Source organism: Macaca nemestrina, chromosome 1 (genome assembly GCF_043159975.1).
Source record: "Macaca nemestrina isolate mMacNem1 chromosome 1, mMacNem.hap1, whole genome shotgun sequence".
NCBI classification, from domain to species: domain Eukaryota; kingdom Metazoa; phylum Chordata; class Mammalia; order Primates; family Cercopithecidae; genus Macaca; species Macaca nemestrina.
In genome coordinates this window covers 101614684-101757704 of record NC_092125.1, presented here as the reverse complement: position 1 = coordinate 101757704, position 143021 = coordinate 101614684, and the positions used below count along the sequence as shown (strand labels likewise).

Here is a 143021-nt window from a genome sequence, read left to right as displayed (position 1 = left end):
TCCTACAGGCTTTCCAGGAGCTCCTGCCACCTCCATAGGACATGCAGGGAGGTCTTCGGTGCTTCTGTTTGTGATCAAAGCCAAAGGGCACCATGCCCACTGCCTCAGACCTCCCCCAGCTCTCTGACCTAGGCTGGAAAGGTCTGGTTTGGCACTCTGTGGGGACTTCACCCCTTGGGAATCAACCGTCTTTTCTCTTTTGTAATCCACTTTCTTCTCAAACTAAAGGTAGTTCTCTGTACCTGCTGCCTTTTATTTTATTTTATTTTTCCTCCAGGAGCCTATCATATTAGCCACCTGCCTACAGGAGAGAGTGAAAGGGATTGGACTTAGGAGGGAGAGATGGATGGTATGTGAAAGTAAGAGAGAGAGATAGTAAAGGAAATCCCGGGCCGGGTTGTGGCTCACGCCTGTAACCCCAGCACTTTGGGAGGCCGAGGTGGGCAATCTTTTGAGCTCAAGAGTTGAAGACCAGCCTGACCAACACGGTGAAACCCCATCTCTACTAAAATTACAAAAAATAGCCAGGTGTGGTGGTGTGCACCTGTACTCCCAGCTACTGAGGAGGCTGAGGTTGGTGAATCGCTTGAACCCGGAAGCAGAAGTTGCAGTGAGCCGAGATCGTGCCACTGCACTCCAGCCTGGGCGACAGAGGGAGGCTCTGTCTCAAAAAATAAATAAAATAAAATAAAATAGAAAATCTTTCCCTGGCAGTCAGGGCAGCTGGTGCCTCCCGCCAGCAGATGGCAGCACCACACCACAGAACCACAGAACCACAAAACCTGAGGCGCACTGAGCGGAGAGAAGGGGAGAAGCAACCCAAAGTGTAGGATGTTTGGAGTGGGAGCGCAGAGCTGAGGCAGAAGCTGTAACAGGAACCCACAGCAGGAGAGCTAGCATGGAGACTGCGAGACGCAGGGTCTAGACTCCAAGTTCCATCCTGGGATGGAGTCTGCAGGATCTGGTCCATCCATGCTAGCATCCAGTCTTCATTTCAAATCCTGCCACCTGTTATTTGGATGACTTTGGACAAGCCATTTCTCTGCTGTGAGCCTTAATTTTCTCACCTGCAAAAGGAAGCTGTCTCATCAGCTTGGGCTGCAGTAACAGAACGCCATAGGCCAGGTGGCTTAAACAACAGAAACTTATTTCCTTATAGTTCTGAAGGCTGGAAGTCCAAGATTAGGGTACTAGCATGTTAGTTTCTGGTTCCTCTCTTCCTGGGTTGCAGGCAGCTGCCTTCCTGCTATGTCGTCACATGGCCTTTCCTTTGTATGCATGAAAAGCAAAAGAAGGAGTGTGTGCATGTGTGTGTGTATGTGTGAGACAGAGAGAGAGAGAGAGAGAGAGAGAGAGAGAGAGATCTGATGTCTATTCTCTTCTTATAAGGACACCAGTCCTGTAAGGATTAAGGCTCTACCCCTATGAGCTGGGTTCACCTTAATTACCTTTTAAAGGCTGTGTCTCCAAATAGTCACACCGGGGGCTAGGGCTTCAACATATGGATTCAGGGAGGACACAATTCAGTCAGTAAGAGAAGCTCACAAGAATACCTACTTGACATGGTTGTTATGGGAGCACATAAAAACATGCGAATATGGTAACAAACCATATGGCTCTGACCACTCTAGACAGTGATTAGAAACCTGTTCAAAATTCCCTAAGACCCAGGGAAGAACAGAGCACTGTGCTTAGGAACGACCTTGCTTCTATCTTTTCTCATCTCCCAACTCATCTCAGGCAAGCCCAGGCTTTCCCTTCCTGGAACACAAGTTCCTCAATATCCTATGCTTCTTCTTGACCGTTATAGCAAAACTGCTTGAGACTAGACTTTATGAAGGATTTTCTGGGGGGCAAGACAGTAAATTATCTCCCGTGTCTTCCCATTGGAGACCTAAAAACTCCAGTGGGAAAAGGAAGCCATCTTACTAAATCTTTCTACCATCTGGGCAACAATTGGTGTTGATACAAAGGTAGAAGACCTTATTTAACTGGCCTCAACGTTAAGAAGTCAAGCTAATCTTCTTAAACTAGAGGTCTGGGAAACACATTTGGAATCTGTGGGGTCTTCCTGAAAGGCTATGGGCAAGACAGGTGTGACTTGGGGGTGGATCTTCAATAAGAGGGTGAGGCTTGGTGCTTGCACCTGGATTTCCTTACCCCTTCAACTTGACTCCTCTCTGGTGAACAGGCCCAAATGCACTCCTCCTCCATCCCAACATAAGTGCCTCTCTCCATTTATGGTATCAGTTAGAATCTCGAAGAACCTTAGAGATGTGACCACCTGCTTCCACTGTCTTTGGGTCCTGGGGAACATGTGGGACAGAGAAGAGAGGCCGTGGTGGGATGCTGAGGAAGTCAGCCTGACAACCATCTTCATTAGCATCTTCATATTATCATCATCATCAACAATAGCCCATGTTCATTTAACTCACTGTGGGACAGGCTCTGGGCTGGCTTTCATGGGACCATGCTCATTGGGATCTGAGTCCTGGTGCTAAAGGAACACCTGGTCTAGCCAGGGGAGCTGGCTAATCAATGGCATGTGTAATGTGCTTCATGTGTGCATGGCACTTTGCAAGTTTTCAAGAACTTCATGGAGGTGGTGAACGTAGCTGAAGTAGTGTAAGAAGGCTTCATGCAGGAGATGGGCTTTGAGCTGAAAGCTGAATGTTAAGTAGCAGTTAGACAATAAGAAGAGAAGGGCAGGCAGGCAGGAGGAATGCCATGAGCAAATGCTTGGAGAAGGGGGAGGTATGCTAGATCTCAGCCCGCGTGGCTGCTGCTGAGATAAGTAATAGTGATAAGACTGGAAAGGAATGGGGACAGTTCTTGGAGGATCTTGAATGTCAGGCTGGGGCATTCAGATTTCCCCATTAGGCCCTTGAGAGCTAGTGAAACTGGAGTCTGTCCTCACTCTGCCTGGAGCTAAGACCTAGCATTTTCAGACCATTCTCTTAATACCTATTTCCTCCCCTCACTGTCTCCCTAAAGGTTAGACTGGGGACTAAAATCCTCCTGTGCTGTAATATCAAGCTGACTTAGAGCAAACAGCCCTTCTACTGGGGCCTGCATCCAGAGGCCTCCACCTCCCCCTCCCCTCCCCGGCCTTCACATTCCAATTCCCCAGCTGCGAACTCATGTGAGATCATAAGTCACAGTACCATAAACCACTCCAGAGTGTGTAATAAGTGAATTATTTACCAATGACCCTGGCTAAATGTTCACAGGGATAAATGATTAAGCCACAGATCTGTCAAAAAGTTCCCATAAATAAGTAATTCTGTGCCGCCTTAATGGGCTTTGTAAATTACTCATTCATGCCACTGCTGGATCACTCTCTGGGGTAAATTCCTCACACCTGCTGATTTACTGCTGAGGTCTGCACAGGGTGAAACAAATTCTGCTAGCCAGCTGGGCAGACACCCTGGGTGCCAACCCACCTGGCTGAGTCCCCAGGCATGAGGATACTGGAAACAACAAGTCTCCTGTGTCATCTGACAAAAATGTGGGGTCCGAGGTGGGCTGACCTTCTGGGCCACTTGGAGTTTATCCTGCAGGGCAACACTGCAGTGCCAGAATCCTTCTCCTACAGGAATCTATTCAGTGAGCATGTACTTAGCATGCCCTATGTCCTAGGCTCTGTGTTAGATGCTTAGACCCCAAAGACACAGAAGTGTGCCCCATTGGGCTTGGTCACATGAATGAAAGAAGACTGGATATGCAAAGTAACTGATGCCATAGTAGAATGCTACTTGAGGCCACTGGGGGGAATATCTAGGACAGGTGGAGAAACTGAGGAGATGGCAAAGTATGGGGTTTGAGTTTCACTTTGTGCTAGAAAAGCCTCACTCCAATTCAATCAAAATGGGCTGAGCCCTGTTGCTCTGATAGTGAACAGTCCTAGAACTTCAGTGGCTTACAACCACAAAGGTTTATTTCTCACTATGCAATCTTGAGGGTCAGTTGAGGGCTCTGTTCAACCCCATCGTCCTCCTCCCCCTAGGACCCGGGGTGACAGCACAACATCACCTAGGTTATTGCCAGTCACTGTGACCAAGGCAAAAGAGAACATGGCAGAGCATAACTTGCTTCCTAAAACTTCTGGCCAGCAGTGACACTTCCACTCACATTTTATTGGCCAAAGTCCCATAGTCATGCTTTAATTCAACTGAGACAGAAAATTCTAACCTGCGAAAGAGAGGGGAAAAAAGGATTTGTGAACAATCCTAATGACTACCCCACATGCAAATTCTGGTCCTGTGAATCTAGGAACTGCTGTGGACTGAATGCATGCATTCCCCAATGTAATGGTATTTAGAGGTGGGGCCTTTGGGAGATGATTAGGTCATAAGGGTGCACCCCTCACAAATGGGATTAGTGCCCTAAAATACACAAAAGAGATGATCTATCTCTCTCTCTCCACCATGTGAGGACACAGCAAGAGGTCCAGCAAGAAGCTCAGAACCCATCTGCTGAAGCACAGAAGAGGGGCTCAGGACCCCATCTGCTGAAGCTCAGAAGAGTGGCTCAGGACCCATCTGCAGGAGCTCAGAAGAGGGACTCAGGACCCCATGTGCTGAAGCTCAGAAGAGGGGCTCGGGACCCCATATGCTGAAGCTCAGAAGAGGGGCTCAGGACCCCCATCTGCTGAAGCTCAGAAAAGCGGCTCAGAACCCCATCCGCTAGCACCCTAATTTTGGACTTTCAGTCTTCAGAACTGTGAGAGATACATTTCTGTTTTATAAGCCACCCTGTCTATGGTATTTGTCATAGCAACCCAATCTAACCAAGACTCTAGTGTACATCTGTGGGTAGGTTCCTAAACTTATCTTTTGTTTTCTTCAGCTATGGAATGGGGTAAGAATAACAAGAACAACCTCTGAGAGGATTAAATGTGATAATCTGTGTAATGCACTGAGCACCATGTCTGGCACATAGTAAGTGCTCAGTCACTCTGTTAGCCTTTGTTATTACCATTATTATTATCATTAGGTGTGACAGCAGCAGTGGTATCTTGCAGAAGTGGACCTCTGAAGTTGAATATTGAAGAGCAGGTCACACACACAAACACATATGCACACTCACCTTTACTGGTTAACCTGGTCTGAGGTAACAACATCCTCTCCAATATCCTTTTTCCATCACCACCACCAATATCTTTAGTCAGAAGCAGGTGGCAGTGATGGGCATTGCAGTAGGCCTGAGCTGCCACCGTCTTCTCTCTTGTCTACACACATGGAGCGTTTGCGTCGCTCAGGTCACTCACCCACCCCAGGCCTCAGTTACTTCACTACAAAAACAGAACAATAATACTATTTAATGCCCCAAGAGCTGGGCCAGAGAATCCTTCAACTTCCCCTTCCGTGCCAACGCCTTTGATTCTTTTCTCCAACTGTCATCACCCCCACGCCTTGCAGCCTTCCTGGACCATATCCCTGAACTGGTCCTACATGACTCATGGCCTGGGTTCCAGGTGGCCCGGAAAGAAGGGGAGGAGCTTCAGATGTGGCCTGGGTTTCCTCTGCCTTCCCAGAGGCCAAAGAGACATCTGTTCCTGTGGCTGTCACGTCAGCACAAAATGTGTGCCAAGGGAACAGCAGGAAGAAGAGTGTGTAAATCGGCTGCTTTTCTGTGTGTGTTTCAAACGCCTTGTAGAGGCACAGAGCCATTGTTGAGAGGAGATCCCTGAACTGTTGTTGACCACTGAGGAGCCCACTGTCCTTCATCAGCTTGCACAGGGGACTGTGAGACTTAATAAGCTGATTGTCATTCAGATTATCAAGGGTACAATTCTGGGCCCACGGGTCACAGCTCTGCCCGCTCTGCCTGAGCAAGCCTGAAGAGGCTGGGAAGTTTTATGTTCCACTCTGGAAAAGAAGACATGATTTCCCATCTTTCATAATCAAACCAACTCACACTTATTCACAGCTTGGCAGGCTTTCAGCACTGCGTGAGCATCAGTCAACTCCTCATTCGATTCATTCCCCGGCAAGCCTCTGCCGTGAGCAAGAGGCAGGTCCTAAGACATGTTTACTGTGCAGTCTGTGCCTTCTAGAAAGGTACAGACTATTAGGGGAGATGAGACAGAGGTGTTGCAAAATGATTGTGTAAAACAACAGGTGTTGAATGTGGTGAGGGTCAGTTGAAAAACAATAGCTCTCTGATGACAATCAGCAGACAAAGAAAAGACTTGTTACATCAGAAGCTTTCCTTACCCACTTTCCAGCCTGGTGGATGTGGTCTTAGCCTTGGATCTGGCAGATGCTTTAGAAAGAGATCAGGGTTCTGACCACTGAGTCAGGGTGAACTGGACAGCTATGGAGGTGAGAAGAGTGAAGCAGGAGAGAGTAAGGATGATACTTACCATGAAGGTCTGTGAGCCAGTTCAACTGTTTCTAGCACATTTATAGAAGCAAGGAGAGCTGGCCTGGTGGGACAGAGCGTAAAGATGGGGAAACTGTGAGACTTTTTGCTCTTCTCTTGTAAGACTTTTGATATTAAAATCAAAACAAATATTCGTTGCAAACCTATTTATATGTGTCATGCACTGGGTTAGGGCCGTTCATTCTGTTGTATAACTTACTCCTCACCACAGCCCTTTGAATATGTTTTACAATTCCTACTTCCCAGATTATTAAATTGAGGCTCAAAGAAGGAAATGATTCATACACTGGTAAGTGTTGAGCCAGAATATACAGCCAGGTCTTCTAAAGCCTGCCTCCAAATTTCCTCCCCATGACCATCCTCCACTAGGTGGCCATAGTGAGCCACTTGAAATACCAAATCCCATTATATTGTTCCTTAGCCTACAATCCTGCAGTGGCTCCCAGTATCCCCAGGACAAAGTCAAAACCCTGGGTATGGCATACAAGACCTTCTACGCTCAGCTAATTATATTTTCAATCTCATATTCCATCTAATCCCTGCCTCATCATCTGCACCCAATGATAAGAAATGCTATCATTTCTTGAGCATCTACAATGTGCCAGACACTGTCCCAAGCACTTCACATGAATTGATTTGTTTCTTCTCATGACAACCCTATGAGGCAGACACTGTGATATTCCCCACTTTATGATTGAGGAAACTGATTCACATAGTGGTTTAGTAATGTGATCAAAATCACATATCTTGCAGAGAGTCTGGGAGTCACACCCAGGCAGTTCAGTTCTAGAAGAGAAATGCTGCTCTCTTTGTGATTTCCACACACAACAAGCTGTTTCAGGCTTCCAGGATTTGATTTATATTCTCCCTTCTACCTGAAATGCCATTCCCGTCTTTCTTCCCCTGGATAAAAATCACTTATCTTTCAAGACTTGGTTTAGTACTTATCTTTTCAAAGTATTTGCGTTAGTCCACTTCACATGGCTATAAAGGAATACCTGAGGCTGGGTAATATATAAAGAAAAGAGGTATATTTGGACTCATGGTTCTGCAGGTTGTATAAGAAACATGGTACTGGTAACTGCTCCTGGTAAGACCCCAGGAACCTTCCAATCATGGTGGAAAGCAAAGGGAAGTCAGTATATCACATGGCAAGAGAAGGAGCAAGAGAGAGAGAGGGGATAGGGTGCCAGGCTCTTTTAAACAACCAGGTCTCATGTGAACTCATAGAATGAGAACTCACTCATTGCCACAAGGACAGTATCATGCCATTTATGAAGGATCTGCCTTCATGACTGAAACACCTCCCACCAGGCCCACCTTCAACATTATAGGTCACATTTCACCATGAGATTTGGAGGGGACAAAACATCCAAATCATATCTTTTGGACCCTGGCTCCCCAAATTTCATGGTATTCTCACATTGCAAAATACAATCATCTTTTCCCAATAGTCCCCAAAAGTCTTAGCTCATTCCAGCACCCACTCAATCAAAAGTCCAAAGTCTCATCTGAGACTCAAGGCAGGTTCCTTCTACTTATGAGTCTGTAAAATCAAAAACAAGCTATTTACTTCCAAGATACAATGGTGATACCAGTATTGGGTAAACATTCCACTCTGAAAGGGAGATACCAGCCAAAAGAAAGGGACAACAGGCACCACAGGAGTCTGAAACCCATCAGGGCAATCCTTACCTCTTAAAGCTCCAAAACAATCTTTGACTCCATGTCCTGCATCCTGTGCACATTGATGCAAGAAGTGGGCTCTCAAGGCCTTGGACACTGTGGTTTTGCAGAGTGCAGGCCCTGTGGCTGCTCTCACAGGTTGGAGTTAAGTGTCTGTGGCTTTTTCAGATTCAGGGTGCATGCTGCCACTGGCTCTCCCATTCATGGGTCTGGAGGACAGTGGCCTCCTTCCCACAGCTCCACTAGGCAGTGCCCTAATGCGAACTCTGTGTCAGGGCTCCAATCCCACATTTCCCCTTGGCACTGCCCTAGTAAAGTCTCTCTGTGGGGGTTCTGTCCCTGCAACAGGCTTCTGTCTGGGCACACAAGCTTTCTAATACATCCTCTGGAATCTAGGCGGGAGCTGCCAAGACTTCTTCATTCTTGCACTTTGCATGCCTGCAGGCTTAACCCCATGGGGAAGCTACCAGGTCTTATAGTGGCATTCTCCAAAGCGGCAGCCTGAGCTGCATCTTGGCCCCTTTGAGCCAAGACTGGAGTTTGAGTGACCAGGATGTGGGGACAGTATGCTGAGGCTACAGAGAGCAGCAGGGTCCTGGGCCTGGTGCCCAAAACCATTCTTTCCTCCTAGGCCACTGGGCCTGTGATAGGAGGGGCTGCCTTAAAGATTTCAGAAATGCCTCTGAGGCCTTTTTCCCATTGTCTTGGATATTAGCGCTTGATTCCCTTTTAGTCATGCTAATCCCTCTAGCAAGTGGTTGCTCCACAGCCAGCTTATCTTCCTCTTCTGGAAATGCTCTTTCCTTCTCTACCATCCAACCAGGTTGTAAATTTTCAGAAGTTTTATGCTCTGCATCCCTTTTAATTATAACTTCCAATTTTAAGTCATTATTTTGTTCTCACATCTGATAATAGGCTGTTAGAAGTAGCCATGTGCATTTTGAATGCTTTGCTGCTTAGAAATTCTGCCAGATACCCTAGGTCGTCACTCTTAAGTTCAACCTTCCCCAGCTCCTAGGCCCAGACACAATGCAGCCAAGTTCTTTAAGGCATAACAATGGTGACCTTTGCTCTAATTCTCAATAAATTCCTTATCCCTATGAGACCTCATCAGCCTGGCCTTCACTTTCCATATTTCTATCAGCATTTTGGTCAAAACCACTTAACAAATCTCTAAGATGTTCCAAATTCCCTCTCATCTTCTTGTCTTCTTCTGAGCCCTCCAAACTCTTCCAACCTCTGCCTGTTATCCAGTTCCAAAACTGCTTCCACATTTTCAAGTATCTTTATAGCAATGCCCTACTTTTTGGTACCAATTTTTTTGTTAGTCCATTTTGCATTGCTATAAAGAAATACCTGAGGCTGGGTAATTCATAAAGAAAAGAGGTATCTTTTGGCTCACAGTTCTGTGGGCTGTACAAGAAGCATGGTGGCAGCATCTGCTTCTGGTAAGGCCTCAAGAGTCTTCCAATCATGGTGGAAGGCAAAGTGGAAGCCAGTGTATCACATGGCAAGAAAGGGAGCAATATAGAAGGGAGGAGGTGCTGGGTTCTTTGAAACAACCAGATGTCATGTAAACTAATAGAAGGAGAACTCACTCATTACTGCAAGGACAGCACCAAGTCATTCATGAGGGATCCACTCCCAAGATTCAAACACCTCCCACTAGGCCCACCTCCAACATTTCTTTTTTTTTTTTTTTTTTGAGACAGAGTCTTGCTCTGTCACTCAAGCTGGAGTGCAGTGGCACGATCTTGGCTCACTGCAACCTCCGCCTCTTGGGTTCAAGCAATTCTCCTCCCTCAGTCTCCTGAGTAGTTGGGGCTACAGGCATGTGCCATCATGCCAGGCTAATTTTTTTGTATTTTTAGTAGAGATGGGATTTCACCATGTTGCCTAGGATGGTCTCGATCTCTCGACATTGTGATCTGCCTGCCTCAGCCTCCGAAAGTGCTGGGGTTACAGGTATGAGCCACCACACCTGGCCTCCAACATTTCAACATAAGATTCGGATGGAGCAAAACATCCAAATTAGCCTAGAGTTTAAATTCTCTCTGGGGTGCACTGATACAGACCCCTGTAAACAGCTCTATGCCATCTCTTCTGCCTGTGTGTCTGTCTCCCGCTAGACTTATGGCAACTTGAGAACAGACTATACCATATTCATCCTTGTTTCTCCAATCTTAAAGAAAAAATCTTGGCCCCACTTCCCTCTATAGTTGCCACCCTTTTATTTCCTTCTTTATACAGCATAATGTCTCACACCATTGTCCATACTCATTGTTTCTCATGTCTTTCCTCACATTCTTTTTCGAACCCACTTCAGGCAGGCCTTAACCCCCACTACCCCACCAGGAAGGTTGCAGTCTTTGATACAGCTGACCACTCTTTTCTCATTGAAATTCTTTCTCCCCTTGGTTTCCAGGACACCACCCTCCCCTGAGTTTGTCTCCACTCTCCTTCAATGTCTCCTTTGCTGGTTCCTTTTTTTCTCCCTGACCTCCAAAGATTGGAGCGCCCCCAATTTCAATCCCCAGACCTCTTCTCTTTTCTTATCCACACTCACTCACATTTTAGGTGATCTAATTCAGTCTCATGGCTTTAAATACCATCTATATGCTAATGACTCCCAAGTCTGCTCAGAATATTCTTTCCTGAATTCTATATTCTGTTATCCAACTATATAGTAACTTTCTCCACTTGGGTGTCTAAGAGATACCTCAAACTGAATATGTCAAAAAACAAGTTAGTGTTCTTTCCTCATGCCCCCTACCTGCTCCTACTGCTTTCTTTTCTGTCACAACAGATGGCACTGCCTTCATCCTTCCAGTTGTGCAGGCTGAGATTGCAGGCATCATCCTCGACTTTGCTCTTCTCATACCTCACGTCTAATCATCAATAAATCATGTCCATACTGTCTTCAAGAGAAATCCAGACCCCCGCTCTCATCTTAACTCAAGCCACTCTTCACGGATGGTTGAGTAGTCCCCCCCATGGCTCTCTGCCTTTGCCCCTTTCCCTTTGCCCTCTATCCTTGACATGGCAGCCAAAGTGTTTCTGTTAAAGCATAAGTCAGGCCATATTGCAATCATCCCTCTGCTCAAACCTTCCATTGGTAGCACATCTTATTGGTATTAAAAGCCCAGAGTCGGCCAGGAGCAGTGGCTCACTCCTATAATCCCAGCACTTTGGGAGGCCAAGTCAGGTGGATGACCTGAGGTCAGGAGTTAAAGACCAGCCTGGCCAACATGGTGAAACCCCATTTCTACTAAAAATACAAAAATTAGCCAGGCGTGGTAACACGTGCCTGTAAACCCAGCTATTCAGGAGGTTGAGGCATGAGAATTGCTTGAACCCAGGAGGTGGAGGTTGCAGTAAGCAGAGATGGTACCACTGCACTCCAGCCCTGGCAACAGAGCAAGACTTTGTCTAAAAAAAATAGAAAAGCCCAGATCTCTACAGTGACCTCTACAGCTGCTAATTGCCGTTCTAACCACTGCCTTTCTGATCATTTACTATTCTCATCCTCTGGGCTTGAGTTACACCTCCACGTCTTTGCTGTTACTCAAACACATTAAATGTGCTCCTACCTCACAGCCTTCACATTTGCTGAGGCCTCTCTAGAATACTTTCTCCAGATTTCTGGATTCTAACTCCCTCACCTCCTTTAAGTTGTTATTAAATGTCACCTTTTCAGTAAGTCTTTTCCTGGTAAACGCTTCCCACCTCCCAATATGTTATTTCCCCACTTTCTTCTTAGGCCCCTTAGTACTTATCATTACCTAACAGAATATGCATTTTACTTATTTATAATATTAACTGTTTATTTCCCCTTCATAAAGGCAGAGATTTGGGGGATTCTACTTTTATCACTGCTGTTTCTTCTGTGCCTAGTACAACACTTAGCATGTAGTAGGCACTCAATAAATATTGGTGAATGAATGAATGAATGAATGAGTCTTTGTGGTTTTAGCGCCTACATCCTTTGTAAACATTTGTTGAACTGAGCAAGTTCTCCAAAGTCCACCACAGAGTGGTGTTTCTTTATTGGCAGCAAGCACTGCAAATTTTCCAACATCAGACGCTACTCCATTCACATGTAAATACAGAAACATAGCCCCTAGCCAGAGAGAAATTACTTCTGTGTTCTCTCTTATACGTTGATTGCCTAGGCCTCTGTCCCATCCATCAGAGAGAACAGACAGTTGACTAGAATGCGGTTCACTTACAAACAGAAGAAATGACTCAAAAACCAGCTACTTGATGAGCAAAGTTCTGGAAAATGCTCTGTTCAGAAGGAGAGAGGCAGTTTCTTGCTCACCTGGGAGGAAATTTCTGGTTTATTGTGTTTCTCTCCAAAGTTATGGCTTTCCAATCCTGCCAGAAGCCACCAAGGGAGCACTGCCTTTCAGAGTAGGGCTTCCAATTCTGAAAAATTAATTTTAAATAGAGACACATTACACCTCCCCACAGAACACTTAGCAAGAAAGTGCTACTTAGACTGGGCTTGGCTGCCAAGTCTGCTCAGGCTGGGGTACTGATGGTGGGTGGCTCTTTGTCCCCCTAGCCTATCCCCATAGGCCCAGCCCTGGCCTGTCTCCCAGCTCCTCCTCCCTTCCTGAATCTATACCCACAGTTCTGCCTTCTCTTTTGCTCCTCATCAGTGATTTAAATTCCATGAATATTTATTAAATGTCTGCTTTTTTGCCTTGCACTGTGCTAGGTACAGGGAAAGGGTACGAAGACAGAATGAATGTTTCATCATTCCAATCATTAGCACTGAAAAAGATACATTTTAGAGGCTGGGCATGGTGGTCATGCCTGTAATCCCAGCACATTGGGAGGCCGAGGCAGGAGGGTCACTTAAGGTCAGGAGTTTGAGACCAGCCTAGCCAAGAGAGTGAAACTCCATCTCTACTAAAAATACAAAAATTAGCCAGGTGTGATAGTGCCCACCTGTAGTCCCAGCTACTTGGGAGGTTGAGACAGGAGAACCTGGGCGGTGGAGGTTGCAGTGAGCTCAGATCGCACCACTACTTCCCCTTTCTCCCTACGTAATGAGTTCTACACCACCAGGCTACTTATTGCCTACCTCCCCTCTCCCCGTTGCCGTATTCCAGCTTCCATGTCTTTCTTTCTGCCCAGATTTTTGACCTACAAAACTGTGAGCAAGTAAATGTATATTGTTTTAAGCTGCTATATTTGTGACATGTTGTTACACAGCAGTGATAACTAATACAAACAGGAAAAGAAATTGGCCTTTAAGGTTTACTTCTAATCTTAGCCCTTTAACTCAGCGATATGACCAGTCCCAGAGGTCTTGAACCAGTAAAGCAGTATCCAAGAAATATGCCTGGTCTGAGTTTCTGTGGGATCTTTTTCATACAGAAGACTCCTCAGAGCAGAGCAGCCATATCTTTCCCATTAATTTGAAACACTCAGTGCCAGAGACCACATCTCCTGTACTTTGGGATCCTTTCTGCTGTCCCTTCTGCCTTCCCTCCAAGCCCTGATATTTCCCAGGTGTTAGGAAACCTTGGTGGATTAAAGTTTTCAAGATACTCCTCTTAAGAGGACAGGCATAGGAAACAACCCAAGTCTACAGGGGATTGGTTAAAGAAATCATTTTATACCCACATAATGAAATACTATGCACTTGTTACAGAAAAAAGTGAAGCCATCTCTATAGAAATGGGGAAACCTCCTGGATATATGGTTAAGTGAAAAATGCAAAGGGTAAATCAGTGAATACTACCATTTGTATAAGAAAGGAGGAATATACACATATGCATTTGCGTGGGCTTCTGTCTGCATAAAGAAACACTGGGAAGACACAGCAGAAGCTAATTAAACCTACTCCCTATAAGGGATGGGGTTGAGGAAGAAACAGGGTAGGTGGAAGTGGTGAGAAGAAAATTCCTCCATGTATTCAGTTTTGTGTCATTTTTTGGAAACTTTGAACTAGTCAAAATATATGATTTAAAGGCACTGAAACATTGGGGGCAGGAGGCGGATGGGAAGAGATTTCTAAAGGACCAAAGACACTGAAGAGCTATGATTCTACAATAGGCAACCCCCAAATCACAGAGTAAGAAACCAGAGGCCAGCTTTGCTATGGGAGCAGGAGGTTGGTAACCCTGTATGCTAGGTTATATTTACCAGCTTACATGGGCCTGTGTGGCCAGGTAGTTCTGAGGTGGCCTGAATATGGAGGGAAAAGTGGGAAAGGTGTTAGGGTGTGTTGGTGCATGTCACAGCATCCAGTCTAAGGTGATCCTGTGACCTGTAGGATTTGGTGGCAGACTGTCTAGACATATAAGGTGTTATGGGCTGAATTGGGTCTCCCAGAATTCATGTGTTGAAGTCCTAACCCCAGTATCTCAGAATTGACAATATTTGGGGTTAGGGTCTTTAAGTTAAAATGAGGTCATTAAAGCGGGTCCTAATCTAACCGATGTTCTTATAAGAAGAGGAAATTAGGACACAGGTATGCATACAGGGAAGACCATGTGAGGACACAGAGAGAAGAGGCCGCCTATAAGCCAAGGAGGCCTCAGAAGGAACTAGCCTTGCGAACACCTTGACCTGGAACTAACTTCTAGCCTCCAGAGCTAGGGGAAAAATCAACTATTTGTTTGTCTGTTTTTGTTTTTTTGAGACAGAGTCTCGCTCTGCCACCCAGGCTGGTGTTCAATGACATGATAGCTCACTGCAACCTCCACCTCCCGGGTTCAAGTGATTATCCTGCCTCAGCCTCCCAAGTAGCAGGGATTACAGGTGCCCGACACCACACCCAGCTAACTTTTTTGTATTTTTAGTAGAGACGGGGTTTCACCATGTTGGCCAGGCTGGTCTCGAACTCCTGACCTCACGTGATCCACCTACCTCGGCCTCCCAAAGTGCTGGGATTACAGGCACGAGCCACGGTGCCTAGTCACTATTGTTGTTTAAGCTACCCAGTCTGTGCTACTTTGTTATGGTAGCCCTAGAAAATTAGTATAATACAAAAGGGAACTGGAAGGCAGTGGAAACTGCTCTGCTAGGAAAGGGGTGAGCTTGGAGGACAGAGGTGGGTGGTATTGGGATGGCACTGGGGAAGCACAGCTCAGGGGATCCTGTGACAAAATGAAAAGGGTGGGAGCTTTGAAAAGAGGAGCTAGGGGTCGGGCGCAGTGCCTCACGCCTGTAATCCCAGCACTTTGGAAGGCCAAGGCAGCCGGATCACTAGGTCAAGAGATCGAGACCATCCTGGCCAACATAATCAACCCCGTCTCTACTTAAAAAAAATACAAAAATTAGCTGGGCGTGGTGGCGTGCCCCTGTAGTCCCAGCTACTCGGGAAGCTGAGGCTGAAGAATCGCTTGAACCTGGGAAGCGGAGGTTGCAGTGAGCCAAGATCGCGCCTCTGCACTCCAGCTTGGCGACAGAGCTAGACTTAGTCCCCCCCCCCCAAAAAAAAAGAGCTAGGAACTTTGTGTATGATTGGGGGGGAGGGTTGCAGAAGACAAAAAGTCTCATTTCTCTCTCTTAAAATCTCATGTTCCCCTGGGCCAGCCCATTTTCCCCAGGGCCACACTCTCAATGTGCCTCTGTTCTGTTCAGGGAGCAGAAGGTTTGGCTCCAAGGAGGATATAGAACTGCCCCCGGCCCTCCCCGCCATCTGACGACCCATTGTGTCCACAGAGCTGGGTGGAGTGATTCCGAGGGGAAAAATTCCCTCTTGCTCCGGAAAGTCCACTGGCTCCCCGGGCTCCTCGGTGCTAACTGGGGGCAGGGGGTGGGCGGATCTGAGGCTGGGGAGGGGCTGCAGTCTGGGGGCTGCGGGCCAGGGATTTGCGGCTGCCTCAGCCGGCGGCGCCTCCTGCCCTGCTTTTGCCACCGGCGCCTCGTCCCTCGCCCCTCGCCCCTCGACCCCGCGGCAGCTGGGCCCGGGCCCTCCGCTTCCCTCAGCCCTTTGTGGCTCTAGTTTATTTTCCAGTTAATGAAATGGGGGGAGGCTGAGTCCCTGCCGCTGCCCCTGGAGACGCCGGAGTTCTGAAGGCATCTCCTCCGCGAGACTCCAGCCTGCGTCCCCTGTCCCCTTGCCCCGCCCCAGGCCGCCATTGGGTCACACCTGCCGAGCATCCCCTCCACAAAGGGCCTCAGTCCGCCGGCAGGCAGCGGCTGCGATGGGGCCTGGGCCGAGGTCGGTGTTTGCTGGTGTGGGAGGGAAAGCCCTGCGACCTGGAGGTCTAACGCTGCCATTTGCCTGTTGTGCATCGCCCAGCAAGTCACTCAACCCTTTCTGAGACTTTGCTGCACCCTGTGTAAGACATGTCGTAGTAAGTGGGACATTGCTCTTCCCTCTGGAGTCAGGGAAGGTGAGGGAGACAGAAAGAGGAAACAAGCTTTGCAGTCTCCCAGCTGAATAACGGTGGGCAGGTTACCTAACATTTCTGGGACTTCAGTTCCTTCACCTGTGAAATGGAGACAACATAGTCGTAGAAGAGTAAATGAGATAACTCATGTAAAGCCCTGGGACAGTGCTGATGCATAGCAAACTGTTAGGAAAGGTGCTGCCATTGTTGTTGTTGTTGTTATTGTTATTATTATTCAACACTACCGTAATAAAATACCAGTGCTGGCCGGGGGTGGTGGCTCACGCCTGTAATTCCAGCACTTTAGCAAGCCTAGGCGGGCAGATAACGAGGTCAGGAGATGGACACCATCCGGGCTAACACGATGAAACCCCGTCTCTACTAAAAATAGAAAAAATTAGCCGGGCATACTGGCGGGCTCCTGTAATCCCAGCTACTCGGGAGACTGAGGCAGGAGAATCGCTTGGACCTGGGAGGCAAAGGTTGCAGTGAGCGGAGATCGCACTCCAGCCTGGGCGACAGAGTGAGACTCCGTCTCAAAAAACAAAAAAACAAACAAACAAAAAAAATTGCTGTAGACAGAGGTGAATCCAATTTTATGGGTCCTGAAGCTCACATTGGTTGGAGGCAGGGTCTCCCACAAAGGAAAAAAAGATAAAAGTATAAATGCAAAATTAGACACATACTTGAAAATTTATTTTTAAAATGAGAAGATGAATCATAACAAATTGCAAATTAAAGAGTTGGCAAATCAAAAATCATTTAAAATCCAGAAAAAATAACATAGTAATTTATATTAATTAACTGCCTAGCACATTCATATAGCATTTTTTAACTTTTTCTGGCAGCATGCTCTTTGATTGATTCTTTATAATGATGTTGTCAGTTTTTTATAGAGAGCAGAAAGATAATTCAGTTTTCTTCTGGCATGGTTGATGAAAAAAATTTTTTATTACTATTGATAGTATTTAAAAATATGTTTCAACTTTAACATTTCGTGAGGCCAGGCGCCGTGGCTCGCACCTGTAATCCCAGCACTTTGGGAGGCCGAGGCAGGCAGATCATGAAGTCAGGAGTTCAAGTCCAGCCTGGCCATCATGGTGAAATCCCGTCTCTACTAAAAATACAAAAAATTATCCAGGCTTGGTGGCACACACCTGTAATCCCAGCTACTCGAGAGGCTTAGGCAGGAGAATCACTTGAACCCAGGAAGCAGAGGGTGCCATGAGCTAAGATCACTCCACTGCACTCCAGCCTGGGTGGCAGAGCAAGACTCTGTTTAGAGAAAAATAAATAAATAAATAAATAAATAAATAAATAAATAAATAAATCTGCTCTTGGTAATACCATATATAGTTTTAGGATAGGCCAGGAATGGTGGTTCACACCTATGATCCCAGAATTTTGGGAGGCTGAGGCAGGAGGATCACTTGAGCCCAGGAGTTTAAAGCTGCAGTGAACTGTGGTTGTGGCGCTGCACTCTATCCTGGATAGACTCCAGAGCAAGACTCTGTTTCTATTAAGAAAAAAAGAAATTGGGATTGTCAGATTTGAAAAAGAAAGCTATGCAAATTTTTTTCATAATAGAGCTGTAAGATTTCAGCACAGTTCAGGCTTTCTTATGTAGTAACTAATCTTAAATACTTGTTATAAAGGATAATAGCCAGTTTGTCCTAGATGCAGTGGTCTATTATGAACTTTATGAACTTTATTTTTATCAAATCACCAAGAAATTTAGAACTTTTTGCAATGTATTCCTATGAATTACTCTTCCTCATTAATTGAATTATTAAATAATCCAAGATCTTATTAGAAATCTGTCTTTTCCTCTTACTGCAGTATCTCTTTGAGGATAATCTGAGTTTTATGTTACAATTCACTTCTTAATGTCAGAATAATTTCTATCTAACAATTTCATATAAAAATCAATGGGAAACACTTTTGTATGGTATGTTTATAATTGTATATCCCACCTTGTTAAACATATTCCTGACAGGGAAAACTTCCATTTTGATAAAGCACCAGTGAGAACTCAATCCACTGTTTGCAATGTTACATGTTTCGTGATCAGGAGAATTTTCCACGGACTGGCTTCTGGCTCCATATAGTTCAAATACTACTTCCAGGTTCAGGCATTAGAGGACATGTTCTTGCCACCATGACCCTCAGGTTCTGAATCTATATGTCATGATGATACCTGAATCTGTCAGCTCAATGGCTGTAGGAATATTCCTAGAAGCCAATCCTATACCAGAAGTTAGCAACAGCTAGACATGCCGGTGATCGTGGACCACATCACATACCCCTTTAAACAAACTGAAATGTAGGTTCTAAATTTCTTGGTGGTTTGATAAAAATAATGTTCATAAACTTCATGATAGACTGCTACCTCTAGGACAAACTGGCTATTATCCTTTATAACAAGTATTTAAGATTAGTTACTACATAAGAAAGCCTGAACTGTCCTGAAATCTTACAGCTCTATTATGAAAAATATTTGCATAGCTTTCTTTTGTAGGCTGGGTGAAGTGGCTCAAGCCAGCATTTTGGGAGGCCGAGATGGGTGGATCACTTGAGGTCAGGAGTTCAAGACCAGCCTGGCCAACATGGTGAAACCCCATCTCTAGTAAAAATACAAAAAGTAGCCAGGCATGGTGGCACATGCCTGTAATCCTAGCTACTTGGAGAATTGCTTGGAGAATCCCAGCTACAGAAGAATTGCTTGAATCCGGGAGGCGAAGGTTGCGGTGAGCCAAGATCGCGCCATTGCACTCCAGCCTGGGCAAGAAGAGCAAAACTCTGTCTCAAGAAAAAAAAAAAGAAAGAAAAAGAAAAAGAAAAACTTCAATGTATTTTCAACTCAATTTCCACTTAGGCAGACCCCCAAAACACCCATGGCTCCTTTACCACCTAATTTGAGGGGAGGTGGGGCAGAGAGAAAATTATAATGGAAAGAGACATCAGACTTAATGAATTGTAGTTACGATATCTTACGCTTGCATATTCTATGCAGAACCACATGAACATACCGACAGGGCGCCTCCCAGGGCCTTAGGAGGGCCCTAGACAAGTGAGCTTCATTACTTTTACGATAAGTCTGCCTCCAGCTGTAGACTCCATAATTTCAGGGGCTGGAGAAGGTCTCTCTAGTATCCCTCCAAAATGCCTCCTTATCAAGTATAAGGGGGTCTATAATTACACTGTCAGGAATGTATTCCCTTGGTTACAGCATCGTGCCAATGCTAGCTCTCTTGTAAAATATGCTTTGGTAGGGGTATGAGAGGAGGCAGGATATGGAGTCCCTTATATTTTAGTATGAATGCATTCACCAGGGGAAGTTTAGAACTGTAGGAGAATTCTCATGGTTGAAGAATAAAGTATCAAGAAAGAGAGACAAAGGCAAACGTTCTTCGCTTCACATTTTGTGTGTAAAGTGGATGCGCTGTGTTCTACAGCCAAATTTGGGATGACAAGTGGCCTATGTGAGGAGACAGAGTGAAAGAGAACCCCCTCTAGCATGCAGCATTATTTTTAGTCACTTTTCAATTATGAGCAATAATAGAAAATAATTATTAATAGTATTAATAGCAATTTCTCAACAAAATCACTTTGCTTGGTAAGTATTTTGGATTTTATTGAGTGCTTTAAGCCACGTGTTGGCGGTGACTTAGTTCAAGCTGAATTGGAGAGACGTAATTTTTCTAACTTCCTTTGACTTGCTTCCCCCGCTGCCCTCTGTCCCCACTGCCCAACCTCAGCTTGTTAAGAGATCCTGACTCAGGGACCAGCCTAGCTGAACTCTCCCTACACCTACCCCATCCACCTTGGGAGATTTCCAGGCCACACTCTCCATGAGCTGAGCACTTGGTGATGTGTTTGTGAGAAGGAGACTCTCAGTCCACCTTGCTTCTCTCTCCATTTAGACTCTAAACAGAGGTAGTGGTAAAATCACCTGAGAAAATCCAGGAGCAGAGGAGTGGAGACTGAAGAGGAGAGCCCACGTTGTGAGGAGCGAGCGGCTGGCAGGTGAGTGTTTATCTCTCTCTGAGCTGACTCTGAGCTTTCTTTTCCCCATGTAAATGAAGCAAGGGAGGAGAAGGCCCCCAGATTATAGACAGGGCCCGGGCTGCCTTTTTCATAGCAGCCATTCTCTGAAAAGCTTCTTCAAAAACTCCACTTTGATAACCCCAGTGCCTGAGCAAGTCACATTGGAACTCTCTGTGAAGAGGCAGGCTCTCAGCCGGCTGTGTGCAGTGTCTTTGAGAAGAGAATACAAACCCTGGGATATTGGATAGAAATTAGGCTGTCGAACACACAGCCCAAGGTCTCCAGGAATAGAAGAAACATGGTGGAGTTTGACAAACTGGGTGAGCATCCTGTGGTCACATTCGCATACTGTGTGCCTTTGGGCAAGCTGCTTAGCCTCTCTCTGCCGCAATTCCCCTATATGGAAGTGGGAATGATAATTCCTATCTCGTCATTATGAAGATTGAAAATAGTGCCCATAGCGTGTTCAGCATAGTGCCAGACATGCTGGAGATGCTCAAGGAGGACTGGGTTGGCAGGAGGGACAGATATTTGGTTGAAAAAATGTGCCCTGAGCTTCCTCCACATGAGAGGTACTGAGCAAACCCTCAGGGAGGAACTAAGATGTGTGGGGGAAGGTTTTCAAAGTTTGAGGAGGAAACAAGCTATGTAAATACATGACTATAATAGTGAACAGGTGGCCTCCAGGAGTGGAGAGTCAGCGGCTTTGGAAAGAGAGAGCTAAAAGGCATGTCCTCATATCAGACAGCTCGGGGAAAATGTTGTGTCTGGGTTGGGCCTTGAAGGAGGAGTTTTGACCGGAGATTATGGTAGAAAAATACATCATGTAAAGGGGAAAGCATGAGCAAAGAAGTAAGGGGCTAAAAACCTGAAGACTTTAGAGAAGAACTAATAGGTTGGAGATTAGGATCCCTGTGACACACGTGAAGAAAACTGGAAGGTAACAAAGCTGTCCATGAAGCTAGAAGGTAAGTTAAGGCCAGAGGGTTTGCGTGCCTTGAATGTGCAGCTTAAATGTTCAGAATTCTCCAAAAAGCAAAGAGCCATTGCACGTTGTTGAGTACATATTTTGGAGAGACGGCTCCACTTTTCAGAGTAGCCAAGTACCCCCAGAGCAAGTGCTTGGCCCAGCCATCCTGTTTCATCAGAAGAACAAGGAATGTGGCCACCACTGAACAGGGAAATGAGGGAGGGCAGGCAGGCAGGCAGGGAGAAGTACTAGTGAGTTACACCGTTATAAATACACTTTAGGGCCGTGTGACTTGGCCATAAATCGCCGCACTGTGCTCAGGTGATGTCACCCGACGCTCGGCTGTATTTATAGCTTTGTTCACTGTTCCCTGGGATTTTTTCTTGGCACATTCGAGGTAATAAGTGTCTCCCCCACACATACTCATCCTGAACAACAGAAGATAAACTTTTATGCCACTTCTGTTTGTCTTCTCCCAGCTCCTTGGAAGGATGATTTCCTGGACTTATCAAGTGCCTGCTTAGTTGAGAATATTCTCCTGCAGTTCAATTGCTAGCCCCCAGGCTTTGTACTCTGAAATGGAGCTCAGCCTCCTCTCTACTCCAGGAAATCCTTTGTGGAACTCAGAATCAGAAATATCTCCCTTTTTGCCAGGCACTCTGGTAACAACTGTGAACAACAACAGTACAGGCTCTACCTGCACAGGGCTTATGATCTAGCATGGGAAACAGACACTGAATACTTAGTTAGAAGGGAGATGAATGTTACTAGTGGAAATAGAAGGTTATTGAAGGCAATAACAAGGTGATCTAGCTGTCTGGAGGAATTAGAGAGGCTTCCATGGAGAAGTGGCATTTAGTGTGAGGTCTCAGGGATGAGTAGCACTTAGCTTAGGGGGCGAGGTTGGGGTAGAGCCCTGGGAGGAAAAGAACATTGCAGGCAAGGGAACCCCATGTGCCAAGACCCCAAACAATGAGAGAAATATGGCCAGTCCCTAAAACTTAGTGAAGCCTGGTGGAGTTGGAGTATAAAGGATAAGAAGGGGAGTGGAGAGCAGTGGGGTTGGGAGGGAAGGCAAACGTACTCCAGGCAGGCTCTAGGAACCAACGGGAAGTTGCTGTATCTGATCCTAAGGGCAATGAGAGCCCCGGTGAGTTTTAAAGAGTGGAGTCATGTGGTCAAATTTGAGCTTGAGAAAAATTATTAGGCTTGGGCTCATGCAGAAAGGCCTTGCTGGTGTTGAGGCAAGAGATAATACACATGGAGCAGGGTGGTGGCAATGAAGATGGAAGCAAATAGGCCACTACCTGGGAAAGCCAATCCACAGGATTTGGACACTGTTTGAATGTGAATGGGGATGAAGAGAGTATGTACTCGCAGATGTCTGGTCTGAACAATAGAATGGAGGTTGGTGTCATTCTCGAAAGAGGACTGCTGAAGGAGTGGCCAGGGTTTGTTGTTGTTCTGTTTTGTTTTTTACTTGGGGGACAACATTTTCCTCTGAATTAGCTTTCCTCTGGATCTATTCCCAAATCCTAGACTAGGGCTTTGCATGAGGAAGACCTATGGATGTGGGAAGCATTGAGGCTCACGGCTAAGGGCTAGTAGAAAAGGGGAAAGTGCCAATACCTGGAAGAGAGGACTTGGTACCAGGTCCTGTTTGCTGGCTGTGTCTTGGAGGCTGGAATAGAAGCACTGGAGAGATATTAAACCAACATTCTCCATCTGTCCATTTAGGAAATGCCATCTGAGCCAGCAGCCAGACCCTGCCTGGCAGGTAGCATGAGGCCTGTTCCCTGGCACAGAAGCCGGAAAGCCAGTGGAAGGAGAGAGGAGTTCCACCGTCCTGGAGCTTGGCTGTCACAGGTAGGAAGGCACCAAGTCAGGTGAAAGGAGTAGGAGTCAGAAAATTGCTCCCCAACTCTGGACCTGGGGAAGAATCTTGGCTCTGGTTCCTTGAGAGGAAATGAGCCGAAAGTTTCCAGAAGTAATTCTCAAACACAGAGAATTTGCAGAATGCCCTATGGGCCCTGATGGAACCCACTAAAAAGCATCCCCAGGGAATATCTCGTAACTCAATATTAGAGACAAATAATATTACAGTACCATGGGGGCATCAGAGTTAGCAGGAAACTGAGCCCAGAGAGGGGAGCCATCTAATCTAAAGCCACACTCAGACTCTGACTAAAGATCCTGAATCTCCATTTCTAGGAAACTTTTCTTGATGCCTGCAAGCTGAGTTGAGTGACTCCTGTTTTGCACTAAAAAACACAGGCATTTTTCTATTTGCACTTCCCAACTCTGTTGTAATTATCTGTCTGTCTTTCCCACTAGAGGACGAGGTTTTGGACAACAAGGGGGTGTGCTTCATTCTTCTTTATATCCCAAGTGCTTCTCCCAGTGCCTGGCATAGAGTGAGCTTTTAATACATGTTTGTGGGATGAATAGATGAATGAATGGGTGAATGGACTAATTACTTAATTAATCTCAACCAAAACCCTTAGCAAACCTCTACCAGGGGGTTATACGGGTTGGAGTGACATTGTTAAGAGTTGTGCTTTAAGTTAACGGGCTCTCTTATAGTTAGGGTTAAGTAAGCTTAGCCCTTATATTTCCACTCATATGAACCTTATTTAATTTCACTCTTCAACTGCTATGATGTTCAGTGTCCTTAATAGAACTTCAGGCCATAATCCTAGCTGCAAACTCAATCTCATTTCTAGCTTGGATGAAAACATAAAACATAACCCTCTAAACCAGTTCTGATACTAAATGGATCCAATGAGTGGGTGGTTTTAGGTCTTCAAGGAAGCACTGAGGAATGTTAAAGGCCAAGAAACTCTGGGCTTGGGGACAGAATCCAAGAAAACTAAAACCGAGAGCCAAAGGAAGATGAGAGACTTCTCCCTTTTCCTCAGTGTCCCTTGCTTCCTGCTCACTCGATTCTCTGCTTTCCAGACTCTTACAGAAGACTAGAGTCACATAATGGTCAGAGCCATTTAGGTATCAGGAGTGTCTTTGCTAAAAAAAGGCATTTGAAATGAGACTGGGGTACAGGGGTGGGAAAGATGGAGTTAGTGAGAAACATAGGTGAATCCTAACCTGAGTGGCCTGGGTTCTAGTCCCAGGTCTACTGTGCCTTCCCTTGCGACCTTTGACAGACCATTTTGCCACCTCTAAGGGGAATGGACTTCATGCTGTCTCCAGTTGTGCAGCTTCCCATCTGAGTTATTAATTCATTATTACTGTCTCCATTTTTTCCAAAAAGTCTATTTCCCACTGCCCTTCCCCCCCCCCACATACCCACTCCCCATCTCAAGGCCTCTGCCTGAGTTGCTGAACGCTAACACTCTTCTCCTTTTTTCTGAACAGGTCTCCTCAACCAGGCTACTCATTGGAAGCAGGGATCTTCCAATCCCCGTGATTCAGGCAATGAGATATTCATTAAACCTAATAAGAGATAACTGGTTCATTTAGTACAAATTGCCCTCCCCCCAACACTTCCCCTGCCATACTGGAGCTGGCATATGAAGCAATGGAAAGGGAAGGGCTGAAAATGGGTGGTGTGGAATGGATCCCAGTCATTCGCAGGCAATGCTGGCACACGGTATATATATACACTGGGAGCCTGTCTTTGCCAAGGTCATTCTTTCTAAGTCCCTGCCTCTGAGCATCTTCAACCCATCCAAAACATTTCTCCCTAAATATTTTGGATACTTCTCAGTAGACAGTCCTTTATGGTGGCTAGCGTCTAGTCTTTCTTGTTCAATAGCAGCACTGCTTCTTAAGTGTCCTCTGACACCCATGCCCCATCCATGCAGCCTGACCTCCTTCGTCTACCACCTTCCCCTTCTATAGGAGGCCTAAGATGGCCACTTAACCTCACTGCTGTCCCCGGTGCCTAGTCTCTGTTGCGCGTCTTACTGGCATCCTCATATCTTAATGTATCAGGGATCTGGGCCTCCTTGGAATATCTTCTTTGCTCTGCACAGATGTCAGAGAGGGTGAACAACTATCATTTCAACCACTGAGATCCCTGTTCCTTGGCAAGATACCAAGCATAGGTGGCAAAACTGAGATGAGGAAACGCCAGTCCCCAGGCCCAGAATTCTTCTTCACTTTTTTTACAGGACCAGATACTCTTTACAGAGAGGCCAGCCTAGCTGGACTCAGGCTCAGGGCCCCCTGGCCACTAAGGAGAGGTCTGGGGCACTTTGACTGATGCTGTCTTTCCTCTTGCCCCACTCTCCCCTCACAGTGCAGATTGGAGACTTTTTTCACTGCCATATGGCAGTCCCTTACCCCTGCCCTTTTTCTTGTACGTCTCAAAAGCTGGGCATCTTAAGGAGAAGGAGCACAAGAGAAATAAACTGGTATAGCAGCAGGAAATCTCAAGGCTGAATATCTGGAAGGACTTACGCAGTTACCTGGGCTGGGAGATACAAAAGTGGAGAAGGGATGAAGAGCCCCCTTTGCTGGGAGGACTTCTGAAAAAGGGGTACATCTCTCACTGTCACTTCTCTGGGCTATAGTCTGCAGCAGGGAAGAGACAAGGTGACCTCTGGTGATCCCTTACCCTTGGGACTTGAGGTTTCCTTTAGGGTCAGGATTATTTTCCAAGCTGAGAATAAGGATCTCACCCTTTCTCTCCTCTGTCTCTGGTAAGCAGCAGGGACACAATACTCCACCTCTCTAGGGGGAAAAAGGACAATCTATAGAATTGTTCTGCTGTTCTTAGCCCTCGTTGAGACAAAGAATACATTTCTGTCTCTCAAGGTGGCTTCTCCTGCTGATGGTCATAAATTGCCTTCCTGCTCACTCCCTGACCTCTTGATCTTTGTGCTTTTGTGCTCAAAAATTATTAATATTTCTCTTAACTCCATATATAACCTTTGGCTGTTTCTCTCCTTTTTTCCAGGTGAAGTAGCATCCTTAGGGATTACTTCCTCCGCCTCCGCGCCTGCCTGCTTCTGTTGGGGGCAGGGCTCTGTGCATGAGGATGAAGACAAATCCACAGGAGGAAGATTCAAAAGATCTCTGTTTGGGAAAGCTCCAAAACTGAAAAATAATCACAGCTAGCATTTACTGAGCATATGCTGTATGCCTAGTATTGTTCTAAGGGCTGTATGGATATGAACTCAATCCTCACAACTACTCCATAACGTAAGTACTATTATTATCCCTGTTTTCATATCAAAGAAACAAGAGCTAGAGAGGTTAGCCACACAAAATGTCTAAGGTCACACAGAAAGGAAGGGGAAGAACCTAGATTTGAATCCCTGTCTGGTTTCAGGGCCCATGTGCTTTGCTGTCAACTACTCTGCCAGGTACCTCTCTGATAGGGAAAGGCTTACCCAGATTTTGCTCTGCCCTCAGGGAGTTCCAGAATGGTGTGACATGCATGTGTCTTGCCCCACAAGAATCCCCAAGTTTGATAGGAGAGGCAGATATCCTGTCCTAGGAAGATATGTCCAGTCTGATGGAAAAGACACAAGCTTTATCTTTAGATCATCTGACTGATACTAGGGACTCAGTCCCAGGATGTCTAATCTAATGTTATTAGATTCTAAGAGACTCAGTTAATTTGACTAGACCAAATTGTGAGCATTAGTGTTAAAGAGATGAGGATGGAGCAAAGTTGGGGCAGCTTAATTGGGGTTGCCCCAGGACGGGAGGGTGATACAAGATTGGCAATAAGCAGAAGAAATGCTAGTGGAGATAAGAGGGCAGGACACTTGTGTGGTGTGCAGGCTTGCTGAAGACAATGTCTGGAAAGCAGGCGTTTGCTTCGTTTAGCAGCTCTCTACTTTGGCTGTCTACTAGAATCACCTGGGGCTATGTCTAAAAATACTGATGCTTGAACTTCACCCCAGAACGATTAATCTTTAGGGATGAGGGAATGGCACTGGTGTTTTAAAAAAAAAGCCCTCAGGGCAGGGCATGGTGGCTCATGCCTGTAACCCCAGCACTTTGGGAGGCCGAGGCGGGTGGATCACCTGAGGTCAGGAGTTCGAGACCAGCCTGGCCAAGATGGCAAAACGCTGTCTCTACTAAAAATGCAAAAACTAGCCAGGCATGGTGACACACACCTGTAATCTCAGCTACTTGGGAGGCTGAGGCAGGAGAATCTCTTGAACCCGGGAGGTGGAGGTTACAGTGAGCTGAGATCATGCCATGGCACTCCAGCCCAGGTGACAGATCTAAACACCAACTCAAAAAGTTAAAGAATACTAATAATAAAATTAAAGGCCCTCAGGAGATGCTGTGCACAACTGGTGTTGAGGACCACTAGCTGCGGATGAGGTCTATGGGGTCTTAAGCTCTGAGATCTGGGATGCTGGATGACTTATGTGGAAGAGATTCTAGAGACGTGAGTTTGCTATGGACTGAGCTGGTGAGGATTTGGAATTAAAGGAAAGGGGGAGAGAAAAGGGAAGCTAAAGGACCAGAGGAGACAGGCCAGATTGTTGTTTTGGCTCTTAGTGAGCTAGAGAAACTTGGCTCCTCTGTTTCTAGGAACCCTCAGTTCCTTCAGGTCTGTGCCCAAATGTGGCTTTAGCAGAACAGCTTTCTTTGACTACCTGTAAGAACAGTCATTCCTCCTTCTCTCCCTCTCCCTAATCTTTTATCCTGCTTTATTTGTCTCCCATAGCATTTACCATAACCTAGTGTATTTAATATTTTTTCTACTGCCTCTCACTTTCCTCCAGAATGGAACATTAATGAAGGACTTTGTCCTTTTTTTTTTTCATTATTGTCTCCCCAAAGCCTAGAATGGTGACTGGAAAATATCAGTCTGGAACTGAAGAAATATCTGTGGAATGTATGATTAATGAATGAACAAATGAAAAGCCCTATGTGTCTGTGTGTTGGTGTCTATCTGTGTACGTTCGGGATTGCAGTCCTATTTCTCTGGTCAAGGTATGGCTCTATTCTTTTTTTTTTTTTTTTTTTTTTTTGAGACGGAGTCTTGCTCTGTCGCCCAGGCTGGAGTGCAGTGGCGCGATCTCGGCTCACTGCAAGCTCCGCCTCCCGGGTTCCCGCCATTCTCCTGCCTCAGCCTCCCGAGTAGCTGGGACTACAGGCGCCCACAACCGCGCCCGGCTAATTTTTTGTATTTTTAGTAGAGACGGGGTTTCACCGTGGTCTCGATCTCCTGACCTTGTGATCCGCCCGCCTCGGCCTCCCAAAGTGCTGGGATTACAGGCGTGAGCCACCGCGCCCGGCTGTATGGCTCTATTCTTAAACTGTGTTTGCCTGTGTTTTGGAACATATGAAGAATTCTCTGGGTCTGTGCATATGGGGCTTCCGCATATGAACTCGGGTGTTTTCCTGCCTTTCTCTGTCCTATAGTTGTGTGTGGATGTGTCTGGACCACAGACTGATGTTAGGATCTGCGGAGGAAAGAGGAGCTGTGGCTGCTACACATCAACAGAGGGCACCAGAGAGCCACGCACCTACTTTCAGGGTCAGAAATTAAGAAATCTTGGCGGGGAGTGTTAGATACCCAGGAGATCTGGGATCTGAGAGGAAAGAAGTGGAGACCTCTTTGGACCAACACATTATCGTAAAATTGTGCAATTCCTGCAACTCCTCTGTTCATCCCCCAGGGTCTAGACCTCTAGGCGCCCCCAGCCACCCTGTGAGCAGAAGTATCTGGTCACAGATAGGAGGAACTGGTTGCCAAACTGGGCCCTTAAGAAAGCGGAGATCCCTCCTGAATGCTCTCACGATTCTCAGGAATTCCCTCCCTTCCTAGTTCCTCCATGTCCCTACCCTAAAAGATCTCAAACTCCAGAGTGCTTAGAGATCCTCTGGTGGCTGTCTTCTCCTCTGGCTTGCATTCAGGGAGGTGAGGCCAAGCCTTGGCCCTTCAAAGCCATCCAGTTGGCTACCTTCTCCTTCGGGGTGGGTGGGAGGCTAAGATGAACAAAGAAAGGAGTCAACGGTGCCTCTTCCAGGCCGTTAAGTCCTCCAACGCCTAGCCGTGCTAGACCTTGACTGGGTGAAGCCAAGGCAGGTCAAAGAGACAGCTCCCATTCACCAGCTCGGGCTTTTGTAGGTGGGGAGAGGCATTCATTAGTCAATTGAGAATTCTTAATTTGGGGAATCTAGGGGTTAGGCTTTGGGTGTGGAATTTAAAAAGAAAGGTCTTTATGTTTATTTAACTCCCTGCCCCCCACCCCACTCCTAGACACACACACGGAAACACACACACACACACACACACACACACTCTCTCTCTCTCTCTCTCTCCCCCCGCCCCCATCACATCCTCTGAGCTAGAGGCTGATGTCCCTCAGCCCATGTTCCTCCTTCACTGCTTAGTTCCATAGCCTGCGACCAAGATTGCGTCTATAAATGGGAAGGGGTGGGGTGGCCAGGGGTCCTGTTGTGCCTGCCCCAGAACCCACGACGGTCACGTTTTTCACCCCCTTTTGCCTTTGCCCTCAATTCCTTTCTCTCTTTGCTCTCCTTCCATCTCAGTTCCAGCGAGGGGTGTGCATGTGTGCCTGCGCATTGGGGGAGGCGGGGGCAGGGGGAGGGCTCGTGGAGGGAGGTGCCGTCGGAGGGAGAGTAGACGTCAGGCGGAGGGAGGGAGGGAGAGAGGCAGGCAGGGAAGCAGGGAGGGAGAGAGGGAAGGAAGAGAAGGGGAGAGAATGGGGGAGCAAAGACCGAAAGAGACCCAGAGAGATAAAGCTTGAGAGGAGAAATAATTAAACGGGGAGGGCGACCAGAACGAGAAAAAGGACGGGGGGGAAAGAGAGATAAAGAGAATCGGAGGGCAGGGAAGTGAGTTTGTGCGCGTGAGTGTGTGCGCGCGCGCGTGTGTGTGCAGGGGCGGGCGCGGGCGGGCGGGGGGCGGGCTCCAGGGCTCCCCTCCTCCCCAGCCCGCTCCTCTGGCTCGCTCGCCAACTCCGGGCCCCAGCCGCGGGCGGGCGCACGGCGGGCGGACAGCATGCTGAGCCTCCTCGTCTGGATCCTCACTCTCTCCGATACTTTCTCCCAAGGTAAGGGCCCCCAGCCCGCCCCCGGACGCTCGGCTTCCCCCCGGGGCCAGGGCACTGCTCCCCGCTAGGGGAGTGCTGGGGTGCCCGGCGGCCCGTGGCCAGTCCCTGGGTCCGGACGCCACGAGGCGGGGGCTCGGTCCGGGCTCAGAGCCCTGGGGGAGGGGGCGCTGAGTAACGGGGTCTGGGGAGAATGAGTTTGCCGTTGATTTGCCCAACTTGTTTCCTCTGGCTGCGCGGGAGAACCAAGCATTGGGGCCGCGAGGGCTGGAGGTCCGAGTGAAACCGGGAACCGAACGCTTTCTCTCGCAGCCCTACAGTCCCTCGTCCTCTGAGGCCGGGGTTCCGGACGCTTGAGTCCAGGCTAAGGGGAAGGCTGGAATTTCGAATTTCGGGCTAGGGGGTGAGCGAAAAGCTGAGTCCCACCTCCCGAAGATGTTGCTAAGGGGATTCCCCCTACTCCAGCCCAGCCCCTCGGGGGTCTGAGTCTGAACCACGACTCCAGACTGCCTGGGGCTGCCCCCTCTAGAGGAAGGGAGGGGTGTCTCGGCGCCTCTAGTGGGGATTTGGAACCCCTGCCCGCGGAGGCTCTGGGTGGACAGTGGAGTTCCAAATACAGCTTCAGGCCCGCTTGATACAGTGGGGGGAACTCACGGGGGCGGGGGCGGAGGCGGTGGGGGGAGGGGGCTGACACTCTACTTGGGCTCAGGAAAGTGTTGCTGTCTGGGGCTTATTTGGAACTGGCAGGGGAGAGGCTGGGAGATGAGGGAGGTGGTTGAGAGAGATGAGGATGTCAGTGTATCCTGGGCAGGGCTGGGGTTGGGGGAGGGAAGAGGGCTGAGGGAACCAAGGGTCCAGACTGCAGCAGGGACTGGGGTCTGTGGGAGTTGGTTCTTGCCTGCCAGGTCTGACTCTAAGGAAGACTGAATCCTGCTGAACTCCCTCCCTCCCCAAAAATGGAGCTGACACACAGAAATTGACACACAAACACGGTAAAACATTCACAGACACTGAGACAGACTACTCACCTACTGAGACGGAGACATCCCCACAAACATCCTCCACACTGAGACAGACACATATACACAAAGACACTGAGACATCTGAGGAAGACAGATTCCTCCCCCAGATCGGCACACACTCACGCATTCATCCACCCGAACATTACAAGTATACACAGTACATGTATGCAGGCGTTTACAAGGACAGGACACACGCTCGCACGGAAACCAACCCTCTAGCAAACAAAGAAACTTGAACAGACATTCATATGGGCAGACACCTATGGAGATGTACAGACTGCAGATGGAGGAGGTGGTCTCTTTTAGGGGGTGTCTGGGAATGGATCTGGGTAGAACAGCCTCAGGCATGATTGCCCTGCTCTGTGTTCCCTTCCTGCATTTGTAGGTGGGGTGTTATGCTGGACCTTTCCTCTCCTTGCCAGGTCTCTTCCCAGCTCCGAAGGCAAAGCCTGGCTGAGTTGGTGGGGCCAGTCTGGATTCATCTCTCCGCACAGGGCACCCATGCCCGCCCCCCAGCACACACTATGATATAGGAAGGGCACACATCTGTGGTGTGAGCCAAGAGTGGGAGGTGGTGCTAAGGGAAAGGAGGAGGCCTGGCCCTGGGGTTGGCAGGCCAGGCCAGCCACTTGGCAGAAAGTTGGGAAGATGACTTAAGTTGACTGTTCAGCCAGGCTGTTGGCGTCGGGGAGGAAGGGGGTAGGCCATGGTGGTGGTGGAGGGGGGTCATGGTGGTGGTGGAGGGGGCCCCTGGGTCAGTATTGGTCTATGTTGGGGGCAAGCTTATGTCTGCCCCTTTCTTACAGCCTTACGTGTCAGCAACGTGGATACAAATGAGTGTTAAGGAACAAAAGCAGCAGTTAGCAAACAGGAGAGACATGTGGATTGAATTGGAGACAGAAAGAAGTGTGTGCTGTGTGCCTTTCTCTCTTTGGAAAGGAGTGAGTGGCTAGGGAATGCTGAGCTCCCACTTCTCAGCTCCAACAGGGGTGAAAGCAGGACCTGGTGAAAGTATCTGGGGTGGGGGAGAGGATACCAGAGAAAAGAAAGGGAGAGACGAGACAGGAGGGGAGGGGAAATCACTAGTGAGTGTTGGGGGAAGCTTGGCAAGGGACTGGGGAGGAGGCAGAGAGGGAAGGAGAAGGGGTCTGGGGAGACTGGGACACACGTGGAGGTGGAGTGCTTGGCAGGACCCCCTTTCCTTAGCCTCCATCCTCAGAAAGGAGTTCTAGGTCAGGGACTGGGGCACGGAGAGAAGAAACGGAGGGGGGCGCTACAAGAGGGAGGAGGGATGATGGTGGGGAAATGGGGGTGGGGGAGTTGGTGTCAGCAGGAAGCCATAGAATTGAGGGGAGCAGAGAGGAGAGGGGAAGGGGAGATACAGCCTAGGCTGAGAAATAAAAATCGCATTTTAAAGAATTTCAATGGGCTTCATCAATTTTCATTTTTCACTAAATAATTTTCTGTATCTTATCTAAATGAAAACCATTATCCTTCCCCCCATTTCCATCATGCGCCGGCTCCACAGACTGATTGCGCCGAAAATTGAAATATTTATTCATTTTCTGGGAGATTTTCTCGCTCCCTAGTCTCGGGGAGGAGAAATTGAAAAAGAAAGATTATAGCTAATCAGAGCAATGTGGGATGACAGGCCGGCTCCGGGCGGGAGCTGCCTCCAGAGGGGGGATGGATGTGGGGGCAGGAGAAAAATAAGCCCATCCAGCCCCCAGAGCTCCCCCTGGAATTCCTGCCACAGCTTTTGAGGGGAGTAAAGGGTAAAGGGAAGAGGCCCGAGGGCCTCCTAAATTCCCAGGATTCAACTCCCTGAGTACAGCTGAATCCTGACAGAGAACAGCAGGTCTGGAGAGTAGCTGGACTCTCCCCTCCCAGTGCTACATACACATAGACACATATACACACTTCAGATATTCCATTTCTGCCCAGAGCAGGGCACTGAGGTTGGGGAAGAGTCAGGGGAGACATGGCAGAAACCAGGACACTGGGTTCCTCTCCTTGACCTTGACTGGACTCCACTTTCTGCCATCTACTCACTTACACCCAAAGGGAGGGTGTGAACCAAGTACTCAGTGCCTCAGCCCTGGGCCCCAGAGCACCCACTCAGGAGGAGGAGGAGGCGGCAGCACCCAGGCCTTCTCGCCTCCGCTCCTTCCCACAGGTGAGTGGTTGGTTGTTCTGGCTCTGCCTTTGGTGCTCCAGTGAGATGGGAGGAGGAAGCCCCACCTCTGCCCCCCTTACTCCTCTAGGACCTCTTTACATCCTTGCAGGGACTAAGTCTTAATTTCTTTTATTCTATAGTTTCTAGCACAGTGCTAAGCATGTGGTAAGTGCCCCTTAAATATTTGATCAATTGATTGATTTGATGAGCGTGCTACAGTGCTGGAAAGAGGCAGCATTCAATGGCGATTAAATCACAGACTCGCATCCAGCTCCCACCTCCACCATTTGGTAGTCGTAAGCTTGAACAAGTCATGTACCTTCTCTGTGCCTCAGCATGCTCTTCCAGAAGTGAGGATAGAAGTAATACCTCATAGGGTTGTGGTGGCACTTGAATATGTTAATCCACGTAAAGTACATGGAACTGTGTCTGGCACAGTGAGAAGTGCTCAGTAAATGCTTGCTATCTTGACTTTGAGGTGAGACATAGATAGATAGGCAACCGAGTTGTCTGCGCTTCCTTTTCTTCTCCTTATGATTCTTTGTGGTGTGTGTGTGTGTATGTGTGTGTGTGTGTGTGTGTGTGTTTTCTAGCCCCAGCTGCCCAGATTCTTGGTCCTGGGCTTAAGTAAGCGCCATCTTTGTATCTCTCATGGAAAGAACTGTGTTGTGGCAGACCCAGAAGGGGAAACTGACCCCCTCCTTGGAGACCTCAGAAAAGATCTGGGGAAGGGATTTGAGGGGAAGGGATTCGAGGAGAGAGAGCAAAAGTGGAGGAGGATGGCATTTGAATGAGAAGGAACCAGAACTCTTGTGTGAAATGAGGAGGGACACTAGCCCCGAGGTGGCAGCATTTCAGAGTCTGGAAACAATATGGATCATTTATTGAACCCTGTGTTAACTACTTCATATGCATTATCTAATTTAATCTATTCTATGGCCCACTGAGATTGGCTTTGTGAATTGTCCCCATTTCACGCATGAGAAACTGAGATTTATTTATTTATTTTTAGATAGGGTCTTGCTCTGCTGCCCAGGCTAGGGTGCAGTGGTGTGATTATGGCTCACTGCAACCTCTTCCTAGGCTCAAGCTATCCTCCTACCTCAGCCTCCTAAGTAGCTAGGACCACACACACCTAGCTAATTTTTTTTTTCTTTTGGAGAGATGGGTCTTGCTAGGTTGCACAAGCTAGTCTCAAACTCCAGGGCTCAAGCGCTCCTTCCACCTCGACCTCTCAAAGTGCTGGGATTATAGGTGTGAGCCACTGTACCTGGCCAAGAAACTGAGGTTTAGATACATTAAGTATATTATTGGTAGTTGTAGGAACCAGCTGATGCCACAGCCTGCACCCTTCTCCTTTGCCAGATCCTATATGCCAGCAGAGACTGATGCTGGGCTGGGACAGGGATTTTCCTGGTCCATAGCAGAATGAGAACTAGGAAGAAAAGGGAGTGAGTTTTTCATAAAGGTAAACTCATTCGAATTTGAAAAAACAATCCTTTATTCTGAGATTCTGCCCTACATTTTTTGGTGTTAAATTGTTTTTCTTTGATGATATGATAAATCTAGTAAATGACTAGATTTTTTCAAGGGCTTGGCAAATAAAAAGGTTTGTTTCTAATATTAAACACAGCCTTACAGGTCCATGAACTACAAATTTGGAAATTACTCTTGTTCCATGCAAGGCTGACTACTGGAGAGGCCCAGAGCCATACAGAGGCAAGAGAAGCACTGAGAAGGGGTCTAGGGGATAATCCTGAGACCAAGATCTCCCCTAGTGTCAGCTTTCAAATTTGGTCCCTGGTAGGCTGCTAGGATTGGAGGCTAGGGTCTTAGATGGCTTGTTCTAACCTCCCTGGGGAGGTTGTCAACCCTCCTTCTTAGCCTGTGCCCTGGGGAACTGCCTGGCCTAGGGTGGTGAAAAGCAATTGTAGGAGGTCAACTCCATACCAAAGCATCAAAATTACCTTTTATTGAATTCCTACAGTGTGCTTTTCAGGTTAATGTTATTCCCATTTTACAGTTAAAGAAACCACAGTTGAGAGTTTAAGTAACTTGCTTAAGGGCATACCCGAGGTGTTAGATCCCAGATTCAACCCCTCTTTTGTCTCCCTACTAAGGGCCATGGGTGCCTTCAACCTGCCCAGAAGAGCCACACCCTGCCTCTCTTAGAGTTAAGGCAGCTGTGGAAGGATAGGAGGGAAGCCTAGGCCTTTTTTCCTCTCCTGGTGCCTCACTCAGCTCAGCCCCCTTCCCTAGTTTTCAGCCCAGAAATTCCAAGGCCACATCTATCTCCCTGCCTTGCTTTGATGATCATTTGTGAAGCAAAACTTAGATGTCGGGATACATGTTTTAATCAGTGGGGCTGGGACCGGTAAATAATGCCCCTTGTCAGAAGGAGGTTTGGAAAGCCTCAATCCTTTTCCTCCTGCCTTTAGAGTCTTTTATCTTTGTACCTGTGTATGGTGCTTGTCAATTTTAGCAACTTTTTACATGTACTATTTGATAGATACAATCATCCTATGATGTAGGCAGGGTAGTTGTTTCTCCATTTAATAGATGAGAAGCAGAGACCTAGAGAAGTTAAAGAAATTGCAAAGGGGTGGCGGTTGGTATGGAGGGAAGAGATGGGGACAAATTCCTTAATCTCCCCAATTTCTGGGAGATGTTTCCATCTGAGGCTAGAGACATTTCTCTTCATATGTCCAGAGATGAGAAAGCTGTGCCCCTTCCCAACCTACCAGTTCCTGTCTGGTTTCTTCCCAGGGCCTCTGGATCAGTTTACTTGGCAATCTCCTGGAGCGTGCTTTGACCTGGAAAAGGATGGGGGTGTGGGGGTGGGTTGTCAGCAGTAGAGGAGAAAGAGGCTGTCATGTCCTTGATCCTCAAATGTGAAACCAGGGAGCAGGAAGAGGCAATTTCAGAAATCAGGAAAAATACTGGGCTCTGTCAGAGTGGGGGAGAAAGCTGTTCACTTTTGTGAAGGGCAGTTTTGTATTTTGCATATATTAGTAACTAATTTAATACTGACAATAATTGTTGAAGTTAGGTGTTATCCCCGTTTTACAGATGAACAAACAGGGATCCAAAGAAGTTAAGCAGATTGTCCAAGATGATCCAGCTAGTAAGTAACACAGCCAGAACTAGAACCCAAGCAGGGAAGTTGGGGTGGGGGCTGAGGATAACTCCTAGAAGGAAGACTGCACGTCTGCCTATTCTGCATTACTGCTGCATGCAAGGTGTGGATGCAGTCTCACTGCATGCGTACGCATATATATTTACACATGTCTTCATAGTGCAGCTATATATGCAACCACTTCTTATCCCCATCCCCGTACACATCTGGACAGTTATCTCTCATCTGTACCCCAGCCCTTTCAGTCACCAGGGCACTAGTGTGCAACAGTAGTACATTTTTGTGAGTCATCTTTCTTCTAACCATAGCAGCCCTCCTGTGTCTTTAAAGGCATTACTTTTTGCCTTGCCTTGCATGCTCTGCATCCTCTCTGATAGATGCACAAACTGTGAGATTATGAAAGTTGAGAAAGAAGCTTGGGGTTCCTCATTCTGTAACACTGGTGCCTCTCCATTCTGTAGCTCCAGCTCTTAGATATCTTCCCACATCTGACTGTCAGACAATGCGAACCTGATTAAGTTCTTGGAGCATCCAGGATAAAAGCTGCTCTAGCTCCCAGACACCACTGAAGATGACACTTTTCTTTCTTCTTTCTCTCCCACTTACTCTCCCTCTATCAGCTGACTCCATGCTCCCAGCTTGTCCTTCCCTCCATGTTTAATTTATTCAGCCACTTTTATTAACCTCTGTTGTCTCCAGGGATTGCAGTCCTCATCCCTCTCTGCCCTCCTTGAGCCCATTTAACAAAATAGGGATCGTATTGAAATAAATGAGCCTTGCAGCCAGCCAACCTTCTCATGATTAAGGGTCTTAAATCCAGGGGTAGAAATCTCCAGAACTCTCTAGCAAATTCCATTAGTTTCCCAGGACAGAGTGCTGCCGCTTTATTCCTTTTGTGGTCTGGCTCTGGAAGGTGATGAGAGACTCACCCAGAATGCTGCGGGTCTTGGGTTTTGAGGCAGGGAAGGGATAACAGGAACCCGAGTGTCTGGAGGTATACACTGTGCCCAACAGGTTTATCCCAGGAGGCTGTCCTCTCCTAGGCCCACTTCGGAATTGACTAGGCCGTTGGATGCCTTTTATCTCTGCCCCTTCTTTCCTTCTGAGGCAGTCTGAGGAATATATCCTAACTGAAAGATGTGTGGAAAGAGGAAGGACTTTTGTTCCTTCATTCAGCGGAAGAGAATTGTGTGCTTACTGTGTGCCGGGCTCCAGTGTTGCAAAGTGAATAATGTACTAGATCTCTGCCCTTGAAGGTCTCATTTTGTGATTTCAGTGCAAATTACCTAATCTCAGAAGGCCTCAGTTTTCTCTTTCTCCAAGTGGGGAGAATTATTATTTTTTTAATCATAAACTGTACATTATTATATGCAAAACATACTGGTAGGCATTATGTGGACCAAAAAATATGACAGCAGGTGGTCCTTCCCTTTTAAGAAACTAAGATATACATACATGAAGACTGCTGGTGGTGCAAGGTGTGGAGTCATTGGTGCCATGATAGCAGTGTGCAGGTCAGAGCTGGAGAGTCCAGAGAAGGGAGTTTGCTGTGGACTGAAGTGAGCAGGAAGGGCTCCATGGAGGAAGTGGGGCCCAAGGATGGACAGGACACGCATGTGGCAGGAAGAGAGAGAGCCTTACCAGACAGGCCAGATTTCCTGAACCAAGATATTGTTGCTGGGATGTGTGGGGGACACTGAGGCCGTTTGGACTGAGGATTTGGGTTGGTTTGGGAGAAGTAGATGAGATGATCCAGAACGGTAGAATGGGGACAGACTGGAGGAGGCCTGGAAAAGCCAGGCTAAAGGCTTCTTACAAAGAATCCCCTGTAAGAACTAGAGAGCCATGGATTTCTGTTTTTTAAGCAGACAAAGCGTGTGTTAAAAACAGGTATAATCCCCATCTCATTTCTCACCAAAGTCTCCCCTCCTCTTAAACACTTCCTCTACTGGAGATGCTATAGAAATTTGTAACCCCTCCAATTAAAAACATGAAAAAACAGATAACCAAGGTTTGGCCAGGCAGAAGTGAGCAGAAAACCTTAGAGAAACACCAGTTCTGCCTTGGGAAGTCTCAGATCTGTGACTTGAGCTAGAGAGACTTTGGAAGGATGAGGAAATCTTTTTCTCTGAGAATCCTTCGGTATAAGATAAAGATGCCTGGAGGCAGAGTTCAATGGCAATAACTGCGAGGAAACCTCTGAAGTCTGACTCTGAGGCCAGGCTCTTTGTTACCTGTCCCCGCCAAGCTTGGGCCATGTCTACACTGCCCAGAGTCAAGGGGAGCCATCTGGTTCCATGAGAGGGCCCATCCTGGTTTAGTCCCTTCAGGGTCAATTCTGGGCCATTTCCACTGGTCTGTGGCCTTAGATACATGTGCATTTAGGAGCTGAGCCTAAAGATTCTTAAAACCTCTGCTAGGAAGTGAGCTCTGGTTTTTCAAATGGAGTCCTTTGAAGAGGGTCCCACCAGGGGGGTGAGCGCATGTGTTCAACTTACAAGCATTGTTTTGTTAAATGGCTGTGCTGGGCCTAGGCCTGGGAATGAAAAGGTAGGTAAGATTTAGTCCCTGTTCTTGAGGCCCTCTCAGTATGGTGTGGGAGATGGATGTATAAACACATATTGACAATTTTATAAGATAAAGGTTGTGAGAGAGGTATGTGAAAAATGCTGAAGCCTAACTGTCCAGTGAGGGGGAGCGGAGTAGGGAGGGAGCAGGGGCGGGGAGGGGCCACAGATGTGAGGCTCAGGGGCTGCGGGGCCTCTGGAATGCGGTGCCACGAGATATCCAGGCTCTGGACAATCCTCGATTGTACCCCCTGCTCCTTGTACCCCCTGCTCCGGATGGAAGGGGCCGAGGAATCCGAAGGAGTGAACCCTGGTCCCTCCCAAGGATTATGATTTCCAGGAACAAAGGCAGTTTATATAAAGCACACTTCCCCCAAATCGAATCTCCCAACCTCTTGTGTCCAGTTCCGTACTCTCCACCCCCCACTCCCACCCAATAGAGCTGATTTCTAAATTAACTTTGTCCTTGTAATCAGCGTAGCTGAGTTTTTTTATTATTACTATTTTTCCTCCTCCTTCCTGAATTCTCCCAGGAGCAGCCCGGGGCCCTGCTCGCTCCATTACCCAGCATTGTCAAGCCATGAGGTGCTTTTAACTGCTTCTTCCCATTCGATTCGCTTAACTGGGAGGTTATTAAAAGGAAAGGAGCAGAGATGGGCAGGCAGGGCAGAGGAAGAGAGAACACAGTAGAGAGAGAAGGCTTTTCAAAGGAGCAGAAACCCAAGGCTAGGCAGGCTGGCAGAATGAAGCCTCTGAGAGAAGCTCAAGTTTTCATCTTGACTCCCGAGTCATCCAGAAGGACATTTCATCCAGACATTGGGACTCCTGGGTTTTAATCCAAAACCTTGAGGAACTGACTTGCTCCTCTTTGTCTCAGTCCTCCCCACTACTCCCCACTCTCCCTGGAAATCTACCAACTTGACACTGTGGGATGGGACAGGGGACTTCCAGAGGTCCCACACTCCCCTTGATGCCCGACCCTCCCACACACACACTCGTGGCTGGCTGTGCTGCCAGCGCCAGAACCCTCCAGCACTCACCCCCAGGGCAGCTACTTTGTGGTTGATGTTGGATCCCAGACTGACATGCCTATCACACAGCACACATCTGGGAAGTCTCCCTTCACCAGGCAGTGGGCGAAGTGAGAATGCAAGCTCATTTTAATGTCAGTTTGAGCCAAATATAATTAGAAAGGAAAATCTCTGACTTTGCAAAAAAAAAAAAACAAAAACAAAAACAAAAAAAAATCGAATGCATTTCAAAGCCAAGTTGAAATGACTTCTGGATTATCTGCACCGCTGCCGCTCTCCATTTATGCAGAAAATCGAGAGGGGAGCCTGTAAAACCTGTGCCTAAGGGATTTAGTTTGTGCACATTGCCTTCGGTTTCATGCCAGGGTCATGTTTTAAGACTGGCCTCTTTCAACACAACCCGGTTCCTGGAATTGGGAAGCACCTAGAGTGACCTCCTCACCAGGGGGCCTGTGGCAGAGTCAACCTCTTTCCCAGAGGGGCTGCTCCTGTGTAATCATGACCAAGTCACTTACTTGGAGCCTCAGTTTTCTCATCTATAAAATGCAAATGATTACGTTTATCTTCGAGGGTTGTTGTGACGATTGAATGAGAGAATCTATATGAAGGAACAGTACCTGGAATACAGTAGGTACTCAATAAATTATAGTTGTTATTAATATTGTACAGTCCTTGCTTTTTACAGTTCAGTCCAAGGCAGATCTTGAGAAAACAGACAATAGAAATGAGAGATGAACAAAGAATAGGCCAAATACAGATCAGACTGTTAACTGGGCCAAGGAGGGTGACCAGTGATGTAGGTAATTCCTGAGCTCTGTTCTCTAGGGTTCAGGGCAGTGGGAACTTTGGGAGGCAGCACAGCGTAATGGAAAGCACTCTGGTTTAGAATTAGGTCTGTGTCTTAGATCTGGAAACTGAATGCCCTTTTGCCCTTTGCGAGTCTCAGTTTCCTTAACTGTAAAACAGAGTGATAGCACCCACTTTCCTCTTTTGTAAGTCCTGGAAAAGCACCCTCAGGACAGTGTACAGTAAGCTTAACCATCATTTTAAACCCTGTCTTTCAGCCAGGCACGGAGGCTCACACGTGTAATCCCAGCACTTTCGGAGGTCGAGACAGGTGGATCACTTTACATCAGGTGTTTGAGACCAGCCTTGCCAACAAAACACAAAAATTAGCCAGGCTACTTTTTGAGCCTGTAGTCCCAGCTACTCTGGAGGCTGAGGTGGGAGGATCACTTGAACGCAGGAGGCGGAGGTTGCAGTGAGTGGAGATGGCGTCACTGCACTCCAGCCTGGGCCACAGAGCAAGACTCTGTCTCAAAAATAAATAAATAAATTTTTTAAAAAGCCCTTTCTTTCCAGGTTTCAACCCAGTATGTTAGAACAGTGATTCTCAAACTTTAACATGCTTACAAAACATCTGGGGATGTTGTTAAAATGCAGATTCTGACTCACAAAGTCTGGGGTCAGATGGAAGTTCTGTATTTGCACCAAGCTCTCGGGTGATGCTGATGCTGCTTGTCCTAGGACCACACCTTGAGGTGTTAGGGGATGCTTTCCTTAGAGAAATAGATCTTCAGCGTTCTAATGAGAAACACAATAAAATAGAATTCATTTAACTGAATTCACTTTTCAGCCCGCTTAGTTGTATAACAGCCCTGATGGATCATTGATTCGGCAGCATTGATATGTTTGTTTTCAGGAAGCAGCTGGTGGGACAAGAGAGTGCACAGAGCTTGCCAGCACGCCCATCCTTAGCCCCAAGATTGACCTATCCAAGCTCCTCCCTGCCACCTCACAAGCTCCATGCCATCCCACCCCACCCTGCCAAGTCTTCACTCAGGCTGCCAGCTGTGGAGTGGAAAAGCAACCTGCTAGTGTGCTGGTGGAAACTCATCCATACTGGAGCCAGTCATTTCCACTTTTTTTTTTAAAGGAAAAAAGTCCTCATAATTCATCTCTCAATGGGAGATGTGGGGGAAAGCATTTGGACAGAGCTTCTGGTCTGGGCCTTCACCCTGTTGGCTTTGGCTTAAAAACTGGGTCATGAGCAAGTTGGGTGATTTGGGAAGGAAGGTAGGTCATAGACTTAATTGGGTGCATAATTTCGGGGAGCAGTGGGGAACTGTCTCTGAGCAGGACAGCATCTCACACTCACATAGACCTCATAATTGTTCAACCCACATGATGAGCAAACTCACTCTCTCCCGTGTGCAGAACCCCAGGCTGTAGAGGGAGATTCACAGGCCAAAGGAGAGAGACTGCCTGCCTTCAAGGTTCCCCTGATTCTGTGAGAGAAGCCTGGTCCTTATGCATAGTGAATCCTGGCCACTGGGGGAAACAGGAACTCCCATTAATTTTCCTTCACCTTCTCCTCTCCCCGAGAAAATCAACACACATTTAGCTATCTGCAAGTGTGAATGAGAACACAGGCAAAGTACGGATGGGGGTGAGATCAATAGATTGGGCTTCTTGGAACGCAGAACCTGCGGTGAGAAATGAAAGTGGAGTGATGATTCCTGAAACACCTCAAAATGGACTCTCAAAATGCCTCTCTTTAGGTAGGACTGATTTGAACCAACCCAGAGACATCAATGTTTGTCCTTTTTCTGAAGAGAAAGGAATTTCATTAGTACTCTCTGCTCACTCACTTTCATTTCAAATACTCCCCGGCAAGCAGGAAGTTCTTCTTTGTGTCTAATCTGAACCTTTCCTGCTCCTGCATGGAAATTGTCTAATGAGGTATTGTAACTGAATACGTCTCCAGTCTTCTGTATGTCTGGGTAAATAACATTTTCCCCAACAGGTTTATTTTCTCATACTTCAAGGCAAAGCTCCTTATAATAGAGAAGCAAGCCCAGAGAAGTCATAGGCAAGACTGCCTCCTGGGCCCACGTGAGCCCAAGAAGTTTAGCTCATTAGGGGTCAGATTTGCTTTCCAGCAAACCACCAAAGCTGTCCTCCCACAGTATCCCCAGCCAGGGCCAGGAAAACGGTGTTCACAAGAACCTGGCTTAGTCACCGTGCCCTTACCTGGCTAGTGTCCCCTTCTCAGCCGCTCAGAGCAGCTGGGGGCTAGATGACTCCGGTGTCCTTCCCATCATTTCTAGCCCATGACCTGAGGGCCCCTCCTCCTCTCTCCACGGGAGCCAGGCTGAGAGCAGTGCTGGCATCTGCTGCTGAAGCCAGCATGTAGGAAAGTGGGCATGGGCGTGATGGCAGAGGTAGGCCTGCCCCGCAGCCAGGGCCAGTTTTAGCTTAGGAGCAGGAACGTTTTCCTCTTGGAATCGCTCAGAGGTGTCCTTAGCCCTGCCTTGCCAGCTTGGATCCCAAGAGAAAGCAGTGTAAGCAGAGAGAGGAGGGGATAGGGTCTGTGGGATGGGGTGCCTGCCTTTGGGGATCTCCTAGTCTGATAAAGGAGTGTGGGCGTTTTCCTGGGATACTGGACCATATAAGTGCAAACTCAACTGTAAACTTGAACTTGAGGCAGGAGACTTGGTTTCTGTCACCAGCTAGCTAATTATAATGGGGGAACATGGGTTCCCATCTTCCCCAGTGTATAAACACCTATAAAGATCATTTAAATAAGGGACGATTTTGGACCCTGTTGTGCATCTGCACAGAAGAGGATAGAAATGACACTGGAGCTGGGTCATCAGTGAGGGAAGTTTCCTCAGAAGGGGTGGAGGGAAGGGAACCCGGGCCCAGGTGGAAGGAGGACACCCGGTGGAGCCCATGAGAGAAGTGAAGACTATTGTTATAGGTGGGCTCCTAGAAAGGGGTGGGGGTGGGGGCAGAAGGAGGTCCCCAGTGAGGGCTGTATGGGCTGGAGGATCTGGAGGCTGAGAGCTGCGGTATGGCTTTGTCAAATGTGGTCCCTGCTGCATTCACGCTGGCCGGGTGACATGCTTTCCACACGCACAGACAGAGCCCCTGCCAGCCCCGGCACCTCAGGAGAGGACTGGGGTGGAATGTAAGTCCTGTGAAGAAGAAGAGCTCATGTGTCTGGAAGGAGAGTGCAGCATGGGCAGCCTGTCCTGGAGTTAAACCGGGCTCCAGCTTGGAGCCTGCCTGTGGGCAGCCTGGGTTTGCTTGAGGGTAGTGCACCCTTCAAGGGTAGGAGGCTAGGACAGCCATGGCCCGGAGTCATGGAAGTGCAGCTGGCCCTGCGGCTGGCGATCCACCAGCAGCCTCCATGCCCTGGCTTCTCTCTGACCCCCAGCCAGATGCTCCCTGCTCCTGCTGTCCTTCCCTGTCTGTTGGTCTGTCACTCGGCGGGAGTGAAGTGCGCCCTGCTCCTGAAGCATTTGGAGCTTGATAATTTGTGGATTATAGCTAACTCTCGATAAAGATTCCCCTAATTGCTTGGCTCACCTCAGGTTCTATCATCAAAGCAAGGCCGGGAGGCCCCCCTCTCGCCCTCCTTTTCTTTTTATTATCTCTTAATTAATCATTCTGGCTTTCACACTTAGCAGATAATTACAGTCTCCTGGGCACGCAGCTCATTTTCATAACCTCCTGCTCCAAGCCGGCAGCTAGGGGGGTGGGGAGGAAGAGGGAGAGAAGGGGAGAGTGGGAAGAGATATGCTGGAGGAATGGGGGGGCCAGTGAGAAGAAAGGGACACTTGGGGTGGTGAGGCAGCATGGGAGCCAGGACCCCTGGGCTGCCCAGCAGGCCCCAGTGGACTCTGCCAGAAGGCAGGAGGCTGTGCCCCCTGGGGAGGCCTCACCTGATCCACAATGCCGGCTGCTGGCACAGGCTTTATCCCCTGAGCTCCCCCAACCTGCCCTAGGGGTACAGTAGGAGGTGTGTATAGGTTGGTGGCCAGAAAGCTTAGTGAAGAGCAGGAGATAGTCCCCAGTGAAGTTCAGTCAACTGTGTGCTGGGAAGTCGAGAATCGCTGTGATGGGGAAAGGAAGGGCAGGGCCACCATCACAACAGGACCTGGACCCTGGCCTGGGAACTTTTCTGTTTTGGGGGAGCAGGACACCTATCCTGAGGCCTGAGCCTGTGGAAATGACCAGGGAATGATCACTCAGTAGTATGGTCAGACGAAGAGGGAAAGGGCTCACCTTTACTCAGCACCATGTGGGAGCTGCGCCAAGTGCTTCCCAGTGTGCTCATCATGCCCGATGTAGAGATGAAGAAAACCGTGGCTCAGGGAGAGCCAGTCATCTGTTCGAGTCATAGCAAATTAAATCCAGGTCTGTCTGGTTAGTTGTAAAGGTCATGTTCATACCACCCAATGGCCCTGTCTCCGTGAGGTCATAGCACAGGACAGGATGTGATGGAAAAAGGGAGGGAGGGGACACCATTCCTGCTGGGCCCTCCCCTCTGGACCCAGTAGACAGTCAGTTCTGCTGTCACCTTGGGGCTTTCCTTGGGCTTTCTCATCCGAGAGATAAACAGAAAGGACACCTGTCCAGATGACGAATCGAGAGGCCCACGACACAGAAACCTTTGCCCGTGAGTCGGACATAGAGTTGGACCAGGGACCCTAATCTCTAGTGTGTCTCGTGTCTGTCCCTCATTCCTGCTCCTCAGCAGTTGTTTGTAGCCTGAGCTTCTTCAGGTCCCTGAGAAGCGAATGGGGGACATGGAAAAGTCCTCCTTTCCCTGGACATACTGAATTTTCTTTCATGACCCTCGTCCCGTGTGCCTGGTTTTTAGAATTAAATGAGTTGGATCCTACTTCTTTGCCATTAACTAGCAGTGAGACCCTGGAATATAAACTTTGAGTCTCAATTTCTTCATCGGTAAATGGGAATCTTGACAAGACTGGGGACAGTATATGCAAAACAGAGCCTCTGACCCATGATAGGTGCTTCACAAATGGTGGCTGTTGTTATTGCTGCCATTATTATTACCACCATACATGAAAGCACCTTGCTTAGTAGAAAGCACAGAAAGCAAGTTAGTTTCTTAAAAAGTTGGTGAGGGAGGGAGGGTCCTTTTGTTCTACTTCCTTGAAAAAGAAGGGAGGGCACACAATTTCTGCCTTGTGCTACTTCAGGGGTGTGCCATTGAGAAAAGTCATGACAGCCTGTGCTAGTATAATTCTTCTTTCCACAAATAAATTGCCTGTTCAAGCTGGGGCTGCCTCTGGCTGAAAGCTCACTGGCACCCAGCTCCAAGCAAGGTTGATCTTGCCTCTGCCGCCTGCCAGACCTCAGATTGCCCATCTCAAGCCTGTGTGCCAAAGGGTTAAACATATGGAGTTAAACATAAAAGGGTTAAACGTATCACATGGCTTGCAACTTCTGACTCAGCTTCTGGTTTCCTGGGCATTACAATGGGAACATCTATATTCAGGAGGCAGTATGGAAAGAGCACTGGATTGCAGGTCTAGATGTGGATTTTAGCCCCATGTGTGCCTGTACTAGAGAGACCTGACTCAGTGACCTGGGCCTGTTTTCTTATCATAAAATGAGAAGGTTAATTTCCAAGATTCTTTCTGGCTGCACAGTTTTCCAACTCTTTGCCATCCAGTGGGAGTTCATGAAAAGGACTGGCTCTTCCCAAGTGAGGCCCGGGATCTCTCTGATTTGGTTTGTGAGCCAAGGCCAGAGGCACTGATTTCAGAGGGCCGGAGCAGGGATATCCCAGGAGCAGCGTTTGCTCAGGAACCAGGGTGGAAGCAAACATTTCATGCATCTTCAGATCTAGTCTGAACCTGGGTGAGGAGAGCAGCAGTCCCCACCACAAACACACACACACACACACATCACACACAACCACACCACACAGCCCTGAGAATGTCACACGCGCGCACACACACACACCACACAGCCCTGAGAATGTCACACACACACACACACCACACGCAGCCCTGAGAATGTCACACACACACACCACACACACACACACCACACACACACATCACACACACACACACCACACAGCCCTGAGAATGTCACACATGCACACACACACACCCCACACAGCCCTGAGAATGTCACACACACACCCCCCCCACATAGCCCTGAGAATGTCACACACACACACACACACTACACAGCCCTGAGAATGTCACACACACACACACACCCCACACGCAGCCCTGAGAATGTCACATACACACACACACACACCTCACACAGCCCTGAGAATGTCACACACACTCACACACACACACCCCACACAGCCCTGAGAATGTCACACACACACACACACCCCCACATAGCCCTGAGAATGTCACACACATACACACCCCCCCACACAGCCCTGAGAATGTCACACACACACACCACACACACACACCACACGCAGCCCTGAGAATGTCACATACACACACACACACACCTCACACAGCCCTGAGAATGTCACACACACACACACACCCCACATAGCCCTGAGAATGTCACACACACACACCTCACACAGCCCTGAGACTGTCACACACACTCACACACACTCCACACAGCCCTGAGAATGTCACACACACACACACCCCCCACACAGCCCTGAGAATGTCACACACACACACAGACACACACACCCCCCACATAGCCCTGAGAATGTCACACACACACACACACCCCCCACACAGCCCTGAGAATGTCACACACACACACCCCCCACACAGCCCTGAGAATGTCACACACACACACACACACACACACCCACACAGCCCTGAGAATGTCTCACACACACACACCCCCCACACAGCCCTGAGAATGTCACACACACACACCCCCCACACAGCCCTGAGAATGTCACACACACACACACACACACCACACAGCCCTGAGAATGTCACACACACACACACACCCCACACAGCCCTGAGAATGACACACACACACCCCCCCCCACACAGCCCTGAGAATGTCACACACACACACACCCCCCACACACAGCCCTGAGAATGTCACATACACCCCACACAGCCCTGAGAATGTCACACACACACACACCCCACACAGCCCTGAGAATGTCACACACACACACACCCCCCACACACAGCCCTGAGAATGTCACATACACCCCACACAGCCCTGAGAATGTCACACACACACACACCCCACACAGCCCTGAGAATGTCACACACACACACCACACACACACACCACACGCAGCCCTGAGAATGTCACATACACACACACACACACCTCACACAGCCCTGAGAATGTCACACACATACACAACCCCCACACAGCCCTGAGAATGTCACACACACACACACACCCCACACAGCCCTGAGAATGTCACACACACTCACACACACTCCACACAGCCCTGAGAATGTCACACACACACACACCCCCTACACAGCCCTGAGAATGTCACACACACACACACCCCCCACACAGCCCTGAGAATGTCACACACACACACAGACACACACACCCCCCACACAGCCCTGAGAATGTCACACACACACACACACACACACACCCCACACAGCCCTGAGAATGTCACACACACACACCCCCCACACAGCCCTGAGAATGTCACACACACACACACACACACACACACAGCCCTGAGAATGTCTCACACACACACACCCCCCACACAGCCCTGAGAATGTCACACACACACACACCACACAGCCCTGAGAATGTCACACACACACACCCCCCACACAGCCCTGAGAATGTCTCACACACACACACACACACCCCACACAGCCCTGAGAATCACACACACACACACACACACACCCCCACACAGCCCTGAGAATGTCACACACACACACACCCCACACAGCCCTGAGAATGTCACACACACACACACACACACCCCACACAGCCCTGAGAATGTCTCACACACACACACAGACACACGCACACCCCACACAGCCCTGAGAATGTCACACACACTCACACACACACACCCCACACAGCCCTGAGAATGTCACACACACTCACACACACCCCACACAGCCCTGAGAATGACACACACACACACCCCCCACACAGCCCTGAGAATGTCACACACACACACACACACCCCACACACAGCCCTGAGAATGTCACACACACACACACCATACAGCCCTGAGAATGTCACACACACACACACAACCCTGATAATGTCACACACACACACACACACACACACACACACTCCTGAGAATGTCCCAGCCTGCCCTGGAAGGTGGGGACCTGGACCAAGGGTGTGGGTGCTTGTGTATGCATGTCGATAAGAGTTTCTCCCTGAAGAAACATGCTCTGGCTTTGCCCTGAACTTTAGCTTTGGTCTATGAAAAGGTTTTGCAGAATCTTGTGGGAACATAAACATTCGGCAGATTTCTTTCCCTGAAAGCTATTTCTTCTCTTTTTCTGGGAACTTTTGCCAGCAAGATCAAGGGCCCTCCACCCTTCCCTCCTCCCTCCCTTTTGCCTGAGACACCCAACCCCCTTTCTCCTCCTCTCCAAAATGAAAACAAAGTTAACTGGTCTGTACTGGGAATCATTTCGGAGCAAACTGGGCCAGAAGAAAGGAGTAAAGCAAACAGATAGCTCTCCCAAGAGGAGAAATTATAAGAAGGGAAGGGAGGAGAGAGAGAGAGAATATAAGCCAATGGCATCAGTGGTGAAAAGTGAATTCCAGACATTTAAAATTCTTTTGGTTTTAATCATCTCAGAGGCTGACCAGAGCTGAGCTGGGGGGAAGGGAAAAAATGAAAACCAGGGCCCTCTGCTCGGAGCGGGCTGGAATCTCAGGCTGCCTGCAAAGACCCACAGTCTTCCTATGCAAGCTGCTCCCTCTTCTCAGCCCAGGCCCTCATGACCTCCCATGTCTGACCTCAGAAGGTTTACCTCCTCCAGAGAGCCCATCCTGACTAACCCTCTCTTTTTATCTCACTTTACACCGGTTTTCAAGCACTGACCTTTCAGTTTTCCAACCGGATTGCAAGTTCCCCAAGGCACTGGATTATGTTTTGTTAAAAGCAAAACTAACAGATGACAAACCAAAGCCTCTTTCATAATTATGCCTCAGTCCCCTGCGTGAGGGTCGGACCCTCCGAGAAGCCCCAAGACCTCTTCCTCATCTGTAAAATGGGCTGAAGAGCTGAGCCCAGCCTTGAAGAGACTCCAGAAGGAACCGAGAGCTGGGAGGAGCCTGGCGGCTGGTGCCTCCTCTGTGCTGTGCTCTCTATTGGCCACTTCAGGCTGCCCTGTGGGAGGGGTTGGAGGCATTTCGCTGAGGCATAGGGGAAGTAGAGGGTCTTATTGTCCCCTTTCTCAGGGGTAGGGCTGGTTGGCAGTGGGTGAAGCTCCTGGACACAGGTGGCTGGGAGATGGGATGAGGGATTCCAGGCTCTTTCCTTCCCTGGGTCACGGTGGGTTTTAAGGTGAAGGAGGGAACCAGGAAATCTTGCCAGCTGTGCAGGGGTGATCAGTGGGAGTTCCCAAGGGCAGCAGCGGGGGAAGGAGCCTGGAGGAGAAGCAGGAGGCCAGGCAGTGGCCACAAGGACATAGCCACACACAGAAGCCTCCTTTCCCTGGACTGGGTCCCCTCTGTGCTCAGCATCTTTCTTCCTTCTGAGCTCCCTGCCCCAGCTCTTCCCCCTCAATGTTGAGCTCTCAGTTTCTTTGTCCATCTGGAGGCAGCTCTCTTCATTCTCATGACTACCAGCTGTTTCTCCCACTTTCCCCCTCCCACTTTCCCTCAAACTTTGATTCCTGGGCCTTTGGACTTTGGTCTGTTTTTTATAGTGTATCTCCCACCTCCTGCTTCCCTTCCCCAGTAAGATTAAAAAATGTAGAGCTTGAGGGTAGATTAGAGTTGACCTTAGAATGGGAGTCAGGTGACCTGGATTTTAATCTCAGCTCGTCTTCTTGGACTGCTTTCTCTTGGGCAAGACATGTGCTTTTTTTGGGCCTCGGTTTATTCAGTAGTAAAATGAGGAGCTCCGTAAATGATGCCTGAGGCCTCAAAAGTGCTTTTCAGCTTCTGGAAAGAAAGAGCAAGATCTGGAGTTCAGACTGCTCAGATTCAAGGACCTGTCATCTCCTACCCGTGTGACCTTGTGTAAGTCACTTCACCTCTTTGTAGGAGAACAGTGGCATCTGCTTCATGGAGTGATGATAAAGACTGCATTAAATAACCTGCATAGAATGTGTGGCTTGGTACCCGAGACGCTGTCATCCAGTGGTATAAGTTAGCTCTTACTGTTTTAATCCTGACCTTTTTCTGGTGTGGTGTAATAAAGAGTCCTGGATTTGTAATCAGGGACCTGAATTCACATTCCGTCTTCCTTTCCAATTTTCTGTGTGACCTTGTGCAAGTCTGTTTCCTTAACACTTTATAACATGGAATTCATAAGTCCTGTTTTGCCCCTCGCTGGGAGTTGTGAATATAAGCTAATGTAAACTCTATAGGGGCAAGGGCCTTCTTTGCCTCAGCCTCCCATTACCCCCCTAGTGCATGGGCACTCAGGAAATGTGAGATCAATGATAATTAGTGTAAAATACCAATCTATGAACAAAGAAACTGAGGCCCAGAATGGGGAAATGCCTTGCTTAAGCTGGACACAGCTAACCCTTTATTGTGGGGGCCATCCTGTACATTGGAGGATGTTAAGCTGCATTCCTAACCTCTACCTCCTGGAAGCCACTAGCACGCCAGTCTCCAGGTGTGACAATTTAAAATGTCTTCAGACATTTATTTCCACATGTCACCTGGGAAGTCAAATTGCCCCAAGTGAGAACCATTGAGCTAACCAGAGGAAAAGCTAGAACTGGAAATGAAGTCTTCTGACTCCCCTTCCATAGCTTTTTCTGAAATGCCACACTGTTGTCCATTTCTCCCTTTATCTCATACCCCATACAGTTAAGAGAGAGAGGTTTATGTTGTTGAGGATGAAGTATTGTATTTTGTCCTCTAGCCCATTTCAGAGGTAATTAATTTCCACATAAGCTACCACTGACCTGTCTGTCCAGAGTTGGGGCTAAGGAAGGAGAGGCAGGTGGCAAAGAGAGTCACCTGGGCAGTCCACTAAGCAGAGCAGACGGAGGACCTGACTTCCCCTAGAAGCATCTCATGTTTGTGTTGAGGATTGCTGCACGATCTACCACATCTCCACCCCAAGCAGATAAAAGCAGACTCCTTGTTATGCCAGACAGAACTGTTTTGGGTTTCAGGTGCCTACAGCTCCCTGTTTCTTCTCACCTTGCATAGCCCCCCATGCCCCACAGTAGCTCTGAGAGGACCTAGGGCATCTTAGAGTACAGTTTGAAAATTACAGACTTATTCAACCCTTGAATGTTACAAATGAAAACCCAGACTCAGAGGGTAAGTGACTCGCTGCCCCACAGCAGTGACCAGAGCCGCAAGTTCCACCTTAGTCCCCTGCCCTTGCTTTGCAACCAACACACACACCTCCCGCCAACTAGAAAACTGCCACTTCATCTAGGCTGTCTCCACAGACCTCCCTGCCTCCCCTACCATTCCCCACTGCACAGATCAAAAAGTCCTTTCTGAGGTGGGGTTGGGGATGGTGACTTAAGGAGCTTACTGTCCATTAATTGCTGGAGGAAGGTGGTGGTCCCTGGAGGATTTTAGGTGACACTGCTCCTGGGACTGTCAGTAGATCCCCCACCTTCCCCAGAGATGCCCTTGTTTTTCAACCTCTGCCCCCATCCCTCCTAAGGGGCCTATTCTTGCTGTCATGGCAACCAGGGGATTAAGACCAGCTTGGAAGCCCAAAGATATGGGAGAGGGCTTAGTAAGAAGGCAGGTGGAAGGAGGAAATGAGAGAACGAGGTGATGATAAAAAAATAAAAAAAAAAAACAAAAAACAGAGCTAGGTGGGGGAAGTGGAGGGCAACGAGGAAGGCAGAGGGAAGGGGGAGATGAGAGAGACCTCACTAGAGTAAGAGAGAAAAAGGAGGGAGGAGGGGGGAGGGGAGAGAGAGAGAGAGAGAGAGAGAGAGAGAGAGAAAAAAAAACCTCAACTTTTATTTAAAATCAGAGAGCAGTTGTAAGCCTGGAGTTGTTGCCATGGCAACAGCAAAGAAAGAAGATAGAGAGCTTGTGAAGCCGTGAAAACCCAATAGGGGTAAATGTTTAAAGCCAGGAACAAAAACCATTCAGAGATAATTAAGTAACCGGCCGCAGGTTCCATACTCCTGCCCATTGTCCGGGACTCGGCCTGAGATCCTAGCCTCCTTCTCATCTTGCCTGCTTCTCCCACCCTTTACTCCTTCCCCTCACTCACAAGCATTTCAAACAGCAGCCAGGGAACACCCGACGACCCTCCCTGTAATCTTCTTTCCTTTAGCGAGGGACTGACCTGCTTACTCCGGTCCCAGCTCCTCAGACCGACACTGGGCAAGCTTTCTCTCCTTCACTATTAAGAGAAATATAGTCTTTATGGGGGGTGGAGGGGGGAAGGAGGTTTTAGTCAGATAAATGGAAGAACTCCTTGACGCTGAGTTACTAGATGAATAACTAAGATGTGGACTTTTCTTTCCTTCCTTGGATGCGACAGGCAAGGCCCACCTCTGTGTGAACTGCGGCCCTCCAGGTCTCTGAATTGCTGGAATTCTTGGGGTCCTCCTCAGAAGGGGAGGTGCGTACTCCTCCCGGTGCTTTACGGGGGCTGTTTAACTGTGTTTAATGCTACCACTAATTCCTCTTTGAATGCTTCTTAAGGATTTTTCCAGCAGGCTTAATCTTCCCAAGCCTCAGGATGGCCACAAGCTAAGCTGATATTTTAGGGGTTAGGTGTACTCTGAAGAAATTTTGTTTTAGTGCCAAAGTACTCTTTTCTTTTTTAAATGAGTTTCATAAAGTCACCTTACTCCTACCCCAGACATCACAACAGCTGGCTGGCCCTTCACCCCGTGTCCTCAGGGAAATAATCTTTTGAGTCCTGCCATACCTTCAGTGTCTCCTAAGAAACTGTGAATATCAGAGAGAGCTGTGATATCCTTTTCTTCCTCTCATCTCTGATGCAGCTCTGAACTGGGGGCCAAAATAGCTAAGTAGGAAGAGTCCTGTTTTGCACCTGCAGCACTCCCACACTCCTGCCCTCTGTTATCATCTACCTCCAGTCCCTTCCTGCAGACACTCTCAATTTTATCCTCAGACTAAGCCAGACCATTGGAGAGTTGAGAACCAAGATGGAATGGTTTTGGCCCCTTGAAGAATTGCTTTTACTGAACTGAGCATTTGGTGCTGTGCCACCAGCCCTCACTGAAGAATGCTTTAAGGAACAGCCCTGTGGGACTCCTTATTGCATTTATGGTAGGAATATTGTCCAGGACATGGTTCAACACATCACAGTGTCCTTTTATGAGGAGCCATGGGAGAAAGTTCCAGAGCTACTTTACCTAAGCCTCTGGTTCATTTTTATTTTATGGGTACTGTAAATTGTATCATGAATTTTGAACTTTTCCTCTTTGCACTGACTGCTTGGAAGCTCAGGGCTAAACCTCGTAGTGCATCTCTGATGAGGCATTTAGGATCTTACGGCATACATTTAGTATATTAGTTTTACTCCAGCCTCAATTTATTTCTCCTGTTTTTAGTCTCTTTCCCTGCTTCCCTAATCACCACCATCCCCATCCCAGTGTTAGTTTCTTCTCTTATTTTTAATATCATTGACCGAATCTATGTACACTGCTTCAGATTTTCTATGAAACAAGTAAACTAATTGAGTTAGATCTGTAAAACATAGAGCATAGTGCCTGACAAATATTAAGAAAGCAGGCTGGGCACGGGGGCTCACGCCTGTAATCCCAGCACTTTGGGAGGCTGAGGCAGGTGGATCACAAGGTCGGGAGTTTGAGACCAGCCTGGCCAACATGTTGAAACCCCATCTCTACTAAAAACACAAAAATTAGCCAGGCGTGGTGGTGTGCGCATGTAGTCCCAGCTGCTCGGGAGGCCGGGGCAGGAGAATTGCTTGAACCCAGGGCGCGGAGGTTGCAGTGAGCCGAAATTGCGCCACTGCGCTCCAGCCTGGGCGACAGAGCTAGACTCCACCTCAGAAAAAAAAAAAAAAAAAAAAAAAAAGAAAGATAGATAGAAAAAAGAATAAGAGAAAAGAAAGCAAAGAAAATGTCAACTACTATTTTAAGTAAACAAATAATACAAATTGTTTCTAATCTTTATTTTAGAGATGTTGTAAATATGGACCAGAGACAGCAGAAAGCTAGCCATATCAAAAGTGGCCAGTTAAAGGCAGTAAATGTAGTTAACTCCCAGTTGACCCAATAGAAGGAAGAAACACCCAGCCACTGATTTTTTTTTAATCTTTTCTTTTTAACTTTGGGATGCATCATGGTGATAATAATGATGATAAATAATCAGATTTGCCTTGCTTATTAGAGTTGACTTGGTCTGCTATTTAAATGAGTTTCTAATTCCCTGCTCACATCAGACTGACAACCGAAACCTTCTGGGTGGCAAAGGGAATCAGCCTGCCTGGGATTAAGATTTTTCCATGGATAATCTCCAAACTGAGGAACCTATGTGTGAGTAATTGAGAGCTGACAGCATTTCGTTGGATCAGTTTTGCCTAGTCAGACAGGGAGAGAACTAAGCCTTGGAAAGACAATAGGGTAAGACAAGAGGAGGTTGACAGAGTGTGACTTCTATCTATTTCTCAGCCTTGCTTGCACAGCCTGCCCTAGCTCAGGTGAGGTTGGCCCTGCATTTTTTGTCTCTTATTTGCTCATTTCCAACCAACCTTTCATTTGGTCCAAGGGTAAAAGGAAAATGAAAAAAATTGCCATGACATCTCAGTTTTGTTCAACCCCACGTTCATGGCGCATTTACTGTATGTTAGGCACTGTTAGGTGCTCTGGATCTGTCAAGTCCCTGCAAGCTCCCTTTCCTGCGGAGGGCAGGTTCCGATGGAGACACTGCTTAGTGCACGCACAGCCCAGGAAATGGGCATCTCCCCGGGCAAGTGCTCCGCATTTTCCCCCTTTCCTGCTTCCTCCTGCAGTTCTCAAGGGCCCTCTTCCTCTCACTCTTCTTTGTCATTCCCTCAAGGTCTTTTCAGCCCTTCTTTGTTTTCTCTCCTACCCTCTTTGCCTCTCCCTCCTTTTTAAGATCCTTCTTTTCCTTTTACATTTTCAAGGCCTTTCTCTCTTTTTTTTTTTTTTTTCCTATTACAATAAATTTTTTGCCAAGCGCTGTGGCTCACGCCTTTAATCCCAGCACTTTGGGAAGCTGAGCAGGGCGGATCACCTGAGTACAGGAGTTCGAGACCAGTCTGGCCAATATGGGTGAAACCCTGTCTCTATTAAAAATAACACAAATTAGCTAGGCATGGTGGTGGCGCCTGTAATCCCAGCTACTTGGGAGGCTGAGGCAGGAGAATCGCTTGAATCCGGGAGGAGGAGGTTGCAGTGAGCCGAGACTGTGCTACTGCACTTCAGACTGGGTGACAGAGTGAGACTCCATTTCAAAAAAACAAAAATAATAAAAAAAAATTCCTGAGAAAGAAAATAGTTTCTTTTTTTAATATATTTTTTCTGTTTTTTTTTTTAACTTCTTTCCTAATTACTTACAAGAAAAAAAAAGAAGGCAGCCCTCGCTCTCAATCTCTTAGTTCTTTTGCTTAGAAGACAAAAGATCCTTCAGAATTAGAGAGGAAGAGGGGAAAAGGAAAAAAAAAAAGATTCCAGTTAAAAATCTTAAAAATCTTCATCAGGGTCAAAAACCTGACAGAAAAGCTTTGTTTGAAGGGAATGTGAAAGGGGAGGAGGAGGGAACTGGCAACCGGCAACTCTCAACCTCAAAAGGCAAATATCTTGAGAGTTGAAGGAAATCTGGAGATAGTGAACACTCCCATTGAAGTAGTGGAATAGCTTTGATTTCCTTTTTAGCCAGAGAGTCTTGTCCTTTTGAGGCTGGTGGAATATGCTGAGAGGAAGAATTGGGGGGGTGGGAAGCATGGGGAAGCAGGAAACTGCCATTTTAATTTCACCCTGGGTCAGAATGGTCAGGAGTTAGGATGACTGCAAAGAAGCTGTAGGCCTGAAGCCTCAGGCCTTGGTGTGCCAGCATCTCAGGTCCCAGCCTAATATTTCCCAGAAAGGGAACCAAGCAGAGAGTAGGCAGAGTCAGGGTGCAGGGGAAGGGCCATGGGAACTGATGTAAAGAGCTGGCGGTGGTGAAGCTGGTGAAGCCCCGGGAGAGACCTGTGGGAAGGTAGGAGGCAGCTGGCAGCATAGCCATGGAGCCAGGAGACATCAGAGTGTGAGATGGTGCCAACCTGGGAATGCAGTGTGGCGTGTAGGGAAGCAAGGTTCTAACTGGTCAGCTGCTCTAGGACTTTGAGCAGAAAAGACTCAGAGATGTCCCTTGATTGAAGGAAGGGTGAAAGCAAAAAGTAGCATGAAGCATTATTGAAAGGGTGTCAAGAATGGGACTGCTAGAATGAGGAAGAAAACATAAAGCTGGAAACCCAGACAAGGAGGAACCCTGGAAAAAGAGGGGAAGGGGAAAGAGGAGGCCTCCTTCCCTGGAGGCCATCTGATGAGGGTCGATGGGCCAGTTTGAGAACCATTTGTGGCAAGCGTTTAAATCCCAGGCTGCTTTTTGCCCCAGCACCTGGTATCCAGCCATCGATTGATGTGCTATGAGAGAAGATGAACCAATTTTATTATTAGCCTGAACAAAACATAATTAGGAGGAGAAATTTGCTTCTGCTGTTGTAGTTGCTGCAGCAAAGAAGTTACATAAGGTTCATTTGGATGACCTGGGAACACCTTCCCTACTTCCCTATTCCTGTTCCCATTTATCTGGTTTGAACCAAGTAAATAGAGGCCCAGAGCCTCCACTCTGCCTTCTAGAAGTTCCCAAGACAGACATGCGCTCAAGGAGCAGATCCAAGACCCTCAGCCTACAGCAGACACAGAGCAAGGGCAAAAATCAGAGAAGTCAATGTATTGTCATGATGAACATGTGGATAAAGAGGAGAAAAGGGAGAAAGGACAAGAGAGAAGAGCAGACTGGAGGAGAAGGAATAAAGAGCTGAGGCATAGCTCGACTCCTGTGATGTTAGAGGAAGGGAAGGTGGAAAAAAAAAAAAAGGCACTGAATTATTCTCAGACAATTTCAGAAGGACAAGATGGATTCTGAAAGGAATTAACTCTGTTATGTCCTGTACTAGTATCATTACTATACTCTAAGATGGGCAAACGAAAGGATTTGGAGCATTTTGGCAGACACTCTTTGAGTGATTGACAGGGGGAGGTAGGAGGGCATGACTGTTGGGGTGACTATATGGGGGTCACATTTGGGCTGAATGTTAAGGCCACAGACACATCCCAGGCTGAGCTCCATGCTGGACCCCCTAGACTGAGGCTTTCACTCAGGGCACTTAACTTGGGTGGAGGGAGGCAGGAGTGGAAACTCCAGGCCTAATTGCTAGGTCTCTCTCAGCTCTTCCAGGGAGCACGGGGCAGGAAATTCCTCAAATTCCAGGCTTGTAGGATCATTGCTGAGCTTAACCGCAGAGCAAGAGAAAGAGGCAGGAGAGGCAGAGAACTGCCTTCTCTCCATCTTTTTTTCCCTTGCAATTTTAAAGCTGCAGCAAATCAGAAGGGTTTGGAGGGGCTGATGGCTACGAGAGAGGCCCCAAACATAACACCCCCCGACCCTGGTAAAGAAAGTCCCAGGTCTGGGAATCCCAGAGAAATTAGCCCTGAATTGAGTAAGTTTGAAGTCAAAAATAGACTGCTGTGGCCCTGGATAAGCTTTTTTCCCAGGGTGAATTTTTTTTTAGTTCTTCAGAATAGCCAGTGGAAAGGAACTTGGTTTAGGAGAACCTGAGCAAGAACTGTCTTGCTGAAATAAATGATGGCTGTGCAGGGAGCACATTGGAAGGGGTCTTGGGGTGGACAGGATTTCCTTTTGCTCTAAGGGTGAAACCAGTCAGGTCTCTCCCTTTCTGAGCTCTCCTCCCAGGGCACCTGGTCAGGATATCCCAGTCATCACCTCTGGGAAGATGATGTTCCCTGGACAGCCCGTACATTTTCTCACCTCCATACCTAGCCAACACTGCCGCATCAGTCCCAACGACCCCACTTCCAGTCCTTTACTCTCTGAGGTCTGGATTTGCCTTCAAGATGCACCTCCCATGCCACTTTCTTACGGTAGTCTTCTCAACTCCCCCCAAAGAATGAACTATTCTTTCTGGGGGGCTTCCAAAGCAAATTGCTTTGAAATTCCAGAAGATCATACGTTCTGTTTTAATCATAATGGGTTGTTAAGCTCCTGCACTAGACCATAATGCTACTTGTGGATAGGGACTATGACTTGTTTATATCTGTAACTTTCATCTCTTGCCTCTTTTCCCCAGCATAGAGCAGAATGACAGAATGACTGCCACACAGTAAATCAAAAAAAAAAAAAAAAAAAAAAAAAAAAGCTGTTGAGTGAATATCCCAGTTATTTGAATGTGGATTATCCACTTGGTAGATCCCTATAATTAATGTTGAACTCAAAGTCTAGTTTCTCTCCCAGCTCAGCTCCTGGTACTATCACTTAATATGTGCTCAGAGAATGCAAACAGTTTTTAAATATTATCTTCAGTACAACATAATTAGGAGCTGCTAAAAATTCATTATCATGCTTTCCAAAGCCAAAAGAAATGACTTTTGTATTACCCACTCCACTGCCCTTCCTCAATGGTGTGGATAACTGAGACATAAACATTTTCATCATAATTGATGATGGGACCACCTTAAAGGGCAGTTGGATTTATTGGGTGCCAGGAGGAAGAAGCAGTGGCCCACATCCTCTGTAATTCTTTCTTCTCCAGTTGCTAAGCTCCTTGGATTTGCACAGAGCACTTAGAGTTGATGGTCCCACCCTCAGCAGCAACCTAAAAATGGCCAATGTGGGCTGGCATCGAGGAAGTATCTCGACCAAAACCTCAAACATTCACAGTAAAAAATGCTGTATCCTAGGGCTCTTAAATTTTTTTCTTGGAATTATAAAATCCTTTTGGTTGTTCTTCAGACCTATTTGTCCCTCTTTTGTTAACAGGATTATTTTCTGGTGACCCGGAGAGATTCTTTCACTGCACTACATTGCAGTTTCTCCACCAAAAACGCAGAACTCCGCTGGCTGCATGATGCCAAAATGACTCCCTGCTTTGGCTAATTCAGTTAGCTTGTGAAAGTATCATGGTATTATGGAAGGAGCCCTGTTCGAGGCATTACCCTCAGCTTAGTTTCATTCCCAATTCTGCTACTAATGAGCTGTGTGACTCTGAACAGGTTGCTTAACCTCTCTGAGCTTTGGTAATCATAATCCCTAACATGTAGAAGTTGGGCTAGGTAAAAGCAGAGGCTCTTTTTTAGCTATAACTCTTTGTGTAAGTCTGTAATTAAGGTTAAGAAGAAATGTGCACATACGTGACTTTTGACTGAATACTATTTACTTTCTATAACAGGTTACAGGATATATATAAAATCATGTTTTCAGCCTCCCTCCCTTTCCTGGGGAAGACTGAATAGACCCTAGAGGTTCTGTGGGTGTGGCAGCTGTGGTGGGCTTTACAAAAGGGGTTTTTTTGGTCCCTTCTGTTCACTTGTAAGGTTTCAAAGAAAATTGTGCCTATACTTATCAGGATATATGTAAGCAACTGCAGAGAAATGTCATGCAACCTGAGGTGTTAAGTACTGAAGGGACAGGAAATAATACTGGGTGTGGTTATGGATAGTGCTAGTTTGGCCAGGCTTCCTTAAAGAGGTAAATCTGGAGCAGGGCTCAGCAGGAGGAGACATGGCATGGATTGCAAGGGGAGAAAGAAATCCACTCCAGGTGTGTGGGTGGGTGCGGTTGGGGTGGGGCTCAGTGGGTAGTTATTAAAGCCTTATGCACCTGGATTTTTAGTAGGCAGCTATTTTGGGTTCTGGAGAAGTGGGTCAACATAATGAAGTTTGAGAGGCTGCATTCTGATTTCTGGGCACATAAAAGTGGGGAAGGCATGAAGCAAGGAGGATACTGAAGGGCCATTATCATCCAAATGAGACCAGTGGTATGTAAAGGATAAGATCATTATAAACATCCCGAGAAAGAGAGTCTCAGAATTATTTCTATTTGAGCATTTAACTTGTGCTAAACACCTACTATGTTATGGGATGTCCGTTCTGGAAAGGACCTTAGCGGTGATCTGTTCTATGAATTATGAAACTGAAGATCAGAGAAGGGATGCAAACTGCCCAGTGCCACCCAGCGGATTCTGACAGAGGCAGGTCTAGAAGCCCTGATTCCTGACTCCCACTCTGCTGTTCTTTCTGCTACAGCTAAAAAACACTCATATTCTTTGACTTCACTTTCCCCATTGAATTTACATCTAGTGCCAAAGGGGCACCACTGGGTACATCCAGGACCCCTACTATAGATGTGCTTCCCACTATGGTTAAAAGTTAGGACTTGTCCCAGATCCTTTGCCAGCTGCCAAAATCCAGGCCCTGAGATTTAAACTCCCCAAACAGCCTCCAGAACAGATTGCATAATAACTTAATCGGAAGGGCAGGAGAGAGGGTCCAAGTGCCGCTCTGCCAGCTCCTCTCCACATCCGCATCTGTGGGCCTTCTGCTAAAGTGCCAGGGCCCTAGCCTGCTTCCAGCCTCTTCCTCCCGCACACTCTTACCTGTGTATACTCAGTGTGGGTGCAAGTGAAGAGCGATCTGGGGTTGGGTGCAGGAGCAACCAGAGTGACCACCCTGGATGATGTGAGGGTCCACGGGTGTCTTCTGAAGTTCCTTTTGGAGCTGTATGTGGCTCCTGTTCTCCACAGGTTTTGCCTGCAGCCATGAAGCAAGCCAAACAAATGTAAAGGTCATGGCCTGGAAGGTTATGCCTTTTTCTTCAGGCCTTGGAAAGTGTAAAAAGTGCAAGTTGTGTCCCTAGGCATCATTCCAGGCCCCATTTTCCTTTGGGAGTGGTGGGGAGTGGCAGGAGAGAGAGCTGGCCCCCAGTGGACTGGGCCATGCCTTATCATTCTTGTCTACAAAAAACCTCCCTCACCCTCTTATTGATGGTGAGGGCTCTGTAGTTTTAGACAGTCAATAGTATGTTTTCATTTCAGTTAGTTTCAATTCAGCAAGCATTTACTGAGTGCCAGGCACTGTTCAGTCTGAGGAAACAGAGATGAATACAATATGGTTACTTGCCTTCCAGTTAAGTAAATTTTCACTTAAGAACAATAATATCAGTCTCAAATATAGCAAAGAGACAGACTACAGGGGAAAGTATTTTGGAGTAGAGAATAAGAGGCATAATTGCAGGAATCCCCACACCAGACAGGACCATCAATTCTCTATTCTGTTTAAAAGGCAGCTGGGTACCATGGAAAGATCCCAAGCAGGGGGATCAGGAGACTTGTGTGTCTTCTACCAGCCTTGCCATTAATATCCTAGGTGCACTGGGCAAATCATTTTACTGCTCTAACATTCAGTGTCCTAACTCTAAATTGAGACAGGATTAAATAATTTCTTAGATCTCTTCCAGCTTTAAGATGGAGTCAATCCAGGACAGCTTCCTGAAAGAAATACAATTTCAGGAACTGTTTGGAACGTGGAAAGAAAACATTAAGTTAGTGTGCTGCGAAAGGTGTCCTGTTGTCAAACATCTTGGGGAAATGGATATAGGAATGTGCGGTAGTGGGAAGGGATGGAAGATACACAGGATTTGTTTGTTTGTTTGTTTGTTTGTTTTCTTTTGACGAAATCTCACTCTGTCACCCAGGCTGGAGTGCAGTGGCATGATCTCGGCTAACCACAATCTCTGCCTTCCGGGTTCAAGTGATTCTCCTGCCTCAGCCTCCCGAGTAGCTGGGATTACAGGTACATGCCACTGTACCCGGCTAACTTTTTGTATTTTGGGAAGAGACCGGATTTCACCATGTTGGCCAGGCTAGTCTTGAACTCCTGACCTCAGGTAATCCGCCTGCCTGGGCCTCCCAAAGTGCTAGGATTACAGACATGAGCCACTGCGCCCAGCCTGGTGTTTGTTTGTTTGTTTGTTTGTTTGTTTTTGAGACAGAGTCTTGTTCTCTCAGGCTGGAGTGCAGTGGTGCGATCTCTGCTCACTGCAACCTCCACCTCCTGGCTATTTTCCTGCCTCAGCCTCCCTAGTAGCTGGGACTATAGGTGTGCACCACCACACCCGGCTAATTTTTGTATTTTTAGTAGAGACAGGGTTTTACCATGTTGGCCAGGCTGGTCTCGAACACCTGACCTCAGATGATCCACCCACCTCAGCCTCCCAAAGTGCTGGGATTACAGGTGTGAGCCACTGCGCCCAGCTGAGACACAGGGTTTTGAACAGGTATTGTGAACAGGTAGTGTAGGAAGTGGTAGACCCAGAGGATGAGGGTGGGAAGGCCCTTGGATCCAACTGTAGAAGGTCATACCTGAAAACATAACAGTTTATAGAGGAGAACTTGAAAGAAATCTGGCAAAGGGGATCCTGGTGTTTTCCCTGTGTCCCTTCCCCCACCCAGTTCCCCAGGGTCCACCCTGACCTCAGAATTGAAAGCAGCTCAGCACCAGTGGCATTTTTAGAAGGAGGGGAGGGGTGCGGCAAAACCAAATTAAGTAACTCCTCAGAGGTCGGCACTTCTTGCCCTAAGCTAAGGAAACCAGACCAAAAAAAGAGATCCTCCCTTCCGATTTCCTCAGCCACCACTGTGGGCAGCCCAGGTGTGGCTGGCAGACACCCTGTCCCTGAGGGACCCGTGGACACTCAAAGCCTGTCCCTTTGTAGCTGTCTCCTCTGTGTGGAGAAAGCATCTTCAGTTTTCTTCTGACCCTGCAGACTGACCTGTCACCGGGTCTCACATTCTGGACTAACGCGTGGATTGAATGCAGGGGAGTGCTTTGGATGAGAACAGTCAGATGTGTCCTCCCCAGGTTCCCCCCATTCTCTCTTCCCGCCAGGAAAGGGAAAGAATGCACGCACAGATTTCTTTCAGGGTGGCGGAGACCCCGACTAGAGCACCGACAGGCCCTGGTAGGCCCAGGAATGAAGAGGAATGGAGTAAGAAAAGGGGAAAGAGAAAACTCAGGGAACGACAGAGAAAGGGGAGCTGGGAATAAACAGAGCAGAGGCCAGAGTTAAAGCGAAAGGGCAGGAGAACTGAGGAACCGAAGAACTCTGAGGAGGGACAAAGGCTAAGGGTGCCCCAGGGAGAAGGACTGCTGGAGACAGGATCTGAGAAAGGAAACAAAGGAGAGAGATGGGGGTGGAGGACTGCCGAAAAGTGGTCTAGAGAGGAAGGAGGAAGGAAAAGTCCAGAAGGAAAAACAGCCAGAGAAAGAAGAGAGGAAGGAGAGAGGATAAACAGAGCAAGACGAGGCCAGGCGGGAAGAGATGCAGCCAAGAGCAGTACCGAAGAGGAGAAGCAGAGGCCAGAGGGTGACGAGATGGGAGAGGGAATGGAAGCAAAGGAGATGGAGAGGAGAGGGCAAGCAGAAGAGGCAGAACCCGGGGAGGGAGCAGCAGCAGAAGCACGCATGGCTAGTTTAATGAGCCACTCTTCTTTCCCACTCCCCAGGAGAGGCGGCTGCTAATTATGCCTTCATCCTCCCAGGCAGGAAGAGGTCAGGAGGCCTGAAGAAATGCCCTCCCCCAGCAGAAGGGCTGGGGGAGGTGGGGTGGAGAGAGGATGGGCTGGGGCAGGGGCAAGTAGGAGTGCTGAGCTGGCAGGACTGCAGATGGGGCCCTGCCCTGGTTGCTGTGGGCCTCTCTCCCTGCCAGCCCTGGTGGGGTGGTGGGAGGGGGCACACCTATTTAACTTGGCACTCTGGCACTGCCTTCCTCTTGGCTAAGTCATAAGAAGGCCAAAGGCTGAGTGGGAAGCACAGAAGGAGCTGCAGGCTGGGGTTTCTACTCCCCAGCACCTCCATGAGGCCTTTTTCTTTGCCCCATATTTCTGTCTGGTACTGATGCTTTGCCCTCTGAATCTCAGAGGCACAGAAAGCACACCAGGCATAGGTGAAACTCTAGCCTCTGGCCGGTCTGGCTTTTTCCCTCTTCCTGTCCTGCCAGGTAATGTGTAGAAGCTAGGTCTAGTATATCTTCACTGTAGACTTGCTTATCTGGGCTCACTGACTGGACATCCTCTAGGCCCCCTGGAGGACACACCACTGTTAACCTAATGAGAACATGCGGGAGATGGGGACAGCATACTTAGAGAAATGCGAGGGAATGGGACGCTATGTGGAAAGGTGGAAACAACATGGTTTTGAAGGGAGACGTAGTTGGTTATCATCCCAGCTATATCACTTACTAGGTCTTGGGCAAATGTCCAAGCATCAGTTGCTTTATTAACTAACCAAGTGCCAGACACCCTTATAAGTGATATTACTTTGTGTGATCTTCCCAATGATCCTACGAGGCAGATATTTTATCATCCCCATTTTACAGAACAGGAATCGGAGTCACAGAGAAGTAACTTGTCCAGTCTCACAGCTAAAATGTGACAGAGCAGCAGGGATTGGAGTCAGACAGTCTGGCCTGGAGACTGTGCTCCTAATCTCCATACTCCAAAGCTGAATGAAAAAAAGCAAACTGTTTTCACAGTTTGGACCCCCCCGACCCCCAACAGTAGTCAACACAGAAGACTTCTGTGACCAAATGTGTGGGGTTTTCCCCACACTTCCAGCAAGCAATCAGTCTTCCAGCAAGCAAGCAATACTCTAGCAGACTTGAGCTGGGTGTTCTTCAATTCAACTCTGACACTGTCTACCTAGAGGTAGCATCAGATCCCCCAGGTTGAGGGCTCATTCCCACAAGACTGTCCCCCCCTTCCAATGTCAGTCGCAACCCCCACATTGTTTTACCTGTGTTTCTGACTGGCTGGCTATAAATTGGGGTTCCCAAGACCCCATCCTGAGGTTTTATTCCTTTTCTCTAGTGGCTCACAGAGGTAGGAAACACGTTTACCGGTTTTTTATAAAAGGACAGTAGAAAGGATATAGATAAAGAGATGCACGGGGCAAGGCACGTGGGAAGGAATGTGGAACTTCCATGCCTTCTCTGGGCGTGCTACCCTCCAGGGACCTCCCTGTGTTCAGCTACCTGGAAGATCTCAGAATCCTGTCCTTTTGGGGTTTTTGAAGGCTTCATTACATAGGCATGATTAATTAAACCATTGGTCATTGGTGATCAACTTAACCTTCAGCCCCTCTTCCCTCCCTAGAGGTTGGGGTATGGAGCTGAAGGTCCCAACTCACTACTCCTGCCTTGGTTTGTTGGGTGAACACCTCTCATACTGAAGCTACCAAGGGGCTGCCTGCCACCAGTCAATTCATTAGCATGCAGAAAGACACTTAACCACTTGGGAGATTCCAAGGACTTTAGGAGTGTATGCCAAGAGCCAGGACCAAATATGTATTTCACAATATGACAAAAGCCTTTCTCAGAAATGAAGATAATACACAGGTATGTGGGGAAAATTAGATCAGCTGAAAGCACTTGGCACATAGTAGGTCCTCAATATGTTTGTGTTGTCTCAGAGCAAAGCAGTAGATGTTAAATTGCCTGGTGAGTAGCATAGCCAGGAAGCTCCCAGCAACAACAAATTACTTCTTATTAGGGTGCTTGGAGAAGGACTGACCTTCAGGAAGAATTAATAGGATTTCAGTCTTAGGGATAGTGCAGGGGCAGCCCCAGGGAAGGAATGATAATCTAGAGGCCACTTCAGAAAAGACCCACACCCCTCCCTCCCCATTATACTTCCCTGCAGGTTTTAATAATGCTGTTGCTCATCACCCCCTACACAACTCCTCCACTCCCCCACTCTACCATGTCCTGAGCTAGGGCCTGCTCATTCCTGCCCCCAGGCTTGGAACATGCCACTGTCTCTGCCAGAATGCCCTGTCTCTCTCCACAACTAACCTTGACCTTCACCTCTTGCCAAAGCAGCTGCAGCGGTCTGCAGGAACTGTGACTTTATTAGTCTTGTCTGCCTGCCCAGGAGCTGTTGGACACCGGGGTCCTCAAGGTGTACCTTTGCATGATAATTTGCACTAGCTGGTCTGTCACTTGAATAAACCCTCCCTAATGTTGCGGAGTGTGTAGCTGTGTGATGTGTCCCATCCACACAGTTAGAGAAGGGTTAATGCAACTTGAATGAAGTTTAGTGAGAATTTGGGTTGCTTCTTTCCTCTTAAGTTGTTCCCAAAGCTGGCTGTAAATTCTGCTTTTAATTGTAGCAACTAGCTTTTGCAAGGATCTCTGGAGTATTCATTCCATTTGCGATGATGTACCAGGCCTTATGCAAGGCATAGGGGCCATCGTTTCCACTGAGGCTGGAAAGCCCAGGAGGCATTTTCCTGGGATGCTTCCACATCTTAGGGGTTTGCTCAGTTGTTACTTTTTCATGTATTTCTTTCTACTTTTTCAACCTACGTAACTGAAAACTACATAGCACTTTTCAGTTTACTAGGGATTTCACAGTCTGTTTATTTAATTTTCACTACAGTCTTGTGAAGTAAGTATTATTATGTCCATTTCATAGGTGCACAAGCTAAACTGAGAACAAGATAAGGTCAGGATGCAGAACTTGACCTTCTCTAGGTATTAGTGTACATTCCACTGCACAACACTGTCTGGTGAAAATTACCCTACCTGGAGGGCTTATATCCCTTTAAGTTGAAATAAATGACCTTTATCTTTGTGGTCATCTGTTCAAACCTTTATTAAACACATAATTGTGTCTGACTCAGTATGGATGTAGTATAAAGAGATACATATGGTCCAGCCCCTGCCCTCTGGGGCCTGCAGTCTAAGTCAGAGGCATTGACATGGAAAAACCTGTACAGGGCATGTACAGCAGAATGAAAACAATAACCTATCATGAATCAACAGCAAAGTATTTACAAGACTGTGCAAGGCAAGGGTAAGCGCATTTCAGGCATAGACAGAAGGAATAACTCTTGCCAAGGTGCCTGGGCAGATCTCCACAGTGCCAGACCACAGAGTCCATCTTCAATAGCTGCCCTAATTCTTTCTCCCTGCTGCTGTAACAAAAGTCTATGTGTGTGTGTGCACGTGTGCACACATGCATGCATGTGCACATATGCACCTATGTATAATGCACATAAAATATGCATAATTTTTGAATATTATTCTTCAGGCTGCCAGTGCACAATTGGGTTGGTTAGAAGGTGAATAGTTATGGGAGTCTTATATTTAGATAATGATGGGGAAACTTTTAGCCCTCCTGTAGCAGTATAGTGAAATTTATTCTCTTCCAATGTACATCAAGTTTATCTCTTAACACTGAGCTTTTATGAGATGGAATGAGCATCTGTAATATAGGGGAGAGAGAGAGAGAGAGAGAGAGAGAGAGAGAGAAGCAAATAGCAACTCTGAAATCAGAGAGATATGAACTTTAATCCTAGACCTGCTAATGTTCAGTCACAATTGTGACATTGCACAATTTATCTGAGCTTGCTGAGCCTCAGTTGCCTCACATGCAATTGGGAAAATTATCTCTACCTTGCAGGGCTGTTCAGAGAATTAAGTGAGATTGTATAAGTAAAGCACTCTATATAACCTGATGGCTTAATGTATTTTTGTTAAATTTTTAATTTTATACTTTTAGTAGGTAATGTACATAGTACAAAGTATAAAAACTACAAAAAAAGAATAGTGAAAATAACTCTGTCTCCCGTCATTAGCTTCTAGCTACCATTTCTCTTAACCTTAAGTATTTTAGTCCTTACAAAATCCCTGTATATAAAGCAGGTCAGGGTTTTTGATTTTTATTTCTCGGGTATGGAAATTGATGCCCAGGGAGATTAAATGGTGACCTAAAGTTACCCATGAAAGTGGGTTACACATGAAAGTGGTGGGACTGGAACCCATGTCTTCTTGTTAGTACCCCAGCTTGTTGTATTTCATGTTTCACACTAGAAGATGTGGTTGGAGAATGATCCCAGCTGCTGAATCTTGTGACTTTGGGACCATAGATTCTTTCGAGAATCTTATGAAAGTTCTGGATCCTTTCTTTCTCACCCTCACATACACATGCCATTCAGACTTGCATATATTTTAGATGGTTTCTCAATCTCTAGAAGTTCAAAAGTGTAAACCATCCCAATACCTTTATATCATCACCAGGGTTTTAGCTCTATGGGACTTCTCTGGAGAGCAGTGGAGTGTGCTCAGTGACCTGCAAACCAAACCTGCTCCCCAGGGAGCCCAAGGTTCTGGAGTCAGAAGATCTGGGTTCTGCTCCAGGCCATGACATATCTTAGCTTTGTGACCTTGAGTGAGTCCTTCAATTTCTCTGAGCTTCATTTTCTTTGTCTGTTAAATGGGGTTGATATTCTGTGTCTCCAGGAGCTGTGAACTAACATTTATAAAGTCATTTTGCAAACTGTGAAATTACAAACAAATCTAAGATATTATTTCTCCCTGCCAGGCCTGGAGCAGGTGAGAAAACCGGAAAGAAGTAGTCTCATATACCTGGAATTTCATCCAGTAGCTGGAGTACCTGTCTTACGTGGTAGAGGCTGTCCAGCCACACACCCCCTCTGTGGATTTGGTACCCAGAGTCAAGATCCCCAGGACTAGGTGTGAATGCTGACTCATGTTGCATTGAACATCCAGTCATCAAATCTCAGCTCCATCTGCTCATCCTGGTCCAAAGTGGGCGATAATCCCATTGTTAAGACATGTCTCATTTAGACGTCTCTAAGATGGAGCCAACAAACAGCCCAGTAGCATCGAGGCTGCTGCCTGGGAAAGAGTCCCCTCCTCTCCCCTGTTCGTTAATGATTATGGGAGGTTTTATTCCCCCCAACAAAAGTGTTAATTAGACATCGTTTGGAACAGGGATATTACACAAATGAATTAAACTCAAACCAATCAACAAGCCGGCTGTGTGCTTCAGGTCCCCTGAACGAGAAGGGAATTGAAGGCTGTAATGGGAAACAAACGGTAAGATGTCTTCCCTAATATCAAATAATAAGTAGGAAGGCTGCCTTCACTTCTAGTACTTCTCTGTACTTATTCCTTTCTTTCTTCCCTCCACTACACACACACACACACACACACACACACACACACACACACGTGCACACACGCACTACCATGAGACTTGGAGAGTTAGGGTTCCATTCTTGTGACTGAAACTGAAACTGGCTGGGACTGCCCAGTGGTACTTCTCAGCTGCCCTCTAGGCTCAGAGGCCCAGTGGGATGGAAGGAGTCAGAAGAGCCCAATTCTAGTCCCTCTCTGTCACTCACCACCTTCCTCATCAGAGAATAGTGTGTGTGATGCTCAGGAGTTCACAGGGATGCAGTAGGTACTCAATACTTACCTGTTGAGTCCAAATGGCTGGGTGACTTCTGGAAGCATTCTGCGTCCTGGCAGCAAATTCTTGAGGCTGATTTGCCCTGTGGGGAGAGTGGGAAGAACTGGAGGGAAAAGAGTTGTAGTCCTTGTATTTTGAGGGATCCCAGTTGCTTGGAGGGATAGATTAAAGAAGATTGAAAAGTCTTCTAAAAATGGACAGAAGAAGCCAGTGCAGTGGCTTATACCTGCAATCCCAGCACTTTGGGAGGCAGAAGTAGGAGGAGCACTTGAGCCCCAAAATTTGAGACTAGCCTGGGCAGTGTGGTTAGAAACCATTTCTACAAAAAAGAAAAAAAAAATTAGCCTGGTGTGGTGGTGCACACCCTTGGCCCCAGCTACTTGGGAGACTAAGGTGGAAGGATTGCTTGAGCCTAGGTGACTGAAGCTGCGGCTGTGATCACACAACTGCACTCCAGCCTGGGCAACAGAGCCAGATCCTGTAAATGAGAAAAAGAAAAGAAAAGAAAAGAAAAAAAGCCATGCAAATGAGAACAAGATAAGGCAAAATTACGTATTAAGAACTTAATGTATGATGGGAACTGGGGACTGGCGTCTGTGGGGGAAACTAGAGCAGAGTTGAGAAGTCAGGGGCAGGGATTCTCATGGCTTCCCTAGGGCTGGGAGATGCTGGAGAGGATGAGGAGGAGCTGGGCCTGTCTGGCTGAATCAGGAAGTTCAGGCTTGGGAGCAGGGAGATGAGGTTGGGGTAATGAGAGGCGGGCTGTGCGTGGACTCCCTGAAGGCGGGGCTGACTTTCCCCTGTCCTCTCAATCTCGGGAACACAGTAGCTGCTTGAATGCATGTATGAAGTTGGCTTCTATGCAAATGGGCTGGAAGGGAACTTGTCTTTGGCATTAGTAGGAGTCAGAAGGCAATTGAAGGCAGAATTTTAAAACGATTTTTCTTGGGAACAGGATGCAGAGGGTGGAAGTGTGGAAAAGGAAGTCCGTTCAAAGGCCTCCCTGCAGGTCTGACAAGAGATGAGCTCTGGATATCCCTCCCTTTAACTCCAGGCGTGTCCCAGTTGTAAGAACCGCCCCCCACCTCCTACCTTTCACTGCTTGTCCCCAGGCTCCTTATAAATTATCCCAGCCTGTGATGGGGAATCCCCACTTTTTCTTTTTGAGATGGAGTCTTGTTCTGTTGCCCAGGATGGATTGCAATGGCACAATCTTAGCTCACTGCAACCTCCGCCTCCTGGGTTCAAGCAATTCTCCTGTCTCGGCCTCCCAAGTAGCTGAGACCACAGGCATGTGCCACCACAACTGGCTAATTTTTGTATTTTTAGTAGAGACAGGGTTTCACCATGTTGGCCAGGCTGGTCTGGAACTCCTGACCTCAAGTGATCTGCCTGCCTTAGCCTCCCAAAGTGCTGGGATTACAGGCATGAGCCACTGCACCCGGCCGGGATCCTCACTTTCTTCTTTTTGAGATGGAGTTTCGCTGTTGTCACCCAGGTTGGAGTGCAATGGGGCGATCTCCCTGCAACCTCTGCCTTCCAGGTTCAAGCGATTCTCCTGCCTCAGCCTCCCCAGTAGCTGGAATCACAGGTGCCCATCACCATGCCCAGCTGATTTTGGTATTTTTAGTAAAGACGGGGTTTCGCCATGTTGACCAGGCTGGTCCCAGACTCCTGACCTCAGGTGATCCACTCGCCTCGGCCTCCCAAAGCTCTGGGATTACAGGCGTGAGCCGTTGTGCCCGGCCCTGAAAGGAAACATCAGGGCTTTCCGTGAGTGGCTGCCTTCCCTTTTGAGGAGCACCTTGAAGTTCTGGGCTGGATGGTGACTTTTTGGCATTAGTGCTCCACAGGGCCTTCTCTTCCTTGCTTTGCAGCTCATTTTACTGCTCCTTATGCCCCAATCAGGTTGTTTGATCCTTGTCTCAAAGCCTACTGCTGCAGAGTCCTCTTTCTTGTTTGGTCCTTGACCACATATCATGGAGCTAACATTTCAAAGATAGAAAATGATGTTTTCAGCCGGGCACGGTGACTCACATCTGTAGTCCCAGCACTTTGGGAGGCCAAGGCAGGTGAATCACCTGAGATCAGGAGTTCAAGACCAGCCTGGCCAACATGGTGAAACCCCATCTGCACTAAAAATATAAAAATTAGCCAGGCATGGTGGTGCGTGCCTGTAATCCCAGCTACTAGGGAGGCTGAGGCAGGAGAATTGCTTGAACCTGAGAGGCAGAGGTTACAGTGAATGGAGATCGTGCCACTGCACTCCAGCCTGGGCGACAAAGTGAGACTCCATCGGAAAGAAAAAAAAAAAGAAAATGAAATTTTTCTTTATCCTTCTCCTTTTTGATTTTAGATGCCTCAGTTTCCCATAGATTCCCCTTTCCCAATTTTCATTCCATTTTATATCCAAGTACTTGGCATTCTTTATATCCCTGAAACCCAAGCTTCAATAGGATTCTGAGCATGACCAAAATTGAAGGGTGTTGTTTTCTGGTCTCTGTTATCCAGTTACCTGGACCTTTTACTTTGTAATGTGACTTAGTGAAAGTGTGTATTAGGAGTCAGATGTGGGTTCAAGTTCAGAATCTCCTCTCGCCAGCTGTGAGACCTTAGGAAAGACATGAAACTCAGATTCAGCTTCCCAGGGCTGAGTTTTTTGTGGCTGAAGAAGTTAAATGAATATAAAAGTGATTTTTGAATTGTAAGCTGTTCATAGAACATAAGGGATTATTATTTGTTGCTAATTCCATCTTAGTGCAGTTACTTAGGCAATAGGGGTTGAGGGACAGGAGACCCTGGTGATCCACAACTTCGGTAGCTAGGGTAGATAATGTGGGGCCATCTAGTTGTTATTGAAAAATCACACATTTATTTCTCATGCTACCAGATATAAATGTGTATTTTTTTTCAATAAAGAAATTGAGGCAAGCTAGAAAAAAAAACATTTAAATTATCTCTATATTTTCTGTCTAACAAACATCTATACTGAACTGGTCGTGTGTGTGTTCATGTGTGTGTGTGTGTGTGTGTGTGTGTGTGTATTTATTTTTGCCATTGTTCTGTTTTTCTTACCTCCTTTTCTTCCACCTCTTTGGTATGTATTTTATCTTGGAATCTGGGAATTGAAACAGGAACTGGTAGGAGCCATTCCCTTCACCCCCTGGCTAGGTAGCTATTCAGGCTCCCTCTCTGCCTCTTTTAAGAGATCAATTACTTACCATCCGTCAGTTTCTTTTATCTTTTGGAAGGAAACCTGTTTAGAACAGCCCCCTTGGGACTAGGGCCCCAGGCAGTGAGTGTAGTAGAGAAGTGAGGTCCAGATGCTGTATGCTGATGGAAAGTTGCAACTGCACTCATGGAGTCTGACAGCAAGGACTGCAGAGTTTTTCCCCATCATGGGAATCTTTCCTCCATCAGCAGAGGGTCCAGGGTATCAGGATAATGACAAGACCCTGCCCTGAACAGTAAAATGGTAGATGATACAAAGAAAGGAGAGAAATCAAGGGGGAGACAATTCATGTATAATGAGAACCTACTCTGCACAAGACACTGCTAGATATTCTACTTACTGTTGACCTATTTAATTTAATTCTCATGGAGCCCTGTTAAATAAGACTCATCCTATGTTCTGGATGAGGTGTTAAGGCTCAGAGAAGTGAAGGTGGAGCTGGGATTCAAACCCAGACCTATCTGACCCCAAATCCTAGTATTTTTTTTTTTTTTTTTTTTTTTTTTACCAGTCCATGATCTGTCGGGGCTTCAGAGAATCACTCTGATGGAGACAGGCCATGCCCCTGCTACCTGAGGACCATGTGGTTAATAACAGTGATTGGATGTTTGGGTGATTTTAGCCACAGTCTATGTCCTAGTAGCAGTAGTGTCAATAATTTGGGAGGAACATACCTTTGCCCCTTAGAAAGGCATTTTACCACCCCAAAGTCCTAGAAACCTACAGAGTCCTACAGAACTACACAGAGCCGGGGGAACTGGTATTTAAGGGGGTGGATTTATGCATTGACAGAGTTCACCGTCATCCCTAAATTCTCATCAAATGCAGAGAGCCAGAGTGTGGACAGATACTTTCCTAAAGCAACAGTCAAAACCCAGGGATACTGGGGTTAACTAAAAGTGTTGTGGTTTGTTTATGTTTTGATATAGAAGGGACCTTGGGCCAATGCATATAGACTATGGTGCAAATGGCGCCCCCTGGAGCACAGAATTAGAATACAGAATTTCCATTCATTTATTCTTTTATTCATTTCTTTCTTTATTACTGTTCCAGACTTATTTTCTGGTTGTAACTTATTCAGATAAATACTGCAGTGAACTTGTAGCACCAAGTGGACAGATCAGCTGGAGGCGCTGGGCAGTGATAGACAGTTTAGGTGGCTTAGGGAGCTAAACTCACGTGGAGAATATGCAGCTTTTTTGCAGACTGGGTAATAAGGGAAGGTGCATGATGCTTAGGTAATAGAAGGCAGTCCACTATGTAACCTGTATTTACAAATGGGGAAAGGACATGGAGAATGAGAGCAATTCGAGAGGGCTGCTAGACCTTTCCAGGTTTTGGCAGGACCTTCAAGGAGAGCGGCAAGGTTCATGGAGGAGGATGGCGTAAGTTCTCTCGAAGCAGTCACAACCCGGCAAAGAGAGGCAGCTTGATGGAGGAGATAAACATCCATGGACCGCGATGCTTGGTGCAGCGTCAGTCAGCTCACTGGGACTGATATCCTCATCTACAGTGAAAGGCTTGGGCTGGATTATACCTGAGGCCTCCTGATGCTTATGGTTTTCATATTTTCTGGCCTGAAGTAGGGGATAGAGAGGGCAGTTTGAGGTGGACAGCAAGCTGTCTGGAGAAGAAAGACTGGGAGAGCAGATGAATGACGGTCGTCAGACAGAAGTGAGGACAGCCGATGATTGGGCTGTGGGCTTCAATCAGCCGGAGGAGCCTTGGCAGGCAGGTCTGGAGTGAACCACCAGGAGTCTTGGACTTCGATGGAGCCTGAGATGGGACAGTCTCAGCTGGGCCCTTCAGGGCCTCCCGTGTCTCCTTTGGTTCTCGTATGGTAAAGAAATCCCAGAGGCTGCTGTGGGCCCATGGGTGTCATGCAGCAGCGAGTCCAGATTTGGAGTCCTGGACACCTGGGTTCTAGTCCCACTGCTTCCACGACTAGCACTGGACCTTGGCCTAGTTGCTTCATCCCTCTGGGGTTGTTGAAAGGCATCAATCGGCCGGGCGCTGTGGCTTACGTCTGTAATCCCAACACTTTGGGAGGTGGAGGCTGGTGGATCACAAGGTCAGGAGTTTGAGACCAGCCTGGCCAATATGGTGAAATCCTGTCTCTACTAAAAATACCAAAATTAGCTGGACGTGGCGCACCCGTAGTCCCAGCTGCTCAGGAGGCTGAGGCAGGAGAATCGCTTGAACCTGGGAAGCAGAGGTTGCAGTGAGCTGAGATTGTGCCACTACACTCCAGTCTGGTGACACTACACTCCAGTGTGGTGACAGAGCAAGACTCTGGCAAAAAAAAAAAAAAAGAAAGGGGTGAATCACACCTATTTCTCAGGAGTCATGAACATTAAGTGAATCGATGTCTGCAAAATGGTTAGCAGCATGCCTGGCTTATATACATGTTCAATAAATGACCATTATTTTAATTATTATTACCTATCAAGTCCCATCTCTCCTTCCAAACCCTGTTTCTAGTTCCCTCCTCCAGGAAGCATCCTCTGATTAAGCTCACAGGACTCCAGTTGCTCCTACACACTGCACCCAGGCTCTTGCAGCCTCACTGTGGGGTTCCCAGGTGGCAGTTGGCTTGTTGTCCTGAGAGTCCTAGGAACATGGTCTTTAGGGTGGGGACCTGTCTCCTTTCCTCCCCAGATTCCTCATGGCCCATTGCAGATTTTGGCCCACAGGGCACTGGGCTGAGCCCAGGATGCCTGGCTGATGGACTTCCTGCGACTCATACCTATTTCCTCAACAGGAAACACCCCCAGGCCCAGTGTCAGCTAGACTTGGGGCAGGACCAGCCTGCCAGCGGCTCAGTGGCTCTAGCTAAGTTAGGGTCTGGCTCTGTGCCCACGAACCTTCCTGGGAAGCTCATCTCAGGCCTGCCACCCATCTGCCTGGCTGCTGAGGGAAGAAAGCCAGCTCTTTCTTCCTACTGGAGGAATAGAGGTCTGTGTGGTGACTCCATCCATTCTCCTCATGTGTGAGCCGAGTCCTGTGCATTCATCTGTTTAGTTCTCAATTCAGCAAATGTTTATTGAGTCTTCCGCTCTGTGACCCCGACTGCTCTGGTCCCTGGAGACCCGGTAGGGGTCGCTGTAACGAGGCATTGCCCTTATAGCTGCAGGGGGTCAGTCAGTGGTGGTGGGAGGGGACAGAGGACAATAGCAAGTAAACAAGAACATATGGACTGTGAATGAGTGTTGTGATGTTAAAGATAAAACAGAGTGGCATGAAAAAAACTGATGTCTTCCAGTCCTTTTACAGCTGGCTCTTCTTTTTTTTTTTTTTTTTTTTTTGTGGAGGCGGGGTCTCTTTATGTTGTCTGGGCTGGTCTTAAACTCCTGGCCTCAAGCGATTCTTGCCTTGGCCCCCACAAAACACTGAGATTACAGACGTGATCCACTGTGCCCAGCCATTGTCTCTTCCTCTTTTAAGGAATGCTTCCTGGTGTGTGGTAGGAGTGATTATTCTTAGCCCTGGGGGATCTCACAAACTGACGACTGAACACAAATAGGGTTCCAAAGGGTCTGAGGAGATGTGAAAAATTCTGTGTCTTGTCAAAGAAACAGTAGACTTGCCCACGAGGGGCTTTGTTTTGTTCATGGCTGTAACTTCAGAATCCAGAGTAGTGGTACGTAGTAGGTCTTCAATAAACATTGATTGGCTCCAGAGGGCTAAACGAGGATGAATGGATGTGAATGTCACAGAAAGGCAGAGTTCCACAGACTGTAAAGAACGGCTTTTTAATAGCCGTAGCTGTCAGCAGATAGAAAGGGCTGCATGAGGCAGTAAGCCCCGCAGCCCGGGAGGGTTCAGGAAGAGTCAGGCTGACCACATGCTGGGCACGCTGGACCGGAGACTTCTGATTGAGAGGAAGGTTGGACAAGGTGACCGCCATTGTCCCTTCCAACACTAAGGCTCTGCCATTTCAGCACCCCTCCTTCGCAGGCCCAGCCTGCCTAGGATTTTGCATCATAAATGCCTGGACTTTGCTGACAATGCCTGTGTCTTGCTTGCCATAGAATTGTCCACAAAGAGGAGCCCTGACTGCTCAGCAGTAAAAGGGAAAATCACTTGGAAATATACTTCCCTTTACTGACCCTGTAGCTCTGTCCTCATTTTATTTTTCTGTATCAAATTGCCAACAGTAAAATTGCTGGATGCAAGGCATGTGCTGTTTGCTTCCTTTATGGCCCCTCGTTCCCACCAGTTGGCTAGTGGAGAAAACAATTAGTGGTATTGGCTCGAGTCTCAAGCTGGAGGACATGAAAGCAGCAAAGGCTGAGCGGGATGTGAGAGCTGGGCAAGCTGGGGTGACCAGAGCCGGGATATGCGCCTGCACTCACATTACCATATGTCTAGAACCTCCCACCCCACACTTACTCATCAAGCCAGCTTTTTCCCCAATCATGCCAATTGTTCCTGAACCTACTGTCCTGCAGCGACATCTTTGCCTGAGCGCAGTTCTTTCCTTTTCCAACCCAGTCCTTCATGTCTCCTATCGGGCCTGTGATGTAAATACAGTCTGGTCATGTATTGATTGTCTATTTCTAGGCCTTCTTTGCAAATGGCCTAGATGTTGCTACCTGTGTTGGTGTACTGGTCTCTGAGGGAGGTCCCAGAAGGCAGAGAGCATGTCTGTCTTGTTCTTTATACGGAGCTGCTCTTGTCACCTCTGGGCGTTGTTGTTATGTTTTTCAGTTTGTTTTGATGTGTTTGGTTTTTTGTTTTTTGGCAACCATGCCATCTCCTTGTGGGCTGTTGATCTGCTCATAATGCAGAGCTCTGAGGAGAGGAGACGGTTGATGCACAAGGGGTTCTCCAGCAGAAGCATGAGACTGGGCCTCCCATGTGTATTTTTCCTCTGGACAAATTGTTGCCTTCCTTCATTATTGCTCATGTCTAGGGAAATAACATAATCCTCAGTTTGTTCATTCATTCATTCATTCACTCATGCATTCACTCACTTGTTTGTTAAATTAACCACAGTTATTGAGACCCTTCTGTAAGACCATTCCTGGGCTTGACCTCCAGGATATAGATATAAGTAAGAACCAGCCTCTGACCACACATCTAACAGGGGAAACAGACATGTGGGCTGAGAAATGCCATAAAACATAGCAAGCAAGTCCCATAATAGAGTGACGTCAGAGACATGGAGAAGAAAAAAACTAGGACTAGGCCGGGCGCGGTGGCTCAAGCCTGTAATCCCAGCACTTTGGGAGGCCGAGACGGGCGGATCATGAGGTCAGGAGATCGAGACCATCCTGGCTAACCCGGTGAAACTCCGTCTCTACTAAAAAATACAAAAAACTAGCCGGGCGAGGTGGCGGGCGCCTGTAGTCCCAGCTACTCGGGAGGCTGAGGCAGGAGAATGGCGTGAACCCGGGAGGCGGAGCTTGCAGTGAGCTGAGATCCGGCCACTGCACTCCAGCCTGGGCGACAGAGCGAGACTCCGTCTCAAAAAAAAAAAAAAAAAAAAAAAAAAAAACTAGGACTTTAGAGTCAGACAGACCAGGGTTGAAATTCTGACCCCAGCTTTTATTGGTTTTATACCTATTCCAGCAAAGGTTTGATGGAATAACATCTATCTTCCAAGATTGTTGTGAGGGAGAATTAAATTAGGTAATACATAGTCAGTATTCTATAAATATGGATTCTTCCTCTCCATTGTCTAGGAGAATATAAAAGGAGTTACTCACTTTGCCTAGGCAAGTTAGGAGGGCTTCACAGTGGAGGTGGTTTTTGAGCTTGATTTTATAACACAGAGAGCAGTTTTCTAGCTGAAAATGGAGGGAGAAAACATCTCAGAAAATGGGCACAGGCATTTCCTTAATACCAACCCTAGTAATGAAAAGGCTGGTCTATTCAGAGGAGGAGGGCTGGAGCATGTGCTAAGGTGGTGGTTGGTGGGGGGCTGAAGATAAGGTGGAAAGGAAGTTGGGAACCTGGTTATGAAGGGCCTTGGGTGTCCAGCTAAGGATTTTGAATTTTATTATCAACAACAAGGACATAATGAATCAATCTTGTGTTTTAGGATAACTCTGGGGGGTGGGGGGGGGGTGCTGGGTGAGTGTGGAAAATAGGAATGGAACAGAGGAGAGAGAGCAGGTAGATGTGCATCCAGGAGAGACTACAAGCAGTCAAGCAACAAATGTTTATTGAGCAGCTGTTATGTGCCAGGCACTCCACTGAGCATTTGGAATACAAAGATGAATTGAATAGGATCCCTGGGGTAAACAGATAAACAGGGAACACAATAAACCGTGGTAAGAGTTGTGCTAGAGGGAAGAACAGGTCCTGTAGAGGCCTTGGGGAGGGTCAGCTAATAAAAGATGCCGTGGACAGGCCACTCATTTATCTGCATAGGTGTGCATAAATCACACAACTCCCGTGTGACACTCACAGACAACTTCGTAAGGTGGTCCTGGTCTTGAAATTATCCAGGAGAGAAAAAATGCAGGTTTGAACCAAGGGAGAGACAATTCGGGAGGGGAAGCATTTAATCCAAAAAGTGTTCTGGAGTTGAAATGGACAATCAATTGGAGATAAGGATTAAAGGAGAGGAAGGGATCCAGGCTTGTAACAGTCCCTCTGAAGCTGCTGTGGCTTGAGTGTCTAAGGGGAAAGGAAAACCAGCAGAGCAGCTAATGGGAATGAACAGAAACCTGAGGGAGCCCGCCCTCTGAGCCTCCTTCTCCTCATCTGAGAACCTAACCCAGAGGGAATGACTTCTCTCCAGGACCCTCCCTTGGGCTTTCCCACCTCTCTCTTCAGATTCCTATCTCAGTCCTCTCCCAGAAGAACCAGGTTCAACTCTCAGTTCCCTTACCTACTGTGCATGATGGTGAACAAGTCTCCCCTCTGGTTTGTGCGGTGGGAGAATGGGGGTGCTTTGTACTCTAAAGTCCTAGGCTGATGCTAGGATATTAACTGTCATCATTGCAGGCAGCAGGTTGGCTTGGGTGGAGTGGAAGGGCATGGATTTGGTGAGCTAGAGATGGCGAGGAGGGTTAGGCAGTTGGTCTGGTTCAGAGATTCTTTCTGGGGAAAGAGGTGAGAGGAACAAAGTGGACCTCAGAAGTTCAAGGACCTTCACAGGAACTCAGAGAACTTGTTACATTGCCGGAGCACTTCCAGAGCTCTCGATGTCAGAGGAGGCTTGGAGGGAGGGACAAGAGAGGAAGAGAGCTCCACCAACACCAGAATGGAGGAGGAGGCAGCCCCAGGGCCGTGAGTAGCTTCGTGATGTGGATCTTCTCCAGGGTGTGTGTTTGTGTGTGTGTGTGTGTGTTTGACTCAGACCTGGTAACTAAATAAGGTTTCCAGGTGAATGTGCAGGTAAGGGGGTCCCAGCCTAGATGCTCAGGGCACCAGTTGAGAGTGACCTTTGTGCCCTCCTATTGCTTCCGTTTTCTTTTTTCTTTTCTTTTCTTTTCTTTTTTTTTTTTTTTTGAGACAGAGTCTCGCTCGGTCACCCCAGCTGGAGTGCAGTGGTGCATTCTCGGCTCACTGCAAGCTCCCCCTCCAGGGTTCACGCCATTCTCCTGCCTCAGCCTCCTAAGTAGCTGGGACTACAAGCACCCGCCACCACGCCCTGCTAATTTTTTGTATTTTTAGTAGAGACGGGGTTTCACCATGTTAGCCAGGATGATCTCGATCTCCTGACCTTGTGATCCACCCGCCTCGGCCTCCCAAAGTGCTGGGATTACAGGCGTAAGCCACCGCGCCCGACCCCCTGCTTCGGTTTTCATTGGGGGACAGCTGAGATATTTGGAAGAATCTTTAACATGAGCCCAGAAGCATTTGCTTCTTTGGTTACGCTATTACCTCATTCTCTGTTACCTGAGCCTCAGTTTCCACGTGTGTAGTATGGGACCAGTGCCTCCCTTGCAGAGCTATTATGAGATGAGGTGAGATTATGGAAGCAGAGCTCCACACTGCTGTAACACTGGCTAGTGTTTATTGAGGCCAAGCACTGGTCTATGTACTTTGCAGATGCATATTGCCTCATTAAAACCTTCACGACAACCTGAGGTAGGTACAACTGTTCCACAGTTTTGTAGATGAGAAAATGGATGCAGACTGGCTGTGCCCTGGCCTATGCTCTTAACCACCTGCTGCACCCTCTGTGATGGTATTATCTATGCCTTATAAATTAGCTTTGCCGGCCGGGTGCGGTGGCTCACACCTGTAATCCCAGCACTTTGAGAGGCCGAGGCGGGAGGATGACGAGGTCAGGAGATCAAGACCATCCTGGCTAACACGGTGAAACCCCATCTCTACTAAAAAAAAAAATACAAAAAAATTAGCCGGGTGTGGTGGTGGGTGCCTGTAGTCCCAGCTACTCGGGAGGCTAAGACAGGAGAATGGCACGAACTTGGGAGGTGGAGCTTGCAGTGAGCCGAGATCATGCCACTGCAATCCAGCCTGGGCAACAGAGTGAGACTCCATCTCAAAAAATAAAAAATAAAAAAAAATTAGCTTTGCCCTTCATCATGAGAGTGAGGACACTCCAACATCTACTGCGTGGAAGCAGTGATGGAGAGAGGGAGAAGTTGCTTTTTGAGTGGACCGTGAGATCCACACTGGGAGAGGCTACAGATGGGAAAAGAGAGTGGATGGAAAGCTCCTGAAAACTGAAAATGGTGACATAGGCATGGGATATTGTTGTCCCAGCCAGCACCTCATTCCCCCTTTATGGAAAGAGGGGAGTAAGAATGCTGACTCCAGGCCACCCCTCCTCCATTCCTGCTCAGATGTGCTCAACCCTCTCTTGGCCCCGCTGCACGCCTCCCTTCCCCCAACCTGTGGCCTCCACCCCAGGCGGGATCAGATATGGTCTTTGTCTTTCTGCCTGGCTGCTCCCTTTCAGGGGATAAAGGCCTCTGTGTCTGGGAACACTGATAGTTAGGGGAGCTTGAGGGACAGCTTTGGGAAGTCAGACAGGACTCCCTAAATAAACGCCTTTCCTCTCCACCCAGCGGCCATATCTCCCCATTACCTGCCCCTAGGCTGGGTACCCCATTACCATGAGTTCTAGGGGCTGTGGAGAAAGCCTTTGCTTTCTTGGGCCCCTGCTTAGGGGGAAAGAGGAAAACAGGAGAAAATGTGCCTGCCTGGAGAGGCACTGGGGGTGGGGGTGCGGTGGTGGTGGGCTGTGCCATGGCAGTGAGCCGTGAACAGCAGCATCACGGTGAGGCCCCCTCCCCGCTCTCTCCATGTGCTCCCACCAAGACCAGCCATGGCCTCAGCAGTGCCAAGAGGAGGTGGGGGCTCCTGACAGCCCATGCCGGGTTGAAAGGTAGCGGTTTCCATGAAGACATCAGGCAGTCCCTGCCAGGGGAAGACAGGTACTAACTATTGCCTTGCTTAAGGTAAGCTGAGAATCATAGTGTGGAGGACAAAAAGGCCAATGCAATTTTATGTCATTTTATAATCATCATTGTTACTAATAGCTACTGTTTACATGACATTTACTATGGCTAAGCACTTTACATACTTTAAGTTCATCTAATCTTTACAGTCATATTTTACAGATGAAGAAACTGAGGCTCAGAGGGTTACTTCACTTATCCATGGCAACATTACAATAGTAATACCACAGTGAGCCAATACCACAGTGAGATCAGGGTCATGCCCTTTGACGCCAAAAAGGACCCCATGTTTAATCCTATTTTTCCAGCTTCACCCTGCAAATTACGAGCTTTGTGACATTAGGCAAATTACTTAATTTCTCTTAGCCTCCACATTTCCATCTGTAAAATGGGGTTAACAATAGGTATCTTAATGGTGGGTGTGGAGGATTCAGTGAGGCAATCCACATAAAAGAGCAAGCTCGGTGTTTTGGACACTCACTCATTCATTTAGATGTGAACTGGATGCCAGCCGCATACCAGGGACTGTGCTGCATGCTAGATATGCAAAAGTGAGCAGCTGGACATGGCCCCTGCCTTTGTGAAAACAAGCAGTCTGCAAGGCATGGTGGGTGCCAGATATAAGAAGCATTACATAAAAGGCAGCCGTAAAAAATGGCAGAAGGAGGTGAGCCCCCTTCTGTCTGCCTCCAAAGCCAAGTCGGGCTTAATGCAAAATCCCGCATCTGGGAGGGGACAGTCATCTGTACTGACTGGGAGGTCCATGCCCAGAGAGAGCTTCCATCTTCTCTGGATACTCACTTTAATGAGAAGTGGACAAACTGGACTTCCCTAATGGAGGACAGTGGTGAAACTTCCAGAAATTATATATCCAGATTCATTTATTTATTCAATATTGTTAAAGTATTAGGCATTTTTTGTTTGTTCGCTTGTTTTTTGTTTTGAGACGTCTTGCTCTGTCACCCAGGCTGGAGTGCAGTGGCACGAACTCGGCTTACGGCAATCTTTGCCTCCCGGGTTCAAGCGATTCTCATGCCTCAGCCTCCTGAGTCAATGGAATTACAAGCGTGCACCACCATGCCCTGCTAATTTTTGCATTTTTAGTTGAGATGGGGTTTAGCCATGTTGGCCAGGCTGGTCTCGAACTCCTGGCCTCAAGTGATCCGCCCATCCCAAAGTGCCAGGCACTTTTTCTAAGTGCTGAGTATACAACAGTGAACAAAATGAAAAAGGAAAATCTCTACCCTCATGGACCTTATATGGCTTCTGTCAGAGAGAGGGAGAATAAGCTATTTAATCGGTAAGATATCAGTTAGTTGGATATTGATAAAATGAAAAATAATTAAGTGAAGGGGAATCTGAAGTCTGGTGGGGCAGTGATCCAATTTTAAGTAGTGCAGTTAGTAAAGAACTTACTCAGAAGGTGGTAACAAGAAAAGAGTTGAAGGAGTTCAGGGAGTAGGCACGTTAAGGGGAAGAAGCATTCCAGGCAGAAGGAACAGCAGAGGCAGAGGTCCTGAGGGGCAAATGCACCTGGCGTGTTTGAGGAAAAGTCAGTGTGGATGGAGGGAAGTGAGCAGGGAACTGGTGATAGAAGTGAGGAGTGTGCCTACACATGTGCACAAATCATGAGGGGCTACAACACTGCCATATGACGCTAATGGGAACGCCCAGAATCCACAGGTTAGGTAAGGGCACAGTCCCCAACAAGATTGCCCTTGTTTCAGATGTCAGCTTCAAATTTGGGAGTCCCCAGGCCACCTGCACTTCTAACCAACTGGCTATAAATTCAGTGGTTCCCACAACCCCTTTGGGATCAATAATTTGACAGAATGACTCTCAGAACTCAGGAAAGTGCTGTACTGTTACAGTTTTATTATACAGGATATAAATCTGGACGAACCAAATGAAGAGACACACTGGACCAGCTGTGAGAGGGTCCCAAGCATGGAGCTTCCGTGCCCTCTCCCTTTGGAGTCAAGATGTTTCACCCACTCTGCACATCAATGTGTGCACCATCCAGGAGGTTCCATGACTCTAGGTGTCCAGAGTTTTTACTGCAGTTTTATTATTGAATCATTTGGCCATGTGATTGAATTCAGTCTCCAACCTCCCTCTCCTCTCTGGAAACTGGTGTCATGTGGCTCAGTGCCCTAACCTTCTAGTCACCTGGTTGATCTTTCCAGCATCCTCAGCCCTAATCTGGAGTCACCTCATTAGTATAAACCCAAGTGTGCAATGAATAACAAAGACATTCTTATCACTTGGAAAGTTCCACAAGTTTAGAACCTCTGTCCTGGGAATCTGGACCAAGGCCAGAAAAATTCTTCCTTATTGGACCAGAGCCTTGAAGGGATCATAGGACTTAGGCTTTTACTTTGAATGAAATCGGAAGTCATTGGTAGGTTTTGAGCACAGGAGTGACATGGTATAATTCATGTTTTCACAGAATTGCTTTGGGTACCGTGTCAAGAATAGATTGTGTGAGGAAAGGGCAGGAGCGGGAAGACCCGTTAAGCAGCTACTGCAGTAATCCAGGCACAAGATGATGGCTTGGGCACTGTTGGCACACCTAAAGGCCACAAAGAGTGGTCCATTTCCGGGATTATTTGGAAATTAGAACCAGCAGGACTTCCTTATGGATTGGACAAATGGTGAGAGCGAAAGATGAGTCAAGGATGACACTGAGGCTTTGTCTTATGGACCTGGAGGAATGAAGCTGGCTTTGACTGAGAAGACCAAGTTTGGGGGTGGAAGATCAGGAGCTCAGTTTTGGACACATTAACTATGAGAGGCCAATGAGACAGCCAAGTGGGGGTGTCCAGTAAGCAGTCTGAGCGATGCCACTGCGGCTGGAGGGAAAGGTCTGAGCTGGGATAGAACATCAAGTTAGAGATGATGTTTAAAGCTGTGCAACTGGTTGACTTCAACAAGGGAGCGAACCGAGAGGGAGGAGAGGGCCAGTCAGGATCCTTCAACAAGAAGAGGAGGAGGAACTATCAAAGGAGGTTGTGGAGCAGGCAAGAGAGGAGGAGGAAAACCAAAAGACTGTGGGGTCCTGCAAGACCAGGTGGGGAAGGTCTTTGAGGAGGGAGGGATCATCCGTAACAAGTGCTGCTGATCCATTAAGCAAGATAAGGATGAAGATGAGGGCCAGTGTTGGATTTATCAACTTGTAGGTCATTGGTAACTCAGCACTAAAAGTTCTGGTGTGAGTTCATGAGCGAATGGGAGGAGAAGAATTGTGTGTACTACTGTGCTTCAGTACTTTTGCTCTAGAGGAGAACAGAGCGTGGAGGTGGTTGCTGGGCACAGGGTCAACAGAGGGGTTTTAAGAGAGGAGAGAATGCAGCCCCTTTGTATGCAGATGCTTGTGGAACTAGCAGGTTAAGAAACTAGGGATGTTTGGTCATGAGATGAGGAGACTCCAGGGACATGTCATAACTCTCCTCACGTGCTTAAAGGAGTGTCATATGGAAGAGAATTAGATTCATTTTATGTGACTCCAGAGAGAAGAACTAGGACCAATGGCTACAAGCTACAAAGAGGATGATTGTAGCACAGCCTAAGTAAGAATTTTGTGCATCCCTGTATTTCCTCATTCGAGAAGTCAGTATTGCTGCATGTCTGCATGTCTGACACTCACCTAGGCACCAGGGGTCGTCATGATGAGGATTCAGCCCTTTCTGGCTAATGGAAGAGAGCAACATAGACAAACAATGGTTGTGCCATGTGGAAAGTACTGACAAGGCCCCTGTGTCTGACTGGGGTGGGGAATGGGGGTTCAGGGGAAGGTCAGGCTGGGTGGAGAAGTCATCATTGTTGGCTGGGGATATTCCACCTTCTGATAACAGAGAACCTATTTGGCCTAAATAAATGAGGCTTAAAAAGGCACTTGAACCTCAGTGATCAAGTACATTTTCTGGATGGCTAGGCCATGTAGATACAGCCTTCATAAAAATGATGTCCGATAGATGGGCAGTGCTTTATCATTTACAGAGAATTTCTGATCCTTCCAACAGCTTGCCAGGATCATTCTGTTTTCCCTGTTTTATATGGGGTTAACCGAGGCTCAGAGCAGTGAGCCTTGCCTAAGGTCACATCATTATTATAAAGATGGAGCTGGGGCCAGAACCCGGTTCATGAGTCCTTGGTCCAATGAGCACATCCTCCTAGAGCTGTGAAATGCTGACCATAATTTACCATCTCCCTTCTCTGACCCATGCACAAAAGTACGTTGGGGCCAGGATTTGGGTCTCAGCTGAAACATTTCCTAACCTCATACCCCTTCCCCTGATTTCTTGGAGCTTTCCCTAGTCTGGTTTCTGCAAAAGAATCTGCTCTGATGAAGCCACTTTCCTGTCCTCTCCCTGGAGCTTTCTCCCCTGCTCTTTCTCTTTGGTTCCAACCCTTCTCTTTTGCTTGATCTTACATCACATTCTCTTACTTTAAGAAGATCTCTGGACTTCATCGTGGTCTAAAATTGTGAGATTCCTCATACGTCCTAGGCCAGCAGTCCTTGGGTTCCTCTGATGTTGGTGAGACCTACTGCGTCCAAATATTAGGGGAGTTAGATATGTAAACACTGTAAATAAGAAGGATGGAAGGAAGGAGGATAGGGCAAGAATAATAGTGATTATTAAAACTTATGTCAGCACTTTGGGAGGCCGAGGCAGGCAGATCACGAGGTCAGGAGATCAAGACCATCCTGGCTAACACGGTGAAACCCCGTCTCTACTGAAAAATACAAAAAAATAGCCAGGCTAGTGGTGGGCACCTGTAGTCCCAGCTACTCGGGAGGCTGAGGCAGGAGAATGGTGTGAACCCGGGAGGCGGGGCTTGCAGTGAGCTGAGATCACGCCACTGCACTCCAGCCTGGGTGACAGAGCGAGACTCCATCTCAAAAAACAAAACAAAACAAAACAAAGCAAAAACTTACGTCAGGCTTACTACCTATGAAGAATTATTTATGTTATCTCCACTTTACAGTTGAGGAAACTGAGGCACAGAGAGCTAAAGCAGGTTGCTCCAGGTTGAGTAGCAGAGCTGGTTACCGAATGGCCAGGCTTAGCTGCTGTGCTCCACTGCTTCCCTTAAGAAGGAAAGGAGGAGAGAAACAAGAGTAGGAAAGGCTTTTTTTCAGCCTGATTGTTTTGAGCCGGCAGTGTGCTGAAGCTGTGGGGGAAGAAATAGATCTAGTCCTTGCCCACAGTGAACTCACAGCTACAGAATTACAGAACATCAAAGTTGGAAGAGACCATGGAGATGTCATCCAAATTGGGACACAGGGAGGTGAAGTGAAACACCTACGAAGGAAAAGGGAGCACATACTTTTGCACACATACAAAAATAGCATAAAACATACAAGTCAGTGGTTCAAGGCAGGCCATTAACAACTGAAGTTGAGCACCTGTTACAGTAAATACATGTCTGGGTGCTGCAGCAGGAGTGAAGTAAAGTCTTTGCCCTCCAGCTGAGGGGAAATTGCAAGAGTAGGAAATAGGATGACATTGACCGAGAGAGTGTAAAGTATTTAAAGGGTTTGAAAAATAACGAGCAGTCCAATTTGGTAGGAGTTGAGCTCACTTTTGAGAGAGAATTGAAAGGTAAGGTGGAGATGCTAAGGGAGGTAGTACAAACTGAGCTCAGAGATTCCTGAGAAGCAGTCAGGTGGGGCTTATCAGGAAAAGCTTTCTGGAAGAGGAAGCATTTGGATTGCACTAAAGAAGAAAAACTTGCATTTGCAAGTGTGGAGATGGAATGAATAAGGTATTTGCAGAAGATGGTGTGGGAAGCAGAAAAGGAGCTTTTGCTGCAAATGTAAGTTGAGTGTCTACTAAGAGCCAGACATCCTTGATCAGTACAAACATGAATTTAAAAAGTAGTGCCTATCTTCAAGGAGCTTATAGTTCAGACCTTCACAGAGTTAGAGGATGCACAAGTACTATGGGAATTCACGTGGGGCCCTTGGCTTAGACTGTGGGTTTAAGGGAGGTTCTGGGGCCCTAAGCTGGAACTGTGTCTTGAAGGATGGAGAGGAGTGAGCCAAGTGACGGGAGCACGGGAGCATCCTGAGGGGGAGCACTGAGAGGATGGTTTGGCATGTGCACACACCTCTGATAGTCTGGGATTTCTAGAAGGTAAAGAGCACGTTGGAGAGAGCAAAAGAGGATGCTAAACCAGGTAAACAGCAGCTAGATTGACCAGGGTCTAACCCAATTTGAACTTCATCTGAAGTCAATGGAGAGCCATTGAAGAATTTTTCACAGGGCAATGTTATCATTAGATTTGTGTTTCAGAAAGATCATTCTGGCAACTTTGTTGGGAGTGGACTTAAAGGAAGCAGTGCTGCTGGTGACAGGGGAACCCATTAGGAGGTTATTGCAATAGTTCAGGGGAGTGAGGATAAAGACCTGAAACAAAGTGGTAGGGTGGAGAGGGAGGGATAGAATCCAGACCTATTTAGGAGGGATATTCAGTGGTGCCTGCTATGAGGTAAGAGAAGAAAGTCTGGGATGAGTACCAGGTTTAAACGAGGGTAGGGAGGTAGCGGTTGGTGAGCAGAAAGACTTACAAAAATGCAGCTGAAAAGACCCATATCACAGCAGCTGTGGCCCCTCAGTGAGTTGGGGAGGGTCATCAGAGCCAGAGTCCACAAGTTTTGTGGACTGAGCTGGTCTTCGAGTGATGGTGAGCAATTCCTGGAAATCCCTGGGTGAGGACCAAGGACTTGGCAGTTTTTCAGGTTTAAAATAAAAAATCAGTGTCTGGAAGTGGAGACTGGAGGAGAGAGGGGTATGTGTGTGCACATGCATGTGAGATGCGATTGGAGATTATCTACAACATTTGGCAAGGAATTTCTGGGTTCCAGGGACTACTGCACTTCTGAAGTCCCAGGCAGCAGTACCGCCTCACCCCGACAGCCTCCGAGTGAACATAGACTCGGTCCAATTCTCCCCATCCCAGAGTTCTGCAAGGGGCCAAGGAAATTTCCTTGACTCCTTGATTTAATCCAGTCCTCTTATTTCACAGATGAAATACCTGAGGCCCAGAGAGGTGAAGTCAGTTCCCTGAGGTCACACAACTGGTCAACAGTAAAGCCAGAATCGTAACTCTGGTCTCTCTGGACTTCTACTCAAGTGCTATTTTCACTCCGCCCTTTCCTCCTCAGTTCCCATTCACGATAAACATCCCTGGAACACTGAACATTGGAAACTTCCTTGACTCCTTACAGAACTGTGGGATGGGGGGGGGAATTAGATTCTGCCCATTAAAGCCAGAAGCCACTTGTTTAAGGGACCACCGAGCACTGCAGTACAGTGTGTGTTCAGTGTTCCGGGGACCTGAACTGTGAAGGGGAACTGGGGAGGGAAGTGGGGAGTGGAGATGACACCTGATTAGAAGTCCAGAGATACCACAGAGTTATCCTTCTGGCTTTACTATTGGCCAGCTGTGTGACCTCAGGAGATTCACTTCATCTCTCTGGGCCTCAGGTATTTCATCTGTGAAATAAGAGGATTGGATTAAATAACCTCACGTAGGTTTCTTCCAGGTCTAAAATTCCATTATTCTGAAGAATGCAGTCAGATATTTGCCCTAAGATTAGTCCGTTTGATCCTTCCCTGGTCTCACTATCTACCCTTTACCAAAATCCTACTTTTTCTGGATTCTTGAAAACTTAAGAGCAAGAAGTTCTTCCTCATGTCTACCTTCCGTTTCTCCTGCTTCAGCATAAACCTTACTGGGGAGAAAAGACATCTGTCCACTGTTGCTCAGAACGAAGGTCTCCTCCTCATACTTCAGTGCTGGCTCCATTGAATCGACTATTCTGATGGCGGACGTGGTGCATGGAGGCCGAGAAGCAATGGGCAGCCCGGTGTAGTTGCAAGGTTTTCTCACACTCAGTCCATACTCGGTGCCTTCCCCTGTCCCCTTGCCTTTGTGCCTGTGCTTATGCTGTTCCCTGGAAGATCTTCCTTTCCTTCCTGTGGTCTTTCCTGAAGCAAGGGGAGATACAAGAACCCTGACTCCCAGATCCTACTTCTAGTTCTATCATCTATAATGACAGATGATCAGTTATTATTATTAGGGGTTCATGGTCACACAACGAATACCTATAGATGACAGAAGTGGCATTATTGAAATAATAACAGTGGCTAATATTTTAAAATACTTGCTACATATATATTTCATTTAGTCAGCACTACCAATAACCAGCATGTAGCCACATCAACATCAACACTAGAGTAACTATCACTATATTTAACTTCTTGTTTCCTACTTTTTGTAGAGACATAGTGAATGGATACCTGATCTGTTCTCCCTTCCACTCTCTTCCTTCTTCCAACTTAATTCTCCTCTCTTGCTTACTCTTTTCTGGGGAAAAATGCAAGAATAATTTTTCTAAAATCTTCTCTTCAGTGGGTCCCCATCATCTACAGGATGAAGTTCATACTCCTTGGAATGACCTTAGATGGCCACCAGGCCACTTGCCATTGACTTTTGCCTCCCCATCACCACACCCTTTTCTCCAGGATTCCTGTACATGCCTTCACCTCCTCTCTGGTTACACAAACTGAAAATGACCCCCCTTCCTCTCAGCTTCCACATTCTAATAATTAAATCCTGTTGATTCTACCTCTTCATTTATTTCATACCTATTTCATTTCTCTTTATCCACCGTCTTAGTTTTATATCCTTATAATTTTTCTCCAGGAGCAGTACAGTAGCTCCCTGCTGTGCCTACCCTCCCTCTAACTACTGGCGGAGTGTTCTGCCTAATCACTTCTCTTAACTACTCTGATAAAATCCAAACTCCTGATCCAGCTTATAAAACTCTACATCATCTGGCCCCAACCTACCTCCATTGCCCCATCTCTCTTCCCTCTCTTCTCTTGAACTCTAGCTAATCAGAGCCACTTGCATATGCAGCAGTCCACAAACGTCCATGGCCCCTGAGCCCTTGCTAACATTTATCTCCTGCCTGGAGGAACTGCCCCGCTCCCAGCCAACTCACCCAAAATTCCCCTTATCTGCTTGGTTAACACCTATTATACTTCAAATCTTAGTCTAAGTAATATGTTCTGTATGAAGCCTACCTGACCACCAAGCTTCCTTACTTTTATCATTGTACCGTGTATTAGTCCGTTTTGTGTTTCTATAAAGGAATACCGGAGGCTGGATAATTTATAAAGAAAAGAGATTTATGCAGGGTGCGGTGGCTCACGCCTGTAATCTCAGCACTTTGGGAGGGCGGGCGGATCACGATGTCAGGAGATCGAGACCATCCTGGCTAACACAGTGAAACCCCGTCTCTACTAAAAATACAAAAAAAAAAAAAAAATTAGCTGGGCATGGTGGCGGGCCCCTGTAGTCCCAGCAACTCTGGAGGCTGAGGCAGGAAAATGGCATGAGCCCGAGAGGCGGAGCTTGCAGTGAGCCAAGATCGCGCCACTGCACTCCAGCCTGGGTGACAGAGCTAGACTCCGTTTCAAAACAAAAGAGAGAGAGATTTTTTTGGCTCACCGTTCTGCAGGCACCAATATCCACTCAGCTTCTGGTGAGGCCTCAGGAAGCTTTTACTCATGGCAGAAGGCAGAGTGGGGAGCTGGTGTGTCACATGACGAGAGAGGGAGCAAGAGAGAGAGGAGGAGGTGCCAGTTCCTTTCAACAACCAGCTCATGTGTGAACTAACAGAGAGAGAACTCACTCATTACCTTGGGGAGGGCACCAAATCATTCATGGAGATGGAGATCTGCCCCCATTACCCAAACACCTCCCACTAGGCCCTCCTCCAACAATGAGGATCACATTTCCACACGAGATTTGGAGGGGACAAACTTCCAAACCATATCACACCTATAACTGCATGTTTTGTTTATGTGTGTAAGTCTGTACTCACCTGTACGTTCCTTGAGAGCAGGAGGCGTGTGGGATTCTACTTCCTGTCTCCATCCCCCAGCACAGCCCCTGACACACAGTAGGGTAAAGGTGCATTAAATATTGAGTGGATAAATGAATGAATGACATTCAGGATCTGGCACAATCTGGTCAGAGTCTAGCTGTCCTTTCTTATCTTTCATAAACAATAAAAATGCAGCATCTTAAGGTTGCCATGCACAAGTAGCTTGCAAGTGTATTTAAGGGGATTATCACTTTTAATCCTTACAACCCTGGCCTTCCACAAATACCCAGTGACTCAGCCACACCAGACTCTTCCCCAGACACACCACAGGCTTCTCTGCCCATGTCTTTTCTGTTCTTTGTGCCCAGAATCCCTTTACTGCCACATTTCCTGGTTTGAGGCTTAATTTTGCCCTTTACACAGACCCTTCTCAGATTCACCCTCTCCTCTTTTCCCATTGTTGGAATTGATCATTTTTCTCCTAAACACCACAGCTGATGGTTGACCTGAGCCTCATATTTCGCTGAAGCTATTTAATATAAATTCCTCAAGGACACAGCTATTCCTTATTAATCCCCCTTATTCTATGGCACTCAGCATAAACTCTGGCACAGAGTAGGTCCCCAGTGCTTGTTTGCTAGTTAGAATAGAATGGAATCAAACTGAATCGATTGTTTAGGTTTCAGAGTTCTTCCAGTTTTTGCTGGAACCACAGGACAGAAGAAATCAAGAAAGTGGTGGGGATGGGCCAGGCGCAGTGGCTCACACCTGTAATCCCAGTACTTTGGGAGGCCGAGGCGGGTGGATCACGAGGTCAGGAGTTCGAGACCAGCCTGACCAACTTGGAGAAACCCCGTATCTACTAAAAATACAAAAATTAGCCAGGTGTGGTGGTACATGCTTGTAATCCTAGCTACTCAGGAGGCTGAGGCAAGAGAATCGCTTGAAGCTGGGAGGCGGAGGTTGCAGTGAGCCGAGATCGTACCACTGTACTCCAGCCTGGGTGACAGAGCAAGACTCCATCTCAAAAATAAATAAATAAGTCAAAGAAAGTGGTGGGGCTGGGTTGAGACTGAGGGTGGTAAGGGCAGGACCAAAGGGGAGGCTGCTTAACCGTGATGGGATCTCTTTCGTAGAAGTTATATAAACAAAATTTCTTGCCAGCAAGTTGCCTGTGGATATTTATGGAAGCATCATCATTACTATTATTTAATTTTTTATTATCCCAAACAGCATGCTGAGCTTTGAGTAAAGTGCTGATGGCCAACCTATGCCTGTGCCAGGAACTTGTCAGGACATTTTCTCAAAATGGTTCTCCAAGCCCTCTCCCTGTCCTCAAAGAACTCACACCATCTTGAGATTTGGAAGGCCTCTTCCATGTCTTCTGTCCAACCATTCACTTTACAGATGGGGAGCCGGGCCTACAGCCGTGTGCCTCACCCATGGTCTCCCTGGCAGTAAGCGGCAGAGCTGGAGTTCAGATCCAGTTCTGATTACCAGCTGGTATGTTTTCTGTTGCTCTCTCTAGCAAAACCTGCCTCTACCAAAATGTCATTAGAATCCCTCATATTCTATCTTCCTCGGTTCTGTTCAGTTCAACAGATATTTATTTTATCGAGTACCTACTCCAGCAGAGAGACCTGTGCTGGGGGATATTGAAACAATAGAGCGACAGGGAAGATGGAAATTCCTGATCTTGACAAATTTACTACCTACACTGTGGGTGGAGGTGGGAGGTGACTGGGGGGTGCGTTTTTATTGAGCACGGCACCAAGCATCTTCAGACTCATTTCTTTGGGCTTTCTTGCTTCTCCCTTTTTTGGGCCATCCACCATCAGTCACCATTTTACTGTGGATGAAACTGGGACTCAGAGAGACTGCACTGGCACCTGATTGACACTAAGCACCTGCACTTGTGACTCTGCTGCCTGCCTTCCCCTGTGAATGAATGAGAACAAAGAAGCCTGGGGTTGCCTAGCCTATTCTTGGCCCACCTGAAGAAGGTGGGAGCACAGAAAGAGATTAAACCAAGGAAGGGGAGGCGGCCTCTCCAGAGTTCCTAGAGCCTGACTTTCCCTGTCATCACTAACAGCTGTTTGCATCTTGCCAGCTCCACTCTCTTTGGTCCCTCTGGCCCCCTCCACTCCCTTCTGGACTAAACACAGGTTAAGTCCTTTACTTTTGCAGCTGTCACTGAGCAGGGGGTTTAAGAGAGAGAAGTTGGCAGGTCTGGGGGACCTGAATATGGGATATCTTTGTTAAGAAACAGGAGAATTATGTATCAGTAGCCTCAGTTTCCCCAACCTCATGGGCAAGAGCGGCAGCCCCCCTTCCTGTGCTCTGGCCATCCAAGTGCCATCTCTGGAATGCCAACACATTGTTAATTTGTGTGCCTTGCAAATGCTTTATTGGCATCTCGTGGTGTTGAAAGTCATGTAATTATGAGCAGAATTTATATGTCGCCAGGGCTGCCTGGGGGCCCTCCCTGCGTCTCCTTCCAGGCACTGCAAATATTGAAGGCTGGCTTAGAAAAGAATCAAACCTACCCGCCTTGATATCTGTGCACCCCGTAGATAAGGTTTTAATTGAAAATCGGTTCATCTGTTCCCCATGCCTAATTATAAGGTGCTTGCACTGCCAATGGAGCATAAGGACAGGAGCCCAGCACCCTCCAGGAAGGCCTGGGGTTGGGGTCCCACATGGGGACAGCAGTGACTTTGGCAGTTTTACCTCTTCCACATCTACCACCTGAGGCCTTCTGGTTTCTTACCCATGAGCAGGCACTGGTGTTTGCAGGGAGGACTCTCCCTCAACCCCATCCCCCTCCCTCTCTGGCTGGTGCTTCTGCAGTGAGGACAGGATGCAGCTCACTGCCTGCTTCCTCCCTTCTGCCCTGCCAGGGATATACTCCTCGCCCCCCCTCATCCTGCCCACTCCTTTCCTTTCACCTAAATGGACAAAACCAGTCCCTGTTTGTCAACACCATTCCCTTTCACACCTCTGGTCCTGCCTGGAGGCCACTTGCTCCCTTCCAGGGCACTCCTTCCCCATCCTGCTTTGTACCCTCCTCTCCCGAGAAGCCCCTGCAGTGGTGATGACAGATCTTCTGCCCTTGGGTCTGTCTCCCAAGGACTTGCCTTTCCCATCAGGCTGGAGCATCCACCACCGTCTGCAATTCCTCCTCACAGGGCAGGACAAGGTTGTGCACCTGGGGAGTGATCAACAGGGGTCTAGGGGTGAGGGAGCAGGCCAAAGAGCCCCCGAAGGCTGATGCTCATGACCGGGAGAGGCAGGGGTCAGGTTGGCTGTCTTGCCCGGTTGGGGCTCTAGGAAGAAGAGGAGCACCCAGCACCTGCCTCAGGTGTGTACCTATGGCCTTCGCCCTCAGCCACCCCTCCCTTGGCCCTGGTCACATGTCACTGCTGTCACATTTGGCTCCAACGATAATTCCCCTGTTGGAGAGCAGGAGAAAGAATTCATTTTCCAGCTCCAGCCGGGCGGCTGTGAAATATGATTTCTAAAGTGTTAATAATGCATCACGTTTAGATAGCGCTTTACATCTTCCAGAGCAGCTGGCTGGGCGGGGGTGCTGGCAGCCTGGGTGTGGAGCTGTGGGGCTGACTCTTGGGTTTCATTTCTGAACTTCTCATGTGGAACTTGTGCCTAATCCTTGGTGCCTTAGTTTCTCCTTCTAAAACGGGGACAGAATCATTCCGTCTTGGCCTTCTGCCAGGATATGGAGGTGCCATATCCCGGCATCTTTGCCACTCCCATCTCCTTCTTCCAAACCTTCATTTATCCTTTTTTCATCTTCATCTAGAAGGACCCCAGCATTCCTTCCTTCATTCATTCATCAAACCCTAATTAAGTGCCTGTTGTGTGCCAGGACCTGAGGTGCAGAGATGTTACTGCTTTTGGGGACTCTCGGGAGTAGATAGGATAGAGGTGTGAGTCCCCTGTCCCCAGCACTGTGGCCTAACGTGAAGCGAGCTGAGGGTTGACACCTCCACTCAGCTTTATTTGGGGTTTGGGGACACGTGGGATGGTCTCTGCAGGATGCCAGAGCTTCCAGGAAATCCCAGCCAGCTCGTTCTGTTATCCCAGAAAGGAACCCCTGCCTTGTCTTTGGTGGTCTGCTCAGAGCCACTAACCCTTTAGGGCCCTTGACTTCCTAAGACCTGAAATATTTCTCAGTCCTCTCTCCTGTGCCTTCACTTGTGTGCAAGATACGTACTCCCGTCTTTTAATTTGTCTCCAGGGCTTTTCACAGACATAGAATATTCCTCTCTATTCATGCCACTGAGCTCTTTCCCACCATCACCTAAAGGCTTGGGAACTACTTCTCCATTAGTCAGTTCATATCCATAGCCACTGCTTCCAGGAAGGCCACCTAGGATGATCTGAGGAAAAGAGAAGATGTGTGATAGTTTTTTGGGGTCACCCTAGTTCTCCCCATTGCTCTCACTCAAAAGACAGTTGCCCTTGAAATGCCAGAGTACCCAGGTACTCCACTCTTTGCAGCAATCAGTCCCCTGAAAAGTACATGGAAATTCTGTTTTTGTTGGTAAAACCATATTAATTTCCAAAAGACCTGGATTTCTAGTTTCTAGCAGTCCTGGTTCTGCCACCAACTGTTTGCAATGTCGTTGGACCTCATTGTCCTTATCTGAAAAACGAGGCCATTGAAAAGGTAGTCACTAGGGGCTTTCTCTAACCTTCCTTGATGACACTGCTACTTCAAACAAATCCTTGGTGAATTATTAGGTAAAGAGAAGAAGCCCTTTGATAAGCATTTAATTGCCTTTCAGTTGATTGATTTCACAGGGTGAGTTGGGGGCTTGTGATTTTCCGGAGGGGCAGCTTGGCTGTGCTCAGTAATGTCCTCATAGATTGCTTGTGTCTTCAGCTGCGTCTGTGGCCTGCGGGTCTGGCCAGAGTGGAAGCTCCCAGAGGGCCAAGCCTTGGGTTCTGTAATTCTGTTTGCACTCTGCCCTGCACCACCAGCTGGATGCTGACTCAAAGTTTTGAGGCGCCTGGGATGAGGAAGACACTTCCTCCCTGCCCTCAGCCCCTCTGACTCCTCTCACTTCCTAGGAAGACAATTCCTCACCGAGTTTTCCCAACGGGTTGCACCGCCACTGCTGTTCAGCTGACACCATAGCTGACGAGTTATTAAAAATCCTTCATTATTATTCTGTGCTGTCTCTCTCCCTCCTCCCTCCCTGCCCTGCCCCAGGCTTCCAAGGCTCATGGCTGTCACTGAGAAATGCCTGGAGGCCCCTAGCCAAGAGCTGAGGCAAGCTTTTCCACCCCCTCCTTCAAAGTGGCCCCCATGGATGTTGGCAGCCAGCCAGAAGCAATGGGTCTCACCCAGGGTTAGGGATTCTGACACCTAGGTTTCTGATCCTGCTTTCTGCGGGTCTCGAGGAGCTAGTGCAGGTACTTTGAAGCTCGAAGGTCTTTATATCAAGAAATAGTTGGAAGCCAGAGAGGGATGTTCAGTCCCTCAGGGATCTTGGTTAGGGAGACATCTCTTAGGTATGCACATTGCAGACGACATCTGGGACCCGATGCTTCATCCCCTGGGGAGAGAGTGACAGGCCAACTCCATCATCCCATTCCTGAGCTGGGGGTCCAAACCCAGCTCATCCATCACCCGTCCTGATAATCAGATTTGGCTGCGGCAAGAACAGAACATAATACTCAGCTCCTCTCCCAGACACCACAGCCGACATGTCCTGAGAGATGTGGAGGGCCTTGCTCTTTGGAGATGCAGAGAGGGAGTGGCAGGGCCCAGGGGAGAGATCCCTGCTCCTGAGTTGTGGGGCAGATAGGAAGTGTCTCCAGAGCAGTTCCACACCCTTCTCAGCACCCTTCCCACTGCGTGTTTCCCATGGGCACCCGATGGAGCACTCCTGCGCCCTGTGTCTGGGCAAGGGATCCCAGGGTCAGGGCTGTGGATGGGGAGATGTTTTCGTTCTGCCTTCCTTCCAAACTGGAGTCTTTTCACTTACTCCCTGTCAGATTTCTCTCTGCAAGAACGTGCCTCTTCAGATCTAACTCATTCTTATTGTTGTCTAAAGCATCAAGTCCCTTTTTCCGGAGCCTCACAGCCTTGGCCCAGCCCTCAAACCCATGTTCAGCCCCAGTTTCTAGCACCCAGCCCCTGGGACAAGAATAGGATTGTAGGGGAGAACGCGCTGGGTGTCTGGGTTAGAGACAAGGGTAAGCGTCCACAATTAGCTTGAGAATTCAGGGGCCAACATATCCACCTTGGCTTGGCCTCCAGGTTGAGTTGACACTTTGTTTGTCTCTACCTTTGTTTGCCTAGATGAATTCTAACTGAGGACCCGCATCTATCCAGAGGTGGGGGCAGAAAAAAACTGGGATTAGAGTTAGGCCAACTGAGACTGGGGTTGGGAAAGTGGCCTTTAGGATTAGGGTAGGGAATACTCAGGTGGGGTGTGGGACTTACTAGTGCTCAGTATAAGCGTCGGGGTAGGCAGGGGTGGGGGCTCAGGCTTTAAGCAGTGACTACTGTTAAGGACAGAGGTAAAGTTTGGCTTATTATGTTCTCATTTATTCATTAAGCACCTATTGACCACTTATGCTGTAACTGGCTCTGAGGAGACTTGAGATGCTGTGCCTCTTTAAGAGCTCATGTTCCAGTTAGGATTTGGGGTTAGAGTGATTGCTAGGATTAGGTTTGGATTGAAATTCGTGTTGAGGTGGAGGCTGGGTTCGGGGTTACTGTTTGGGGTTAGGGTTGAAGTGGGAATACGTTTCGATTATATGTAAACACACAGGTTGGTGTGAGGTTTCTGTGTAAGTTCCTTCCTCCAAGTCTGTGCTCCTTAATTCTCTCCTCCCACTGCTTACCCAAGCTTGTCTGTGCTGTCTAAGGCTTCCTGGACTTACTGGAATCCGTTTAATGACAGCGACCATCTGCCACCCCTCCTAGTGATCAGCCCCTTCCCCTTTCCTCCCTGCTCCTCCTTAGCCTTTCCCAGCAGGGACTCTGCATCCTGCATTCCTGGGCAGGGTTCTGATGATGTCTGTCCTGTTTCACAGCTCACATTCTGGGGGTCTTTGACCTTTGCCCCTCCTTCTCAATCTCCCTGTCTGTAACCACCAGGATGAGCCATTTGCACCCATTCCCACCCTCCTTCTACCATTGCCCAGCACAGCTTAAGGCCCTCACACTTCTATCTTTCGTGCATGGGACACTTCTGTCTTTAGCTGAGGTCTGCTTATTACTCTGTCTCTCTTCCTTTGATCCCTTTCCCATGTCATTCCAGAAGTCCCCTGGTCTCTTACTTCAATCTGCCTGTTCTCCCTCCGCTTCACCTTTCTGCAGCGCCTTCCTTCTCCGTTAACTCCCTTCTGAAAAGACTCCCAACCCATCCCTCCAACAGCCTCTGCTTGCCTCTTGGGCTGGAGAAATTTCTTTTCATCTCCCCTCATGAGTCATATGGGGCAGATCCTTCAGAATTCCTGCTCTTCCTGGCAGGGCAGCCAGGAGCAAGTGATTTTGTAGGAAGAGTCCACTTCCATGGGATACAAGGTATTGAGGAATGCTGGAGTGGGGACTTGAAGCAGGGAAGTGTCTCTGCTGCTCACATCTTATTCCAGGGTGAAATAGCATGACTCCAGTGCTATCTCCTAGCCCAGAGTTTAGGGCGAGTTTAAGGGGTGGCTGGATTAAATACCCACATTTCAGGAGTGGTTTGGGAAGGAAGTTCCAAAACTACCTAAGCAGAGGTTAAACTGCTCCTGTCCCCACCTTCCATTTCAGAGGATTCTGCCCGTAAACCCACTGAGGGATGGGTTTTCGGAGGCTTCCCTGTGCCCTGCTCCGTCCTCTACCTCTTCCTTGTTCTTGGAGCCCTCCTGTGCCCCCCTGAGAACCTAACCCCCCATCCATCTATCCATCAGAGGGCTGTGAGCTTGATTGATTCTGATATCAGGAAGCAAAGGCTGCTCGTTAGAATGCATGGCACCCTGTCCCTCTTGCTGGGAGATAATCGAGGAGGAATATTGCCTCGTCCAGGAAACGAGGTGCTAAATTTGTTGTGAGATAGGTGTCACAAGCAATCAAAACGAGCCTTTCTGCATCCAGCCCTGGACAACTAAATGAGAAATCATTAGGTTATTGCAGAGACCAGGGACAACAGAGGCAGAGGAATGAGAGATCCCCTCCCTATTCCTTGGGGGTGGGCAACACAGGGAGATCAAAACGGGAAAGGAAGAATCAGAGATGAAGTGAAAGAGTGTGAGGGAAGAGGCAGGCTGCTTTCTCAAGGTTTCTCCTTCACCTGGATGCGGGGTATCCTCTTTGCCACACCTGCATCCAGCTCCTCTCTAGGCAGTTTTGTGTGAAGCTTTAGTGGGCACCTTCATCAGTCACATGCTTCTGGCCCCTCCTCTGGCATCTAGGGTGGTTCTGAGGCTGAGATGTACTGACACAGGACAGAGAGACAAGTGAGCAGAGTTGGGTGCCCCCAGATCAGCAGAATTTGGGGTGAGTAGAAAAGCTGAGACAGGCTCACGTGGGAGGCTGATGAGGGCACAGTTCAGGGTGGCTGGTTTTGGTAGGATGGGAAAGGAAACTGAATACTCCTTTACAGCCCCTCTGGGAAGACTGCCTGGAGGACGGGGATTTGAAGGTTGTATCGCAGGCTGTGGATGGATGTAGGTCTGCTAGGAGATGGTGGAGTGGCTGGCATGTGGACAAGTAGGTTGCTCTCTCTTTCTGCTAAATATTTGCCTCCTTCATGGAAATGAGGGCACAGAGCTGCCCTGGTGTTCACATGCTTTGGGGTCCCAGGAACAATCATTAGTGTGCATGCCCTAAAGAGAGTCTCTCTGTGTGCCCACACCGCAGGCTTGCAACTGGTCACTAAAATCATGCCCCCATCAATACCCTGTAAATTTCTGAGAGTGCTAAGATGAGTGGTTTTGGCTTCCTTGGCCTCCTCTGCTCTTGGGGCGTTTGTTTTCTGCCTGATGAGGAAACTGAGCCAGGCAGAGGAGGGAAGAACAAGAGTTCCAGCGTCATCAACCCTGAAGTTCTACCTCTGGATGCTCCCTCCTCTATGCAAGTCTCTGCCTATTGAATGCTGCCATATTGAGACCTGCTCCTACAGCTCTTAATTATGGAGCCTCCACTCCAGGCTTCCTCAGCTCCCTGCGCAAATTAACATTCTGTGCCCCTTGCACGTGTAGAATGAACCGAGTTAGATGGATCGATTCAGCAGCCGGTTGGAACTGCTTTTACTTTACGCAGAATTGATCCAGATGACCCCAACCTGGGGATTCTAGGAGCGCCTTTGCAGGAAATATTTTTAATGGAGATTAATTGGAAAACTCTAGCATGTCCTGCTTATGTGCAGAAAGTGCCTCGTTCTCCCTTTTGGTGGCTGTATACTGACACTAGTATGTCGACGTGTGGTAACACATGCACGCTTACCTAGACAGGTGAATGCAAACAAGGACACATGTGTCCCCCCTTGCACGCAGATACAAAACACACTCACATCACCATAGGCAGCCTCTTCCTTTTCTGATTCTTCTCAAGCCTGTCCCCAAACCTTATCAGCTGACACACATGGCCCGGTGCAGCTTAGATATGCCACAGCTTCCACTTTCGTCTTTCTGAATCTGGACCTCTTTCTTTGTCTGTGTCCATTCTCTCCATAGCCCAGAAGTTTCTGGAGTGCAGAGCCAGAGAAATGTCCAGAAAGAGAAGGTGTTGGGTTTTTAAAGATGCCTGATTTACGTGCACTTTATTTATGTGCCTGAAACCCAGCCACTTCTAACTGCTCACTGGACTTTTATGTTTCTGTGTCTTGGCTCATGCTGTTCCCTTTGTTTGAAATACTTTTCCCCTAGTTCTCTGGCTGTTGAAATATTTCTTGTCTTCAAGGCTCACTGCCATTCTTGCCCATAAATGTGCATTTATTGAATACCTACTCTGTGCCAAGCAAGACCACCCATGTCCAACTTACGAGGCTATAGTAAGGACCCAGAGCTATAAAAGGCTAACATGAGTCACAACCCAAGGGAAGACCAGTTTGGAAGTCAGATATGAAAAAAAATGCAACGTATTTGTTCATTCAACAAACATCAATTAAGATATTCATTCAACAAGCATCTATTAAGGCTGTAAGCTCCTGAGTGGAATAAGACCCGCATGTCCATGTCCTCAGGAGTATTCAGATGCACTGGTTCCAGATCATTGCCCCCCACCAAGTCGGCCCTGATTTCATCTCATCAGCATGGGCTACTACTGCATGACACTGGTAGAGTCTCTCAGCACTTAATTATTTGTTAACTAATTTGTCTCCCCTGATAGAATGTGAGAGCAGGCAACTTCCCATTTTCCAGCTTGCGCATCCCATCAAGCACACTGTTTGGCTTCCAGAAGAGCTGTGCTCAATATACCAGCCAGGCTGAACTGTTTCTAGGATCCTAAAAGGCCTCGCTTTCCCAGCTTCACACTGCTGTCTATGCCCTCTGCCTTCCCAGGACAGTTTCTTCTCCCTTCTCTCTCTGCTTACCAGGAAAACTCTTATTCATCCCTCAGAGCTTGTCATAGACATCACTTCCTACAGGATTTCTTCCTGCACCTCAGGTACTTTCCTCCATGTTGCCCCATCATGGCCACTATCACACTGTATGGACTTGGTGCTTGAGTATGTCTACTGGACTTGAAGCTGGATGACGGCAGGACTAGATCTGTCGTGTTTACCTTGGCATTCCAGGGTCCAGGACAGTGCACAGTATGTGAGGCATTCAATAAGTATTACATGAATAAATGTATATTGAATTTAGTTTATTTTCCCTGGAGGATGGTGTTTTATACATTCATCCTCAATTCAGATAAACAATAAGCATTTACTGAGCACCTATGGTGTGCATGGATGATGCGTGACTAAGATTACATTTATTGCTTCAAGAAGTTTGCCATCTATTCATCTGGAAAAGGAGCCAGAATAAAATAAGGTATAGCTGCAGACTAAACTCCAGGTCTAAATCCATATGATTATGTTCAAGTCCCATTACCATGTCTTTGGCATCATGGTTAACCGCCATGGGGAAAAGGTTTTACTTATTCCTTTGACTTCCATCCTAGACTGTTTTTTTGACCTGTTATTTCCCCTTCAGATGGCCCTGTTTAAAGAATTCCTTCCTTTAAACTTCGAGTTCACCCTAATTGACCTGTTACAAATTATTTGATGGGTGTAAGTCTGAAGTAAGAAGAAAATATATGGTGTGTAAATAGAATGCTAAAGCACCAGAGTTGGAAGGAATCCTAAATATTACCTAGAACCCTCTGGAGCATTGCTGTCAGGTGGCCATCCAGCCTTATCTTGAATGCCTCTAGTGATGGAAAGCCTCTGCTATGTGCTATTAGACAATTATTATGTAAATAACAATATCTGTTCCTTGGGATCTACAACTGTTAATGTGTATCCTAGGGCTTGTATGGAAGGTGCAGTGATGGGGTCTGGGGACACACCTGTGTTATGGGCATGTCTAGTGTCTGCCAAGCCAGCGTTTCTTAGAGGCACTAGTGGAGAGCCAGGGAGGGTGGATGTCTAGAGCATTCATCAGAGCCCCGCACCTTCCCGTATTAGTTGCTTACCTGGCTCGTAGACTCAGATGGTCCATCTGGAAATGCTAGAGAAATCTACAAGTCATCTGTGGCAATGGGTTCTAGCCTCTGGAAGGAGAATAATGTCTAATACCTAAACCTGCTGGTCTTTTTTTTTTTTTTTTTTTAATTTTGAGGCGAGAAAGAGGGACAAGAGTTGGGGGTTGGGAGGTGAGGGGGCATAGAAATGTAATAAAGCTTGTTAAAATTAGAAACAGAGAGATGTCCTTCAGAGCGCTTGCCTGGTATCAGAAGATCTGGATTTACTTCCAGTTCTTTTGGTTTCAGGGTCAAGGAGAGAATGCCCTCCTTACTGTTGCCCAACCCTTTGTGGATTTCTGAGTCAAGGCTGTTTATTCAGGAGACTGTTCCTAAAAGTGCCAGAAGACCTCTAGAGAGGGTCTGGGACCAGCCTGCATTTCTTCCTGGGCTTCCAGTCTGTTGCGGGGACCCAGGCACCATTCTGACTCTTCTCAGATTGTGCTTAGAAGCTCTGTTGGTAGCAGTGGTAACTGAGAATGTTGAAGCAAGCAGTGGGAGGTTTTCAGAGCAGAACTTACACTTTCCTTAAATATGGAGCCTGTAGGGAGGTGTCATGCCCAGAGGGGATGGATTTTACATAAAAGAAGGCAATGGGGTTAGACCCCAGGAAAAATTTTGTGCCCGCCCAGGAGAAGGCAAGGTGGCAGGAGATGAAGGAGTAACTGATTGACCTCTCTTCTAAGAGGGTGAGGTTAGAGAGCCCCTTGAGGACGCCTGTGCGAGGGAGGTGAGCTGTGAGCCAGTCTTGGTTTGTGGGGAGACACAAAGGCCCTGTCCTCTGTTGCCTTCTGTGCTACCTCATATATTGCCCACCTCATTCTCTTCTCTCCCTCCTTGGCTAATCCTTTCAAAGCTCCCTTCCATTTCCCAAGGACTTTCCTCCTTTTCTTTGACCTGGAAGCTGAAGACCTTCAGATGGGGCCAGAGGGTGGGAATCGCAACCCGGATTTCTGCCTGTGGGACCCCACTGCCTCTGCCACCCGCACTCTTTCCCCTCAGCCTTCTCCAGTTTCTTCTCTCTTGCTCTTCTGTCCTTCTTACCTTCATTCTCATTTTCCTCTCCCAGATGGTCTCCTTACTTTTTCTCTTGATTCTCACTTCTCATTTTTAATCAAATTTCCCAACCTTCTCTTCTCTAACTCCTCTCTCATCACCTTTTTTTTTCTTTTCAGTGAAGGAGGGTTTCCAGGAAGAGCCTCTTCTTGCCTCACCATCAGGGCAGGAAGAGTAGGCTTTGGGGTGTGCCCTGCCTCTAGAGAGGAGCCCTCTGTCATTGTGAGGCTAGTGCCAAAGCCACCAGGAATTTGGAGACATGCCCACCCCACATACCTCCCTCCCTCACTGACCCTCAGCTCCTTCAAAATAAAGAATGTTGGAGTGGTGACCATCAAGGCCTTTCCCATCCACCTCCAGTCATCATTCTAATTCAGTTCTCTTCTCTTCCCCTTGCTTGTCTCTCTGTCCTGTCCTCTGTTTCTTTCATACCGTAGTGTCCTCTTAGCACCTTTCTTCCTTACCTGACCTTAAAACCATCTTTAACAGCCTCTTGCTTACTTTTCCCACAACTAGCTTTCTCTTTTATTTCCTTTGCTCTCTATTTCTGCCTATGACTCTTTCTTCTCATCCTTTTTCTCTTCCCAGTCTGCCTTTGCACATTGAGGCATCTCCTTCAATGTCCTGTGTCTTGGGTTCCTTCCCTCCCACTGTGTGGACCCTGGGGATTGCTGGAAATCCAAGTCTTGGACCCTGCCTCCATGTGCTCCTGTAGGTCGGGGAGGCAGGTGCAGGGCCTGGATGGGGAGGCTCCCCTTCTCTTTCTGCTTTCCCACCCCAGCTTCTGATGCCTTTCTCCGTCTCTTGCAGCCTTCCCTGGCCCTGGCCTAGTTTCTGCACTCTTGCCTCCTTCCCGCTCTGTCTTTTGCTCTTCTTCCTCTTAGCCTCCTATCTGAACTAAGTCCCTGCCTGCCACCTGCCTCCTGTCTCCCCCACCTCCATTTCCTTGCCCACTAAAGCCAGATTGAAATTCAGGTTTTCGCAGAACCATCCACCAGCCCTGCCACCCCCTTTCTACTCCCACCTGTCAGTCGTATCTGCTATAGCCAACACATTTAGGCTCCCCATGCCATTGTCCATCCCCTAAAACATTCTCAGGAGCCCCTGCCAGGACACATTTGCATAGAGCCGCCCTACTAGGTCTGGCCCAGGTGCCCTGAGCTGGAGGTTCAAATAGGGCAGGTGGGAGTGTTTCCAGCCACCACTGCCAGCCTTTTCCATGTAGAGCTCAAAGTCCTGTGAGTGGGTGTGGGCTCGCAGGTCGCTTCAGGGACCCCAGCCTGCCTGACCTCTATCCTCTATGCACCACCATGAGCCTATTGGAAGGGATGTGAGAAAATCTGATGGGAGCTTCTAATGAGAAAAGAAAGGACGGCCTCTCTTTTCCTATGCTGGATACCTCATCTGGGTCCTCAGCCTCTGTCTTAGTGACACAAACCTACAGACCTCCCTCCACATCCCTGTAGGATGAGGGAGGAAACGCCCCAGGGAATGCCAAGATGGGCCCAGGTACACTAGTTCCTCCCAGCAGTTGGTGCTGAGTCCTTAAGTGTCCTCAAGGTTTGACCGAGGCCCCAGGACAGCAGGAGGCCAGGGTGCGATCTGAGGACATTAGAGATGGGAAGATTCTTGGGGGCCAAGTGAATCTTCTCCTCCCTTTTACAGGCTAAGGAGTCTGAGACTCAGATAAGTGAAATGACCTCTCCAAGTCAAACAGCAAGTTGGTGGCAGAGCCAGGACCAGACAAGCCCACATCTCCTAACTTCTGGCTTAGAGTACTTTTGTGCCTTCCTGGCAGGGCTGTGCTGAGCTGATCCCTCTTGCATTTTTCAGGGCTCTGTTCCTGCCTCTTGGGGTGACTACTCCATGGGCCCAGAACAGTAAACTTTCTTGCCCTGTCACTATGAGCACCCGCCAGCCCCTCCAGCCAGCCGCTGCAGCTGGCCTCTGTGGTCTGCTCAGATGCAAGGAAACCAGGCCAGACCATGGCCACTTGTAAAATCCCATCTGGTCCCTGGAAAGATTCCCCTATGGCTGTCCCTACCATACCCCCAGCCTTAGAGATGGACATCAGGGAGGCGGTGGCCAAGCTGCTTTGGGTGAGGGAGGAGAGATTGATTCTTCTGCCCATGGCTTCGGCTTCCTGGGATGAGAAAGGACCAGCAGTGGGAAGACAGTAAAGGTGGATCCAGTCTGGGCATTTGAGGCTCCTACTGTTCAGTGTCTTTTTCACTGCAAACTGTGAAATGAAGCCAGAGCGCTTTGGTGGCAGAGAGAGGAGGTGATAATAGTCCTTAAATGTTTGGAAACTTGTCTTTGGGGAATGCCGTTTGTCATTTCCCTGTCTTCGTCTGATGCCCATATCACCTGACATCTACGCATAGTCATTCCTCTGAGATTATCCATTGAGAGCAAGGCAATGGAGTTTTCTGACCTCTGATGCCTCATCTGTCAAAGGAGGTGGTTAAGAGTCTCTAAAGTCATCACATCAAAATTTGACATTTTAGGATTCCAGGCTGGGCTGTGTATAAGGCAAAATCAACAGACCCAGACCCCTCATCTGCAGTAGCTGGGCAGGCACAGAGCTTTACTGTGGGGAGCCTCTCCTGCCTCCGTGACCCTTGCCAAGTTTCTTTCTCTGGGCCTGTCTTCACCCTGCCCAGCCCCAGCCCAGCACTCCCCTCCCTTCCTCTCTCCTTCTTGCCTTCTCTCCTCCTCTATCAGAAGTGCCAATCTCTCCTTTCTTCTCTCCTTCCCCTTTCGGCGGCCCAGTCTAGAGAATTGAAATCCTCTTTTTTATGAGGGAACTCAATGTGAGGGGACCTCTCTGGCTGTTGTATTTTTCATAGAGTGAGAAGGGAATGACTGGGGTAGGGGGGAAAAGAGTCCTGTGGGGGTGGAGAGAGCCAAGATGTGAGAGCAGAGAGGGAGGGAGAGTGGAGTGTGGAGAGATTTAGTTCCATCTGAAAGCTGTCGGTGCGAATCAAAGGCTTCCCTTTGAACCAGCAGCACGATCTGGAGTGGAGAGCGTGGGGACTGCTCTGGCCCAGGGGGTTCATTACTGCTCGTTTGATAAATCCGGGGAGACAGGGCCTGTCCTCCACCACCCCCCTCTTCTGCCGCCTGGTCCCCTGGCATCTCATGTGCTTGGCCCCATTCCCTCTCTGGTTCCGGGCTGGCCTGGCAGCCCAGGCTCTGGGAACATGACCATCAGGGCACGTGTGCAGAGACACGGAAGCAGACGGGCATCCATGGGTGCAGAGACAAGTACTTGAATGTGGGAGGGGTGTGTTTACGCATGTGCTTGCTGGTAAATGCGTGTGCTTGTGTGTTATGGTACATGTGTCCCTATAAGAAGTGTATGGTGTGTATGTGTGCGTGTGTGTGTGTGTGTATGTGAGTGAATCTAAGCATTTCCAGCCTCTCTAGGATAGATTTAGAGGTCAATTCCCAGTTCTTCATCAAAAATGGGATCAACCTCATTGTCCTCCCAGGTCTTTACAGAAGCAGGAAGTGTGTTCACACACAGAGACTGGCCTGGCTCTGGCCCCCAGTGCTGTGATGAGGATGGAGCAGGGAGCTGGAGAACAGGGATAGTTGCCCCGGGAAGATCAGTGTTAAGAGGCAGAGTGCTCCAGGTGAGGGGACAGTATTAAGGGGTGGTGGAGAGGCCCCTGGGGACTGGTTTTGCACAGTGACCTGAATCTGACCTGGGAGGTTCCAAGAGAAGACAGCAGTAGCCAGGCTGCTGAGATGGCATTCCAAGGAAGCCAGTGGTCTGGCTGCTTGCTGTGTTCTCTGTCCGATACTTACTAGCTGTGTGACTAGATGGAAGTTTCTTAATGTCCCTGAGCCTTAGCTTTTTTTATTAAGGATAGTAATTGTGCCTACCTCGTTGGGTTTTTGTGTATAAAAGTGGCAGTGGATCAGTGAGCTGCACAGAACAGTCATTGGCCCTTTATAAGCAGGGGCTACTTCTGCTGGTAGCCACTGGTGGCCTGAAGGTTGGTGCTTTATGAATCACCAAAAATTCTGGATGCTGTTGACAGTCATTCCAGCCTTGGCTACCGCTCTTCCCTTTGTATAGGAACATCTAGACCAAGCCTTCTATATTGTTGGCAGCATGTGGGGCAAGTCCTGCGTGGCTACAGAGTGCTGGCCAGCCCAGACCTGAAGAGTGCAGCCTCCCAGGAGGTAAACAGGGTTAAGATGGGAGTCTAAGCTGTAGGGCAGGAAGCAGAAGTGGTAGATGGGCAGAACTTGGGGTCACTGATAGTTCTCTTCCGGGTAGAGGTCAGGAATCTCGTCCATTCAGGAGAGACATCCTGGATATCCCTGTAACAGAAAATACCTGAGTTCACATCCCATCTCTGCCACTTAACAGCTGTACCTTAAGCACCCTGAGCCTTATTTCCCTTTTCTATAAAATGGAGATAATAATAGTGGATTACTCCTCAGAAACAATGACTACAAGGCATCTGCCTCAGTGCCTGGCACACAGTTGGCATCTTATAATTGGGAGTGTTTATTATTAAGGAACGTTGCTGGGGTTGAAGAGTCAAGGAAGGTAAGTCAAAGCATCTCTGTTATCCAGGGGCTCCCAGGAGTGTGGGGGAGACAGAAACACACACATATGGGTAACTTTTAATCCAAGGCAGGCTGTGATAAAATGTTATAACCAGAGGTCCCAACAATGCAGTAGGAGAATGGAGAGGGAATGATTCCCAGTCTGAGGCTAGAGGAGCTTTGCCCTATAGGGTGCGGGTGGTGAGGGTTGTGGGCTAACCTGAAACGACAGATGTCTGAGAGAGGCAGAGAGGAAGCTGGTGGACGACTGGGGTTTTCTCTTCTCTCACCTCTCCTCGTCTGGGGAAGAAGCACAGAGCTGCCACGCCAAATTCCCTATTGCTCTCCTAATTTCTCCCCAGTGTCCCTCTGTGCTCCTCTCACCCCTCAAGGCTCTGATCTCCACCTAATCAGGCTATCCACCTGCCTGCAAAGCCTGGCTGGGCCTCCTTGTAATTTCCTATCCTGGTGAGAAAAATGGAGTGTCCAACCCTGGGGCAGGAGATGGGGTGCTGCTAGGGCCCCCATCTCCCCTCCCACCTCTGTCTTTCTCCTGGTCTCCATCTCTCTGTCTTCCTTCCCCCTTGCTTTGCCTTGGGTCTCTATTACTCCATGGGTGTCTTTGTCTCACTGGCTCCTCCTAGTGCTTTTTTCTCTGGATTGCTGCCGGCCTGCGTCTTTTCCACCCTGGGCTCTTTCCCAGTGAGCTCGCCTCTTCCCTTCTCACTCTAGTCTCCTTTCCCTCCTCGCTCTCCCTCTGCCTCTGTGTGGGTGTCTGTCTTTGTCTCTGTTTCTTAGCGTTGTCTGCGCCTCTGTCAGCCTTCTGGGTACGTGTGGGTGCGTGTGAGTATGTGTGAGTGTGCGTGCCCTGGCACACCAGTGTGCTGCTCAGTTTTTCTCTGGCTGTCTTCACAATGACTGCTTAAGAGCTCACCACAGCTGTGATGGTGTCTGAAGGCAGGGAGGGAGCAAGATCAAAGCAGGTGGGAATACACTTAAAACATACGCGCGGAATCTCACTGGCTGGCCCCAGGCTGGAGGTGCCAGGATTTGACCCAGCAATGGTCTGTTTTCACTTTATGTCGGTGGTCAGGACCTTCCTGGTTCCCTTCCCACCTGGCCCCCCGAGGCCACCTCCCCACCCCACATAGAGCAGTTTCCTTGTGTTTCTGTTTGGCACCGGTTTTATTTCCTGGAAGGGGGCGCAGGCATAGGAACGGGATTGAAATGTCACCCCCAGTCCAGGGCAGGCTCTGCTCTGTGGCATGGATGATGGACGGCCAGGCAACCAGGACCTGAGAGGCAGGTGTGCACACGGATGTGTGCCTAGGCCACTTGCTAGGCCACTTGTCTTGGCTTCTTGGTGGCTTCTTGACACTCAAGGGCAAACCAACACCTCATCCCCCTTTTACACTGTAATGCTACTGGGTCCCCTCTCCCCTTCCTGCTAACTGAGCAGCCATGCCCTGTCTGAGGCCTGCACCTCACTGCTCACTTTCTAGGCTTCCTCTGCTCTCCCACATCCCCCTTGCCACCACCACATGTCAGGACCGTCCAGAGCCTGTTTCCCTTGCCCTTCCCTTCTCTGCTCCATGTTCTGTTTTTCAGGGAGTTTCCCAGGACCGACTGCACGTTCCACCCAGCATTGTTCCTCCTCTTGCTGGGAGGAGGGTTCTGTCCCCTTCACTAGCCGGGCCTGTCTCTGCCTCTGTGGAAGTCTGTGCGCCTCCCCTGGGGTCAGGGGCATGCTCTGCCTCCTTTTCTGGATGGTGGTTTCACAGGCAGGACCGTGGACTCGGATTTGCTCACTCTCACTCCCTCAGTCAACAGACATATTTGGAACACCTGTAGTGCACCAGACAGCAGGCCCTGCACCTGGTGATGGGCTTGACTATGAGTGACATGGTCCAGACCCCTGGAGCTGCCCCTGGGGCCCAGCAGGAATGGGGAGACCAGTGCAGTATGGGCCCTACTACAGCAGAAGTGAGACGTGAGTAGGAAGGCCTTGAGGGTCTACACGAAAGTCACAGGAGACTTCCCAGAGGAGGTGACTGTTTCAATCCCAAGGGAGCAGGGGAGCAATGTCCTCCCCAGGGAAAGGCCTGCACAAGGGCTTGAAGAGGTGACAAAGGCCTAATGTGTACAGATCAGAGAGAACAGCACTTGGTGAGGGCAGACTTGGGGCATTCCCGTAATCATCAGCCAGGTCGGCATAACCCAGGGGCATCTGAACTCTATTTGGGATTCTGTGTTGGCTGCAGGGGCTGTGTTGGGACCAGAAGACATTGCCTGTGGCTTTAGTAGGCTCAGGATCTAGGGCCACCTTTCCATCGAATTAAATTCCCGAGATGTCTTTACTTCCCCCTCTTTCTGGACTCTCTGCAGGGCTATTACTTCCATCCCCCTGTGTTTGGACTGAATTGCTTCAGTCAGACCTAAACCAAGAGAAAACTTCAAAACTCCCAGAAAGTCAGATACCAACTTCTTTGTCATGTTCCTGTTCCGGTTTCGAGTTGTCCCTCTAACTGTCTAACTGCTCAGGAGAAATAATGATCATAGCTGCCATTTAGTGCATATAGGCAAGGGACTGTACCGAGCATAATATACACCTCATCTCATTTGACTTTGACGGCAATCCAGAAATAGACATTAACATTCCCCAGTTTACCAGGGAGGAAAATGAAGCTTAGCAAGTAACTTGGCCAAGGTCACTGGGTGAGGAAGCCACACAGGCAATATGTAAACCATAGTCTGTCTCCTAAACCTATACTCTTAGTATTTGGGCACAGAGGGATTTGGCACTCCTCAGTCCAGGCTTGTCATTGTGCAGGTGAGCAAATGGGGGCCCAGATGAGGAATTGACACGCCCAAGGTCATACCACTCCTCACCTCCACAAGACCCCAGTCTCCTGATTCTTACTTCAAGTGCTTCTCATCTCCATCTTGCCGCAGGGTCAGCTTCCTCTTCATTCCAAGTGGACAAGGAGCCAGCTGCTCACTGTCCTTGAGAGACTTCAGCAAGAGACCAGGGTGTCCAGGCTCCATGCAGGAAAGCTATGCATATAAATTCCACCTCTGAGCCAGGGCTGACCAGCAACCCCACTCTTAAGCCCTTGACTTGGGCTCCGGGGGGCATGGGAAGGAGAAACGTGAGTGTGGAGAGCTTGCAGCATGTAACTGCACTAGAGAAATGCGCAAGGATATGAATAAATTTGAATAATAATGAGGGCATTGCTTGAATTAATAATGTTGGCTGCTCACCTGACCCACCCCTCCCCCAGGATCTCAGCACCTGCCACCCTGATCTCTCGAAAGGGATTATCCTTTAGAAGACATGAATGAGAGATCAGGTCAGCAGACTTGAGGAGCCACTCATGGAGTATGGGAGACCCTGTTTCTAACATCCTGGCCCCTGCAGACCCAAGGAGATAAATTTGCACACTTAATCAAGAGTAAAGGGTCTGTCTCATGCTAGATCACATTCTGGTTATCAGTCCACTCTAGGCCCCGGCCACCTCTTTTTCAGACCCCTTTGTGTGCAACAACCAATGGTGATGGATGTAGGATGTTCAGGGAGATTCAGATGGAGAAGAGAGCTTGGCCCTCTGCCTTAGAGGATATGTTCCCATTCTGCTGGAACAGATAGGGCAAATGCCCTCACTTACCAGCTGCCCTCTATCCTGTGACAAACAAAATGCTGGGCATAAGCCCTGATCGTTTGAGACAGGAAACCCTGTACATAGTGATGACAGCAGGGCTGAGTGATGCGACCGGTTACATTTGCCCAAGAGGCCAAGGAATGGGGCTAGAAGGGCTTCCTGGAAGAGGGACATGTAGAGCATGTTTGGGAAGAAAAGGAGAAATGGGACTGGTGAAGAAAAAGGAAGGGAGGAGACGAGACTAGGATCCCACTTCTGTGGGGGCTTAGAGGGAGATCCTGGAGTGGGGAGGGGTGAGTTAAGTTTGCTTACACACAGGAGGGATGATGGGTCAGAGAAATTTTAGAAAGCTGTGTTAGGAAAAGGTCAGATTTGGGAATTGTGGCCTCTGTGCAGGTTCATGAGCTGTGGAGGGAAAGAAGAAGGAGGAGGCTGTGACTTTTGGGGAGAGCTGATTTCAGTTACCTGGTGTGACAGGTTGGGAGCATGGCAAGGAAGTCCCAGAACTCTCCTTTGCTGTCCTCCAGTCACTCTCTTGTCCCCCTTCTTTTTTCCCCACAACCTGGCAAAGGAAGCTGAGCCCCATAGCTCACATAGCTCTGCAAGGAGCCTAGGCCTGCCCCACCACTGGGGCCGACCGGTGCTGGTTGGAACCGGCGGGTGGGAGTGGTGGGGAGAAAAAACCCGCAATGCAATTCCCTGCTCCATTTAGGCTCCACAATTAAAGGCAATTACTCTGCAGTTCTCTAATCAAATGCTCCCGGCCGAGCTGCCAGCCGGGCAGCCATGTGTAGCTCCCACAGCCGGAGGGAGAGTGGAACAAAGTCACGTGGCTGCTCAGCTCCCACGGTGAGGGAGGCGGGGTGTGTGCAGGTGTGTTCATGTGTACACACTCAGGGCCCCCTGCACTTGGAAGCAAAGGATGAACACACGGAGCAGGGCACATGTGCCAAGAAGTGGGTTCAGAGCTACTTTGTTTTGGATACACTTTCCACCCAGGAAGCTGCCATACGCACGTGTGGACATGCCGGCTCCGTAGTATCTACCCTGATGTTTTCATGGAGGAATTGGACCTGGCATAGTTGCATGTGTGTGTTGGTTCACAATGACTCCCATCAGCTCACATGACACATGTCTAAACAGGAGTCATTAATGTGGGGGTGGGCTGGTGCAGTGGGTAGTAGAGGAATGGCCAGGACCTGGATGCAGGGGCTCAGGTTCTAATCCCAGCTCTGTCATTAACTTGCCCTTGAGTAAGTTGCTCTCCTCCCTGAAACTCAGGGTCCTTCTCTGTAAAAGGAGAGGGTTGGACTAGGCCTATTTCTAAGGCCTTTATATAACAGTGCACCGTTTTCTGTGTGATTGCTGAGCACTTTAGCTCCTGAACTCCATTCCCATGGGCCTTAAAGGGAGGAAAGAATAAAGGATGAGGACGTGGCATCTTAGAACAAAGGAGTTGAGGCTGAAGGGGGGCAGGGACCAGAGAGTCCCCATCCCCAACTGGAGGCTCTCTCCCTCCCTCCTCCTGCATGGGGAGCGGGACTTCTTAGAGGAGCCCCTCTCCTTACTCATCTTACCCAGTGCCAGCTTTGGCTTTGCAGGGACCCAGACCCGCTTCAGCCAGGAGCCGGCTGACCAGACGGTGGTGGCCGGACAGCGGGCCGTGCTCCCCTGTGTGCTGCTCAACTACTCTGGAATTGTGCAATGGACCAAGGACGGACTGGCCCTGGGCATGGGACAGGGCCTCAAAGGTGAGTGGCTGGCTACCCAACGTCCAAACTATCCCATCTTCTCCGCCATTCCCCACTTTCAGCATAGACTCCTGGACTCACCATCCCTTAGTTCCCTCACCACCCTTCTCTGTGCCACAGCCTCCCCTCTGTCTCTGCTACTGAGCTCCATCTCTATAGCTTTCCCACCCTGCAGCTCTGCCTTTCCTGCCACCGAGGACTGACTTGAGGAAGGCAGTACAAACCTGAGAGGTCAAGGGAAACCAAGAGACCTTTATATAAGATAGCTTCAACCAGACACAGATCTCGTGAGGGGCGCCGCAGGCAGACAGTCATCTAGCAGGAGGTGCTGGGAGACCCCAGAGTCTGCAGCAAGGGTAGGAGAGGGCACAGGCAACTTCTGTGTCCCGCAAGTGTCTCATGCCAGCCTGGCTCCGCTCCAGCCTCTCTCCTCCCTGCTGCCCAGGCGATGTCTGCTCAGAGGCCAAAAACTCATTTTAATATCAGCCTGAGCATTCATTTATTTATTCATTCAACAAGCCTTTATTAAGAACTGGCTATGTAGCTGGTGCTGAAGCAAACATAATGAGTCAGTCAAACACAATAAAACCAACCTCCTATATTCTAAAGCAAGTAAAGAGACCCTTGGAAAGGCTGCCTGGCAGAGTGGACACCTGGGTTCTAGTCCTGCCTCCACCACCTGCCAGCTGGGTGACCTTAGGAAAGCCACTTCACCTCTCTGGACCTTCATTTACTGATGTGTGAAACAGGCATAGTGGTTGCAGGCCTGTCTGCCTTAGAAGTGCATTTGTGAGTTTTGAGCCAAATGAGAGAAGAGATTTATAAAAACACGTTTTAGCTTTAAAGAACTGTAATGAAGTAAGTATGGGTGTGGGGGATGGGCTGTGTATTTTTATTCTTATTATTGTTGAGGGAGTTGAGATTATTTGCTGTGAGTTCCGTGTGTTAGTAGAGGTAGGGGAAATTTGTCTGTGTAGAGCAATCCATATAAGGAAAAGAGATGGGTCTGGTAGATCTATCGATGATAGAAAGAGAAAGAAACTGGGAGAGAGAGTGAGATCAATAGATATGGAGTGAGAAGAATCGATAGCCTCTGGACAGAGGGAGATCATGGGAAGGAGCTGATGGTGGGAACGTGAGGGGTGGGCTGGGAAGCAAGAAGCCGGTGAGGGAGCCTGGAGGAAGGAGGGCAAGGCCCACTGCCTCAGCCACTGCTTCTGCAGGAAACCAGCACTCTTTCGTTTACGGGCTTCTCCAGGGAGCCGGCGGGCCCCTGCCTCATCCTTCCTCCCTGGGTCTGCCTTGGGCTTCCCTCTGCCTTGTGAGTCCCGCAGAGGTGCTCCAGTGAGCTCATGTCTGTGCTGCGATGCCCTATATTTCCTGGCGCCCACACACTTGCTCTCCCTCTCTCCCCCTCTCCTTTGCTCCCTGCTGTGTGCCTTTTTCTCTCCTATTATTATGAGAGGCATTTGTCTGCAAACAGCCTTGGAGATTTCATCTGCTCCTGCTGGTCTCCCTGCTTCAGCTGCCCTCATGTCCGCTCCTTCGGCTATATGGCTCCCAGCCTCACCGTGGGGTGTCGTGGCATCAGGTGTCTGTGTCTGGTGCCTCACCTTCTCACCTGCCAGTGGTGTCCCAGAAGAGGGCAGAGGGAGGAATACTGGTGTGGGATGGCTGAGGATGTGTCCTTGTTTCAAGGTTGGGCCTCATTCTTTCTGTTTCTGCAGCCTGGCCACGGTACCGGGTCGTGGGCTCCGCAGACGCTGGGCAGTACAACCTGGAAATCACAGATGCTGAGCTCTCTGACGACGCCTCTTACGAGTGCCAGGCCACAGAGGCCGCCCTGCGCTCCCGGCGGGCCAAACTCACCGTGCTCAGTAAGGACCCCAATGCCCTTCAGTACTTCAAGGCCCCGTCTCTCCGTATGCTGGCAGTCTCTCCCAGTCTCCAATTCCCTCTTTAATTTCCCAGCTTCTCCCTCTCTGTTACTGGCCTCATCCCTGCCCTAATGCTCAAGTCCAGGTTGAAGAAAGTAAACCAGGCATGCGGGAGATGTGGGCTGCTGGCGGGGCGTGGACTGTGTGAGGCCCAGCATCCTCTCTGCTCTAGCCGGTGCCTCGGCCACTCAGGGACAGGGCCTTCTGCCTTTTAGAAACAAGGCTGTGGAGACCAGGAACAGGGAAGTATGGAGTGATGGAGACCCGGGCCCTCCTCTCCCAGCTGTCCTGGCTGGCAGGCTTGTTGGTGATGAGGCGACTGCCTTCTACTTTCCTCTCAGCTGCCTTGGAGACCCCAAAGGGCCCTTGCGCCCCTCCTCCACCTCACCCCAGCCTCACACAGCCCTTCTTCCCTTCAGCTGCCTCCTTTCCTCCCTCAGCGCTCACCCTTCCTCTCAGATTCACCTGGAGGCCTCCTCCAGGAACAGGGGATTAGGACTGGAAGGAATGGGCCTTGAGGCTGAGAACTGGGGTGGGGGGTGGGAGGGCTGGGGTCCTGCTGTCTCTGGATGGCTGCTGGCTCTTGGAAGCCCTGCAGCTCTTGGAAGTCCTGCGCCAGCCACCCACTGGGGGACCAAGCAGATGTCCCTCTATGGTAACCCCCGAGGCCATTTGCATAATGAGGGGACTCTCTCCTGCAGCAGTGCCACAGAACCGGAATGAGGCCAGCTCCAGCACACCCCTTCCCCCGCTGCCCACTCAGCCTCCAGCCTCACTCTTGCAATACCTCTGAATCCGCCAGTCTTCCTGTTCTCTCCAGCCCTGTTGTCTCACTGGGCCTCTGCCTCTGTTGTGCTTTCTGTCTTGGGCTTGGACTCTGTCCGTCTGTGACTCTCTTTCTTCCCTATTTACATTGACTCTGTCCCTTTTTTTCTGCCTCCATTTGATATGTTTTGCCTCTCTTCCTTTCCTTCCCTGTAACTTGAAATCACTGAATTTGCGGGGAGCCCCCAAGATGGATGGGAGAAAGGAAAGAGGAGCTGAGATGAGGGAGCTCGGGCACAAGGAAGGTTTTCTGTTGGTTGGTTGGTTGGTTGGTTGGTTGGTTGGTTGGTTGGTTGATTGGTTTTTTTGAGACAGAGTCTCTGTCGCCCAGGCTGGAGTGCAGTGGTGTGATCTCAGCTCACTGCAATCTCCACCTCCCGGGTTCAAGCGATTCTTGTGCCTAAGCCTCCTGAGTGGCTGAGATTACAAGTGCCTGCCACCATGCCTGGCTAATTTTTGTATTTTTTAGTAGAGACCATGTTTCACCATGTTGGCCAGGCTGGTCTCGAAATCCTTACCTCAGGTGATCCATTCATCTTGGCCTCCCAAAGTTCTGGGATTATAGGCGTGAGCCACTGCACCCAGCCTGTTGTTTTTTTGTTTTTTGTTTTTTGTTTGTTTTGTTTTTGTTTGTTTGTTTTTGCAAGGAGGGAGGTGAGAACATGAGAAGTCCTCAGAGCATAGTGGGAAGAGAGAGTCTTAGACTGCTGGTGGTTAGGAGACCTGGGCACCTTGGCCATTTTGGCATCATGATCCTAAAGAGGTGACAACCTCTGGGCATGAGTGTTCTCATCAGTAACATGGCATAATGACACCAGCCTTTTCTTAGCAACTGCTGCTTTGCTGCATGGGGACCTGTAAGCTGTGAAGGTCTGGGTGAATGTGAGGTGTCAGAATAAGTGAGGACTGGAGGGACCCAACAGCCAATTTCATTGGATGTAAAGGCCCTGAAGGACCAGGATTCAAGGCTGTGGGATGATTTGCTTTTCCTCCCTAGGACTAAAATGGGAAGAATTAGCAAGGAGCAGGAATGAGGTTAGACAGCAAAAATTAGAGGGTGAGCATGAATGCCAAGATATCATCTTTCATCCCTCACTGAAGTGTGTCAGCCCCATGCTCAACCAAGCATTTCAAGGAACCATGAGACTTTTAGGAAACCTTCTTCCTTCTTTTTTCCTCCCTAACTGCCTCTATCGTAGGCCCTGGAAAGTGCTACTGCTGCGCTGGAGAACTCCCATCCTAATGAGTGGACCTTGATACTCTTCTCTCTCCTACCTTATCACAGAGACAGAGAGAGATGAAGAAAGGCCAACTAAGCTACTAAGTGTTGCTGTAACAATGTCTTATAATGGCACTTAGTGGCCTGGTTCAATCCAGGAAGAACCTGGAAAAGGAGAATATCAATGGGAACCCTAGATGGAAGAGTGCCTTGTTTAAAGGCTTGCAGGCCAATGAGGGAGAGCTACATAGCAGGGGAGCTGACTGACTTGTTTCGAGGGCATGGTGGGTCCTTGCTGGCCTGCCTGGGTGACTTGGATGGATGAGAGATCAGGGAGAGGCCCCAGGAGTAACTTTAACCTGAAAGGGAGACAGGGACGGATAGTCCAGCTGCTCTTCTCCCCTCACTCTCTCCTCTCCTGCCACCTGCAGCACACGGAGGCAATAAGAAGGCATGACGCTTCCTGCATCCCTTCCTGCGTACCTGCTTACCTACAGCCTTTGCTCACGGCAGCTGGGGGACCCAGAGACTAGGCAGGGCAGAAATGAGGAGAGGGCTGTGCCCAGTGCCTGGTACCAGCCTCTCTGCATGACATCAGCCTCATAGACTTCCCTCCTCCCCAGCCATCCCCCTCAGTGACCCCCCAGCTCCCAGGACAGTCTTCTTCACAGAATGGCTTCTGTCATTCTTCCTTAGGGTAGGACTTTGAATGGATGCCTCCTACTTCCCCACAGATGCAGACATAACATAGATATACAGACCTCCAAAACCATGGTGATGAGCGTGGCTTCTGGGTCCAGCAAGCCTGGTCCACATCCCAGCTCTGCCCTCTAACTCACTCTCCTGTCTCTGAGCACATTTGTTTATCCTCTTCGAGCCTCTGTTCCTTATCTGTAAATTGGGGTTAATGATATTTACCATGAAAGGAGTAAAGAAATATACTTTGTGGTAAGGATTAAATGAAGTCACACACAGGAGGCACTTTGGCTGACACAAGGTGAGCGTTCACTGAATGGTAGAAATTATTGTCGATCCCACCACCATTTATGGTTGGCTTCACCTTCTTGATTTTCCTTTGCCTCCACAATAACAACTCGTGGGAGTAGGTGTCCATGTTATTTTTGAAGTTTTATAAACAAGGAAACTGAGGTCTTGTTTTGACCACAGACTCAGGGGCATATGAGTGTGGGGAGGCACATGAGCATATTGATATACAGATTTAAGTCACGAACCATAAAAACTTGCTTATAAACACATGCACACATGGACGCATGCCCTCTAACAGCTGGCTCAGCAGGCACCTTAACAGCTTTACTGTTGTTTGCCCCAGATATGAGGGGCAGGGATGAGCTCATGGAGGATAGGCAAAGAGTTTGGAAAATTCCAGAGAAAGGTGGACTGCTGGCAGAGGTGGCAGATGGGTAGTCTTTGCGTGAACAAAGGGGCAGGGAGCATTACCAGGGCAGAGGAAGCTGATGCCTTCCCAGTGGAAGGGCTTCACATGCCTGGGCACACACCTGGGCATGGCGTCTCCTCGGGGCTCTGCCCATGCAGGATCTTCCTCCCGGGTGTGGCAGCAACATGTGACCTTAGAGGGGCCTGAGCAGACCAGGAGGCCCTGAGCAGCAACTCTTTATTTGTTTCTCTCCAACTTTCTCTACTTTTCAAGCTGCTCCCCATCCCCATCCTCAAACCTGTCCTCATCTAGCATTGGAACCAGATACACCACAGAACAATGAGGAAGAGCCAGGGACTCAGAGGATAATTAGCCAGGCAGGAGTTGGAGCCACTGCTACTCTCATCCAGGCAGTAAGGCTAATACATTCCATACCTCACACATGCCCTGCACACCATAGTCTATGTACAGTATCTCATCTGATCTTCACGAGGTTCTAGTGAGTAGGCATTGTTATGTCTTGGTTTCTTCTCTGATGAAGAAACTGAGACTCAGGGACTTTAGGAACTCATCTGAGATCACAGGGCAGGTGAACAAAGGTACCAGGATTTGAAACCAGGAGTCTGAATCCAAGTTTTATTCTTTTTCCACTATACCACTAGGCACACATGAATTGAACAGAATGCTAAGACAGGTTTCGAGTAGTTTCTACTGGAAACCCCAGCATAGAGACCTTCATTGTGTAAATTCTAGAACAGCCCTGCCCACCACCAGGCACCGTGGGTCTCCCAGGGTCTCCTCTCGAGTGTTCCCTCTGGACCCTCCTCTGAGTCTTTCTTGTCTTTCTCACAAGAAGCAAACAAAATCTTTTATCGGTGGGGCATGCTGGCTCATGCTTGTAATCCCAGCACTTTGGGAGGCTGAGGTAGGAGAATTGCTTGAGCCCAGGAATTTCAGACCAGCCTCGGCAACATAGTGAAACCTCGTCTCTACAAAAAATAGAAATTAGCCAGGCATGATGGTGTGTACCTGTAATTTCTGATACTTGGGAAACTGAGGTGGGAGGATTGCTTGAGCCCAGGAGTTCCTTTCTCATTTATGGTTGATGAACACTGGGTGGACCAGAAAAATTATAATCAAAATCCTTCTGCCTTTATTTCATCAGCATCTATTCATTAATTCAGCAAATATCCCTGAGCACCTGTGATCACCCAAGCACTGGGCTGGACATTGAAGTGCTGATAGTATATCAGCAGCAGACGCTACCCTCAGGGAACTTACAGTGTGGTTTGTCTTAGAAGCCTAGGGAGATAGGGCAGGGAGAGCCCCCCTTGTTTGCTAGCATCAGACATCGGTCAATTCAATTCTTTAAACATTTAGCAAGAGCCTACTTTGGTCACATTCTAGGCACTGGTGACCATATAAACATTAGCGAGACAGGGCTGCTGTTTTCCCAGGGGATAACAGTTTTGGTTGAGGCAGGGTTAGATAACTGTTATAAGTAAACAAAATCCAAGGCAGATGGCGCTAAGAGCTCTGAGTGACTGGTGGGGGCCACCATGATGGGGGTGGGCTACTCATGGAAAGCCTTGTGCATCAACTGGGATTTGAACAGGATGAGAAGCACTTCAAAAGAAGCTGTGGGAGAAGGGCATGCCATATGGAAAGCACTGCATTGCAGGTCTTGGCTTGAGGACCCTGAACAGGAGGCTGAAATGTTTGGAACTTATGCCCTAGGCAGTTGTAGCCATTGAAGGTGCTTGAGCAGGGAAGTGGCACATAGTTAGCTGTGCTGTAGGGAAAAATAACCTGCTCGCAGTGTGACATGGAGGTTACTGTAACAGGACAGCCCATCTGGCTGCTCCAGGGTAGAGGAGCAGACAGGAGGGAGGATGCAAGAAGTCCTATGGAGGTAGCCACATTTCCAAGCTGGACTCTGAAGGGTATGAGCTGTACTCAGAGCCTGAGCTAGCCCAGCCCTTCCCTAAGTTTGAGGCTTCCATCTGTAGTGTGTAGCTCTGAGCAACTGTACGGGTATGGAGCCAGGCACAGTGGCTCACACCTGTAATCCCAGCACTTTGGGAGGCTGAGGCAGGCAGATCACTTGAGAGGTCAGGAGTTCGAGACCAGTCTGGCCAACATGGTGAAACCCCTACTCTCTACTAAAAATACAAAAATTAGCCGGGAGCAGTGGTGGGCGCCTATAATCCCAGCCACTTGGGAGGCTGGGGCAGGAGAATCATTTGAACCCAGGAGGCGGAGGTTGCAGTGAGCCAAGATGGCACCACTACACCCCAGCCTGGGTGACAGAGCGAGACTCCATCTCTAAATCAAACAAACAACAACAACAACAAAACCAGTAGGGGCATGGAGTACCAGAAAATATTATAGGCCAGCAAAGAAAAACAGACAAGGACTGGGAAAGATGTGTGAGCTGAGGACCTAGGTGAAGCCACCACAAAAGCAACGGAGACAGTGGTTGGAGGTGGGGGTAGGGTGGTACTGCCTACCTAGAGGCGCACGTGCAGGTGGAAGGATGCTTCCAGAGGCAGGAGTTTTGGTCATCAGGGAAGTGTTAGCCACACCCTGCACTGACTTTGCTCTGCTTTCTCCCACAGTCCCCCCAGATGACACCAGGATTGACGGAGGCCCTGTGATTCTACTGCAGGCAGGCACCCCCCACAACCTCACATGCCGGGCCTTCAATGCGAAGCCTGCTGCCACCATCATCTGGTTCCGGGACGGGACGCAGCAGGAGGGCGCTGTGGCCAGCACGGTGAGCTCCGGCCAGCTCCCCCAGCTCCTCCTGGGCCTAGCCCAGCTTACCTCTCCTTTCCCACAGGGGTTTGACCACAGACTCAGGAGCACACAGACGTGAGAGGGGCTTAGAGGTCATCTGGTTCAGCCCTCTCATTCTACAGTTGGGAAAACTGAAACCCAGAGAAGAGAAATGAATTCTCAGGTTTACTGTGTCATTCAGTAGCTGAGCAGAGATTAATAGTAATAGTAAGTTGCCATGGATTAAACACCTACTGAGTGCCAGACACTGTGCACGCTAAGCACTTTATGGACAGTCTCTCTTAATCTTCATAGGAGTCCCATAAAGGAGGCATTATTTCCAACTCACAAAGGAGGAAACTGGTGCTCAGAGGGGTTGAGTGACTTGTCCAAGGTCACACAGCTGGCACAGAGCTGGGGTTTGTACCTGGGTCTGACTGTGCTTTCTCTCCACTGATCACTTCTACCTCTTTCCTTCAGCATCTGTTTGTCAGATTATTCCAGTCATCACAACAAAGGGGCTGGGGAAGCAGGGATCCTTGTATACATTTTATAGACGAGGAAGCCATGAAAGATATCAAGTGACTTGCCCAGGACTACATAGCACAGTGGACAGTACAGCTGGAATTGAAATCCAGATTTCCTGTTTGGGGTTACCCTGCCAGCTGTGGGTGAACATATGTGTATCTAGCCCTTTGCTGGTGCTGCAGGAGCAATTCTCAGTGTGGGGAGGGAGATGTTCCCATGCTCCTCAGTGTGCAATCCCAGGATACCTGGCTTGTGGCTTCAGTTCTGCCCTCAACACACTGTGTGACCTTGAAAAATTCACTTCACTTTTTTCTGGCCTTAGTTTCTCATTTGACAAATGATAATTCGGCCTCAGTGGTACTTAACCTTTTCACAACCAAAAACTGTTATTTTTCTTCATCAGGGCTACATTTTGGCAACGAAACAAGTTGGTTTGTTAATATCCATTTGTCATCCACCCCCATTTTTCATATTCATTAAAGACAATGGAGCTTCGAAGCAGCACGAGGGAGCCAATGTTACTGCACTGGCCCTGAACTGTGCCTGTCCAGCAAAGCTGCATGCATGGTGGTCAAACCATGGGACCTTACTTTGATTAATAATATGACTTCCCTCAGGCAGTTTGCAGTATAGAAAACAGCTCAAGGGTTCTTGTGACCGTATTTAGGGACCCCTGGCTGTCACTGAGCAAGTGTAAGACTTCGAGCCTGTGAGTCCCTTCCCTGCCCTCAAGGAGTTTACAGTTTAGCAGAAGAAACCCAATCTTGAAATACTCACACATGGTGCCTACAAGCAAGACTGGATGTGCCTAGAGCTGTGAGCAGGACACACTGACTATAAGGGCATACATTCAGTCTGGGAGAGAGTTCTGAGGGCTGGGCTGGCTGCAGAAGGCTTTCCAGAAGAGAAGGGATTTGCGCTGGACTCACAAAGAGTGAACTCTAATGTAAACTGTGGCCTTAATAATAATATGTTAGTTTTGGTCCATCAGTTGTAACAGACTTATCACTCTAATGCAAGGTGTTAGGAATGGGGGAAACTGTAAGGTCAGGGAGGAGGGTATATGGAAACCCCCTGTACTTTTTGCTCAATTTTTCTGTAAACTTAAAACTGCTCCAAAAGATAGTCTGTGATGTGGGCATGGTGGCACACACTCCTGTAGTCGCTGCTACTCAGAAGGCTCGGGCAGGAGGATTGCTTGAGTCCAGGCTTTGGAGGCCAGCCTGGGCAACATAGCAAGACCCTAAAAATATAATTTTAATTAAAAGATAATTAATAGTCTATTGATTAAACACACACACACAGACACACACACACACACAGGGAAGAGGTTGTGGGAGTGAAGGGGGTTGAGCTTTAAAGTATCCCTGCAGCTCAAGCCCACCTCTGAGTGAGGTCGCCTTAAGAGAAGTGGAGGGGGCTTTTAGCTTGACCATATCTCCCACCCTTGTCATGTTCCAGGAATTGCTGAAGGATGGGAAGAGGGAGACCACCGTGAGCCAACTGCTCATTAACCCCACAGACCTGGACATTGGGCGTGTCTTCACCTGCCGAAGCATGAACGAGGCCATCCCTAGTGGCAAGGAGACTTCCATTGAGCTGGACGTGCACCGTGAGTGGGCTGGGGGGAGCAGTCTGGAGCAGTGGGGTAGGAGGGGAATGTAGGCAGCTTTTTGAGAAGCACAAACTAAGAGTCCCCCTACGGTCCCCAGGACAAACACTTGCCTTTGTCACATCTTTCATTCCCTGGATTGAACTGTGGGGACTAAGGGCTGGTAGAGCATTGGCTGTGGAGTCAGGCATTCCCCAGGTCTAAACCAGCCTGTTATTAGTCAATGATTTATACTCTCTGGGCCTCCGTTTCCAATTCTGTATACTGTATATTGAAAAAGATAAAATACTGGCCTACAGTCCCTTATTCAAACTAAAAGTGATTTGGTGGCAAAGCCTCAACCAAGGCTCTTCATAGTCTTTTAATTTAGTCTTAAGTTTCACTGCATATGTATTCATATGTGACTATGGGATGTAGCCCAGACGCTGCTGGGGATCTTACACAGTAAACGCTCTATGCGCAGCATTGCCTTTCTAAATTTGAAAAATTCTGAATTCTGAAATGCATCTAGTCCTAAGGATTTCAAATAAGGGACTGTGGACCTGGACCTGCTTCCTGGGGTTGTGAGCATTAAATGAGATATAGCAGAAGAGCATCTAGCATGGAGTATTCTTACCTGGTAGGTGTGTAATAAATTGTCTCTGCCCAGGGAGCCATGGGGGTGTGGGCAGCAACTGGGGATGCCCACACCCCATCCCTTTTAGTGAGCCAAGAAAGCTCACACTGACGCCTAGCGGCCACAGTGGGTCATTAGCCCATTGCGTTATTTGTCCCTTTGGTGCCTTCATTGGTGGTCACCCTAGCAGGCCCCCTAGAGGCTCCATGTGGAAAAGGTGAGGAAGACAGCGTGTTAATTGGAGCTGATACACTGCAACCTCAAATTCCCAGATCCCCCCTGAGAGTGGTCGGGTCTGAGTGTATGTGTTAGGGAGGGAAAAAGAAACTCAAGGGACAGAAAAGACCCTGACTCCCTGTGCTCTACTTTGCAGACCCTCCTACAGTGACCCTGTCCGTTGAGCCACAGACGGTGCAGGAGGGTGAGCGTGTTGTCTTTACCTGCCAGGCCACAGCCAACCCCGAGATCTTGGGCTACAGGTGAGGGGGTCAGAGGCTGGGAGCACTCCAGTGAGTGATACAGAAGAGGTTGGGATCGGAGGCTGTACTGGGGAGGCCAAGCATCATGGATGTAGTTGAGAGGGTCTGAGGCCTGATCCCACCTCTGTGTTGCCTCCTCCCCCAGGTGGGCCAAAGGGGGTTTCTTGATTGAAGACGCCCACGAGAGTCGCTATGAGACAAATGTGGATTATTCCTTTTTCACGGAGCCTGTGTCTTGTGAGGTTCACAACAAAGTGGGGAGCACCAATGTCAGCACTTTAGTAAATGTCCACTGTGAGTAGCTGGGAGGGCAGGGACGGGGACAGAGAGCAGGCGGGCAGGGATGGGGACAGAGAGCGGGAGGGCAGGGACGGGGACAGAGAGCGGGAGGGCAGGGACGGGGACAGAGAGCGGGAGGGCAGGGACGGGGACAGAGAGCAGGAGGGCAGGGACGGGGACAGAGAGCGGGAGGGCAGGACCAGGGACAGAGAGCGGGAGGGCAGGGACGGGGACAGAGAGCGGGAGGGCAGGGACGGGGACAGAGCGGGAGGGCAGGGACAGGGACAGAGAGCGGGAGGGCAGGGATGGGGACAGAGAGCGGGAGGGCAGGGACAGGGACAGAGAGCGGGAGGGCAGGGACGGGGACAGAGAGCAGGGCCCTGGAGGGCCTGGGGCAGAGTCGGGGACGGCTCCATGAATGGGGAGGTAGCAGGGCAGGAGGAAGAAGATTGATTGGAGTTAACCCCGTGAGCTTGAGACCCTAACGAGTGGCTTCTTTCTCCCTCACAGTCGCCCCCCGGATTGTAGTCGACCCCAAACCCACAACTACAGACATTGGCTCTGATGTGACCCTCACCTGTGTCTGGGTTGGGAATCCCCCCCTCACTCTCACCTGGACCAAAAAGGACTCAAACATGGTAAGACTCTTACTGCCTATTCTGAATGCTGGGAGGAAGGGGTGTGGCCACAGATGGGAGTAGATGGGGGGCTGCAGCATCATCTTTGAACCTGGGCTATTTCTAGGGTCTTGGGATTTGAAGGAGAAGGTGCTTACAGTTATCCCCACCTCTTCTCACAGGACAGCTGCCCAGTTCAGAAGCACTTGGGGGACAAACTCAGCTATGCATGGGAAGCAGGGTGGGATGGGAGGAAGGGAGAGGGCCTGGGATGGGCCTGCTGCAGTGGCAAAGGTCTGGTAAATATTGCTGCACAGGGGGGTGGGGAAGCTGAGGCGATTCGCTAGAGAAGGCTGGAGTCTATAGCTCTGCAGAGATGCCCATTAGACCATTTGGGCCAGAACTGCAGGAAGAGGAATCTCAGAGTAAAACGTCCTACTTCATTTGGCAATGAAAACACGACAGATCATCAGAAGAGGCTGCATCCTCCTAAAATGATTGCAGCCTTCACCTGCCCTCTCTGGCCTCCACCCCATCCCTGCCCACTCTTGCAGAGATGGGGTATTTACGTGCCAACCTGTGTAGAGTCAGAGCATGGACCAAAATGGACTCGGGAATCCCTTTTCCTTTCTGGGAATTCACTTGTGGCCCTTCCTGCTTTCTTTCCAATGCCTCCGATGTGGGGCCCTCATGGACCTAGGGGCCCAGGCCTCCTGGCTCCCCACCCGAGGCTGCTCTCTCTGCCCAGGTCCTGAGTAACAGCAACCAGCTGCTGCTGAAGTCGGTGACTCAGGCAGACGCTGGCACCTACACCTGCCGGGCCATTGTGCCTCGAATCGGAGTGGCTGAGAGGGAGGTGCCGCTCTATGTGAACGGTGAGTCAGTGGCCTGAGAGGCAGCCGGGCCTGGGTGGGCGGGCACTGCGGTTTTTAACTGGTTCTGATGTGTGTCTTCTTGCTTGCAGGGCCCCCCATCATCTCCAGTGAGGCGGTGCAGTACGCTGTGAGGGGTGACGGTGGCAAGGTGGAGTGTTTCATTGGGAGCACACCACCCCCAGACCGCATAGTGAGTGGTGGGCCTGCCTGCGGACAGCCAGCCCTCCCTGCTTCTTTGCCCAGGCCCAGTCTCCTCTCACCTCTGCTGGTTTTGCTCCTTCAGCTTCCCTGTCCCGTTTCCATCTTCGAATCTTCTGCTTTCTGTCCCTCTGTCCCTTTACCTGCTCAAATCCCACCTCCTCCCTTACTTGTTATGTGTCCCTGAGCAGATCACTTAATGTTTTGAACCTCAGTTTATTCATCTACAAAACAGGGCCAGTAAATCCTACCTAATAGAGTTGCTGTGAGAAGTCATGGCAGCAACAGGTATGAGACGCCTAGGCCAGCACTCAATTCATGTTAGTTCCCCGCTCTCTCCCCTGGGCTAACACTTCCCCTCTTTTCTCCCTCATCTGCCCTGTCATTGACCTCCTGCTCTTTTCCTTGTTCCCTCCCCTTCCCTGTCTCCTCCTCCTCTGGCTCCTGCCCTCTCCCTCCCATCCCATCAGTTCTCCTGCCTGCCTGGCCCACTCTTCTCTCCCTCCTCTTGCCTTCCTCCTACCAGCCCCTTTGCCTTGCCACTCTCCTCCCTCCTTTCTCCTCTCCCCCACACCATGAGCCATTAATTCCTTCCGTGACCATTAACTGTCAAACCCCTCATCACATTTAATGACCATTTGGCTAACTCCAGGGCTGCCCAGGGACACTTCATTACCACGGCTGCCCGGGCAGCAGGCGGCTGGGCTCCCGGGGGGCTTTCCTTGCAGATCTAGGAGGATTGATCCCTGGAAAGGAGCCAGTTCTCGGCTGCTCCCCTCCCCTTAGGCTCCACTCTGAGGAAGGGGCCACGCAGGGGAATGGCCCAGCTGAGAGGTCAGGGACGGAACGGTCCAGGGATACCCCGTTGTGGGTTCTGCCTATTATAAGTCTGTGGATCAGTCTCAGAGCCAGTCAGGCAGGTCGTGTGGGTTGGTTAACGTTATGCCTAAAGATTGAGTTACGCTTAGTTAGAATCACAGACTATCAGAGCTGAAAGACATCTTGAGCATTGTCTGGCCCTAGCCTGGTTCTGTCATTGTATAGATGAAGAAAATGAGGCCTAGAGAGGGACGGGGAGGCCACACAGGAGCTCGATGGGCAGAGGAGCCCAGCGTTCTTGAGGACCCATGCAGAACTTTTTCTACAACATCTGGGGCTCCCAGTGTCGGTTCATTGCATCAGCTGCATCCACATCACATGTGATCATTATGAAAATAGAGATTCTCCTCCTCCCTGGAGATTCCTATGTAGGACATAAGTCCCAAAAATCTACATTTGAAAGAATCTCCCTAGGTAAATCTGATGTCAGCCATGCTTGGGAGCCACTGCTCCTCCTTGAGTGGAGAGTCAGTGCCGAGGGTGTGAGGCAGCAGGTGTGACTTAAGTTTGTTACAGGGAGGTGTTAGGCTGGACTCGTGGGGCACACATGGCACATAGGGGTGAGGGTGCCTTGAGGGTGGATCAGGGGACACGTGGGCATGGGCTTCTGCCACCTGCCCCTTTCTTACCTCCTTCCTGCCCTCTCCACTGCAGGCGTGGGCATGGAAGGAGAACTTCTTGGAGGTGGGGACCCTGGAACGCTATACAGTGGAGAGGACCAACTCAGGCAGTGGGGTGCTATCCACGCTCACCATCAACAATGTCATGGAGGCCGACTTTCAGACCCACTACAACTGCACCGCCTGGAACAGCTTCGGGCCAGGCACAGCCATCATCCAGCTGGAAGAGCGAGGTGACTGGCAGTGCTGCCTGCCAGCTGGGGTGCAGGGCAGCCTGAGGATTCTGCTCCCTCTTTTCTCCAGGGGCAGGGCTCAGCTGCTCCCCTTCCCTTGGGCTCTGCTCTGAGGGAGGTGACACACAGAGGGATGTCCCGGCTGAGAGATAAGGAGTGAAGGGGTTTGGGGCTACTCCCGTCTGATTCCTGCCTATTATAAGAGTCTGTGCATCAAGGAAAGAACTCTCCTGGGCCTTCCCACCAGAACCTGGCCTCCATATGCTCAACTGGGGAAATTCCCTCACTTTGTTAAAGTGTATTGAGCATTTGCTGTGTGCCAGGCTCTGCCCCAGGGTCTGCAGGAAGAGCCGTGAACAAGACACAGTCCCTGACCTCAAGAAACTTTCAGTGTAGTGGAGGGACTTACAGAGTGGTAGCAAATTAATATTCAGATGGAGAATAATCATATGAACTGCAAAAGGGAATAATGCTGCCCATTTCATTGGGCTGCTGTGAGGATTAAATGAGAGAATGTTTACAAAATGCCTGGCATATCATAGGTGTTCAGTAAGTATGAGTTCCCCTACCTCTTCAAGAATTGTCACTCTGATAGCAGAAAAGTGCTCTCTCCTTTAAGGCACTTCTCACATGTCACATGATAAAAGAGGTATTCCTTTGACTTTTGGAAGCTACCAAGTCCAAAGAGGAAAAGCACTTTTTTGTTGTTGTTTTATTTTTTGAGAACTAACCATTTGACATAGGAGATGGGGCACCGCATGGAAAATGACAGCATCCCATCACTTCCGCCTTTTTTTTTTTTTTTTTTGAGACGGAGTCTCGCTCTGTCACCCATACTGGAGTACAGTGGTGCGATCTTGGCTTACTGCAACCCATGCCTCCCAGGTTCAAATGAGTCTCCTACCTCAGCCTCCCGCGTAGCTGGGACTACAGGTGCATGCCACCACGCCCCCGGCTAATTTTTTGTATTTTTAGTGGAGACGGGGTTTCACCATGTTGGCCAAGGTGGTCTCGATCTCCTGATCTCATGATCCACCCACCTCAGCCTCCCAAAGTGCTGGGATTACAGGCGTGAGCCACTGCGCCTGGTCCATCACTTCGGTCTTAACTGAGGATGCCAGCAAGGGGGTTGGGGGTAGGGAAGAAAGGAGTAGATACAGTAACGTGGAGCTCCACAGGGAAGGATCTCACAGAGGAAAAGCTATAAGCAGGATCTGGATTCAGCTAGAGCTGCTAGGAAGAGAGAGAAGATTGGAAGCAGGATTCCTGAGCTCCTCAGCTCTGGGAAGCAGAGGAAACCAAGGAAAACTGTTGGAGCCCTGGGTAGATAGGTGCACATGGGGCAGTCACAGTGGTATTATGGATGGCACGGTGATGAAAGATGTCGGGATATGGGTGGCAGATTGGAGAGTCTGGAGACAGCTGACCTCAAACAAGAGCGAAGGGCCAAGCATCATAGTCAGGTGGGCTGAAGGACAGAGATCGACAGAACCAAGGCCGGGGCAAACTCCTGCCCCAGCTGCAGGGACGAGACATGACCATGATCTCCATTCTGATGGAGCTGGATCACAGACCAAAATCCAACTACAATGCTGACCTTCCTCTGTAATCCAGCCTTGACTTAAACTGAATGCTGTTCCCAGGCTCAGTCAAAACTTAGCCCTGTACACAAGCCAAGGTTGCCTCTGTAGCTGTGGCCTAGCCTTCAGCCAGCACTGAGCTTAGCTCCCAGTATAACTCCAGCCTCATGCCTCCACCTTTCCTTCCCCATCGAAAGAGGTGTTACCTGTGGGCATCATAGCTGGGGCCACCATCGGTGCGAGCATCCTGCTCATCTTCTTCTTCATCGCCTTGGTATTCTTCCTCTACCGGCGCCGCAAAGGCAGTGAGTATGGGCCCTGTGCAGCCCACAGCCTTCCCCTGGCCCTTCCAGGGCTGTGACAGGCAGTGTTGGGATGGATGGGGGGGTTGGCCGTTGAGCTCCAGCCCAGAGGGAGCCTGAAGCAACCACTGCAGAGGCCAGCAGGAAGCACTTAGTCCAAGCTGCCTCTCCTATCCCAGGTCGCAAAGACGTTACCCTGAGGAAGCTGGATATCAAGGTGGAGACAGTGAACCGAGAGCCACTTACAATGCATTCTGACCGGGAGGATGACACTGCCAGCGTCTCCACAGCGACCCGGGTCATGAAGGCCATCTACTCGGTGAGGGTCCTGCTCCTCGCTGGCCTCCTGCCTTCTCCACCCTCTGAGGAACAGCTCCATCCCAGATCTCTAATAACCGTGGTCATTCTCTCCTTCCTCAATCAGCCTTCCCTGGTCCTGCCACACACACTCTCCCACACTCACACACATACTCCCTCTCTCTCACACACACCCCAGGCTAGTTTCCTCCAGCAGAGGATAGGCAGCTGGGGTTCTCCAAAGACTTCCTTTGCCCCACAGAGTGTGAAAGTTGGAAGCCCCCAGAGGCTTTCTGGTCCATCTGCCTCATTGCTGAGGTGAGGAAACAGCCCTGGAGGGGGGCAATGACATATACAAGGTCCCATTACATGTTAGCAACCAAACTAGTGCTCGAACCGAGGTCTCTGGTCTCTTCCCACCACATCCTAGAGCCTCTGCCTAGAGAACCGAGAACTCAAGTCTGCCCTTGACCTCAGACCCCTCCTGTGAGCAGGTGGCCTCTGAGTGTGGGGAGGGGTTGGTGAGAGTCGAAAAGAGCAGGGCTTCTGTCTGCTGACGCCCCACTCCTGCTGCTCTGCAGTCGTTTAAGGATGATGTGGATCTGAAGCAGGACCTGCGCTGCGACACTATTGACACCCGGGAGGAGTATGAGATGAAGGTGGGAAAGGGGGAAGGGGCCAGGGCACGAGGGCTGGTGGACCAGTGGGTTTCTGAGGGCCTGTAGCAGGGAGGTGAGGACAGACTCGGGGAGGAGTGGTTGGGAGGGATTTTGAAGGAGCAGAGGAGGTGGAATGCTAGATGGGGACATAGGGAGAGCCAGAGGAGGAAGCCCAGAAGGCCATGGTGAGACTTGATCCCCATCCAAGAGGGAACACTGCCTCCATCCTCTTCTCTCATTGCCCCCAGGACCCCACCAATGGCTACTACAACGTGCGTGCCCATGAAGACCGCCCATCTTCCAGGGCAGTGCTCTATGCTGACTACCGTGCCCCTGGCCCTGCCCGCTTCGACGGCCGCCCCTCATCCCGTCTCTCCCACTCCAGCGGCTATGCCCAGCTCAACACCTATAGCCGGGCCCCTGCCTCTGACTATGGCCCTGAGCCCACACCCCCTGGCCCTGCTGCCCCAGCTGGCACCGACACAACCAGTCAGCTGTCCTACGAGAACTATGAGAAGTTCAACTCCCATCCCTTCCCTGGGGCAGCCGGGTACCCCACCTACCGACTGGGCTACCCGCAGGCCCCACCCTCTGGCCTGGAGCGGACCCCATATGAGGCGTATGACCCCATTGGCAAGTACGCCACAGCCACTCGATTCTCCTACACCTCCCAGCACTCGGACTACGGCCAGCGATTCCAGCAGCGCATGCAGACTCACGTGTAGGGGCCAGAGCCTGGCTGGGGCATCTCTGCGGGGCAGAGGAGAAGGCTTTCACAGCTGTTCCCTGATATTCAGGGGCATTGCTCATTGCTCCCTTCTCGGACCAGCCTTCTTCCTCCCACCGTGGCAGGTGGGGAGCAGGTCTCCCAGAAACACCCCGTCCCGAGGATGGTGCTCTTTGCATGCCCCAGCCTCCTGGGCCTGCCCTTCCCTCTTCTTCGGGAGGATGTGTCTCTTCTGACCTGCACTCTTGCCTGACCCTAGAATGGGGACAGGGAAAGTGAAGGTTGGGGAGAGCAGAGGGGGCACTTTTTAGCATTCCCTTTCTATCCCACCCCTCTGATCTCCCATAAGTGGAAATGGGGGTACCCAGGGTGGGCAGGCTTTGGCCTAGGGACATGAAGTATGGGAGTGGGTGGCTGTGGCACAGACAGGTGGAAAACAGGATAGCCTGGCCAGTCCCTGTGTTGTTTGCATTCGTGCCCTGGGTGCATCTCTCCTTCCTCAGGGTACTGCAGAAGGGAGCTTGGATTTATGTTCGCTCTTGTCTACAGAACAGCTCTGGCACTGCATTCAAATCCAGCCTTCATTCAGCTGGGATCAAAATGCCAGTCACCTTGGCCCACTGTGGACAGCTGTCTGTCAGCATGCAGAGGGATCCAGGAATCCCCGGCAGCACTGCCCGCTTTCCTTCTCGTCTATGCTGGGCCAGCCAGATAAGTCAGGGTCCTGGTGGAGAAAGAAAGGCCAGGACCATGTCCTGATTGACCCAGAGACCGCTGTGTGCTGCGCAGCAGTTTCCAGAACCAACACTAGAGGGAGCCACACAGGCCTCCTCTCCCCAGTCTGCCCCACTTCCTGGCTTTAACTCTTGAGCTGGTTTGAGGAGTGGTGAGGTAGGGGTGGGGGTGCTGTATAATTTTTCAAAGGAAACAAAAAACAATGAAAACCTCATTTGGGAAGAAAAGATGTAGGGATTCCCCCACCCAAATACAAGTCCCATTGGAAAGGAAAGGTGGTACCTATTCTTCTCCATGGGGTTTCTAACACCCTCCATTATTCTTTCAGTCTCCAAGCACTTTGAATCCATTTTTAAACATTCAGGTTGCCAGACCTGTCACACAGCGGGCTCCGATAGGGTTAGGGAGGGGGCCTGGCTCTCCGGCTCTACTCTCCTACCCTAGGTACCATCAGTTGGTTGGAGGCCACTTTCCAGGGGGTGTGGGAGACAGGTTTTGGTTTTTTAAGTGTCTTTTTTTTTTTCTTGGACCAATCAGATTCCTTCTTCCACTTTCAGTGCCTTGAGTGTCAAGCTTTGGATGACCGACCCTACGTGGGCGGTTGTGCAGGGAGCGGGTACTTGTGAGCCTCAGACACACTGTTAAGTGTTACAGTGTTAGGAGAGAGATGGGTGAGGGGACCTGGAGAGGTAAGGGGCCTGGAAATGGCCCTGACAGAGAACTTGTGCTGACCAGGAGAAGGTGGCGCGGAAGGGCACCACAGGCATTCCACGGGCCATTCCTCCTCCTCCATGTGCACGCACATCCAACACACACCTTCCATGTGACTGCTTCTCAGCCACCACCTTCTGACCAAAGAGAACAGGAGCTCCAAGGAGAACCTGTACCCCTGCCCCAGCCACGCCTCCCTAAGAAGCAGTGTCTGGAGTTGGCTGTTTCCCACCTCCCCAACTGCATGTGCAGCCCAGTGGTAGGCAGGGCCTCTGGTGCAGTTCCCAAAATGTTCCTCGCCCTTTCTCCGTGGTCACCATTCATAACTCATGTTCGCTTTAATGAGTTACATGCTTATCAGCCACAGGCCATTACCGCCCTTACAGATGGGTCTGGGGGCGACATTCCTGGCCAACCCCTTGCTAGGAAGGACCAGATGATACCCAGGAAGCAAGTAGCTCTGGTTTTAACCTCGCAGGAAGCCTCTGCATCCTCCCTCATTTCAGCAGGGAAAACTCCTGTGGAGTGGGCCCTACCTGGGGCATTTACAGGCTTCCAGCTGTATTCCATCCCTGGAAGCTGATACCTTTCTATAGAGTCCTTTTATGAGAGCTCAGTGGGAAGGTCTGTCAAGAAATTCAGGTTCTTGTACAGACAAATTCATGCAAATTTATATTATTTTCACAAAAACCAGAAGCCATGGGTAATCCAAAGACTTAAAGTCTAAAGATGGTGGCTTTTTAAACATGAACATTCCAAAAAAATCGTTCTTGTTTTGGGTTTGGCTAGATTCTCTTATTTGTCCCTTTTTGGCTTAAGTATCAGTTTCATTCTACTGAAATGATGGAGAGAGGGCCTAAGGCTACTAGGTAATTGAGCTAATGGTGCAGGGAAAATGGTTGAGAAAGGAAGCCTAGTTTTCAGAAGCCTGACACAGAGCTAGTTCACTGTTCTCTATTCCTTAACACATTAACCAGAGCCTCTTGGGTGTCAAGCAGGCACCCAGGAAGGCACAGGGAAGCATCAGCAACCAAGGTCGTCTCTGCCCTCTGTAACTGACATGTTGGTGCCGTCAGAATCTGAATTGGAACCTACCTGAAGGGCCCAGTGGAATAGCTCTTCTGGGGAGTGGAAGGCATCCTTGATCACAGAGCTTTGCTGTTGAATCCTGGAGTCCTGCAACATGGCGGTGCCTCCGTAGTTGGTGATCCTGATCACCTTTGACGGCTTGTTTTAGTGGAAAGAGCAAGGGACTAGAGGTCAGGAGACCCAGGACCCAGTCCTGAAGCTGCCAAGGTTAGATCTTGGCCTAACTTTCTGTTCATTGCCCCCAATTTGTCTGGCCTGTAAAATGAAGGGGGAGAGTTGCACAAACCTAAAACTATTCTGGTTTTGTTATACCCATTGTGCTGCCAGTAGGGGTGGGACTGCCCATTGCTGGCAAGGAACTGGGAACAGTAGCAAGCATGGTGAGTGCTGGGGAGCTGGTCGGGGGGTTCTCTCCTGTTCGAAGAAGCAGCTTTCACCATGGGCTTCATTATCTTGTCAGACGTGTTGTGAATTAGTTTCCACCAGGGACCCCTTTATAAACAACAACACAAAATACACCCTAAGCCTCAGAGTAAAGTTGATGTGGGGCTATCCTTTGGCTATTGGGTCATCTGTGCTGCTCCCCACTCATTTCTGATTGGTTTGCAAACGTGTCTTTTGCCAGGGCAGGGCATAGTATGCACATAGGCATATTATGTGCCTAGGTTTCAGGCACTGCTTCTGTAAGGGAAAATGGGAGTAGCCTTCCTCCACCCTGATCCTTAGGAACATTCCTCCGGCCCAGGGACAGCTTGCTCTTCTTACCAAACAGGTGAAGCCTGCAGTCCAAGGTGCCTGGAGCCAGAGGTCAGGGAGTATGCACAGCTGCTCCCGCCTGAGAAGGAGCAGCTTGCAAGGGGAGCCAGTGGAGGGAAAGGGGTACAACAGTTTTGGAATACATTCTGGATCTTGAAAAGGATCTTGTGATTTTGGCTGAGCCATGGTCACTTCCCTCGTAAAGGGCCCGCCCTATATCCTAAATTCTGGATCCCTCAAAGTCCAGCCACAGAATTTGCATGAAGCAAAAAGCCTAGTCAGTGAGAAAGGCAAGGGTCCAAGATGGGAGCAGTGCTGTGCTCTCATCACTGTCTTGCTTGGAGTGAAAATGTTCATGTGAGCACCCTGTCTTCAGGCAGTATGCTCTCCCCTTATCCCAGCAGGGCTACTTTCCTCTTCACTCTGAGGGGAGCTTTAGCTGCTTTCAAAATGGAGCACGTTGCACTGGAGTTTCGTGCCCTCTTGTTAACCTGTCAGGAGCCACAGTCCCAGGCTCCATAAAACGGAATCGATGTCTCAGTATACATGACCCACGTTCATAGCAATGTTCAGCCATTTGGGTTTGAAGAAAGCCGCATTAAAGCCAAGACCCCATTTGGAGCGAACTGCCTTGTTCTTTGCTGTGTGGAAGGTTCTGTCCCCACAGCTAAGCTCCAGTTCCTCCCCAAGCATCCTGGCCTCAGAAATCCTGGCTTCCCCAAGTTAGTGCTGTCTGACCTGAGCCAGGCCACCGCTTGGTGCCTCTGCAGGCCACTGTGCATGTTGATAATCGCCCAAAAGGATTAGTGAAGCTCCTGACCCTGGCAAGGCCGTAATGAACACTGAAGTGCACAGGCCAAGGGATGTAATTGAAAGGCATTTAGTTTTGTGAAGACGCTATAAAATTAGCATTTAAATATCCCATTCCCTTCTCTTGGCCTCCTCCTATCCCCCTATGGTATTTCTCCTCCTCTCCTCAAGGCCAGGCTTTTTGTGAAAGGCATTGGCTCACCTTTGTCAGTGTGGTCCCGATGCTCACTTCTGGGCTGCTGGAGAGGACTGAGAGATGTGTGATTTGGTAGGAAGGAGGTGTGTGTGGGGGGTTAGTGGGGAATCCCATTTCTTTGCATCACTGTGAGGGAGCTCCAGGCCCTGTCCCTGGAGAAATAATTGCTGCGCAGAAGTCACAGGCCATACTGGGCAGTTCTGGTACAAACCTGCCCTTAATAATAATAAAATAATAATAATAACTCCATTTGCATAGAACTGTCACTCGTTCCTGCCAGTCTGCTGTCCCTACCCTGGTTTTTTGCTGGCCCCAACCACCGGCCTTGTTGAGTACTGATGGGCCCTGAGCTCTTCTGTTTGCTTCTGGAGCTCTTCAGATGCTGCCCCCCTGAGAATACCCTAACTCTGGGGAGAGAGCAGCCAAAATCCCAATACAATGAAACTCCACACAATCTTGTTAGCAACAGTGACCCAGAAAATTTTGAGGTGTCCAATTTCACCAGAAGAGGCCCAGGGCTCCCTTTGGTCACATTTTCTACCCAGCCATTCTTGGGATTGCAACATCCATTTCTAGCTCCAGTTGAATTTTCTCCACCCAGACCCCAGAAATAAATGGATCCATGATGATAATTAAGAGAAGAGAAAAAAAAGATATTATTTTTGTTAGGACAAACCATCGTAGGTTTTTAGCAATGTGTATCTGTGTGTCCCTCACACCTTTTCCTATTCTACTTTTTTTCTTTTTTTTAAAATATTATGTACTATATTTTTAGTCTCAAACACACTATATATTATATATATTTAATTTTTTTATATATATAAATATAAATGTTTTAAAAAGTACCATGTTTTGTGTTGTTTAATGCATTAACGGCTAGTTACTTAAAAGCCTGCCTGACTCTGGGTGATAGTTCTGGTTTGGGGAAAAAACAGGTTTGGACTGAAATTGCAGAAACAGTGTTTGTGCCACCTCCAGGCCATGGGGCAAAAATGTATTCTCTAGTTTGCCACTTGTGCAGAACCCTGAGGCCAATTATGGCAGTTCAGGGACAAACAGCTGGAGGCCCCTGCTATTGGAACACAGCATCCAAATGTTCTGTGCCAGATCACATTATGGGAATGGGAAAGGGGGAGACTTTTCAATCCGAGTTCCAGATCCCAAAGGAATTGGGACAGGTGTGTAAGAATGGCTGGTTTTGTTTATTTAAAATGCTGTGGTTTGGGTAAAAAGCAAAGTTACGAGGTCTCCAACCTTTTGAACTTGTAGTGAAGCAGAATGAAAAAACAGATGGTGCAGGAGTGCACACACACACAGGCCATCCTGCTGAGAAATCCTAAATTCCCTGAGTTGAGTTCCCATGGGTTTCACTTTGCTCATTTCTCAGGAGTGTTTGCAGATACCTGAAATTGTTTTCAGATAATGCTTTTTCAGATAATGTTTTGTTTTATTTTGTTTTGGACTTTTATTTTGTTTTGTTGTAGAGACTGTGTTGCCCAGGCTGGTCTCGAACTCCTGAGTTCAAGTAATCCACCCACCTCGGCCTCTGGAGTCGCTGGGATTACAGGTGTGATCCACTGCGCTTGGCCCATATAATGTTTTTTAAAGCTATAAATCATTAGAGAAATAGGGTTTATTGTTTTCTTCAGTTAACAACCAAGCAAACTCAAGACAGTTTACAGGCCGGGCGCGGTGGCTCAAGCCTGTAATCCCAGCACTTTGGGAGGCCGAGACGGGCGGATCACGAGGTCAGGAGATCGAGACCATCCTGGCTGACACGGTGAAACCCCGTCTCTACTAAAAAATACAAAAAACTAGCCGGGCGAGGTGGCGGGCGCCTGTAGTCCCAGCTACTTGGGAGGCTGAGGCAGGAGAATGGCGTGAACCCGGGAGGCGGAGCTTGCAGTGAGCTGAGATCCGGCCACTGCACTCCAGCCTGGGTGGCAGAGCGAGACTCCGTCTAAAAAAAAAAAAAAAAAAAAAAAAAAAGACAGTTTACAGTAGCCTTTTTTGTACATAAGGGACACCCAACATAGAGAGGAAGACAGGATGTAAGAGCTGTCTGGATGAAAAAATACTTTCAAAATAATGCAACCCATTTCCAAGAGGGCTAGAAGTCACAGCACAGGAGCTGCAGCTGAGGGAGGGTGCAAGGTGCTGTGGGGCCTGGGGTTTGGAGGCATGTAGCCAGGACCAAGAACCTATAGGTAGCCCAAGGTGAATCCAACCTGGATGGGAATGAGAGGCCAAGGTACAGTTATATTTGGAGGCTGCGTTGAGGTAAGTTGCACTGGCATAGGTAAAAATGGCATTGATAGAATACAAAAGCAAATAGGAAACAGTAGGGAAAAAAGAAAAAACCAGGACAGGAAGCAAAGTTGTGCAAATGTGTAGGCACAGGTGAATACTATCAGGCCAAGTGGTGCTGGGTGGGGTGCTTCCTATGTTATGTGTCCACCTGGGATACATTTATTCATCTCCACATCTCCAGACCCCAGCACAGGGCCAGCAGGTTCTTTGGGACAAGTCTTTGTAGGGCACTACATAAGGCTCCAAGGGCCTAAACCAAATCTCAGCCACAAGAAAGGCCACAGGACCTCGTCCCTGCATATTAGGCCTCTTCCTGTGATGGGAGCCCCAGCCCCTCTAAGTCACCTCCAGCCTGAGGATAAGTAATAATGACACAGCCCCTTTATCATCTGGCTTTGCAAAGTTGTAAAAGCCACCCCCTCATTGTGAGGCTTTGGCGTCACAACAGCAGCTATTGGCCTAGGCGTAAACACACTCCTGTGTGAGTTCAGATTTCTCCATGAGATAACCCCACATCTTTCACTTACTTCACAACCCTCCCCTGCACTTACCCTACATTTCAACACAGTTAAATGGAATTATGCCTTGTTTGTGGTATGCCCCTGAACTTTCCTCCCTCTGTGCTTTTGTCCAAGCTCTTTTCCCTGCCTGGAGTTCCTTTGCTTTCCCATTTCTAAGTTTTATTTATCTTCAAGGCCCAGCCCAAAGGCCATCTCCTCCAGGAAGCCTTGCCTGACTCATTACTCACCTTCTCTTCCTCCCTGGAAGTCTCGTGGGTTAGCTGTTATCTCACTGATCTCATCTCATTTATAGCCCTTCTGCTTTGATAACAGGATGTTGTGTGTGACACATTAGCACTTTTCTCCTAAAAGAAGGTCACTGAAAGGCAGAGAGCATGTATCATTTATTTTAGTATCCATCACCCAACAGAGTGCATGTAGTTTCTCAGCATGTGCTGGAGGAATGCAGGCATGGAGGGAAGGAAAGCGGGAGGGGAAGCAAACCCATAAACACAATACATAAAAGGAATTTAACCTAGAGGAGTTCATGCTTGATAAAGTAGTGTAGCATGGTGATTAAAAGCATGGACGTTCGAGTCAGTCTACCAAGCCGATAGACATGACCAGTACTTATTGATACTGAATTCTCTCTTTCTGAGTTCCCTGGCTGTTAGACAAGGCCAAGCTGACTATAAACAGAAGTGGCATGTCACTTCCAGACCAAGGCATTTAATTGCTTGTGTGAGACCCTCCAGCATTGTCTTCCTCTGCCCTAGCGACAGGAGCCCATTTATTCCAAATGGTACGGCTTTGTCATAGTGGAATCTGTCTGGCTGGGTCCCTGAGCCCTTTAGCCAACCCATGGTGAATATGTAGTTTGAGGGAGAAATGAATTTTTGTTAAGATATTGAAATTTTATGGTTATTTGTTACTGCAACACAGTATATCCTATCCTGATTAGTACAGACAGTGCTAAAACCCTGCCTTCACCGTTTGCTCCTTGGGTAAGTTACTTTACCTCTCTGCATCTCTCTTTTCTCCTCTGTGAAGTGGACTAGTAATAGTTACTATCCCACGGAAAATGCTTAGTGGGAAAATTCCTAGCCAGTGAATACCCAGTAAAGGTGAGCTTTGTTAGCCTAGAGAAAGGGGAGTAGTGGGCATCTGTCACTTTCCCTCCTTTGCCTCTTCCTTAGAGACATCAGGAAAGATGTCTACATTTGCCCAAGGGGTATGGAAAGAACAAGGATTTTGGAATGAGAATATTTAGCTTAAAATCCCAGCAAGGCCTCCTGTAACTGCAGTGCATGGCAGGTCAGCACACCTTTCTGAGCTACCGTTTCTTTATATTTAAAATGGTGC

The 143021-nt window shown here is 48.7% G+C and overlaps 2 protein-coding genes and 1 long non-coding RNA gene across 4 annotated transcripts; 2 read left to right on the top strand and 1 right to left on the bottom strand.

The window, feature by feature from the left end:
• Positions 1-30338: 30338 nt before the first annotated feature.
• Positions 30339-139694, top strand: KIRREL1 (kirre like nephrin family adhesion molecule 1). Of its 2 annotated transcripts, none has more exons than XM_011769952.2 (15): positions 30339-30458; positions 115747-115896; positions 117624-117773; positions 123892-124049; positions 126041-126191; positions 127181-127286; positions 127432-127580; positions 128076-128203; positions 128931-129057; positions 129147-129247; positions 130789-130987; positions 132765-132872; positions 133049-133188; positions 133748-133825; positions 134074-139694. In XM_011769952.2, the coding sequence occupies exons 1-15, from the start codon at positions 30407-30409 to the stop codon at positions 134548-134550; spliced, it is 2274 nt and encodes a 757-aa protein (XP_011768254.1). In that variant the 5' UTR covers positions 30339-30406; the 3' UTR covers positions 134551-139694. The 2 variants fall into 2 exon arrangements, with proteins under 2 accessions (XP_011768254.1, XP_011768252.1); XM_011769950.2 differs by having other exon boundaries at positions 128883-129057; positions 134074-134550.
• Positions 92818-113608, bottom strand: LOC139359635 (uncharacterized). The gene is made up of 3 exons (XR_011615817.1): positions 113407-113608; positions 93167-93234; positions 92818-92872 (listed from the first exon to the last, which is right to left on the bottom strand). It is a non-coding gene; the product is annotated as an uncharacterized lncRNA (long non-coding RNA).
• On the top strand, positions 135955-139694 carry LOC112429500 (uncharacterized). The gene is given in 3 exon segments (XM_024798055.2): positions 135955-136396; positions 136399-136421; positions 136423-139694. Coding segments are annotated over 3 exon segments (624 nt in total). The 3' UTR covers positions 136582-139694.
• Positions 139695-143021: the final 3327 nt, after the last annotated feature.

Coding starts and splice junctions, on each gene's coding strand:
- KIRREL1 (XM_011769950.2), top strand. CDS start 30,407: ATGCTGAGCCTCCTCGTCTGGATCCTCACTCTCTCCGATACTTTCTCC. Junction 127,581..128,075: donor CACTTTAGTAAATGTCCACT/GTGAGTAGCTGG, acceptor TCTCCCTCACAG/TCGCCCCCCGGATTGTAGTC. Junction 133,826..134,073: donor GGGAGGAGTATGAGATGAAG/GTGGGAAAGGGG, acceptor CATTGCCCCCAG/GACCCCACCAATGGCTACTA.